General features: G+C 38.6%; 11 protein-coding genes and 1 long non-coding RNA gene across 24 annotated transcripts; 7 read left to right on the plus strand and 5 right to left on the minus strand.

Annotated features, from left to right (window-relative positions):
• Positions 1-1,853: 1,853 nt before the first annotated feature.
• LOC6503056 lies at positions 1,854-4,974 on the plus strand. The gene has a single exon (XM_001963306.4). The coding sequence runs from the start codon at positions 2,215-2,217 to the stop codon at positions 4,672-4,674; it is 2,460 nt and encodes an 819-aa protein (XP_001963342.1). The 5' UTR covers positions 1,854-2,214; the 3' UTR covers positions 4,675-4,974.
• A 26,119-nt stretch (positions 4,975-31,093) lies between these two features.
• LOC6503057 lies at positions 31,094-47,105 on the plus strand. Its single transcript, XM_001963307.4, has 6 exons — positions 31,094-31,553; positions 32,200-32,803; positions 36,475-36,955; positions 37,234-37,523; positions 44,657-45,616; positions 45,691-47,105. Exons 1-5 carry the CDS (start codon positions 31,164-31,166, stop codon positions 45,553-45,555), a joined length of 2,664 nt encoding a protein of 887 aa, XP_001963343.2. The 5' UTR covers positions 31,094-31,163; the 3' UTR covers positions 45,556-45,616; positions 45,691-47,105.
• Positions 47,106-47,598: 493 nt separating this feature from the next.
• Positions 47,599-49,554, plus strand: LOC6503058 (pH-sensitive chloride channel 2). 2 transcript variants are annotated; one of them, XM_001963308.4, is made up of 2 exons: positions 47,599-48,122; positions 48,189-49,554. In XM_001963308.4, the coding sequence occupies exons 1-2, from the start codon at positions 47,693-47,695 to the stop codon at positions 49,331-49,333; spliced, it is 1,575 nt and encodes a 524-aa protein (XP_001963344.2). In that variant the 5' UTR covers positions 47,599-47,692; the 3' UTR covers positions 49,334-49,554. The 2 variants fall into 2 exon arrangements, with proteins under 2 accessions (XP_001963344.2, XP_014761293.1); XM_014905807.3 differs by having other exon boundaries at positions 47,599-48,119; positions 48,186-49,554.
• A 159-nt stretch (positions 49,555-49,713) lies between these two features.
• LOC6503059 (gastrula zinc finger protein XlCGF8.2DB) lies at positions 49,714-58,155 on the plus strand. Of its 2 annotated transcripts, XM_032452988.2 has the most exons (6): positions 49,714-50,574; positions 52,350-52,814; positions 56,184-56,316; positions 56,376-56,560; positions 56,623-57,202; positions 57,267-58,155. In XM_032452988.2, exons 1-6 carry the CDS (start codon positions 50,536-50,538, stop codon positions 57,539-57,541), a joined length of 1,677 nt encoding a protein of 558 aa, XP_032308879.1. In that variant the 5' UTR covers positions 49,714-50,535; the 3' UTR covers positions 57,542-58,155. The 2 variants fall into 2 exon arrangements, with proteins under 2 accessions (XP_032308879.1, XP_014761294.1); XM_014905808.3 differs by lacking the exons at positions 49,714-50,574; positions 52,350-52,814 and adding an exon at positions 54,688-54,945.
• On the minus strand, positions 57,682-61,362 carry LOC6503048 (TBC domain-containing protein kinase-like protein). Its single transcript, XM_001963310.4, has 6 exons — positions 61,044-61,362; positions 59,612-60,988; positions 59,354-59,560; positions 59,026-59,297; positions 58,671-58,967; positions 57,682-58,602 (listed from the first exon to the last, which is right to left on the minus strand). Exons 1-6 carry the CDS (start codon positions 61,234-61,236, stop codon positions 58,498-58,500), a joined length of 2,451 nt encoding a protein of 816 aa, XP_001963346.1. The 5' UTR covers positions 61,237-61,362; the 3' UTR covers positions 57,682-58,497.
• Positions 61,363-61,736: 374 nt separating this feature from the next.
• Positions 61,737-64,595, plus strand: LOC6503060 (heparan-alpha-glucosaminide N-acetyltransferase). The gene is made up of 6 exons (XM_001963311.4): positions 61,737-62,153; positions 62,308-62,447; positions 62,759-62,880; positions 62,961-63,135; positions 63,188-63,849; positions 63,908-64,595. The coding sequence occupies exons 1-6, from the start codon at positions 62,010-62,012 to the stop codon at positions 64,393-64,395; spliced, it is 1,731 nt and encodes a 576-aa protein (XP_001963347.1). The 5' UTR covers positions 61,737-62,009; the 3' UTR covers positions 64,396-64,595.
• Positions 64,596-65,675: 1,080 nt separating this feature from the next.
• Positions 65,676-72,780, minus strand: LOC6503047. 5 transcript variants are annotated; one of them, XM_001963312.4, is made up of 4 exons: positions 72,524-72,780; positions 68,597-69,178; positions 67,440-68,531; positions 65,676-67,106 (listed from the first exon to the last, which is right to left on the minus strand). In XM_001963312.4, the coding sequence occupies exons 2-4, from the start codon at positions 68,822-68,824 to the stop codon at positions 66,624-66,626; spliced, it is 1,803 nt and encodes a 600-aa protein (XP_001963348.2). In that variant the 5' UTR covers positions 68,825-69,178; positions 72,524-72,780; the 3' UTR covers positions 65,676-66,623. The 5 variants fall into 5 exon arrangements, with proteins under 5 accessions (XP_001963348.2, XP_032308934.1, XP_014761291.1 ...); XM_032453043.2 differs by lacking the exon at positions 72,524-72,780 and adding an exon at positions 70,782-70,808; XM_014905805.3 differs by lacking the exon at positions 72,524-72,780 and adding an exon at positions 70,339-70,626.
• Positions 72,781-73,440: 660 nt separating this feature from the next.
• Positions 73,441-92,448, plus strand: LOC6503061 (tyrosine-protein phosphatase 10D). 6 transcript variants are annotated; one of them, XM_032453036.2, is made up of 11 exons: positions 73,441-73,717; positions 75,061-75,606; positions 83,807-84,053; positions 84,117-84,395; positions 85,237-85,915; positions 85,972-86,396; positions 86,790-87,224; positions 87,284-89,445; positions 89,515-89,773; positions 89,852-89,980; positions 91,461-92,448. In XM_032453036.2, exons 2-11 carry the CDS (start codon positions 75,397-75,399, stop codon positions 91,490-91,492), a joined length of 4,857 nt encoding a protein of 1,618 aa, XP_032308927.2. In that variant the 5' UTR covers positions 73,441-73,717; positions 75,061-75,396; the 3' UTR covers positions 91,493-92,448. The 6 variants fall into 6 exon arrangements, with proteins under 6 accessions (XP_032308927.2, XP_014761295.2, XP_032308926.2 ...); XM_014905809.3 differs by lacking the exon at positions 91,461-92,448 and adding an exon at positions 90,595-91,115; XM_032453035.2 differs by lacking the exon at positions 91,461-92,448 and adding an exon at positions 90,613-91,115.
• A 4,680-nt stretch (positions 92,449-97,128) lies between these two features.
• LOC6503045 lies at positions 97,129-98,299 on the minus strand. Its single transcript, XM_001963315.4, has one exon. It carries the CDS (start codon positions 98,209-98,211, stop codon positions 97,213-97,215), a length of 999 nt encoding a protein of 332 aa, XP_001963351.1. The 5' UTR covers positions 98,212-98,299; the 3' UTR covers positions 97,129-97,212.
• A 15,649-nt stretch (positions 98,300-113,948) lies between these two features.
• Positions 113,949-115,688, plus strand: LOC6503062. The gene is made up of 2 exons (XM_001963316.4): positions 113,949-114,695; positions 114,754-115,688. The coding sequence occupies exons 1-2, from the start codon at positions 114,015-114,017 to the stop codon at positions 115,579-115,581; spliced, it is 1,509 nt and encodes a 502-aa protein (XP_001963352.2). The 5' UTR covers positions 113,949-114,014; the 3' UTR covers positions 115,582-115,688.
• A 9,989-nt stretch (positions 115,689-125,677) lies between these two features.
• Positions 125,678-129,125, minus strand: LOC123257490. 2 transcript variants are annotated; one of them, XR_006507563.1, is made up of 2 exons: positions 128,913-129,125; positions 125,678-125,820 (listed from the first exon to the last, which is right to left on the minus strand). It is a non-coding gene; the product is annotated as an uncharacterized LOC123257490 (long non-coding RNA). The 2 variants fall into 2 exon arrangements; XR_006507562.1 differs by lacking the exon at positions 125,678-125,820 and adding an exon at positions 128,279-128,549.
• A 4,577-nt stretch (positions 129,126-133,702) lies between these two features.
• Positions 133,703-135,033, minus strand: LOC6503044. The gene has a single exon (XM_001963317.4). It carries the CDS (start codon positions 134,755-134,757, stop codon positions 133,963-133,965), a length of 795 nt encoding a protein of 264 aa, XP_001963353.1. The 5' UTR covers positions 134,758-135,033; the 3' UTR covers positions 133,703-133,962.
• Between the last annotated feature and the right edge of the window lie 7,232 nt (positions 135,034-142,265).

Consider the following 142,265-nt stretch of genomic DNA (forward strand, 5'->3'; position numbering starts at 1 on the left):
TGTTCGTATATAGGGGTAGTACTCTGGGAAGAACTCACTGACCTCGCCAACAATCCAAAACCCGTTGATTCTCGATTCTGGGCTCTCGATTCCCAATTCTTTGGTCTACGAATGGTCCGCTTGCTTCAAGAGCCGACTGCTGTGTGTGTTTTTTTTTTTTTGTATATTTCGTGATGCCACTTTTGGCTTTTGTTGCCAACATCCCGGCTCAACTTTGACCCCCTGCGACCCCGTTACGAGTGACGCTTCATTTTCTTTATTTCTGCTGGCGGCACGCGCATTACATTACATTACAACATGGCCGGAATGGGTCGATCCGGACCCGTGTCCGTGTCCGTTGCCGTGTCCGTGTCGGTGTCCGTGTCCGTGTCCGTCTCTCCATTTTCCGTTTCGACTCGCAATTCGGCTATTTGTTGTTTGCCCATTTCTATTTAAGAGTCCGAGACCGAGTCCGAGGGCGAGTGCGAGTGTGAGTGTCAAGTGAGTGTTTGAGTGCTCGGCTTATTCATGGCCAGTGGACTCGAGTGGAATGGATACCCACTAAGTAATTGTTGGAAGTGAATTTGCGCAGTAAGTCGCTGGGGTTCCGCCGGGGCATCCCGGGGTCCCTTAATTTAACAGACTGATATTTTAATCATTTCGGAGGTAGTACGAGTAATTAAAATATTTAAACAACTGCCTGGGGGTATTTCGAAGTATTTGGGAGTATTTTTGTCTAGCAACAAAAATAGATCAAGCTCAAGGTTTCATTTTAAATTTATATATTTTTTTTTGTTCAGAGAGGTTGGCTTTCTTTCGATTCCCTTCAGGAGCAGGAGCAGGAGCAAGTCCTTCTTCCTTATCCTTTTTCTGCTCGATTTTTATCCGCTACAAATTGATGCCATCTGTTCGACGTTTAATGCCTCGAGGTTTTGGCCATTTGGCCATTTTGGCCCGGCCGGCCAGCTCCCGGGCCATTTGTCGTGCAACACTTTCAGCGCTTTTTAATGCAGTGGCTGCATAATTTTAAGGCTCGTAAGTCGCCTGCATTATCCGGGCCATAAATCGGACAGGACTTTGCCTTCGTCGGGCTTTCTTTTTCTGGGTTTTTAAAACGGTTTTCGGCTGAATCCTTTCTGCCTTTCTGATTGGGAGTCTGGTTTCAGTTTCAGTTTCAGGCTGGCAGTGGTGAGGCAGTTAATTTTGGTCAGTGAGGTAGTGGGCATCTCACATTTTCACACGATTTGCCAGCCAGGGTTCTGGGTTTCCACATCCACACTCTCACTCTCCACACTTGACGACCACCTGACCAGATAGACTCACCTGACCCGAAAGCCACTTAAGAGCCATTCAAATTACGTTTCATTACGTTTATTGTCGGGGAATAGGGTGGTTGGTTAAGGCAACCCCTTCATTTTTATGAGCCACTGCAAAAATTATACGTTTCATTTTAAATTCCAGAAACCCCTGAGTTCCTGAGGTAACCATTAGTCGATTGCCTTCAAAGTTCGGACCTTTGTTTTATGGCTTGGGGAACTTTTGAATTCAATTTGTTTGGCAAGCCGAAAAGTTATTGATTTAATTCGTATCTGGGGACTGCTTAATCAAAAATACTCCGATTCGGATATATGTATGATGGCCTGGAAAGTAGACGCCTGACCAGCAGATAAGCGGACACGCGGACAGCGGACAATGGTCTGGAGTGGAGTGGAGTGGAGTGTAGTGGAGTGGAGTGGTGGCAGGAAAAGTTTCACTTGGCAATTTGTTAGTGTTCGTGATGCTCTCATCCCAGATCCCATCCCGAATAGTTGGCCGTGTCCGACATGGAATGATATATTTGTCAGCCCCCTCAAGCACCCCCAGCCACACCAGAAAGTTGGCTCTTCCAACACAGTCAGACGTCAAATGGTTAAGGCCAGGAGCTCCCAAGCCGAACACAGTCAGTTAGAATTTCGTAGTCGAGAAGCAAGTAATGCAGTGAGGGAGTCGTATTTTCCAAATTTACTCAATACTCAAAAATAAAAAAATACTCGAATATTTTTAACTGAGATTCCGCGCGAATGAGAAGCTAGAAGAAGGCTAGATATCATATATATATGTATATATAGGAGCGATTTGAGCGAGAAAGAGTCCAACCCACTAACTAAATTGCTGTCAGGCATTGTTTTCCTTTTGGTTTCTTTTGGAATTACACGTTTCGGATCACACCAAGGATCACCGGGAGTAGGCTGCATAATGGAAGTAGAACAGCAGGGGTCTCGTCCAGTGGTGGAGAAGGCTTCGTCCAAGACTCCGTCCAAGACTCCGTCCAAGACTCCGTCCAAATCGTCAAAGACCAAATCGACGAAGAAGGTCAAGGACCCGGAGGCCGAGAAAAGGCGAACCCAACGACTGGGCCACCTGTCCCGCGCCCCGGGCAAGTGTCCTCTGGGGGCCTGCGATCAGATGGTCTTCCCTTCCGGACTGCTCGTCCATTTGCTGCACAAACACACGCGTGATCCGAACTGCATGGTGGCCACCATATACGACAACCAACCGATGCGACTCTCTCTCGATCCGCGCAGTTTCCGCGCCGGAGTGCCCCAATGCCTGGCCATCCTGCTCTATGCCGGAGTCGACGGGAAACGGCGAACAGAGCCGGGCAGGCGTCAGATGAGTTTCCCGAATGCCGGGCTACTGAATGACCGACGCCGCTACGAGAATCACTTGACCATGGCCCTGATGATATGCAAGACCACGTTCTACGCCCTGCTGGCGGACAAGGAGCTGGAGAACGATCTGGCCGCTCTGAATCCCACCACTTCGGGACTGTACGTCATCTGGGTTGTGGCGCCGATTACCACGAGACGCATCTACTATACGCTGACGGCATTCGATCGGTACTACATGCAGTCCCGTAGCGTGATCCGCAAAGTTCGCAACTACACACACTCCCAGAATCCGAGTGACTTCCTGCCGGGCGAGTCCGACTACTTGCTGCTCCGCGAGGCCGAGGCCATGACGATGCTCGACGGCAGGCAGTTCCTCGACTCCCGCCACTGCTACGATCCCCAGTTGAGAAATATGGGCGCCCTGTCGCCCGGCATCCAACTGGAGCTCATCGTTCACGATCATCCCGTGACGAGCAGCCTGCAAGAGCGCACTTCCCGCCAGCTGTACGAAACTTATAGTGCTCCGAACGCCAGGATGCCGCGCAACAAGTTCAACCTGTTCCGGGGCGTCAACGGCAAGCTGACCCTGGGCCGGAAGCCTCTCGCCGCGGACAAGGACAGGGCCAGGGAATCGGGCCTCAAGAGCGGCAAGCACGAGGAGCAGCGCATTGGGAAGCGCCTTCCGAAGCGGACCAAGGAAGGCGGCGTCGAACGCTCCGAGAAATCAGGGGCCATTACGAAGAACCGTCATCACAAAAAACGTACCGAGCGGAGCAAGGGCGGCTTGGAGGAGATTATGAAGAAGGCCCACGCGGACATCTACCTGGCAGAGTCGCATCTCCCTTACAACGTTAACGATTTGGGGGTTGAGGGCATGGAGGGCTGCAGCGCCCTCTCCAAGGACTCGTCCCTGCCAGTTTCCACGGGCCTTAACGCCACGCCCGAATTTCTGCCGTGCTCCATGGCTGACTCAATAACTAGCCCCAATGACTACAGCATCGCCTCCTTCGAAGGTTTTAAGACGAGCTCCAAACTCGACTCTAACGATAGCTTCAAGGCGTACGCCGAGGAACCCTTCCAACTCAATTTCTCGGAGGATTTCTTCAAGAACTCGGGCTCTCAGGTCTCTGGGGGAGGTGCTATGGGTAAGAATCCCGCGAGTTACAAGGACAGCTCCGAGGAGAGTCTGCCGGAGAAGTATTCGGGGAGGTGCCAGGGCCAGGGCCAGGTGAGGAACAGAGCCTGCTCTCTGCTTAGCTCCCTGCTGGACTCTTCGACCAGCTCGAAGATCTATTCCCCGTTCCCGGTCCACTTTAACGATTTCCAGACTGTGGAAGTGCCGTCACCGCCGTCCCTTCTCATTCCTCACAGCGAGGAGACCAAGGAGAACATCCAGCCGAGCAAGAAATCAGAAAGCTCCGAGGAGAGTCTTCCCGAGAAGTATACGCGCTGCTATCAGAAGAACCTAAAGCGACCCTATCCCCAGGAGTACGACGACGACATCAAGGGCCCGTCCCAACCCAAGATGACGAAAAGCTCCGATGACGATATGTTAAAAGAACGTCGTCGGAACCGGGGCAGTCGTCAACTGGATGAATTATTCATCCTTAAGGAGCGCGAATGGGAGTCGGCCAGCCTGAAGGGAGCTGGCTTCCTCATCGAACCCATCCGCAGTCCTCAAACTTTGAGTCGGGAGACAATCCAAAGCCAGAACGCCACAGCCACGGAGAGTGCCATCAAGCCCGTACCCTGTCCGATGGAGAAGGTGCGTGAAGCGGTCATGAGAACCGTCAAGGATGCCCTGCTTATGGCGGCCAAGGAGACTATCTTAATGGATGTGGATCTACCTTTAATATCGAACTCTGAACCGAATTCGAATCCGGATCAGGCTAATGCCGAAGTTGAACTCAATCCGGAAACGGAAGAGCCAATCGCCCAACTGGAAGAAGAGTATCCAACAACTTCTGGCAACAACCTGCCCATCGCCACCGGACTCGCTCTAACCCTCGAGGAAACATCTGGTTCCGACTGGGATCAGCCATAAAGAAACCATAACGCACTCATCTTTGGAAGCGCCGCCCATTCGTAACGGTCATTTGTTAAATTCTCTGTGAAATTCTAACTTCATTGGCACACCTTTCCACCGAAAACCACGCCAAGAAAAATCCTAAAATCATGATCAGGTGTCGAGTATCAAAAAGCAAAGCTGCAATTCCCATTTAACCGCCAGACAAAATTCTAATATTCTATTTGTAAGCCTCACTTTAACCGTATATGACTCTGAAGCAGGTAGCATGCCAGTCAAGATTTTATGAAATCATTAAAAGCGTTGAATGAAATAATATATTAAAGGGATTATATTACTCCTATGGAACTCCTAGGCTTCTTGAAGAAGCAGGACATGGATATTCCCGTTGGAAACCCTTAAAACCCGTATAAATAGTAGACCCCATTAACTTAATCAAAATACTTCTTTAAAAATATTAAAATACAAAAGAAAATCGCTAACAAAAGTACAGTCCCACCAAATCCTTAGGTTACTTCTGCCAACTGACACTCTACTCCAAAAAAAAATGTCAGGAAGGTGAGAAAAGCAGTGAATGAATCTCATCCGAGAGTTTCGCACTTGAAAGCGGCCGGCAAACAAAACAAGGACACCCAGGAAGCCAGGATAACAGAATGGGAATCAGGAACCGGGGCGCCAGGAAGGGCGGAAGATAGTAAACTGTCGGAGTTGCCTGCAACTGAAATGCCCAGTAAATAGTACGCAAAAAATAATAAAAAGAAAACGAAAATTTCAGGTAAAAAGTCACGACTATAGATACCCGGTACTTGTGCATAGAAACTAGGGCAATAATGTTATGGTTATAGTTTTGAGGTCTCAGATTCTTTAGCCACAAATGTAAGAATAGAAAAAAAGCTTAAAGATATATATTTTATAAAATATACGAGTTCTCCCACAACTTAGAACCATCATACTCTCCAGAAGCCATCAAGTCCTGAGTATATAAACAAAATAAAAAGCAAAGCCGGACTCGGAAAGGTAAAAAAAATAAGAACAAAAATAAAACGCTGGACACAACAATGGCTGAAATCTTTTGCTCTGCGGCAATGGCAAACTTTTGAATAATTTATCTTGCGTTGAAAGGACATTTTCATTAAAATTCGCCAACGTATTTAAAGTGCCAGCAGATAACTCCCAAAGTGGCGATTATTCAACTTGACTTTATTTTTGCCCGTCTAGTTGAATTTTTAAGCTTATTCGATACCACACAGGTGTCCTTAAATGGAAGCCTAACCTTTCCCAATAATTATTCATAGAGTTATAGAGAGGTAGATCTCCCAGAAAAAAGTAGCCAAAGGCTAGGAAGAAAAACTGCCAGGACTACAGTCGAAAATTGTTTTACATTTCAATTAAATTCCATTCCTTTTTTTATGTTTCTGTGTCCAAAGGACACTGGAAATGGGAATATTGTTTGGCTGTAATTTGGATACACTCTGTTATTTGTTATTTTTTTGGAGACCTTTTCCAGCATTTGGCAGGACTCACAGGATGCCTTCTAATGCGCTTTCCCTGTTCGCGGGACCAACTTTTCAGATAATGTTTTAAAGCTTGTATTTGTTTTTTATTTTTAAAACAATTTCTTGTTGATGAGAAAATATTTGTGCAAAGGGAATTAAAATATCAAATCTATGTAATTTGATTTGATTTTTTTTGCTCTGAGTAGCTTAATGGCTTGTTTTAGGTGTCCTTGCCAAAAAATTAGCCATCTAAATCATTGCCAGGACCTCCCCTGGACCATTTTCGGGCATTTTTCTTTCGACTTTCGACTATTTTAGTATCTGGCTTATTTGTCAGGAGTGGAATCAACAAAACATAAATTTAAAGTCTGAAACAGAAACAGAGGCAGGACCAAAAACACAGACAGGGAATGAAAAAAAATCAAAAGAAAGCTAAGAAAAAATGGTTTATAATATTTAGGGGTTGAAGGCAGGGTTCAACTCTATTTTAGAGATTTTTGGTTTTAATTTTTACTATAATATAATAATTAAATTATCAAATGTTTATACAAGTTCACTTTGAAAGCCTCTCAAATCTCTAGATATTTTTAAAACAACTATCAAGTGCATCTACTCTTTGAATATAACCATCTCCGTTTCCTCTTTTTGGCGCTGCATTTTATTTATATTTTGTTGGCTTTGTTTTAAGCTGAAATATGGCGAAATCGCCGCTGCATATCTCGCCCAGCATCCACTCTCCATAGAGCACCGAGTCCTGTTTATGAAAAAAAAGGACGGTTGGGGTATAGTCCCCTATGGTTGGGGGCGGGCAATTTTCTTGCGGGTATCAACCGCGAAAAAGGGTAAAAGTATAAAGGGGAAAAAATAAAAGCCAACTCTGGCAGCCCTTTTTGCATTTTATTCCGCTCCTGGGCAGCTCCTCCGTCGTCGTTTCATCGCGCAATTTCCGCACAAGTGTTGGCAATATAAAAATAGCGACAAAATATAAAAGTAATTTATGTTTCATTTCTATATGCATGAGAGCGGTGGGGAGTTGCGGGAGAATACGGCCAGTTTATAAAAATCCTGCAGGCTCATCTCATACATTTTATTTTATTTTTTATTTATTTATGTAGAGAACTGCCAGTACTGCTACTGGAAGATTCATAAAATATGCATGTTGATGGCCGTTGTTTGTATGCAACATTTTATTAAATAACAAATAGTTCTCCCAGTGTAAGCCAACAAAGTGCATGAATTATGATAACGACTGGACAGGACACTGAGAAAAGGATATGCCAGGATATCTCTAACCAATATCACATTTAATTAATTGCAAATACTCTGTAGAGCAGCACAGAGGACAAAAATAATTCAAATGCATTTATTAATCCATAATTGATGACACCTTCGGGTGGCAGTGGCAGTGGCAGTGGCAGTTTCGATTTGATTAACCGATTCCCGGAGCAACCTCAACCGAGACCCAAATTAAATATGTTTAGTCCAAAATCTCATTTCATTATCATTGCGGCGACAGCATAATCATGTGGTTAACCGCAAATAGGAACCATTATTCCAAGGACCACCTGATTTTCGGCCTCACCTGTCATTCCAGCTTTCCAGCTCATATATGCCACCATATATAGTATAGTATATATATATTTAAATACTCTTTGCTGTCAGATAGCATTGCGAAATGGCTAAAATGCTCATGAATATATCAACGGTAGCATTTACTAAAATCCTATCATTTGACAGGATGTGGCAGCAGGATCTTTGCGGGCGAAATACAAATATCAAACCGAAATGCAAGCACATGAATATTCCATGTCCTATATGTTTGATATATGTTTATATGTATTTGGCCAATCGATTATCAGTTGAGCAAATATTTAGAGCATTACTAGGTTTCATTTATTTAATTTAACAAACATGGTATTAGTTTTTTCATTTCACTTTTCGGACAAAAATTTATTTGAAAACTTCTTGTTCAGCACAAAAATATGTTGAAAATTCCTTTGTCAAATTGAGGAAAATAATTAGGTTGTCCCCTTGAAAAAGTTCTGCAAATATTATCCTGTCAAATTGTCAACTGAAATTATAATTTCTTGTCCTTTGTCATCAAGTATGCCACAGAGAGAGTGAGAGAACGAGAGGAGAAATAATAGAAAAATGAATAAGACTCGGTCCTCGGAATCTTGGACTCTCGGACTCTCAGCGGAAGGACTCTGGCAATTTAAAAAGTTAACAAATAAAATTATGCAAATGCCATCCAAACAAATTTCTACAAAAAATACATAACATAACATATATATATGTATAATGTTATGACCAAACTGTGTTCATAGTGTAAAAATGTCTATTTACATAGTCATGCATCATGGACACCCCGAGCGAGCGGAAAGCGACAAAATATTAGTGTACACTGTACACTATACATACACTATATATATTAAAATATCTATATGGGCTGGGGGGGGAAAAGTTCATAAATTTTTCGGAAAAAAGCGGTGGAGAAAGGTGGAGAAAAGAGACACAGATTGCGGCAAACTATTTGCAGCAACAGCACCGGAGCAAAAGTAAAATGCAAATAAATCCCCAAATGCCAGGCCAGTATATATGCAACACTAAACAACAGGCACGTTCGTCTTTAATGCACGAATCCCCCCCTACCCCCTTTTTAAAAAAAAATCCACACCCCTGCCCCACTGCCTCATCCCTGCCTCTTTTCCGGCTCGTTTGCCTGTTGAAAGATAACCAAAAAAAAAAATAAAAATAAAAACTGCATGTAGGATGCCCCCTCTCATATGTATGCAAAATATGCCCAACGGGCTAAAAAAATTGCGAAAAAATATCTGGACATTTTTGCCGCAAATTCGTTTACAAATCGTTGGCCAGAAAAGAGCGTTTACAGAGGCGGAGGACCTCCCGTTTCCACTTTTTTCCCCACAATTTGCAAGTAAACACTTTCATCTGTGGATTAATACGATTTTAATGTAGCATACTTTTTTGGGCCCTCTGATCTCAGCTCTTAGCTCCCAGCCCAGAAAATTGAACAAAAATCATCATTAATATTGTAAAATTGTAAAGGCTCAGAGATTTTTGTAATTTAAAATATATTTTGTTTATAATTTATTTAAAATTTATTTTTAATAGTTAAGATCTTAAGCTTGGTGTTGTTTTTTTAGAAGTTCTTCTATTTTTATGACATTATCTACTCCAGTTAAGATCTTTAAAGCCTAATCCCTAGCCCCTAACCCGCTTAACCTTTCCCATTCCTCCTCCGTATATCCCCAGAGACTCCTCCGAGGACATACCGGATCAAAGTGTCTCCACTTTCGGGCGGGTATTCCCCTGCCAAAAATCATTGACAATTCGTTGAAGTCCCAGTGTCTCCCCAAAAGCCCCAAGGAAGTGTAGAGCAAAAAACAGAAAAAATATATAAAATAAAATTACCAAAAAAAAGACACAACAGAAGCTAATGGGGGGATAGAAGGAGGGATTACGGGGCACACGTGGAAACATTTTGTCGGACCGGAAGTCGCATAATTTCAAAGCGGAAACAACTAATTTGATTGTATTTAGCACCAGTCCGGGACCCGGAAAAGGGCCGGGGCTTTCATTTCATTTTCATTTTCAGTTGAGACCAAACCAGACCAGACCAGAGCTTAATGAGCAACTTTTTAGTTGCAATTAGCTGGTGGCATTCAGTGTGGAGTGCTTTCTAGGTATTCTAGGCCCCTTCCGCCCCTGAAAAAACCTCGGACTTGGGTTGCTGCGGTTGTACACATTTCACTTTCATTATTCGCCATAAAGCTCCAGTCAGCCAGCTGGCAGAAACGAAACGAAACGAAAATTTCTAGCCCCTAGCCCCAAAAAATGTGCTAACTTTTTAATATACAAAAAAAAGTAAAGTCCAACTGAAGGAGAAAAGGGGAAAAACCTAAACTGACTGAAAAAAAATGAGCAAAAAATGGAAAGCAAAAAAGTTACTGATATCAAAATAAACGACTTGAAGCATAATGCCTGACAGCTTTGAAACTAAACATGTTTGTTAAGTCAGATGTCTGACTTGTGACAGGTAGAAATTCAAAATAATATTATTATGATAAAAATAATCGAATTTTAAAAGTTTTAGACAAAGTTCAGCTCATTAGATAAAGTTTAAAAATAGTTTCGGAGAAATAAATTAAAAGGAACTTTAGCTATTGATATTATTATCTTAAATTTAAAATCCCTTGTCTTTAATAGATCCATTTAGCCTTCAACTACCTTTACTCATTTTTTATTCATTTCCAAAAAAAATAAAAAAAGCTGTTGGCTGCAAAATTCTGAACAAAGTTTACAACTCAATTTGTTGGACATCCCGCAGAACATATCCATAGTTAATGATCCTCTGCCAGGCGCAGTTAATACACCAAACAATGGCAAAAATTGGGGGGTAAAAAACTGGGGGTAAGGGGGTTGTTGAAGGGGAGGGCAGGGTAGGAAAAACTTTTTACCAAAGGACTGGAAAAATAATATGGTGCTGGGGTTTATACTATAGAGCTGGGAAAACCTTTTTTGACAAGCGTCGCAGTCATAACTTTTACTCTTCTAGTTGTTCTTGTTGTTGTTGTTATAATTGCTCATTACGCAGGCATGTGCCACGCCCCCGCTTTTAAGCTGTTTTCCCTTAACGCCCCCCATCCCCACATCCATCCATACCCCCAACACACCCCAATCTTTTCGCATTTTCCTGCTTTACAGCTCGCCACAATGAAACTTTTTAGTTGATTTTATTATTTTTTTTTCGGATATTTTTTACAGAGGGGGGGGATATGTTTATTTGATGCTTTCGAATGGCAGATTTCCGGGGGTTCCCAGCGCCAAAAACCAAAAAAACTTTTCCACGCTAGGACCGAATTAAAGGCGCAGGAACAGGAACGGCCAACCAAACCCTACTTGGGGCGCGTAGGGGCCCAGCCAAAAATAAACTCGGCTAATTAAAATTATTTCACAAAATACTCATTTTCAGGTAGCTATTTCGAAAGTGTAACATTGTTATTAGAGTGCCAATTAAACATCAGAAAATGTTTAAAATAAAAATAAACTAGCATAGTTTACACTTTTTATAATTTTTGAAATATTAGCTTGTTAATCAACACTGAAACTACAGGATTTTTTTTTGGAAATCAGTTATTTATTATTTATATTTAAAGCCCTCTTTTTTATCATATAACACTTAAACTTTTAAATTTATAAAATAGTTTCTTTAGAATAGATTTATTTTTCATAAAACCACTTTTTTTGGTGTTAACCAACACTGTCAAGACTAAATGAATTAATCACAATTTATTTCAGAAACTTTTTCCTTTAACTTCCAATCCCTAAGCAGTTTTAATTATAAAATAATTATTTAAGAAGCTATAGATTTGTTTTAAAGCCAAAGTTGAAGAACTTAAATTTTTTCTCGTAGCCAACACTGTTTCAGTGTTGAAAAGTTGTATATTTTTAATTTAATAATAAATTTTCCTACCAGAAAAATACTTTAAACTGGTAGCCCCAAAATAAAACCCCATCATGAGGGCAAACAATAAACTCCAAGGACGTCCCAAACATTGTGGTTGGTTTGCTTAGGAGAAGGACGCAGAATTAAGGACCGGCATCGGGGTAGTGGGTGTATTTTTTGGGTGACTTGGGTGGGTGGGTGGTGGTGGGTCAAAGAACCGGATGGGGCTTGAGAGCCTGCGGCTGGGACGCGACACGTGCAACGGGCGCGTCAAATAGGAATTCATTAACAAAACGTTACACAAAATTTTAATTAAATATTAAAACATAAAAGTTTGGCGAGAGCAATATTTCTCTGCTTTTGGCGACACAATTTCGGACAAATCTGGGGCCACTTGAGCTACCTTAACCACCCATCCACAGGCACCACCTCGGGCGGCATGACAGTGTGCTTTTGTTGTTCGGCCGTAATAGAAAATTAAGTTCTATTTATGTGCAAAAGTTGCTCATTAAAATCGAGCAGGCAAAACTTTGATTAAACTTGCTTTTCCTGCTTTTATTTCTTCCAATTTTTTGTTTCTGGCTCTACTATTTTTGTTATTCGAAAAAGCTGGAAGGCAACAGTTTGTTTTTATGCGACAAAACTTGTCGATAATTTAATTAGTGGAATTTCCTAGCCGGACACAATGCCGGCCAATAAATGCCATAGCTGCCGTAGCCATATAGCCGTAGAATCGGAGGCGAAGCAGACAGCAAATTGCCCATAAGACTTGAAAGCAGCCTTGGGGGCCGTAAGTATAGTAAGTTGAGTGGGCGTGGTCACCACAACACCCTCATCCTTATACCCATTCTCCATGTCCCCGTTCTTGGCCATCTCAACAACTCGACTATTGGAGTACAACGAAATACAGAGCTCGGTTTGCTTGCGGCCATTTAATGTATCTTTAATTTCCCCTGTGGTTCGTGTCGCACACAATCAGAGAAACAGAAGGAGCCAGATCCTGTTTCCGAGGCTATCTACATACTCGCATAAAACCCCCAACACACACATGTGGTGGTAAAATTCCGTTTCAGTTAAATAGATTCGGTTTCGGCTAGCTAAGGGGTAAAGAGGGTAGTATTATCGGGGACTTTCTTCAACTTTCTCCCCCTTAAAGATTGCTAAAAATACTTGAAAAAGCATAGCTTTAAGCTAACAATCTAAATCGTACAATTAATACTCAAATACCATAAAATATGCATGTATGGGCACACTTTCTTAAATACCAAGAACAACTTTTCCCGAAGTTTATTTACGTTTTATTTCAGAGAGTTTTATGTCTTTAAGCCAACAAACTTTATACAAAATTCTTTTAAAAAAAGTGTGACATGTTTTGTAAAAAAAAAAAAATAATTGATCGGGCACACTATGTAAAATATTAAAAGAAAATGTAAAGATGTTAATTTAGGAGTTTTCAATACAGATAGGCTCTAAGGCTTAAAAGGACTAATAAAATAATAACAGAGGGGCTAAAATACTTTAAACAAAAATCTGATACAGGAACACTATATAAAATCAAAAAAAAAACTTCCTTAGACTTTTTGGAAAGTGTTTCCTTTTCAAAACTTAAAAGAGGTTTAATATTAGCATCACACCCATAGTTAAGCTGCAGAAATGAATAAAAATATTCATAAAATAATACAAATATATTAAAAGATCCAATATCGCTCCTAAAAGCCTGAACTAGATAGTGAACTGACAGGAAGTCGAACTTGGCCATCCAATCACACATGAGTGAGTTGCCCACTCAGTCCCCAAAAATCATCATTGTCATCGGCGCTGTCGTCAGTGCGTATTAACGCCCATCTAAAATCCAAATACAAATTGGAATTCCAGATAGAGAAAGAGCTACCCTAAAGAGAGAGGCAGAAGGAGGCTATGGCCCCCGGAATTCGGTTTATTCAAAGCCCTAGGCAATAGTAACGACTTGTAGTTAATGCCACCAAGTTAAGAAGCCGCCAGGAATCCCCAAGGTCTTGCATTAAATCTGGCTACCAAAAAAAAAACAGAAAAGCTGCACTCTAAAAAAATACAAAAAATCAAAAGACAAACTTATTTTAAGAATATATAAAAATTATACAAATTTTTATACTAATTTTTTAAAAAAATAAAACCTTTTAGAACAAAATATATTTGAAAACCCAAAAATCATCGTTATTTTTCCGAGTGTCCCTAAAAAAGGTCAAGAAAAAGAGGCAACGACCAGGAAACCCTTTTTTAAATCAAGTTGAAGGCTTTTGTGGTCGAACTAATGACATCTTTGGGGAAATATCCCATCATCGATGGCAGTTTAATGACCAAACCAAAATCCCAAAAAGGAAGAAAGGATATTCAGGCAGTGCATCCAATTAACTGCAAACAAGAAACTCGAGGCACTCTTTCATAATCAAGAGCCTGACATCAGGGCAAACAAATCAATGCAGGCAGTGGAGAGTATTCATGAGCCATTCACTCTTCCATCCATTCATCCACTCAGTCACTCATTCATGCATTCATTCGTTCAGTCAGTCATTCATTCATTCCCTTTTTGGACCATAATTTATTGGCCATGGTATGTTTGGCGTCAGGTTCGGCTTTGATTGTCCGGTTCCCAGCTTGTTAATGGTCGCCATGTCCATACACAGAGAGAAATATTTTAAGAAAAATATTTTAGATGTTTTTTGTTATTTTAATATTATTTCAAGACTATTTTCATAAACAACTACCTTTCTACTCTATTATTTCCTTTCAAAAGTTACTATTTTAATAGAACTAATCCCTTATTTTTTCCCGGTGCACTAGTCTTAGTGTTTGGTATGTCAGACTCTGATTTGATTGAGCACAAAATTCAGCAGTTCGCATCATGTCCAAACATTCAACTCCACTCACTGCCCAGTGCGTCCATCAGAGGTGTTCCGGTTTTTTGAGTGCTTGCCACGGTTAGTAGTGCCCCTAATGCCCCAGACTAGGCATGTTTACGTGCCACGCCCCTTGACACAGACAGCCAAATGCAACAAGCTGACAAACCAGGCCAGGTACACCTTTTAAAGGAAGTGACATATTTTTAAATACCTTGTAGTCTTTAATGAAAATTTTAAAAAATAAATATATGTTTTCAAAAACAAAATTATGTTATTTTTTAAAAATTGAGCCTTTTAATAAAATAATGTAATAATTAAAAACCCTTAAACTAATATACCCTTTAGCTTTAAAAAAAAAATACAAATAGGGTATTAAAAGTGCATTCGACTGACCAAAAAACACCCAGTACAAACTAGAGCACATCAATGGGGATTTATAAAAAATGCAAATTCATTAGAGCAGCCAGAACGGCCAGGACGAGCTCACCAGGATGGAATCCTGAGCGCTCAAGGACTTGAAATCACTGAACTGAGCTTCAAATAAAAATAGTTGGACAGAAAAAATACAACAAATAAATGGTTATTAAATATGAAAAACAATTTAAACATAATATCTTTAAATTAAAATTTAAAATATGAAATATTTCACTTTAAAGATCTTAAAAAGCTAGAAACTCCCTTAAAAGTATAGGGTATTTGGTGGAGGAGCAGACATGTTCTGGGTGAAAGTGCAGCATCAGGGCTTTCTTCTTGACTTTCCCCCTGACTCTGTGGCAGCATTTGGAAATTAAAAAGAACAGCATCCGAACAGAACCAGAAGCTGGAAAAGTGCAAACCAAGATGTAGCCAGAACGTGGCTCAGCTGACACGTAAGATCCGAATACCCTGCACTGTAAATAAAAGGGAGTGTTGGTTTTTATTCCTTAAAAAAAAATAAAATAAAATTAACAATATAATGTATGAAACTAAATAAAGATTTACAACCAAAAAAGATATAAACATCTTTAAAGTATAACCATCTAATAAGTCTTAAATCCCTCAAAAAGCAAACCTTTTAGCTTTTCATTCGCTTTACGGATTCTGTGGGATTTTTCAATTCTCATTTCTGTGGCATGTTTGCTCGTCACTCTGTCTGTCTCGTGGTCTCGGTGTCCTTCTGTCGATTTCTGCCATGCCGTTTGAATACACCTTTATTTCCATCCAAACTGTCTTGCCTGGGATTCCCAAACACACATAAATCTTTTAACTTTGCTTTTAAAAAAAAAAAACGAATACCAAGAAAAAAGCAAATAGTAAGTATGAACTTTGAATGGCATTCCAAATTCTGTTGCATACTTCAAGGCGCTTCTTACTCCAAGCCCTAGATAAAGGAGGCGTGGCCCGACCACTAATAGCAATTGCGACGCCATGCTTGCCACAAAGCATGCTTTTCGGTTTAATGAAGCATCCGAAAGTTGCGGAAACTCTTTCGTTTTCGTTTTCGTTTCGCGGCAGTCATAAGTTCAATCAACATCAAATTTAATTAAAACGCTAAAAGCATCAGACCACGCCCACTAAAGCTAAGCTAAAATGTAAAAACCAAAAAAAAAAAATAAGTTGAAAATTCTGAAAATAAAAAGAAAAATCAAACCCATGGAAAAGATATACACAGAAAAAAAATTTAATAATAGGTATGTTTGCTATATATATTTTATATACATATATTTTCAATAAGAATTTGTGATTTCTCTCAGTGTAGCGAAAAAAAAACAGTTGGAGGGCAAAGCAGAAGAGAAAAGTTCCAACATTAAAACGGAAATAATTGTGGTCTGGCCGGAGACTGTCCGACCGGATATGGACAAAAGGGTGGAAGGGGGCGTGGCACTATATAGCCTAAAAGGAATGTGGTCCGGAAATAGGGGAATCTACCAAAAGAGGGGGTAGAGCGACATTTGCAACACTTTTGGTTTGTAATTAAGTAACCAAATGGCAGTCAGGCAGGGGCAGAAAGAGACAGAGAGAAAAGACAGAGAAGGGAATAAAAATGGAGAGGGAGATAGGTAGCTAATCATAGTCATACAAAATGCTTATGGCGGTATTAACTTTGATTCCCAACGATGATTAACAATTAAAATCGATGCTAAGAGCCAAAGAGATTAAAAGAAAGGACTTAAAGACTTAAAAGGCAACTGAAAAAGGAATAAAAAATAGTGTTTCTTCGATTGTTCAGTGTTGGGTGTCGGTGTTGGGTGCATACATAGGTGTTGGGAAACTTATTCTCCACGCCCTTCAACTAGAAACGAAAAGATAAACTTAAGCCTAGAAACCCAAAATAAATCCAAAAATACCAGACAAACTCTTCAACAAATTATTTATTTTTGCATTTTATAACCAAAACCAACATTGCAAGCCGAAAACCACAAAAACTTAAAGCCCTTGGAGTAATATGAAATTTAAATAACACAAACTAGAGATTCGTAAACTTTTTGAGGTTTTTTTCCGAATCCCCTTGAAGCTTAATTTAAAACTTGTCCAGAGAAAAAAAAACAATTATAAATACATTTATCTGAGAAGGAAAATAAAAAAAATGTTGCAGCAACTTCAGGGAGCAGAGGCTCACTTTCAATTTGGCCTTCGTGTAAGTGCAACACACACACACGTGGGAGCCGTGTGGCAACAATAGAAAAGGACAAAACAAGGACAACGGCAAGCGTAACAGCGCAAATTGTGTAGAAGAAACAAAAATAAAAAAATAAAACCAAAAAAAATAAAATAAAATGGAAAATGCTCAGACAGACTCAGTTAGTGGCAAACTTTTGCCGCTTTGCAACACTTGAGTGCAGACATTCAGTGAAAGAGACAGGGCTAAGGCGCCTGGAAAGAGACGGGTGGCAAAATGAAACACCTTGTGCCTTACACACCTGCATGTGAGTGTGTGTGGGTTTGTGTAACTAATTTAAAAAGTAATTCTTACTTCCGGCATTTACACAGCTGCATTTACCCAACAGAGAGAGAAAGAGAGGGAGAGAGCGAAAGGAAAGCGACAGAATGATGATGAAAATTCTGTAATTTCAAAAAAGTTTTCCAAGAATTGCATGTCAGTATTTCAGATGGAAAAGTGTACAAATCTTTGTAAAAATGAGTAAGAAACTGTCATGTTTCTTTTAATTAATTTCTAGTTTAGTTTCTTTGTGAATATTTTTATTATTTCTGTTAGAAACTGGGCTTGTTGAGGTTATTTCAACAATTTTTTAAACTTAAACAACACTACTTAATGTGGCCGTTTCTGTTTTTTTATTATTAATACTAGTAAAGCTAGACACGGTGTGTTTTTAATACTAGATTATTTAAAATAGGCTTACATTTATTTAATTTCCTATTATTTAAGTTTACCCATTACAGTCTTACCATTTCCACAACCATTTCTCTTTTCTTTCGTCACGCAAATCAACTCACCATCTTTTAATTATAATTTATGTATCAAGTTTCTTCTAACTTTAAGCCTTTAGTTTTATTTCATATATTATCTCTTATATTTCCTCCTATTTATTTAAGCTTACTGAAATGATAATTACCTATTAAAGTCTCAGTTTTTTTCCAAAGGTTTTACTTTGCTTTCGTCACTAAAATCAACATCCCTTCGTGGAATATTTTTAAATTCTATGTTCTATATAACTTCAAGCCTTTAGTTTTGTCTCTTGTTTATCTCTTATTTATTTAAGCTTACTTTAATGATAATTACCCCTTGAACTCGAACCTTTCCGCCCACTCTTCTATTTCGTCACGAAAATCAACACACACATGCAGTTGGGGCTGCAGGTTTACTTTCTCAACAAAGCCAAATCAGAGTAAATAATAACAAACTAGCCCCATGGCAACACAACACTCCTGCCACTCTGGTCCTTAGCCACGCCCCTTTTTAGCCCTTCGGGCAACCGCAGCAATGACAGCTGCAACTGCAACAGCAACAGCAACAGCAACAATGCAACAGAAGCAACAAACATTGCTTATTTAGTAGCAGCACTCGGCAATCTGTGTTCAATGTAGAATTTCGATTGTTGCGGCCAATTGCCGCAGGTGAGTGAGTGTTGCAGGAAAAAGTGGCCAACGGATACACCTTTTTAGCCAAAGCAATTAATTTGCTAAAACTATTTGCGATTTGCACGTAATCCAATTTACAAAACAAAGTCCAAGCAAATGCCAAAAACAAATGCAAAGATGCCGGAAGATACTGCCTGGAGGGCTATGAAAATAGAAACGAGCTATTTATAAGCCAAATAAAAATCAAATAAACCTCTTGGGGGTTTCATTTAATTTAAGAGAGTCGTAAAAAATAGTTTAAAAGGCAAGTTATGGTAAGGAAATAGCTTGAAAATAGCTCTGAAATAGCTTGGAAATGGCTTTTAAATGATTATTTTGGGAATGAAATGTTATTCCTTCTCTGCCCTGGAATCTCTCATGAAATTCAAAAATCAATCTTGAACAAAACAGGCCATAAATTCCTGCCAAGTATGAGCCATAATCTTCCTTTAAACGAATCTTCATCATAAATATCAATGAAAGGCATCATCGTCCTCAAGACTGCCACTCCAAACTGGAGGCTAATAACAAATCTAATGCCAAACATATATATATATATCCAGGATATCTCTATATATATCTCTATAGAGAACATAAAACCAACAATGCGACCATAAAAGCCAAAAATAAAAGCCAACACACACAAAGACTCATTTCATTTCATAAGCCAGGCATCTTAATCTCCGGGAATAAACTCGTTGACACCCCCTGTATACCTATATCCTTTTAACCCCTCAATGCCTCCCACCCTCTCTCTCTCTCTCTCCCGTTTTTGGGTTAACGCCCACGGCAGTATTCCATGTTTGAAATTAATTTTATTCACACAAAAATTCTCGCGCGCATACAATTTCATTAAGCAAATATTTTCATCGCCCGGCGGCTTCCAATGTTACCTCTTCAGTCATGCCACGCCCACTTGTGCCTTAACCTTTTTAGGGGGATGGGGGCAACACCCACACACACACACACACACACCCATACACCCCCACCCATACCTCAGACAAAAGAACAATACCTAAGCATTAAGTTAAATCAGAAACAGAAGCCAAGTTTGCTAGGATTTTGGGTTTCCTTATCAAGGATTTTGACTATTTAGAGCTATTTTAAATTAAAAACTCTCTTAAATATTATTACAAAACAAGAGTATTTTTTTTTTAATTTTTTAAAAGATTTTGAAGACTTATTCTTTTGAATTTTTAAATCTATATTTTATGATTTTCTTAACTTAGTCTCGAGAAACATCTGTTTTCTTATCTCTTAGCTTATTGAAAAAATTTAAAAAAAAATGCAAATAATTCAAATTACAAAAAAATATATATTTTAAATAGTTTCGAACTCCAAACTTTATTTAATAAACGTAATTCCTTAGCTTGAAGTTAGGGCTCTTGCTTGAAGTTTTCCTTAAAAGTTTTTTTTATACTCTTTTTTTTTTTGATTCTTTTTGTTTGGGTTGGGTTATTTTTTGTGCTTTTTTTTTGGCCAAGTTAACGACGCGTAGCATTTATACGCTTTTAATGCTGCGAGCGGCAACCCTGCCTCCCTTTACCGTTACCTTGCCGTTAGCCTCCCCTACCCCACCCCACCCCACTGAAAAGAGACGCTCATAAAACGTCGTCGCATCGCTAACGGCGTGGCATATAACAAATGATAGTCCTGGCCACGCCCACTAGTGCCAAAAAAAAAAAAAAAAATGGGCGGGGGGGTGAAAAAATAACAGCACAATTAATGCATTAAAAAAGAGGAACGGAAGAAGAACAAAAGCGGAGAGCGAGCGGAAAAGCAGAAGAGGAGGAGGAGGAGGGGGAGGGGGTGTAAAGTGGAAAAGCAAGACCAATAAAAATGCCATTTAATGACGCCTGCAAATTTTCGAGCCTCAAATAATCAGCATAAAAGCGAACAAAAATCCAGAGAATATATATATGTAATTTTAATTGAAATATCCCAAAGAGTCATAGCTAGAAAGAGAGAGGGAGAGCGATAATATTTTCTCAACAAGCAAATTCTGATTGGCATTACGATTATAATGCGAAACAATTTAAACGGTAAACGGTATCAAAACCGTTAATGGGCCGGAGCCATAAGGGTTTAAAAATATATATATGTATGTATGTACAATCTCAAAGGATTAAAACGGGTCAGGATCGGGGGCAACCCTGGCAATTGAATTATTTATTCCCGGGGTCATCAAGAGTTGATTAACGATAATTGAAATGTGTGCATAAAAATTGTTTTTAAATTGATTTTCATAGATTTAATTGAAAAATTATCAACAGTTGGGGGTGAAATAAATGTAAACTTGCATGTACATATTTCAATTAAATAATAAATGTTTTTACATGAATAAGTCCTTGTTCTTGGTTGACGGGATTTTTTATTGTTTAAAATCCCTTGCTTGGAGTTTGGGAGAGGAGCTTAAAGTAACGGTCATGGAGGGAAATTTGAAAGATCGTAGGAGAGAGAAGGTGTGAGTGAGAGAAGGTTAATGAGCAAAAAAACATAGCATACATTTTAGCGAATGAAGAGAAAGAGAGAAAAGGATATATAAATGGAAAATAGATCGCCCAAAGTGGGAGATAGTAAGAAAGAGCAGGAAGACTATATATCTAGAGAATAGATTTGCTAATCCTTCTTGAAAACTTCCCATTAAAATGCTATGTAAATATTTCCCTGATCGTCGTGAATGAAATTCCCGCAAATTAGAGTCCACAACGCCAAAGGACCCAGTCCAACGAAGAAAAGCACTCAGAACAAGGACGACGACGACGACGACAAAGCAATTAAGAATGAAGCAGTGAGCAGTGCGGAATGAAAGCAAAGGAAGAGAATCAGTTTCCTATTTTCCTACCACTTTTTTTTCGTTGGCCTTTTTAGGCCGAAATGTTGCTTGGCCCGGCTTATTGGCTCAGTTGGTAGCACTGGCAGTGGGAGGTGGGGGGTGTTGGTGGTCGGACTACCCCAGTTACAACCGGATCTCCTACGGACTCCTGTCCATTTCTTCGTCCATCCATCCATCTCAATTTACTGCGTGAGACTTTTGTCAACGCACAGTGAGAAAATGAATGCCAGGAATTGCACAGCCTTGCCAACACAAAAAAAAACGGAAAAGAGAGTGGGGGAAATACGGTTATATCCTTGGAGGGAGAGAGCTATGGTGGGCCGTAGAAAGTGAAGAAAAATTAGAAGTAAGAGACAAGGCGACAAGAAACAGGCAGGGGACATTAGGCAGGGGACACTGAAAAAAATACTATTTAACTTTTATAATAATTTTTGCTTTGTTTTTTATATGAAAAATAAAAAAATGATGTTAAAAATATATTATTTTTTTATAATTTGGCTTGTTTTTAATTTTAAAAAATAATAGTATTTAATTTATAAGTATTTTTTATCAGTGTGTAGAAAGCAGAAGCCAAATGCAATGTAACACAGTGCAAGAAAAAAAAATAAAATCCAAAAAGAAGAGAAATTTATGCGGGTGTCCCGCCTCCTCACTCTTCCTGTGACTTTCTCTCGCCTTCTCCTTTTCTCTTGTTGATGGCTGAGGCCACAACAAATGTGGGCGGCATGAGGGCATGGCCATTGGGTCCGTGTGTCCGCCTGTTCGCCTGTCCGTGTGTCCGCCTGTCCGTGTGTCCGCTTGTCCGTGTGTTTGGACAAACATAAACAACAGTTACGCTCGAACAACGGGCAAAGTTGCATTTCCGCTGTAACCGTTTTCCGTACGGGAAATGCGTTCGACGCGTGTTTGAAATATTGGGCCCGAAAGTCTCTTGCTTTTTCCTGGATTCCAGATTGCCCGAATACCAATACCAGCCTCCAGTGACCCCCCGACCTCTGCTGCTCCTGCTCCGGCTCCTGCTGCCTGCCACTTTTGCGGTCTACGGCCCGCTGGCAATACGGATTTCGTTTCTGGTCGCAAAAATTGAGAATCCTGCGAAGCGCCTCTCCGGCTCCGGCTCCGGCTCCGATTTTCATCTCATTTGAGCGAACATTTAATGTTCGGAGGCTCCACGGCGACCAGTACCAGCTTGACCATCTGCTATGGGAGGAAATGATTCTTAATCCGCCGTAGCCACCGCTCCATTGCGCTCCTCCGTCCGTGGATTTTTCAAAAAGAGGGCGGGCAGTGGGCGTGGGCGGATTTTCCGCAAACAGCTTTGTTGCTGAATCGCAAATCATGCGTAATGGAATTGAAGTCACGAAAATTGTTTGCTGATTTTCGCGATTCGCGATTGATTTAAAAAAAAAATGCAGTCAACAGTACGCTCCAACAAGCCGCAAAGTGAAGAAAATTATTTCATGGAATATTTTCAATTAAGCGAGTATCGATATGAGTATAAGGACAAACAGGACATTATCAAGGACGCCAAAAGAAGGACAAATAACTCGGTCTTTTTTACAAATATTTAAACAAATGAAACACTTATGAAAGAGTTCTTAAAAAATATATTAAAAATAGAAAAGTGCTTCAAAAGAAATAAATTAAATTATGGTTTTTAAAATATATACAAATATATATACAAAAACAAGAAAGGAAAGCTAACTTCGGGCGGAGCCGAAGTTGATATACCCTTGCAGTTCAGTCGCAGTCCGCTAGGTGGCGCCACGCATCTTATATTATTAGATATATAGAAGATCGTATATAGTCGGCCGATCCTAATGAAATTTGGCAAATCAGATTATTTTGTCCAAAATAGAATCTGTACCAAGTCCCATCTTTCTAACTTAAAAAACACCAAAGTTATGCCAATTCCGATCGTTGTATGACAGCTATAGGATATAGTCGGCCGATCCTTATGAAATTTTGTACACAAGATATTTTGGTCAAATATAACATGTGTGGAAAGTCCCAACCCTCTAACTTAAAAAACACTAAAGTTATGGCATTTCCGATCAATCAGTTATATGGCAGCTATAGGATATAGTCGACCGATCCCGGCCGTTCCGACTTATATACTGCCTGCAAAGGAAAGAAGGGTGTGTGCAAAGTTTCAACTCGATAGCTTCAAAACTGAGAGACAAGTTTGCGTAGAAACGGACAGACGGACAGACGGACATGCTCATATCGACTCAGGAGGTGATCCTGATCAAGAATATATATACTTTATAGGGTCGGAGATGTCTCCTTCACTGCGTTGCACACTTTTGACCAAAATTATAATACCCTCTGCAAGGGTATAATAAATATTAAATTATACGCTTTTTTATCAGAATTATATCCTTTAAAAGGAAGACTTTAAAGCTTTTATAGCTATAATTCTGATACATTAAAACAATTTTTTTTAATATTTCAAAAACATAAAAGTATCATAGAAGATGTAAAAAATGTATAAAATATGTAAATATATATTATAAATATAAAAATCTCTTGTTAATCTGTGATAAAAAATAATCATAATAAAATAATAATTTCTGGCTTTAGTGTGCCCATTGTTTAGTCATGAATATTAGTGTGCCCATTGCTTATTTTAATTATCTTTGAAAACTTTGAAAAAATATTATAAAATAAATTAAAAATGTAAAAAAAATGTGAAATATATATATGTATACATTTAAATCTCTAAATCCAGAGGCCTATACATATATTTTCTTTCAAAAATACTATCTTCGGCATAAGTATGCCCATTATTTAGTCCTGCATATTAGTGTGCCCATTACTTTTTTAAATTCCTTTGAAAGCAACATATTTATTATTCTAAAACTCTTTGAAAAACGACAAAAAAGCCTAAAATATATATGTATGTATTCTAAAAAGAATAAAAACTAAAAAAAACTTAGAAAATTGACAAGCTACCAATTAAAATGGCCTTACTAGTTTCTTTCTGGGATACTTTTCACTCGCCTTGAGGGTGAAATATTTCCCCACAAAGGAAACTGGCAGCCAATACTCGTTGCATTTCTTTGCTGTTTTTTAACTGGCATTTCTTCCTCTCTATTTTTGTTGTTGTTGTTGCGGCCTCTCCGGCAAAGAAAAACATTCGTTGAGCAATTTTCAAAAGAATCTACTCCTGGCATACACACCCACAATCGATTCACCTTGATTGCCATGGCAATTCGAATATCGAATCGAAACGAGCCAAGTTTCAACCTATTTTCCGCATATTCTCAGTCGTATTTCCCACCTTTGGCCAATTGCGGTTTGATTCATCCGATGGCCTCTTTGTTTTGGTTTCTCTTCGTCTATACCTTTATTTTGTTGTTGTTGTTTTGTATCCTCGAGATTGAGATTCATCTGTTTGGATGGTGTCCGAGCAGGTACGCCTCCGCAACAACGCCTCCCACGGTCACACGCCCACATGCCCAACTTTTCTCACCTGGCCACGCCCACTGCATACGAAATGCGCAACACATTGGCACTGCACTTGAACTGAATTGCTCGTCCTGCTGCTCGTCCTGCTCCTGCTTCTTGTTTTTCCATCTTTTCCACCTTTTGTTTTGTTTTTCCTCGACGCTTTTCAAAGCCACTCGACGGCCTTTTGACCGCCTTCTTGGCCAAAATGGAAGGAGTAGTGTAGTCTGTTGGCATTAGCCAGTCGGCAGTCGGCAGCAAAGAAAAACAAGTCAAGCGCCTTAAAATATACAGCACATTCTGGCATTTGACCTCGTGTAGAGCGTCCTTAATTGCCACACCTTCGTCTATTTGACGCCCAGCGGCGGTCCTTTCATTTCTTCTCTATCGTTTACTCTTCTTTTTTTGAAATCCTTTTTTCAAACTACATTTTTTTTAAAGCCTTGCTGGGAATTGGGTATTTATTTTTTGGAAATGGTTTCAAAAAATGGTATTTTTACTTTTATATATGTAGAAATTTTATTCACATGATTAGCGCACTGCTACCCAAATGGCAGCTTAATCTAATCGTCTTATCAAAATTAATAACAAAACTATGTCTAAGCGGTGCTTAGGGCAAGATATGATTACAGGAAAGAAATAAAATGTGTTTGGTGAAAATTTTAAGTCAAGATCCGGTCTGGTAGGTCTTGAGGGTGAAATCTTTTTAATCTTCTCCTGACTCTTGTTCGTGGATCAGCATTGTTAATAGCTGCGGTGCCAAGTCTATTGGCAAGGCTGTTGGGGTGATCATTCAATCGTTGCATATATTTTTGAGAAAGCTTTTGCAGCTTGTCTCCGATTTTGGGCACGTTGAGATCGCGTTCAATGTCTCTTGTTCGGATGAACCACGGAGCTCCAGAGATCCTTCTAAGGGTTTTTGCTTGTAAAACCCGGATTTTATTTAGATGGGTTTTGGCAGCGATACCGTAAACCTGTAGCCCGTAGAAAAGGCTTGGCGCTAAAATAGATTTGTAAATTTGAACCTTGCATCCTAGCGTAAGCTTATTGCGTGGAGCAAGTAACCAGGCCATCCGAGCAACTTTGTTTTTAAAAGAATTTTGAACACATGTTATATGTCTGCCAAAAGTAAGTTTTTTATCCAGGGTGACACCAAGGTATTTATATGCAGGGAAAGCTCTTATTGGACTTCCATTAAGATTGACTCCAGGGCAGGTACTTCTTCGATTAGTAAATGTAACATTAGCACATTTGTCCGCATTTATTCGGATGTTCCAGTTCATAGCCCATTGGTGAAACGCATCTAGATATTCTTGCAAAGCAAAAGTAGCCGCCAAGATACTGGTACTTTTAGTTAGGACAGCAGTGTCATCAGCATATGTCGCAATTAAAACATCATTTACGTTCACTTCCGTAATTGGAGTTTGGGTAGGCATATCCGAAGTATAAATGGAGTATAAAGTAGGGCCAAGGACGCTACCTTGGGGAACTCCAGCAGAAATCGGTTTAATGGACGACATATATCCATCTACAGATACATGGAAAGTTCGATCTTCCAGAAAGCTTTTTACAAGCTGGAACATTTGCGGTGTAAATATACTTTTAGCTTTATACAGAAGCCCAGGGTGCCACACTCTGTCAAAAGCCTGTTGAATATCCAGAAAGGCAGCAACTGCATACTCCTTCCTCTCTAATGCTTCTAAGCCAAAGTTGACAACTCTGTGTAGTTGCTCAGGAGTTCCGTGCTGAAGGCGAAAGCCGAACTGGAAATCCGGAATCACACTGGTGACGTTCTCGTCAGAAAGTAGTCTATTCAGTATCAGTCTTTCCATGATTTTTCCCAGAGATGGTAGCAGGCTAATGGGCCTGTATGAGTCTACGTCAGTTAGCGACTTTCCAGGTTTTGGGATCATGTGTATATTCGCCGATTTCCAAACTTTCGGGAAGTATCCAATAGTAAGTACACTGTTGAACAACATCACCAGAAATTGCAAGGCTTGATCCGGTAAAAGTCGAATCGTCCTGTTGTCCAAAAGGTCTTCACCGGGGGTTTTCTTTGGCGAAAGTTTACGAACAAGATCTTTCACCTCTGTCAGTGAGACAGGGTTAGCAGGCAGGCTCATTTGAAACGGAGATTCCAGAAACTCCTCAACTTGTTGACGTATACTTTCAGGCGAATAATCAAATGGCTTGAATCGTTGTTCTAGGTTGTTAGCAAACACTTCAGCCTTTTCTAGGCTCGTACGGCACCAATCACCTGAGGGGTTTCTAATGGCTGATTTTAGAGTTGGCTGATTTTTGTACCGTTTTGTGATACGCCACAGTGAATAGTTAGAACTAGCGTCTGTGTCCAGGCTTCCAAAATTCGGTCTATAGAATCTTGTTTTCTCTGGGCGAGCACCTTGCTAAGACAGTTAGCCAGCCGATGATATATCTGATGGATTCGGATGTCTCCCGTTCTTGTAAATTCTCTTCTGACTCTTCTCTTTAGGTTAAGGAGCGCAGCAATTCTTGGTGGTAGGTGGGGATGTCTAGAGGTATCTGTACTTCGATGATTGCTGGGTGCAGCTATCTCAGCAGCCTGGTTTATAAAGCGCATGAAAGTACTGATAGCATTGTCAATGTCAGAAGAATCCTGGATTTGAATGTTAATCTCGCCCAGCTGTTCTAGGTGGTTTTTGAAAGAGTTTATGTTAGCACCTCTGGCAAGGAGTCGTGGGCGCTGCGGATTTTTCACAGGCGTAGAATGGAGTGTGGCTAGAATAGGAGTGTGGTCCGAGGAGAGCCTGTCCATAGAGTATCCATTAATTATGAAGAAATCAAGCGCTGACGGTGTTAAAAGAGGGTTATATGAGTAAAAAGTGGGTTCACCCGTGGCAAGTACTTGGTAACGTCCATTTGCAATGGCTTCTTGCAACTGCTTACCCCTTCTACAGGCTCGTGAGTTTCCCCACCAAGCATGCTTGGCGTTATAATCACCGCCAGCAATGAACTTGCCACCAAAATCGGTCAGCAAGGATTCAAATTCTGATTGTATCCATGTTTCCGTTGGAGGTAGGTATATCGCCGCCACTGTGACATTCCCATCCGAAGTCTGTAATTGTACTCTCGCTATCTGTCTGTCATTGCTAGAGGTAGTGGGCAGGGGATAGTGACTTAGGGAATCCTTTATAATGACTGCAGATCCACCCCTATTGTTGCCACTGGGGTGATAAGCATGGTAGATGAGATAGCCTGGCAAGTAGATGCGCTGACCAGCACGCATGTGAGTTTCTGTGGCAAGCAATATGTCTATGTTATGAGTGCTGAGGAATAATCGAAGCTCTTCAGAAACTCTGACTAATCCACGAGCGTTCCACAATCCGATATTTATAGTTAATTGAGTCATTTCGGCAAACGCGCAATGAGAACCTGGACCAGCTCTCTGAACGATTTGTTGGACTCTGCATTTTTCTGCATCAGCTTAAATAGAGTGTCCAGTTTGGAATTGATGTCGCGGATGGCATTATCTATTATTGAGAATTTATGGTTGAGCCTAGGGTCAGAAGAAGAGCTTGCGTCACTCTGGAAGGTTGAGCTAGTCCTTGGTTGCATATCCTTGGGCCGAGCTATATCAGCATACGATATATTCGTTCTTAGGGCTTCACCAGGGATGAATCCACGAGAGACATGTCGTGGATTGGTTATCGGGAGTCTAGGCCTCGGTTTTAGTTTTTTAATTTTGTCTATTCTGACTGGGCAACTATTATCTGTTGAGACATGGTTACCGCCACAGTTTATACACAAGTATATATCGCTTACCCAGAGTAAAGATCCAGTAGCATGAGGGCCACTACATTTACCACAAATAGGGTCCAGGACACAATAGTTTTTAGAGTGCCCAAAAATTTGGCATCTTTGGCATTGAAGTAGATCCTTTCTACGAGAAGCACGCTCAACAGTGACTCTGTATCTACCAAGTTGAGTTATTTTTAGGGACTCCGCTACATTAGCACTCTGCTTTAAATTGACAAAAAATAAATTTTGCCTAGTTTTAAAATTTATTGTAGCTTCGTTATCATCTTCGTTAACCGGAATGTTCTTCCAATCAGACTTTTTGGGGCAGTATATATTGAGGACCTCAAAGCCCTTGTCAGTAAATCCCTGTTCAATTTGTGATTTTGGAACGTTAGAATGGATTCCTTTGAGCACAACTCTGTATGGCTTGTCTTCTTTTAGCTGATGGTGCCAAAATTGGCAGTTAAGCGACGTTAGTTCATTAACAGCTGCTCGAAAAGCGTTAGAGTTGGCTGCATATATTCTGGAAACACCAAATTTGGAAGTACGAATGTAGTAGTTTGAGGAGCCAATGCTATGATCAAGAGCATTTTCCAATAAGACCGGATCGCTTACATTCGGAACACAGATAGCAGGGATTTTGCTAGATTTTGCTGAATGGTCCTCTCCTCCAAGGGCACCAGTATCTCCATTGATGGAATCAACATCCTCCAGATCCTGTTCCATTTGATCTGCTTCAGCAGCCAGAATCGCGAAACGATTGCTACCCAATGCCTTTGCAAAGAAAGAATCAGCCGTCTTGTTGAGCGGGGTTGAAGTCTGCAGCTTAGCTTTGCGGATCGGGGGTGGAGCGAGAGCAGGTAAAGAGGACTGAGTCACTTCTTTGCGTTTTCGGCTGCCAGTTCGTCCAGGAGCTTGAAACAGACATTTTGAATTGCTTGGTTTATTTACCAACGAAGGTAATACATTTGCAAGCGGAGACGTAGTTGAACAAATGCTGCCGGATGTAGTTGCAGCCACGGTGTACGTAGAAGAATTGCCCAAACTTGTATTGGCGTTTGAAATAGTGCAGGTTACACTGGTAGTAGTGTTACTGCTAATTGTCACCATTGAGCTGGAGGTCCGTGTTTGTTCCGGCATACCTGTAAGGTAGGCAGATAGCTCTGAGCGCCGGTCGCGGATTTGGGATCTTATTTCTCCAGGGTCTGCACCAGCTATTTGTCTCATCTTATCAAATTTATCGCTCCTGCTGCTAGACTGACGGCGAGCAGATGACTCTTCCATTATATCAATAGTTTTCAGTTTAGAACCAAAAGTCTTCAGAATAATATGTAAACGACCTCCCGCTTACGCAATGCGTAGAGCGAGGGGTAAGACCAACACTCTTATTGTCTTACTTATCGCTGTTGACTTACTCGCTGTCGAAGTAGCCACTGCCCTGCAGCGACCAGAAGTAGCCACTGCCCTGCAGCGACCAAAAGTAGACTTCGTGCGCAAGGTGTACACACGAGCGGTAAAAAGGCCTCAGCAGGATTACTTGAGATAATTGTTCAAAATAACAATAATATAAAATTTTTCTTCCACAAGAAAAAAAAAAAAATGGTATAGGAGTTTTTTAAAAAATAATTTTTTAAAGGAAAAGTAGTAAGAAATAGTAGAAAAGTGGAGATATATTTAAACCAATTTAATATTTATTTTTAATAATCTCTCTTTTAAATTTAAACATCGATATATTTTAGATTTGGGAATATCAGAGCCCTTCTTCACGCTTCTCATGGAAGCTACTTAGCCTAAAAAATACTAATGAAATGGGGAAAAATACAAATAATACTAATTATATTATATTCTTTTCTCCTCCTCGCTTCTTATAGAATAATCCTATAAGCCCTTACAAAATTCCCCTCCCCTATCTTTTTCCATCAATTTTTAAGAAAATTGTTGTATCAAGACTATTATATTTTTGTTTTATTTTGAGAAAAAGACTACTTCTAGGCATATGAAGCCTTACTTGTTGAACGATTTAATGACGCTTCGGAATGAAAACTAAACAAATTCCATGCTCCTGTGAATTTCAATCAAAAGGAACTCCAATCGAGGATGATGGGGCCTAAGCGGCTTAGGCTTTTGGGCCAACAAAACCATCCACCAGCCCCACCCCAGATAGACATACAATCATGGAAGGAAGGTTTTTCGGAAGGAAAAGCGAAAGTAAGCTCTGGGTTCTATTTGAATTCTTGGCCAACGATGTGGAATTTCAAATCGGATTGTCGGTTTATTTCGTGGAGGAATTGAGTGACTTAAAATGGTATTAATACTACTACTATTTGTACAGTTATGAGTATTAATATTTAAATTAAAATATATATTTTAAAGGGAAGAAATATAGATAATAGATAATCCATAATATTTATAATACTTTTTCTTAAACTTCTCTAAATAATATTTATTTTATTTTCTCATTCACAGATTAAATATTTCAATTGATTGATAGATTGATTGACTGATTGATAGTTTGATTGACTGACAGATTGAAATGCAAGATGAATCCGGATCAATCGATGTCACTGCAAACTGGCGCCCAACCGCCCCCGCCGCCACCCTCGCACGCCATTGCCACCGTCTCGGCGGCCGCCTCAGCCACGCCCTCGGCGGTTGCCATTGCCGCTGCCGCTGCCCCGCCCACCGTCTCCGGTGGCAATGTCTATGGCGGCATACCACCCACCTCCTCCACCACCGCCGCCACTGCATCCGCCACCGGCAGCTATGTCTCCATCGGTATCCTGCCCAACCTGCCGCCCGCCCAGCTGCCGCCGCTCCTGCTGCCCGCTCCGCCCTCCTCGACGACCACGTTCAAGACCACGCCCCTCCTGCCCATGCCCACTCTGGAGGACATTGAGGTGGCCAATCAGAATGGCGGACAAGCCGGACAGGTGGGTGTTGTTCTCGATCCTGTATTGTTTTTCTTTTATTTTTTATTTAATTTTTTATTTAATAATATTTTTTATTAAAAAAAAATAAATAAAAAATAATTATTAAAAATAAGCGCCCTCCTCCTCGATTCTCATAGGTCGCACTTAAGCAAATGAATAAAAAATAAAAATTCAATTAATTTAAGCTAGGTAATACCAAAAAATTAAATTTAAGTATATTCTCCCTACTTCTCATAATACTAAACAAGCTAATACTAAGGTAAATACTGCGTAACTACTGCAAAATACTAAAAAAAATACTTAATACTAAAAATAAATAATACTTAGAATAAAATTACTTAATACCAAATAAAAATACTCATACTAAATATAATACTAAACATAAAAATACTAAAGAATAATATTTAAAAACAGCCACTGTGTCTTTAATTTTAGTAAAAAATAGTGAAAAAATACTTAAATACTATAAAATACGAATAATACCATTTAAAAAACGAGGCTTTTCTCCTCGCTTCTCATTAAGTCTTGCTAGCCCTAAAATTGTTAATTTAAAAATACTTTAAATTAATTTCAAAATTAAATCTCAATATAAACAACTAAAAAATACAATAATTATATTAATAATATTTTTTTTTTCTCCACCCAGGTGGTAGTATCCTTGGCGCAACCTTCATTGCCGCCGCCCGGAATCCTCAAGTATCCCAGTTCGGGTTATGTCAGTGATTTGATGGCGCCACCGCAGCCGCTTACCTTGACCCACCCCCACGCCCAGCTACCACCCCCGCCACCCCTTGGCACCGCCACCGGCTGCAGCAACATGGGCAGCAACAGCAATTGCGGCACTTTGAAGAGCAACGCCAAGCTGCTGCCCCTGCAACTGATGAGCACGACCACGCCACCTGGCCGCAAGGAGCCCCTGCCCCCAGCCCATCCCCAGGCAGCCTCGATCCAGGCCCAGGCCCAGGTGCAGGCACAGTTGCAGCAGCAACACCACCACCAACAGCAGCAGCAACAGCAAAATCAGCAGCAGCAGCAACAGCAACGCAAACGGAAGGGCTGGTGCGCCTGCTTTGGTTCGGGATCGGGCAGGTCCTCCAATGCGGGGGGTGGTGGCAGTAGTGAGGGCAAGACTCCGCCAGGATACGGAAGTAAGGAGAAGAAGAAGCGCAAGGCCAATACGCAGACGGTTTGGTCAGCACTCCTGACCAACTTGGGTATTTGCATGCTGCTCCTGGCCTACACTTTGTTGGGTGAGTAATTAATTAATTAAAATTAATACTTTTTATTAATTTACTATAAATATTATTTAAGTTTTTATTCCAACTATTTATTTCTATGAATTTAAACTTTAAATCGCTTGAAATAATTCATTGAAAGGATTATCGATATGTGGGCCAAAGGATTGGTGTCATCGAAGGGTCCTTTCTCCACTGATCGATATCCCTTGTAAACAGCGAGAGCGTGACAAGCAAACACATATCATTTGTATCCTGCCATTTCATTGTATCCTGTATCCTGTAGCCTGTAGCCAGTATCCTGAAGCCTATATCCTGTATGTTGTATTGTATTATTGCGGCCTCCCTAATTAACGCGGCATCTTCTTTCGGCCACACGCTTGGTGTTTTTTTTATTTTCATCTCTCCATGCCACATGTGTGTCGAATACAGATAAAGATATATAGAGACAGATACAGTTACTGTGCAGCTATACTAAGAGATACGATTACTGCTGCGGACACGAGGCACGAGGATGCTTAATGTATCTTGTCACAGAGTTCGACGTTTAAATTAACCAACAAACAGGAAGTGGGTGGGAGGACCAAAGCCGCCGTCGCCGCACGACAACGTGATAAATTTAATTAATCATTTGCCACCACCACAGATCCCCCCCACCCGGCCTCTCCTTAACAGTTGCAGCAGCCCTAGCCCCGCCCACTTCGCGATGTCAAAAACAAACGTCAAAATGGCGGCCGCATTTGCCAAAAACTTATGTTTTACCCTCTGGCAGGATATATGGTTGTGCCTGTGTGTGTGAGTGGGTTTTTTGGGTGTGTGCGAGTGCTTCTAAAGATATATCATAGGGTACAGTGATCACTGGGTTAGGGGGAATTTTAAAGAGGTTTTAAGTGAATAATATACTTATAGATAAAGTTCAGATAATACGTTGCGAAATAGGTTTTCTGGAAAAAAAAAGATAAGAAACTATTCAAAAAGAATAGCAAAAAATTCGAAATCTTAAAAATGGCAATTACAAAAAAATAATGGTTTAAATTAGATATTTTAAAAAGTATCCTATTTTATTTAATATAAAGTTTAAGGGCCTTTTTCTACCAATTCCTTATCTAATCTCTAGTCTATATATCCTATATGCTTTTTACAATTTTCAAAACTACCTTTTTTAAAGCAAACCTTAAGTTTTTTTAAATAATATTTCAAGTTTTATTCAACCCTTATATTTTATTAAATATTAAATATTATTTCTCAATTGCTAATATTGAATCTTGCTATTAGTTAATAAATTATAAAAATCTAGGAAAATAAAAAAGACTATATTTGAGTTCTTTAACTTGAAAACTATTTTAAAAAGTTGCCTACTAACGAATGCCCACTGTACCTGGTTAAGTGTTTACTTAGGAAAAGTCTAGCATACTTTAGAGCGCCGTCATATTCATGAGCTTCTATAAGCAAAGGGAAAAGGCAATGTCTGACGCGAATTCCATCACATTCGCCGTATTCCATTTACTATATATTTCGTATTCCGTTTCCCTCATATTCCGTACTCGCATATCCCGTAACCGTATCCGTTGCTGTGCCACTTTTACGTTTTCGATTCTGCAATTCTGAGGCTGACGGTGACGGCTGCTTTGACAAGAGACACAACACAGCAACACAGCAACATCAGCAACATGACAAAAAAAAAAACAATAAAAAAAAACACACACAACAAAATATCAACACCACACATGTGTGTATATACTTTAAACAAATCGAAAAATTTGCACTTGTGTGCGTGCGACAGCTGGGCGAAAAAGTTGTCCCTTGTTAGAAGGAAATCATCAAAATGACACAAACAATTATTTAACTTTCGCTAGGCCGTGCGTGAGCCATGTCCCGGTGACGTCACACACACACACACACACACACACACACACACCATAACACACATGACAGATGCTTTTCCCTTCCTATTTGTTTATTTTATATATAAAGTATATATGGTACATCCCGGCCCCAAACCATTGAAAACGCTTTCATGCCTCAGCGAAAGTTACAACTTGGACAGTGGTATTTATTTTAAAAACAAAGTCCCAACAGAATGCCATTCAAACTTTAAGGGAAAGCGACTTCCTCTCTTAAACGGACATGTTAAAAGCGGACAGCAGACACTGTGGGTTTTAAGCTTCACTTGGCGGGGAACCAGCGGACAGAAAATGCTTTAAAAATACTTTAATTACCTTTAATTTAGGCCTTTATTAATAATTTGTAACGATATTCGTTCTGAGTTGTTCCAACTCTACTAAAACAGGCACTCCCTCCCTTGAGCGGACAGGTAAAAAATTTAAATATTGTTATCATCACATTGAGGAACTATAACTTCACTTAGCAGATAACTAATGGTTTGAAAACATTTCAATCATCATTAACTAAATATGAATAGCTTTAAGATCCTACATATATGCTTTTTAAGCAACTACTTGCCTCAAACTCTGCTAGAATGGCACTCCCTCTCTTGAGCGGACAGGTCAAAAATTGAAATATGGTTTTCCATCAAATTGAAGAATTATAACTCCACTCTTTGCTTTAAAAACACTGAAATCACACTTAACTACATATTAATAGCCTTCAGATCCTAAATATATGCTTTTTAAGCAACTATTTGCCTCAAACTCTGCTAGAATGGCACTCCCTCTCTTAAGCGGACATGCAAAAAATGAGCAACTAATCCAAAAATGGAGAGTATTTCAAGAAGCTACCAAAAACCTAACTCTAACTACCAACATTTATGATAATTAGAAGTCCACTTAAAGGACACTTGGCGGACAACTAACGCGCCAAACAAGTAGTTTCCACCAGAAAATCCTATTTTCCGTAACATTTAAATGGAATTGTTGCTCTCCTAGAGACAAAGTAATATATGTCAAGCCCAAGGCTTTCTGTCCAGGCCATCATCTTAACATTCTCCCGATTTCCTGTCATGTCGTGTATTATTTTTAACTTTGACATGTGTTGGCTTTTGGCAAGGACATCAACTCATCATTCCACAGCCCATTCTCCCTCTCCGCCACATTCCCAAAGCCAACATCATTTTCAGCCAGAAAGTGGCAAGAAAAAAAAAAGAAAACCGAATAAATGGAAACTTTTCGTCGAAGGATGGCGAAAAACTTTTCAAAAACTTGACAAAATGTGTCACATATGTGCCTTTAGTTGCCGAACATTAACATTAAATGAGTGACAGGAATCAACACGGATGTTTTTCCCCCAAAAAAACGGAACAAGGGCAAGGGACTTGTATTGATTGAAAATAAAAAGGACCTTTAAATATTATAATTTATATATCTTTTTTGAGTGCCTCAGTTTAATTTATGTGATGGTTTTCACTTCAATTTTGTGTGCCTTTAATATTCCCATATCTAACATCGTAAATACTCTTCAAAATCCCTCATGATTTACTTTTATTATGCCAGAGGGGCACAGAGTGCTGTGCTCCAAACAGGAAGTCCTTAAGCTGGCTTGCAACACCTTCAAGATGCTTTATTCTCGCTCTTGAAAGGACCTCTCTACCTCATCCTTTTTGAGGACGGAGCGGATATCACAAACAAATGAGTTCACATTTTATTTTTTTGAGATATGATTTCAAAGAAAGTCAGCCAAGCTAATGATGATGACTGTTTTTTTTTTCCTTTTTTTTTTTTGGCTTGCAGGGTCCTTTATATTCCTGACCATCGAGAACGAGGACTCGGCCCTGCTGCATCAGCAGCATACACTGGCCAGCACCAAAAGGAATTTGGCCGGCATTGGCTTGGGATTTGGACAACATCAACATCGTTCCCCGCAGCAGCAGCAGCAGCGACATCAATCGCATCAGCAACAGCAACAGCAGCAACATCAGACAGGACATCATGGGGACAATGACACGATGGCTGGTGCCGCCGCTGCTGTGGCAGCCGCCCAGGGTATGATATCCGGGTCGGAGCAGCATCCACAACATCAGCAGCATAATCCTTTCGGCGGACCCGCATCTGGAGGAGATTTTGTTTACGGCATCGACGATGTGGACGAGTCGGGCGGGATGCCCCAGTTTGCTCTTTCGCCGGACACTTACGACGTCCGTCAGCGGACCATCGAGAATATCTGGGATATAACCGTCTCTCTCAATATTCTCTACAAGGAAAACTGGACAAAGTGAGTACACATGGCGTATACTTAATGAGTACTACTAGGCGTATACTTGATTTTTTATAATTGAATTAATATTATTTATATCGATATATCGATAGTTCCTTAGATTATTTCCCTTCCCTAATACTTAAGAAGTACAACTAGTCGAATACTTGATTTTTTTTTAGATTTCTGGTCCAACCAGTCGTATACTTAATTCTTAACAATTTCTTATTCTTCTCCCCTCTATTTTTTTGGCTAATTCACAACCTCCCTTCCCTCTGTCTCTCACTCCGTTACAGATTGGCCGCACTTGAAATAGCCAAGTTTCAAGACCAATTAATCAAGAGACTGAACGAGGATGTTATGCTGCAATTATCGCACGACGATGTGGCCAATGCCCCAGCATCCTCCTCGTCCTCCGCTAGTGGAAATCCTGGGGGCAACAATCCGGCCACGGAAGCCGTTCTCCTCCATACCCACTATCATCATCATCGTGCCGGTGGGGGCGTGGTTGTGGGCGGTGGACCGCCGCACGAATGGAATTTTGCCAAAGCGTTTTTGTATTCGCTGACCGTTTTGACCACAATTGGTAAGTGCCAGTGGCTTTCAGTGGCTTTCTTTACACGAAAAGTGATGGAAAGTGAAATATATCGAAAAGAGTGTCATATTAAGTTTCGTTGCTATCGAAAACAATCGATTATTTTGAAAGAATGCATCTTAAGTCCATTTTGTCAATAGTATGTAGATTATTCAAATCAAAAGTGATATTTTTATATCGAAATTATCGAAAAGTGAGCAATATTAAGCACTTAAAACTATCGAAATAATTATTTTTTTCTCCTCTCCAAAATGAATACTCCCCAAAATTCCCCACCCCTATTAATCAAACTTGCTTTTATCGTATTACGTATACCCCTCAACGATATATATCGTTATTTATCGCCATCTCTAGTGCCCTCGTGCTTATTCTTTACGTTGGCTCTGGGCCATAAATTTGATGTTCCAGCAACGGAAATTTGTTTTACTTGAATGGCGAGTGCGCTCTTGTTTGCAGGATACCGAAGGACATAGAGCCCAAAATGGCTGGCCGACAAAAAAAAAAGATGGCAGTAGCACCCGAGGATGGGGCCAGCGGGGAGTGGGCGGGGAGGGTGAGCCATGGGCATGACCCGCACACCTTTTGACACCATCGCATGAGTGCATTTTGGGGCTGAAAACGAACTGCTGTTGTTGATGGCGCGACTAAAGGGAATGGGGGTCAGTCCAGTCCAGTCCAGTCCAGTCCAGTCGAAAGAGTGCTGGCTAAAAAGGATGACAGGGACGCAGGATCACAGGACGCACACTGCTGCTGATGATGATGGTGATGATGATGATAGTAATGATGGTCAGATGCACAATGCAGGTTCCCCAAAACCCCCTCCTTCCCTGGAAAGCTAAAGCCAGAGTAATTCGGGCCATAAGAACTGCAGTACGTACATAATTGATTGATGTGCGTGCGGAAGGCAGGACTAAAGTGTTATCGGCAGCACTTAACGATTATTTATCGACAACATAAAACTGGTCTATCGATAGTAAAATGGCGGGGCTTTTAAAGACAAACTAGACAGTTTATATGGAGACTGTTTTTCATAAATTTCCTTTGATTTAAAAATTTAATTAAATTCTTATTATTTATTATTTTATTTTAAACTGACAATGCCTTGGAGCCTAATTCGTTAAGACTTCGATTGCTGACTCTGTCGAGGATTTTTCAATTGGCATTTGTCAGCAAGGATACCCTGCCGCCTTTTCTCTACCAATTTTAAATATTGGTTTGTGGGGGTTTGTAAAACTTTTAAGCCTCGAACACATCCATCCATTTTGGGTTCACCTCCATTTCTTTTTTTTTGTTGTTGATGTCCCAAAGCTTTGTTGCCAGTTGTCAGTTCCCAGGAAAATTTTAACCGAATGGTGCCGTGTGCGTTTTGTTCCACTCACTCGCTCGTTTGGACGGTAATTTCGTACCCAACAAAAAATATAAAAAACAAAAAAAAAACAGAAGAGATAAAATACAAAAAAAAAAAAAACAGCAAGCCGAAAGTCAAATATTGATAGAGCAAAACAACAAACGAAGCTATTTGCTTAGCCCGAATGGCCGAGACGCAAACACAGCCAAATGCATAAACACCCACATAGAAAATCTATGAGAGTGTGTAGGAGCAGATGCACTTCAAAAAATAAGGCTAGAGTTCTTTAAATATTTGAAAAAAAAATTAGAAGTGAAGGGGCATATTGTTTATTCTAGAAAGAAATTAAAGTAAGGTTTCATGAGCAGAAATATGAGGTATTAACATTTAATCTTTTACTCTCCACCATTTTTACTTTATTTTTCTTCTAATTCTCAACTGGTTTCGGTATTCCAATCAATAATTGTTAAAAAATTACTCCAAAAACTAAATAAACTAGTTTTTTAAATGTATTTTTTAAGCAAAGAAATTAATTATTGTCTATTATTCATAAAAAATTCAATTATTCAGAAAGATGGGGTATTATCATTAAATCTCTTACTTCCACCCTCCTTTTTACTGTTTTTTTCTAATAATTCCAATGTGGTTTCTGTCTTCAGATCAATAATTGTTAAAAAGTTACAAAAAAAATTAGAGAAACTAGTTTTGAAATTTATTTAGTAAGCAAAGAACTTAAAAAAGAAAATAAATAATTTTAGAAAAAAATAAATGATCTATTTTTCATAAGCAATTTAATAACTCAGCTCTTTTGACATTATTTTTTATTAGATTAGCATTTAGCTACTTGCTCTAAATATTATTAAATAAAAAATTAAATATTATATATTAAAAATAAAAAAAAAAACTATCCTCAAAAACCTGAAAAATCGTATTATTACTGAGAATTTCTCGCAGTGCATGTATGTAACAAATATACATACATCGACACGACTTTCCACTTGTGAAAATGCTATAAAATAAAATTTGCAAAAATTTTCTGCTGATCTTGGCAGTTGCTGCCAAAAGGCCAGAAAGCAAATATAGGACCTGCTCCCGCCCCCCATCCCCCCACTCCCCCCACTCTCCATCGCCCATCATTATCCTCTTGCCTTTTTTTTTTGTTGCTTTTGCAAATGCATAAAAAGCCAGTACCCAAGTGTGGGGGGCCGGGCAATTGCGTTAGTCAGCAGACTGCCAGGACATTTGTATTAACATGACATCCTGCCAACACCGCCTATCCCACCCACTCCCTCCTCTGCCGCCTTGGCTTTACATTGTTGTGTCCTTGTCCTTGCTTATTATTATTATTATTATTGTTTTTGTGGGTTGTGTGTATATATTTTTTGGATTTTGGGTAGCAGAATAGACGAGGACATGGGCCAGGACATTGGCCATGGCAGGACATGGCAGGTCCTCTCCTCATTGTTCTAGCCGGAGCACCCCAAACAATATGATTATGATTATTGGTCCGTGCTTCTGGCCAAAAAGGACTAAGCCACTCGAAAACTTGAATGCAGTGTCCCTGCTCTTTGCTCCTTTATATCCTGTAATGGTTTTTTTGGGTAATTAAGGGATGTGATGGAGGTCTGTTTTTGTTTTTTTAAATCACAAAATTTTTGAGGCTAAATAAGACATTTTAGAAGACATTTTCTTCTTTCTTTGAATTTCGAAAAAAAAAACCCACCAAATAGAATATTTATTGAAAGTGCTAGGGTATCCCCTAGTTGAGCATTTATTTGCTTTAAAATAGTCCTGGTTCCTGGCTTGAGCTCTCTATGATTGTCTTGGGCATAAATGCGAATTTATTGTCGGGTTGGGGGACCCTCCTCTATGCTGGCTCCGCACAATAAATAGGGCTCCGGATCGGGATCATAGTCGGTATCCCCTGGACAGCAATAAGACAAGTAATTTAGTTGCAAAATAATTTTAAATTTCATTTTCCATTTTCACACACACACAGCCAGAGTGGGAGGAAGTAGAATTTCCATTTCCATATCCGCTCTCCCAGTCACTATCATCAATTGCACATCTTTTGGATGTTGGAGGCGATTCGCATTCGCTTTTATGCCCGCCATTTTGTGTTATGTAAGTGGAAGTGTGTGTGCTGCTGGTGGTGTGTGTGTGCTGGTGGTGTGTGTGTGCATAACCGAAGAACCATCGATATATAAATGGGCCCCAATGAGCAAAGGAGACAGGGTAACGCAGATTAGGTCTAGTTGTTTATGGCCAAAGCGTGTGCTCAAGTAATTGTATTTACTTGGCCAACACACACACACACACCCATACACACTCATATTCGATAAATAATTCACCCGCCTATCGGTTGAGCCATAAACGCTCCACACACAGCGATTTATTTGCATTTCCCTTGGCGGATATGCATAATCGATAAATAACTATCGGGTCTAAGCCATCTCTAGGCAAATTGTTCTCTGTAATAGTTTCTCAAGAAACTTAAGCGAGTGCCTAGAATATTAAATGGTTATTTAAGGAGATTTTCAAAGATTTTAAGCACATTATGACTTAAGTTTATAAAAATTTTAACTTATATTGTGTTTTGTGTTTTTTTATTGACTAAAGCCACCCTAAAACATAATCGATAACTGTCTATCGAGGCTTATTCTTCACGAACTTTAAATAGTTATTGAAGGCAAGACTTTATTTTAATTCATAAATTTTTTAAACAGAAATCCATTTGAATTCAGTATGAAAAGAATCATGTCCTGGAGCAAAACTGAAACATCTCCTTTTTGACTTCCTGCAGGACCATTAGAGATACTATATTATGTATGGCAGCCGAAATCGGCGGCTATTAGCGTGTCCTGGACACAAAAGGAGAAGAATGAAGGCCAAAAAAGCAAAAATATTCAAGAAATATGCACTGAAAAAATGTTTCAAAAAGTTTAAAGAGTTTTTAAGAAAAAAAAAAAAGAAATAGTTAAGAATTTCAGAAGCCTTTCAAGTTTTGTAGCTTCAATTTTTTTTTTAAATTCTGATTCAGGAAGTTCAAGTTTTAAAATATGTATAAGTTTTTCGAAGATTTTAAGACAGAAGTACTAAATATAATTAGTATTATCTATTATATAATGGTAAAAATACTAATATGTTCTGTAGTTCCAGAGAGTAAACCTTTAAAATATATTTTCTACTATTTTTTTTATGTTTTTATTAAAAACATAAAAATTTGTAACAGTACATTGAACCGCACCCATTGATAGCTCATGTGTTGTGGAAAGGGGGGCTTATGTGTGGGGTCTCAATATTGAAATCTTTCAATATCTTTCAATAAAATATGTAGATGCCTCCAATCCCCACACACTTCTCCGTCCCCTCTCGATATCCCCGGCAAATTGACAGCGCGGCAGCTGAGTTTTACAGCCTCCCCCCCCCCCCCCCCCTCGAGACGGGTCAATGGCAATATTATTAGCCAGGGGCGGTGGCAAGGGGTCGGATTTGTTGGATCTTCTTGCCAGGATGCTCTCCTTTTGAACAGTGGCGCAAATAAATCAGTTAAAATATTTTACCAAAAAAATCGTAGTGATTTATGTTTTTTTTGCCCACTGTGCGGGGCAGAAAGGATATCCCCTTTGAAGGAGGGTAGGCGGGTGGATGCTGAGCTGTCGTCTGCTTTGTGACACATTGACATTTTTGGTCCAGGACACAGAGGACTTGGAGGGCCTGGAGGAGTGAGAAGGAGCGCAAGGTGCCGGGCTCGATGGATTTCATTTAAATTTGCTGTCAACGCAATTACATGGTTGCCAAGGTCTCCCAAATCCGCTTCCTGTTTCAGCCACTGTTGCAACTCCTAACTCAAACAAGACAAAATCTAACACTGAGAAAAAAAGTCTAGTTAACAGGGAATTATTAGATAGTAAGTCTAGGAAATGCTGCTAAAAATAGGGATAAATCGTACCGGGTATCATATGTATAATTCATATAAAAATAAACTTTAAATTAAACAATATATTGTACTTCAGTACCAGGTATCTAGGTGTAAATATAATATAAATTTTTATATAAATATATAATAATTTCTATAAATATAAATATATAATCAAAAATAAATATTTCAAAATATAAATCTCAGAAAATATCAATTTATGTTCAAAAATAACCACTAAAATATAATAAGAATACAATTAAGTACCAGGTATCGTATAACCTAGGAAATCTATTGTCTCTTAAAAGCTCTCTTAAAAAACTATTAAAATTTTATTTTTAAATGCCTTATTTTACGCCTAATGGCAAAAAAAAGGATAAAAATTAGTACCTGTTATCACATAATTCTAAATATAAACTTCAATTTAAACAATATATCGTAAAAACCTTAAAAGGTATTACTTCAGTACCAGGTATCTTATAGCTTATACTTGAAAAATTAAAAATAAATATTATTTTTCAAAAAATAAAAACCAGAAAAAATCAATTTACATTAAAAGAAAAATCTAAAATATAATTAGATTATAAATAAGTACCAGGTACTGTAATAAAAATAAAAAATAAAATAAAATAATGATAAAATAATAAAAAAACAACATTTACGACAAATATACTTTACTTTACACCCAAAATCATGCCCAAGAGTACTCTGAAGATTAAAATCAAAGAAATAAAAATAAATTTCCCTCAGTGTCCTTTAAGGATAACGGCAGCTTGGGGCACTTGAGCCCTGGCACATGTGATACTCCCCATATTGATTCGATTCATTTGCTCCGCACTGCTTCATTCCAATCCCCAAATGACTCACTTTCCTCCGAGGCAACATTTGTTCCATAAAAAAAGGAAGCACAGGACGAAAGGGGCGGCGACTGCCAATAAACCACGCCCACACCTAAATAAAAATCCATACAAATACATATATATATATCTAAACCGCCGTCAGAGCCGCAGCAACAAGAAAAAAGAAAACAATAAAATTAAGAAATTTTCAAATTTATGCATGACACACCTGACGACGATTGACGATTCCCCATGATTGCCAGGGATGTGCCACGCCCACCTGCTCAATTGTTTCCTCCCTCCCACCCCCACACACACATGTATATAATTTTATTTTATTTTTTTTTTTGCATTACCTTCCTTAGAGAATTTCCGGCCTTAAGCTTGTTAAGCATTTTTATTGCCTCTGCCAGCTTAATTATTTTTGGTGCCCTTTTTCCCCAAAAAAAAAAAGCCAAAAGGGACAAAGATGAGGGTAGGACCTCATATGGATGAAGGCGGGAGGGGGCGGACAGTGGGCGTGGTCCAGGGACTTACATGTGAAGTTACGGCTCATTTGGGTAATGTCAATAAGTCCCGGGGGATCTCCCGGGGGAGCAGCACAAATTGACTTTTGCCAAATTAATGTGGGAAAAAAAATCAAAAAAAAATAATAAAAAAAAGAATGTTGATGGAAATAATTTCCTTTTTATTTTCCCCGGAATGGAGGATCTTTTAATGTGAAAGTATATGATACATAAATTCCAAATGAAGGTAATTATAATTTAATGAACAGAGCGGGAATGTCATCTTTGGGCCTAAAAATAAATGGAATTTTTGTCAATTCTGGGCATTCAATTAAATTAAGATTAAATTTAAAGATCCTGGGTTTAAAATTATTTATTTGCTTCAAATTAATGAAGTATCAGCCAATTAACATAAAGACGCTGCCTTACAATGTACGGCTTGCTTCCTAACCTCAAATTGTTGCAGCCTAACCTCAAAATTTTATGATTAATTTCATTTTTAACCTTTCCAGGCTATGGAAACATTGCACCCCGGACAACGCTCGGCAGGATCGTGACCCTGGCTTATGCCTTCTTTGGAATCCCCCTGACCCTCGTCTATCTGAGCAGCACGGGCAGTATCCTGGCACGGGTGGCCCGCGAGGTCTTCTCCAAGGCCCTGTGCTGCTGCCTGTGCTCCAATTGCGGCTACTGCTGCTACGACGAGAAGAGGATGGCCGAGAAGGAGCGGAGGATGAGGCGGAAGCGACAGCAGGAGGAGCTCCGGAAACAGCAGGCGGTGATGCAGGAACCTTACTATGTCCGAGATGTCTATCATGCCACGCCCGAAAAGGACGCAGCTGCCGGGGGAGGAGGAGGAGGAGGAGTGCCTGGAGCTCCCCCTTCAGTGCCCACCGGGGGAGGAGCCAATCCCATGGGGGCAGGATGCCCGCAGGGCGATATCGACTCACTGAGTGCCAGCGAATCGAGAGGATCCATGCACGGCCTCAGTATCCTGGCTCCCATCCTCCTCTGCTTCTCGATGATGATCATCTATATTGTGTTTGGAGCGGCTGTGCTCTACCGCCTGGAGAACTGGCCCATTCTGGACGGGATCTACTTCTGCTTCATGAGCCTCTCGACGATCGGCTTTGGGGACATGCTGCCGGGGCTGCGGCGCGAATCAAATGCCACCACCTGGTTCTGCTCCGTGTACATCATGTCCGGCATGACCCTGACCGCCATGTGCTTCAATGTCATCCACGAGGAGATCGTCCACCGGATCCGGATCGTAGTGGAGTTCAAGAAGACGAGTGCCGCCAATTCGGCGGGCGGACTGACAGGTCCTGGGATGACCACCGCCGCCCCCACCGGCTCCATGATGGACGTGGGTCATGAGGAGGGCGGGCAGTACTATGTCCCGGCCTCCTGACACTACGAGAAGCGAGGACATCTCTACCAGCGTAACCCCACCGAAGAGACCCTGGTGACAGGTGGGTTTTGTGATGATTTGGTCCTTATATCCTTTAATCCTCTCGCTCTCTCTCTCTCTCTCTCTCTCTTCTAGACACTCCCACATCGCTGGTGCTGAAGGACTATGTGAATCACGAGCTGGTGCCCATTTTGACGATGGATCCGAACGGTGCTCGGCTCACCCCTGCGCCCGCCTACACGCCCGCCCTCTCCGCCGGCGACGCGGCCACGCCCGGCAACAGTTGCATCGCCCACAGCAGCGACTCCGGCCTGGGCTACTCCTCGCTGAGCAGTCCGCTCCTCGATGTCCTCACCACGCCCACATCCGGCCCGGCCGCCTCCGGGGTCTACACTCTGGCGGAGGAAACGGAACTCGAACTCCAGGAGACGCACCACGACCGAGAAAGAGACAGGGACAGAGAGCGCGAAAGAGAGCGCATCTAAAAGGGGGGCGCCAACGAGGATTTTGGGAAAGGAGCAGTATTAGTTAGAGATTAGCCTTAGACTTAGTCCTAAACTAGATCGAATCGGTATTATATAGTATAAAGGATAATGACTATTTTTTTTGTATTTTTTTTCCTCGTGTGTATGAGTGTGTAATTGGTACATATATGTGTGTGAAAATAATTAAATAAGAAAATAAATATTTAAAAGAATCAAGCGTCCCGTTGGACCAGAAAATATTCATAAATATTACTCATAAGTCGAACTATCACTGTAAATAAAAAATATATATGGTATATGGGCAAAAAAGATACATTTCCATAGCTCCTAAGCAGATCAACCGATTGTAAACAGAAATCCCATTAAAATATAACAAAAGAATATATATGTTTAGTCGGAAATAAAAAATATATTAATAAAGAAATAGCTGTTATACTCAAAGTAAACAGAATAAGAGATATATGTGAAGGATGAGATGACCAATAAGATTTTATTTTCAAAGAAAATATCACGTCGTCTTTCCTTCATAAATTTTTTTTGGTCATCTCTTAGAGTCACAAGGACACTTCCATTACTTTTCGAACAAAGTTCTCCTTCATCGAATTGTTCGAAATCTACACTTCACTTTCAAATAGATAAAGTCTTCATTTTTTATGTAAGAGAGCCCAGACAACAACAACCACATAATCCACAATACCCATTACCTAATCGAGTCACATTTTATACGTAAATCAAGCTTAGAAAAATTACATTATATGTACTAAATACCACATAAATATGCCACACATAATATATATAATATATATATATAAATATGTTTAGGTAATTGTATTTTTTTTTGTAATTGTAATAAGCGTACGGTGGGGAAATGAGGAGAAACTTTAACTATGCATACATATTATCAATGAATTCAAATTCATAAATTTAAATAAATGTTTGAACTACAAGAGAAAAGAACAAAAAACCAAATGAAACCAACTTGCTAAACTTTGTAAATGTTGAAATATACCCAATTGTATATTTATAACACATGCAGCAGTGAAATAAAATCAATAAAAACTTAAATGAGTTCTGTTTTTCATTTCATTTGTTGGCTCCAAAAATTTTTCAAATTCAAATTTATTTCACAGTGGCGGGTCTTAACAGAGCTGTTAAGTTTAGTGCTGTAAAACTAACACTGAGCTGTTAGGCGTTTTATTTACATCTTTTATTCCGCCTTATCTGCGCTCTGGCTTATTAAAAACTAAATAATTATGTGAAATCCTTTTATTATTCCATATCGACAATCGATTTGAAATATTATAACTTATTTTTTAATTTTAAAACACTGGTGTTGGAAAATGAAGTTTCCTTTATTTCAGTGCTGTTAAGCGCATTCTTACTTTGTGTTTCTTGTTTTTTTGAATAGTTTGGGAAATAAACATTTAAATAAAATTAAATTAAAATCTTGAGTTTTATTTTGTCTTAAAAAATATCTGGATAAAAATTCTATTTTTTGTTGGTAGAAGTTATCCAATACTGCCCTGGTTTCTGTTATATCTCTGTTAAATATTCAAATCCTTACCCACACTGAGCGGGCTGCCATTTTAACATTAACCGTTAGAATAGGCGTCAAATTCTACTGGGACTGAGCTTAAATTTTTGTTCGCACGATGAACTGGGCAATCATCATCTCGATTCTGCTCAATTGCCTCTTTCCAGGCATCGCCGCGCTGGACGACGACTGCCCCACGCTGGCGGATGGGGATAGCTTCTCGCAAACCCAGTTACTGGACCGCTTAACCCATGGCTGCCGCTACGATCGCCTGGAACGTCCCATAACCTATTCGGAGACGGGCCAGCGACTGCCCGTGGATGTCTACATGAGAGCCTACATCTACTTCATGCAGAATCTCGAAGCTCACGATCTGCAGTTCAAGATCTATGCCCTGCTGCAAATGCGCTACCTGGATCCCCGCCTTAACTTCCGCACTGTGAGTCCAAAGAGAAAACAACCGATTCTTGGAGAGCAGCAGCTGCGGGACACACTCTGGATGCCCCACATATTCCTGGCCAACGAACGGGACTCCAGTATATTGGGCAAGTCAATGGGGTTTCCATTTCAATGCCGGAAGTCGCTCTAAAAGTCAATAATTGTATTTTCAGGCATGGCCGAAAAAGATATTCTAACCTCCATTTCGCCAGATGGCACCGTGATAGTCTCCAACAGGATTAAGGCCACTCTGTACTGTTGGCTCAACCTCAAGAAGTTTCCGTTCGACGAACAGCATTGCTCCACCGTCCTGGAGAGTTGGATGTACAACACCTCCGAACTGGTTCTGCACTGGGAGCAGAAGCGTCCCATTACCTTTGATTCTGGCCTGCACCTCACCGAGTTCGTCCTGCAAAAGTCGTGGTACAATGAAACGGTCATAAATGCCGATCTCAGTGACCTGCGGCATGGAGCCTTTGCAGGAAACTACAGTTCCATGAGCTTTACGGTGCATCTGACTCGTGTGGTTGGCTTTTACTTGATGGACTACTTCCTTCCCTCGATGCTGATTGTGGCCATATCGTGGGTGTCCTTTTGGCTGCAAGCAGACCAGGCCCCACCGAGGATCACCCTCGGAACCAGCACCATGTTGACCTTCATAACTCTGGCCTCGGCCCAGGGAAAGACCCTGCCGAAAGTCAGCTATATCAAGGTGTCTGAGGTGTGGTTTCTGGGCTGTACCATCTTCATATTTGGCAGCATGGTGGAGTTCGCATTCGTGAACACCATTTGGCGGCGCAAGAACAGTGTTCCGGTCAAGAAACTAAACAGCAAGCACATCCTAAAGTCCACACTTTCGCCGACACTGCTGCGCCGCAAAAGTCACACTCGATCGAAGTCCTTTTCGGGCGTGGCTCTCCAGAAAGCCATGGACGCGGGATCCCTGGGCGGCGAACCAAATTTTAATAACTATCTGACGGTGAATCTTCCAATTACCACCATTAACGAGGGTCAGGTGCTGGGCAACACACACAAAAAGCTGGACGTGAACTTCGTGGAGAGCGCCTTTGGCGGAATGGCGGCGGCCCGATCCACAGGAACCGTGAACAGTGCGGCGACCACATCGCAGTGCGGAAGTAACAATCGATTGGATAATACCAGCAGGGAGACACTCAATGAGGAGGAGGCGGACTTCAGTGGCTGGACGACACTAACACCGCAGGAGATCGCCATTTGGATCGACAGTCGCGCCAGATTTGTTTTTCCCGTGGCCTTTTTGGTCTTTAATCTCTTTTTCTGGACATTTGTCTATTTTATTTAAATATGCCTTTAATATTCGTGAAACCTGTAGAGTTTAATGTTTTGTCTCGAGTGTTTTGTATTATTATTTGTTTAAAACTTATGAAAAATAGTTTAAGAATCATGTTTTTTCCGAGGAAATTCTTTATGTTTGAGGTCTCTTGGAGATCTTTTTATTTTTGTTTTAAATACCAATTGTATCTGTTTTTTTTTTTTGATTTTGTAATACATTCTTATGTCGTATTTGGATATTTTAATTGCACCTGTAACATAATCTGCTTAAAATCAAATTGCCCGCCCAGCTGTTGCGCATTCGCGGTCAGTGTTGGTAAACATACGATAACAGGTTCGCTAGAGATGGCAACAGTCACACCCAACATGGCATTCTCTGTGCGTTAGAGTAGTACAGCTCTATTACCGATATTCTTTTTTTTCTGGCATACACGCATGCACAAACACATACAGAGCAACAATAACATCGGAGCCCCAAAAAACGTTCGGTTGGTCGCTCGCGAAAACTTCGTCGTGAATTGTAAATGGGAAAAAAATAAAAAAAAAAGAAGCTCCAACGCGTTTGGGTTTTTTTTATAGTGCAGCCCTACGCCAAAAAGGCAAGGAATTAAAAAAAACGGCGCAGCCAGCACACCAACAACAACAGCAGCATGTGCAAGTGCAAGGCAAACATAAACAACGGTGCAGAGAAGTGACTAAAGAAGAGGAAGCATCAACATGCGTTCGTGTGTGTGTGTACAACGAAAATATTGTATAAATCAAATTTATATATGTTTTTTTTTTCAACCGAGGTGATCACTCAATCTTTTCCTCACCCCCTTTCGAATCGAATAGCTACGAAAAAAAAAAATACTTCGTTCGAGCAGAAAAAAAAAACAACGCGCAAGCAAAAAAAAAAAAAGTGAAAAAAATTTAACAAGAAGAAATAAAAAAACAGGAGCAGAGAAGCTTAATGCTTAACCGGTAAAGTTTACCGCTCCCCCTCTCGCACCACACAAAACCACAACAACAATTATCAGCACTGGAGAGAGCCACAATAACAACAACAACAACAATAACAGGAGCAACTAAGACAAAAACATCTTTGGGGAGAAAGAGCGGTGCAACGCACGTTGTCCTGCCTGGCTGCCTCCCGTTACTGTCTACTCTTCCTGCTCCATCGCTTCTTGCAGCTCTGCAACTTCTTCTCCTTCTTCCACCTCCTGGGCCACCATGGACACCATCTGTAGATTGTGCTTCCAAACGGCAACGGTAAGGAAATTGTACAATTCTTTTTCATTTTTTTTTTATTTAATATTTTATATTTTTACGAACTAATGTCTTTGGAATGCGTGTAGGGAATGCAACAACAACAATAACAACAACAATGAGAAAGAAAAAAAAAACTGTCAGTTGTGTATTTTGTTATTTCTATTGATTTTTAGGTGGCCGGGAGGGGGCCGGGGGCGAAGTTTAAACAATTGAATTTGTGCGGGATTTAGCGCTGCTGCCGCTGCTGTCTCTGCCTCAGTCGACTGCGCTGCTTTCCACTGTTATTGTTCGGAGATAGTGATGGTCTAGTGAGAAAAAGCTAAACATCTAATAGGAATTTAATTTTGTAGGAAATTGTGCAGAAATGTATGTTTTTTTAGGCTATAAAGAAAACAAAAATGCACCGAAAACTATTTTTTAATTATACTTGGTTCTTAGAGGCATTTCTTTAAAAAAAGCGGAACTTTAAACCGTTAAACTGTAAAAAATAGTTAAAACTGATTAAAATTAATTCACACAGAAATAAAATCAAAATTTTTGATAATTAAAATAGCTTTAATAATTATTTTTTACCAAATAGCTATACATTTTTTATCATCTCTATATAAAACTAGCTTGAAAATAGCTAAACGCTCAGAGCAAGAACTGTGGCGGCGGAAAAAGGATGGGAGGTGGGGGTTGAAAAGCGCGCGCATTGCTTTCTTTTTCCTACTCTTTGGGGCAAAAGTTCGGCACTCTCTCGCGCGCTCTCTCTCTCTCTCTCTCTGTCGCTCTCATTCGAGGGGGGACGGGACTCTCATACAAAAACAATACACATATGCGACCCCAAACTATTGCTGAAAAATTTTTATTTTTAGCCAACTCAGCCCGAAAAGTTGTTCAAGCCGACAACTTGAAAAAATATTATTTTTACATTTTGCTTGCTCCGCTTGCCGCTGGCCGCTATCCGCCGCTCTTGCTTTTCACTTTGACTCCTTTTCAACAATCCCCCCAACCCCCGCTTATTGCTGCTCTTCGCCGCCCCCCCCTTCCACTTCATGCTCCCCATGAAGAGCACAAAAAGAAATACATAATAAAACAAAATGACAGAAATTGCGCCAAGGCAGTCAGTGGAGCAGTGACGGGGGTGAGCTTTTGATCAAGGGGGTTATGATTAAAAATATATTTTAAATGGAAAATTAAATATGAAATTTTCATTAAAGGGGGTATACAAATATATTTTATATAAAACAAAAATAAAAATATTAATATTAATAATAATAAAATATAAATAATATAATAAAAAAATAATTTAAATATTTTTCTTTAATTCCTTCACTTGGATTGGAATGTGGTCCCCCCTTACGCACGCCCCTGTCATGATGGCGGCAAAACAAAACAAAAAGCAAAAGAATAACAAAACGCTGTACCAAAAACAACAAAAAGAGGAGAAAAAAAACACACGAAACGTTGCCAGTGTTGTTGTTATTATTATTTCTTTTTTTTTTCCTTTTTTTTTCTCCTCTATATGTGTGTGTTTATCTTCTTGGTTGTTATTTCTATTTTGTGGAATGGGATGATGATGGGGGGAGCGGTATGGTGGGAAGGAAGGCGGGGTGAATAAGGTTGGGTTGCCACAATAAATAAAAAGCATTATTGTTATTACAGTTTTTGCTTTTGAATTAAAAAAAAAAAAACAAAGAGAAAATAAGAGAAGGAGGAGGAGGAGAGATATAATAATTCAAGTGAAAATAAATACACTCTAATTAAGTTTTTAATTCAATCTCCAATTGCAGCTATTCCAGGTGCCCGGCTACAGCATACCCACATGCGTCCGCTGCTCAGAACAGCTAACAAATAATTCCAACTTTCATCAATCGGTGGCAGCCAGCGCCGGTGGGGGTGGCGGCGGCGGTGGGGCCGGTGGCGTTGTCGGCGGCGGTGGATCCGCTGCAGCAGCATCGGCAGCGGCTGCTGTTGCTGCCGCCTCGGCCTCCGCAGCCGCTGCTGCTGCTGCTGCCGCGGCCGCTGCGGCATCCTCGTCCACGGCATCCTCCAGCGACAGCGACGCCCACGCGGTGGCCCAGCAACTGACCAACGGTAGTAATGCCGCCGCTGCTGCCGCTGTCCTGCAACTGCAGCAGCAACATCAGCAGCACCAGCAGCAGCAGCAACAACAGCAGCAACAACAACAGCAGCAGCAACAAATGCAATCATCGAGCTCTTCCGAGAATCTGCAGTCCCAGGACGACTCCGAAGATGTAAGTCCTGCCGGTTAGGGTCTTGGGTGGGTTTTTAAAGGGGTTTCTATGCATCACAATTTTTAATGATTTTTTTTAATTTGAAGTTTTTTTTTTAATTAGAGCATTTAGAATTAGTTCTGAAAACAGCTGATGGAAGTCATCTTTAGTTAGTCAGCTGTTAGTAGATCTTTTAGAACGTAAAACTGCTTTAAAATATTACAAATTAATATTACTTAAAATATTTACTCCAAAAATGAATAAGTTCCAGAGCTGCTCATTATTTTAAGGCCAGCTATGAACTCCAATCTGTTAAAACCAATTGAGAATTATAACAAAAACATAAAAAAATAAGACAACAATAATACTCTTTCTGTAAATATTTTTATTATTTACTAAACACTATTTAATAATTTAATTTCTATTTCTTTCAAATTTCATATATATTTTGTTCGTAACCTACTTAAAGGACTAACATTGTATTATAGAAGCCCTATTAATATAAATTAAAATAATTACTTTAAAAATAAATTATTTATATATTTTTAAATATATTTTTCAAAATTAATATTATTTTCTAATTAATTTTATAATTAAAATTTTAATTCTTCCAATTTTCATATATATTTTTTTCGAAACCTACTTAAATGAAAAAAAATCTATTGTAGGAGTCCTATAATAAATTCCCTTCAGCACAAGCCACTGCTGGAATAGAAAACAGAAACTCCCTGCTCCTTTGGTGCACTTGTTTATTATTATTGTGCTATTTTTTTTTTCTTCCTTTTTATTCGGCTCCCACTCGTAATACGAAAATACATACAAAAATACAAACATGTATTTGCTTGCACATTCATAGCCTCTTCTTTTTCTTTTATTTCTTTTTTCTGCCCGTTTCTTTGCATGTTCTTGTTGCCTTTCTTTTTTCCATCATGCAACAGAGCAGCAAAAACAAAAAAAAAATTGAAAAAAGAAAAAATTTTAAACAAATACAAATAAGAATGGGTCAACCCGACCTCTGGGAATACTTTATAAAAAAAAAAAAGAGAAAAAAATTACGAGTTATAGACTGAAATTGTTTGGAAAGTATAGAAGATACTATACATTTTTTAATTAGACTTGAAAATGAAATAAAAATAAGTAATACTACACGTCACTAAAAATTAATATTAAATATAAGGTACTGTTTTATGAAAAGTTTTTAGTAGAACGGTTTTTGAAACTAATTAATTTTAAAATCATCTTAGATTTTTAAATTAGATATATGGACAAAATAGAGTAGAATTTTCGTCACTAAAAATGTTAAATAATTCGTTGTGACTAATTTTAAAATCATCATTGAATATAATTATTTTTTGAGTATATATATTTATTATTACTATATTATTTCCGAATATAGTATAATTATTTTATGACAATTAAAATAAAAAAAAGGGTATAATATTTCGTTACTAAGAAAATTTATGAATTCGTCACAGTTTTTTTATATTAAATATTTTTTTTTAAATATACTACATAGATGAGTACATAAGAAATATTATTAAATAATTAAAATTTTTATAATGTATAGTTTTTATTATAATATTATAATTATTACTTATTATTATTATTATATTATATTCTTAAAATTTTTATTATTTTTTTTGGAAAACTGAAACCGAAAGAGTATCTGCAATTTGATTTCTTGCCAATAGTTGCTGCTCATTTTCTTGTTTTCCTTTATATTTATATATAAATATATGTGTGTACATATATATATATATTCGTATATATAGCCATATATTTTGTTCTTTTTTTCCATTAATATCTGCTCTGCCGGCGTCGACGGCGACGTCTGCGGCGCTGCCGGCCGGAGCGCAACGTTTTTGTGCGCTGTGTAAGGCGGAAAAAAATTCATTTTCAGTTGATGCCTTCGTTGTGTGGGTGTGCGTGGCACGCAAGTTGCTTAAAAAAAAAAAAACAATAAAATAAAATAAAATAAAATACAAAAAATAAAAATAATTAAATAGCTACCAGCATATACATATGTGGAAAAAAAGACAGAAAGTCGGCAAAAAATCAAGTGTAATTAGAGAAGAGAGCCGCAAACGCAATAAACAAACTGAATTCGCACGGGAATTTGCAATCTGTTCTTTGGGCCGCCAGCTTGTTGAGCGTGAGTGGGTGGGTGGTGGGCGGTAAGGACTCTAAAGAGGACCATAATTAAATCCTTTTTAATACCACGTTGGCCCTTTTTCGCGAATAGTGGGGATTATCGCTTCAAAATAGACATTAGGAAGTGGCGAAGATTAATTAAAAACTATAATTCAGTTTTTTTAGTGTTAAATATATTAATTTCTAAAATTCTATTAATAAATTTATAATAAATAAATATATAATTAATAAAAATAGTGAACTGTAGTGGAATCATTTTGGATCTAAACTTGAGAAACATTTCTTGAGAATCTAAAATAAATTAAAAATAATAACCAGTGACGATTTCATCTTAATACTACAATAGTTATTTTTTTTATAGTTTAATAATTTAATTTTTAAAATTTCCATTTCAAAATATACAAAATTTTAAAGATAAAACTCTAAAGATTATTATATTTTTAATATCAACTTGTACTTCTTTACAATTTGCAGTAATTTAATTAAATCTAGTGACGAAATCACCTAATACTATTATATTTGCGCTTAATACCGTTTTTTTAAGTTTAATACTTTAATTTTTCGAAGTTAGAATACAAAATATTAATTGGCTTTTAATAAAAAATTTGTATTTCTTGATAATTTATAATAATTAAAGTAGAACTTGTGACGAATTCAACTGATAGTGTTATATTTGCGCTTAATAACTTTTATTTATTGTTTAATCCTTTAACTTTTCAAAGGTAGATTACAAAATAATAATAGATTTTTAATAAAAACTTATATTCCTTGATAATTTCTGATAAATACAAAAAATACTTGTGACGAAACCACTTGAGAACAATTTAATTCTTGAAAATATACAAAATTAATAAGATAGAGCGCAAAATAATAATATGTATTTAAAAAAAAACTTATATTTCTTAGGAATTTCAATAGTGTAAGAAAAACTTGTGACGAATGCACTTGTTAAATTGGTTAATTCTTCAAAATATACAAAGTAATGAGTGTAGAAGGCAAAATAATATGTTTAAAATAAAAACTTATCAATTTCTTGAGGATTAGTTTAAGAAATAATTAAAAAAAAAAGCTTGTGACGAAGGCACCTGTTAACTATACAATTTTTTTCAAAATATGCAAAGTAATAAGCGTTCTAATAAAAACTTGAGGAATTTCGTGAGGAATAGTTTAAGAATTAATTAAAAAACAATTTGTGACGAAGGCACTTGCAGTATATTTTAAAATTTTCAACTCTTTCAGGTGGATCTGATATTCAACGAGGAGGGCTCCTGCCCACAATGCAACAAAACGTTCTCGCGCAAATCCTCGCTCATGACGCACATACGAAATCACTCGGCGGAGCGTAAGTTTGTGTGCACCTACTGCCACAAAGGTGGGTTGTCATTTAATATCCCCCTTTTTGAACAATTTATTAATCATATTTCCTTACAGGCTTCACGCAGGCGGCCAATCTGAGGAACCACGAACGCATCCACACCAACGACCGGCCCTACCAGTGCGTCGACTGCGGCAAGACCTTCACGCAGATCACCAACCTGAACAACCACCGCCGCCTCCACACCGGCGAACGTCCGTTTGTCTGCAATGAGCCGGAATGTGGTCGCAGCTTCGCCCAGGCATGCTTAGCTTAGATTTCTTTTAAATCTAAAGATTATATTTAAAATTGGATATTTTTTAGGTGACGAATCTGAACAATCATATGAAGTCGCACCACAAGGTGCAGCAGTATTGTTGCAACGTTTGCAACAAGAAGTTCACGCAGGTGACATCGCTGAACCAACACCTGCAGGCGCATGCCGGAGTGACGGGATACTACTGCCCCCGTTGTCCGGACAAGAACTTCAAGCTGCAGTCCCAGCTGCACACGCACATGAAGACGCACGGATTGGCCTTCCCCTACGAGTGCGGCAAGTGCGACGAGAAGTTCCTGCAGCAGGCGCACCTCGACCAACACCTCAAGATGCACGACGAGTTCAAGTACAAGTGCGACATCTGTCCCAGTAGCTTCAATCAGGAGTCGCTGCTGAAGAAGCACGTCCAGCGGCATGTCGAGGGACGGTACTTGTCCTGCCCGGTGGCCAATTGCACCGAATCGTTCGCCGTGCGCCAGCACCTGTCCAAGCACCTGCTCACCAGCCACTCGCACCACGAACTGCCGCCGCCGAAGCGCTCCAAGAAGACTGTGACTCTCCAGGCGCCCCAACAGCCCCTGGCGATGATCGGCCAGCCTCTATCGCTCCAGCACACGACGGGGCAGCGTAAGTAGTCATCTCTACATCCTGTTTGATTATGTTATGTAATCCTTTGTTATCCTTTTGATAGGCGGACGTCCGCCGAAAAACAAGAACAAGGCGGCCCTGGCCGCCACGGCCATTAAAATCGAGATCAACGAGCCGCTCCACAGCCAGCATATCATCAGTAACGCCAGCGGCCTCTCCATCCAGCAGCAGATCAGCCAGCACATCCAGCACCAAGCGCAACAGCAGCAGCAGCAGCAACAACAACAGCAGCAGCAGCAGCAACAGCAACAGCAGCAGCAACATCTGCACCTGCCGATGGGGCAGGCGGTGAAAGCGCGATTCATACCCACTAAGTAGTAGGTTAGATAGAACGAGCGGATGGAAGGAAAGGTCTCTCTTAGCTTAAGCTCCGATCAATCTGCTGTCCCCCAGCCATAGCCATAGCCAGGATACAGGATACAGGATACAGGACACAGGATACCACTTTGCATCACAAAATTAGTAAAAAAAAAAAAAAAAGAGCCAGCTTATCTGCAGATGTTTGAGTTTTCATTCAAAATTTGTCCATTTTTAAAGTAACTTTCCCGTATTGAGAGTCGGCGGCAAGCTGCTGGTTCGGTTTGGTGTCAGTCTTTAACCCATTATAGCCCCTAGTAGCCAGCTGTGACCTATTAGCCCCTGTCCTTCCACCCCAGAGCAATAGACAAACCAAAATGGCCCATTTTTTAACTAAAAAACAAGCACCAGATGATCAGAAACAGACACAAGAACAGATCGATAATGCACATAGAGAAAAAACACACCCACATTTGCATAAATTCTTAATATATATAAAGATTATATAACTGAGAGAAAAAGAGGAGTAGGAAGAGGAGGATGTAACTTAAATCGAATTAACAATTTTAATGCAATGGCACACAGCGAAAGGTAAAAAATAAAATTAAAAAATTTACAAAAAAAAAAAAAAAAAAGTAAAGAAGAAAATAAAATTAAAACCAATTACCTACAATTTAAAGTAAAATTATGAATAGAGATGGAAAGAAACAAACAATTCGATTACAATTTGGTATAAATATTTAAGTTTAAGTAATTAGTTTAAGTGTTTTTATTTTTTTTTTTTTAATACAAAATAAATCATTATACAAACGAAAATCTAAAGAAAAAGGAAACAAGTTAAGGCAGAAATAAAACAGTTTTTTTAAAGCAATTTTTTAATGGAAAATTATTCTTTCTGTTATATAAGATATATATATATAATATTTTTTTAAATAATCTATTTGAACAAAAAGATCGATTCACATTGAACTTAAAGACTAATTCGAGATGAGGATGTTCGGCTCGATGGAGTGCAGGACATTGAATCCCTTGTGAAGGATGCAGGTGCGTGGAATGCCGCAAGCCACCAAGAAGTGAGAAAACTGAAAAAGAAATTACATTTCACTTTAAATACTTATAAAAAAAATGGGGGGAACAAGTCATCTCCCACCTCCACGGAATGCTGATGGATGTTGGACACACACACCACTATCCTGCCCCTCAGTTGCGCCTCCAGCTGTGGCACCGGCAGCGCCTCCAGTCGCTGCTCCCCCAGCTGTACGGTGGCGAACGGAATGTTGATGCTGTGCGGCACATGCACCCTCCCATACTCCACGATGCTGCGCAGATCCACCAGCGCCAGTTCCGAGGGATTATTAAGCAGCAAGTGGAGCACATCCTTGGCACTGATCCGAGGGCACTGCTCCTGCTGCAAGTGCTTCAGTTCCACGTCATCAACGCCGATGTCCTGGAGGGGAATAAGTCATTAGAAGGAAAAGAGACTGATCTCGGGAAGAAAAACGAACCAAATCATGGACTGTGTGGAGGCGGAGGGCATGCTGACGGTGCGTTATACTCTTCGGAGTCGCCTCGTACATCTTCTGGGACTCCAGGACACAACCTTCCATCACAATGTCCGGCAGATCGGAGAAGAGCAGTATGCACTCATTGAAGCCGGACGAGAGCAGGGTACTCCGAAGCTGGCGGAGAATCGCAATCCCGATGAACAGCGGATAGGAGCTGTCGCCCAGCATCAGCTTGTCCCACAGATGCAGGATCTTGTGCAGCGGGAACACGTCTATCAAAAAGGATATGATTTACTACAATAATGGCCCAGAAAGGACATCCAATTACGTGAGAACATGGTGAGGAACCAGGGAATGGCAAAGAGCTCTGGAATGAAGCTTATGCTGGCCAGGTGCTGGGCCAGGAGCGGCTCATGGAAGGCGGTCAGTTGCGAGAACTTGCTCAGATACTCCTTTATCACCGCCGAGTTGTCCTTGAGGAAGAACCACTGGAGGTACTTCGGGATGAACTTGAACAGACTCAGGAAGGCCAGTTCTAAAAAGAGAGAAGCTCAGTAAGGATCTAGACTAAGGACATGATTCCCACCTTCGTTGTTAAAGTTTAGATAGAGGAACGGCGCCGTCAGCGAGTCCAGGCCCTGCCAGTAGACGTATTGGGGATGGGCCGTCACCCAGGCCTTCAGCAACCGGCGCAGCTTCCGATGGCCGTCCGGGGAGGAGAGCAGCTCATCGTACTGATGACACCGCGGGATATCCACCTCGATCTGGCGGTCGGTGCTGGTGGCCGTGTACTTGTCGATCTTCCAGTAGCTCCCATTGGGCACCACCTCCAGCAGGGCCGCCCAAATCGGGCCACGGAGTAGCGGCGGGACATCCACCAGCGCCTCGCGCTGCAGCTGCTCGGCCGTGTGCGGATGCCCCTGGAGGAGGCGGGTGAAGAGGCGCACTCGCTGGAACTGGTACTCGATGTCCTTCTCGCGAATCACCAACGGCAGGGCCTGGAGTTCGCGGGCGTTTTGGGCGGGAAAGCGCGGCGAGTGCAGCAGCGGAAAGTAGACATTCGCCGGCAGGCGACTCAGCCGCTGGAGCAGAGCCTGCAGGCGCAGCGGCACCACCCGGTCGTCCATCAGCTGCGCCTGACTCCGTCCCGGACAGACGCTCACCCCGCTGAGGCGGACGATCTGCGGCAGGCCCAGGATCGGAGCCTCGCTCCGGATGAGTCCCTCCTTCTTCAGCTCCGCCTGGACATCGCCGCCGGCCAGCTGCCACAGGTGGTAGATCTGCGAGAGCGGGCAGCGCATCAACAACGGCACCGGATCCTTCTCCAGCGACTCCAGCAGCTCGTTCTCCTTGCTCATCTCGGAGGCAATCGCCTCGAAGAGCGGGTGCTTCAGCAGCTCCCCCGGCAGCGGACGTTTCTTCGGCAGCACATGCAGGCAGCTCTCCAGGAGCTGGCGCAGCTCCTTGTCCAACGCCGTGTAACGATCGTAGCACTGGTGCTCCCGGGCAATCTTCTCCAGCACACCGTTGCTCCGGCCAAAGGCCAGGATCTTCCGAATCACATTCGAAAGCTTCAGCTTCGGCCAGAGTTCGATTTGGAAGATCAGCTCCACCACGAGGAGGGCCAGAGCCCAGACATCGCTCTTAATATTGCCGTTCAGGCCGAGCACGCGCTCCGGGGCCATGTACCGGATGTTGCCGATGGGGAAGGGCACGTAGCAGCCGCCCTTGGTCATGTGATGGAGGCCGTAGTTGAAGAGCTTCACCTGCCGGCCGTCCCGGGAGATGAGAATGTGCTTGGGCTCGAGGTTGTGGGCGACCAGGTGGTGCCGACTGAGGACATCGATGCCGCGGACGACTTGGTAGAAGATGCGCAGGATCTGACCCAAGGCCAGGGGATGCTGCCGCTTCGCGTAATCCTCCAGAGAGAGTCCCATGAACTCGGAGACCACAATGGTGCGTTCTGAAAGACAAAGGATGGTGAAACCCTATGGATCAGTGAGTTCTACCCGGTTTACCATGCTTGCCGCGTATCACGTCCAGGTACTGGCACAAGTGCTCGTCCTGTAAGTCCTTTAACTTCTGCGCCCTGCCCAGAATCGCAATCGAGTTGGGCGTCAGCGGGAGTCCATTGCTGCCGCACACATCGCCCGGATGCAGTTTCGCGAAGAAGGTGAGGGCGCACAGGCGGCTCTCCTGCTTGCTGGCCATCCTCCTCCCGGATACCGTGTTCTCCGATCTCGATGGCTTTTATTTTAAAAATACATTCGCGCAAGCAGCAACAATTTTCAGTCCATCAGCTGACGGCGTTGCCAGGCCGCCAAAGTGCAACGCCCCCAATTCAGCAGAAAGTTCTAAACGCCCCCAATCTACTCTATTAAGCATATATTGGTTTTAGCATATATTATCTTTATCCAGTCTTTATTGCGTGTTATCTTTAGATTTGTTAGTTTGCTGATATTATCTCTTATATTTGTTAGAAACCATGCAACTAGTTGTTGGCGTTGCCACCTAGCGTTGTCTAGACGCCCCCACAAATATGTTTATGTGTGGGTTTTAAACGCAAACCATAATAAACTAATAATAAACTAATCAGCAATAATAAATTGTTTATTTTTATTTCATTGATATTTAATATGATATATTAATATTTGAATTAATTTCTTGCGCTTTGGCAGCCCTCGTTGGCGCCATCCAATTGTTTCGCTGTCCAACACTGACCCCCCGCAGATTGTTGTTACTGTTTGTTGTTGTTACTTGTTGTTCGTGCTGTGTTATTGGCACTTGCGATTTTGTTATTTTTATTGCGCACTCGAAATTGTTTTGTTATTTCCAAGAGCAGAGCAATGCGAGCGGCAGTAGTAATTTTTGCTTAGTTAGTCGCTCGCCGCACGGAATTGTGGTGCTGTGGTGCTCAGTAACTGTAAATCGCAAGTGCAACAAAAATAAAATAATTGCAAGTTGCAGTTGATATTTGCGATAAAATGTCAATATTTGTGGAGTACACAGATCCCCAGTGGCGGGATCTGGACATGCGCGCCCTGGACGTCGATCAGTCGTATCTGTATCTGAAATCTGAGTATCCCGAACGATCCTATCTCTACACTTTGTCCGACGAATGCTACACGGTACTACCTCCACCACTACCACCACTACCACCTCACCCACCCACACAGCCAACTCCTGTTACATGTGCGGCCCATGTTACATGTGCAGGCAGCAGGTTTCACTTTCAGTTCCCCCTCAATCAATTAACCAATTAATTTAATTCGATTTTCGCAGTGCCCCTACACCAAAGTGAAAGCTCTGCCGGCGGCCGACGGCGACGGCGACGACATCGAACCATTACGACTGAGCTCTGCATACGGGCTGAATTTCAAAATCTATCAGCACGATCAGGGTCACTATGCCTACGACAATGTGTACGTACTGTACAGTGGTCGCCCCCTAAGGGGGACAACAATCTAAGTAGTTTTAAAGACTTAAATGTAAATTCTTTATCAGAAAAACTATGTATTTTAAGCCACAAGTCATATAACTCTTGAAGTTCACTTTATCTAATCTCCACTGTACTTCAAGTACTTTTCATGTTAACTAGTTTAAGCGAAACTACTTAGCTATGCAAGTTGATTCCAATTATTAATGTTCTCTTCAAGTTTAATCGATTTCTCCTTCTGTTTTTATTCATTTTTTTTAGTTTTTGAATAAAAATTAATAAAGAATCTCCTTTTAGATCATCACTCTGCTGGCTGAGACGCACCGATCTCCAGGAATTCGGTGTCTACAACCTGACCCTGCTGGAGAATGGAACCTGCTCCTTCGCCACCGACAAGCCGGGCGTTCCCATCAATTACGGTGAGTGGCGATCACCCACAAGTGGTACTCCACAGCGGATTACTTATCGCCGGCTATACTCTCTCTCGATTCCGTAACAGCTTTCCTGGCAGTGTTCGTGCTGGTTGCCGCGCTGCTAATCTTGCTGAAGCTCGCCAGCTGCGCCTGGAGGTGTTATCGCTACGACGAGGCCGCCGCCGCCGCCGACAGCATCGGAGCGGCTGCCGCAAAGGCCACGCAACGGAAGCGCCTGCGCAGCCTCGACACATTCCGGGGGTAAGAGGAGTTCCACTCCCTGCAAGTCCATCTATAATTATCGTTTTTCCAGACTCTCCATCGTCCTGATGATCTTCGTGAATAGCGGCGGCGGCGGCTACACTTGGATCGATCATGCCGCCTGGAACGGCCTGCACCTGGCCGACCTCGTCTTCCCCTCCTTCCTCTGGATCATGGGCGTCTGCATCCCACTCTCCGTGAAGGCCCAGCTCTCGAGGGGCGCCAGCAAGGGACGCATCTGCCTGCGCATCCTGTGGCGCTCCATCAAGCTCTTCGCCATCGGCCTCTGCCTGAACTCAATGAGTGGCCCCGGCCTGGAGGAATTAAGGATCATGGGTGTCCTCCAGCGATTCGGAGTAGCCTTCCTCGTCGTCGGCGTCCTCCACACCCTCTGCAGTCGTCGTGATCCGATCAGTCCGCAGCGATCCTGGCAGAGGGCCGTGCATGACATCTGTCTGTTCAGTGGGGAACTGGCCGTGCTGCTGGCCCTGGTGGCCACCTACTTGGGCCTGACCTTTGGCCTGCGAGTGCCCGGCTGCCCGAAGGGATACCTCGGCCCGGGCGGCAAGTTCGACTACGCCTCGAATCCCAACTGCATCGGAGGAGCGGCCGGCTATGTGGACCTGAAAGTTCTGGGAAACGCCCACATCTACCAACATCCCACTGCCAAATACGTCTACGACTCGGCCGCCTTCGATCCTGAGGGCATTTTCGGTGGGTATCACTTTCACTTTCTTTAGTTTTTGTCCAAATCTCATTGTCCTTCTTGCAGGCTGCATCCTGAGCGTGGTGCAGGTGCTCCTGGGCGCCTTTGCTGGTGTCACCCTGCTGGTTCATCCCACCTGGCAGTCTCGGATCCGTCGCTGGCTCATCCTGGCAGTCGTTCTTGGCCTAATTGGCGGCGCCCTGTGCGGCTTCTCGCGGGAGGGTGGCGCCATTCCCGTGAACAAGAACCTCTGGTCGCTGTCCTTCGTCTGCGTGACTGTCAGCCTGGCTCTGATCATCCTGTCGCTGCTCTACTACTTCATCGACGTCCGCCAGACGTGGAACTGGTCCGGATACCCCTTCACCGAGTGCGGCATGAACGCCATTGTGATGTATGTCGGCCACTCGGTGATGCATCGGATGCTGCCCTGGCACTGGCGGGTCGGGCCGATGAACACCCACTTCATGCTTCTGCTGGAGTGCACCTGGAACACCCTGGTCTGGGTGGGCATTGCGCTGTACCTGGACTCCAAGGAGTTCTACTACAGCCTCTAGACGCCGCACAAAAACGCCGCTTTGCCAAATAAACCAACGCTTTGTACATAAAAGTGATTCCAATGGATATTATAATTATTTTTTTTACCAAGCACAAGACCTTAACAAGTGTGTCGTATTATTTGTATAATTCCGAATTTTTTTGGTTCTAAGAAACATTATTAATATGACTTTTAAATAAATATTTTAAAACCTTAAAAGTTTAAATTTATTTCATGTTTTTTGAAAGTGAAATTATGTCTTTTTTTTAGGAATATATGTCGTTCTTAAGCTTTATGAGAAAGAGGATTTTATGTCGTTTTTAAAGAACGTCAAAAATATTTTTAAAAAATACAATAATATCAGATTTTTAATATAAATATTTTTTTAAAAATACTATTTATCAGATAGTCCTAGGCTGCCTTTTACAAAAGAACGACATAAAATACTGAAAAAACAAGAAACTGTAGCGCATGACTGTAGTTTTATAAAAAATTTAATTGTTTTTAACCTTTTTCCTTTGAAGAATTCATCCCATTTATTAAAAAAATTAAATAACGAATATAACCATTTATTTATCTTCAAACTCTTACCTTTTTTATTAAGATTATGCTGTTTTTTCGGAATATATGTCGTTCTTAATTAACAAAGGACGTATTATGTCTTTTTAAAAGGCAATCAAAAATATAAACAAATAAAATAATTATATTTTTTTAATATCATTTCTCATGGAAATAATATTTGTCTGTTATTTTTATGCCTTCTCTACCAATTTCTATTTCCAAAAAACGACATAAAATACTGAAAATATCAAGGAAAACAAGATGACTGTACTTTTATAAAATATTTTGTTATTTTAACTTTTTTTTCTTTTAAAAAACTCATTCTATTTATTAAATAAATTACATAAAGTATAGAACCATTTATTTACTCTCAAAATTTAACTTTTATTTGTGTTTTAAAAACATATGTTTTTTTTTTGGTGAATTTATGTCGTTTTTAAGCTATATATTTTTTTGGAGGATATTATGTCGTTTTAAAAGGCAATTTAAAACACAAAAAATCAAATAATTAAAGTATTTTAATATCCTTTTTCCTAGAAATACTATTTTTCTGGTATTTCTAGGCTTTCATTTAAAAAAAGAACGACATAAAATACTGAAAAGATCAAACATGTCAGGACATGCAAAGAAAAAAAGCACATGGCTGTACTTTTATGAAATATTATATTATTTTGAACATTTTTCCTTTAAAACCCTCATCTATTACCCCCTTTTTTTGAATAAATAAAAAACCATTTGTTTATTTTCAAAATTTTACTTTTATTTAAGTTTAAAAAACATTGCTCTTTCAACACACAATTAAGGGGTTCTTTTGTTTTAGGCATTCCTAAGGCTACAATTTGTATTTCCTCCTCGTTAAATTATATTTTTATGTATATTTTTTGTGGAAGGCTGGTTTTTAGTCGCTCCCCCCCTTATTTTCAATGCAATTGTGGTTTTTGGCGCGATCTCTCTGTGGTCCAGACGGTGAGTTCTGGAGGGAAGAGCGGGCTTTGTGATTCAACTACAGACTACTAGGGCACTGCACTACTACACGTCCAACTACAAACTATAATTAAACGTTTTAAAAATGCTCATCCTTATTTCTCATCCTGCTAAACATGGAAATGTTTGTATTTTATGATGATGGGTGGATAGAAAATGCTTAAGTGACTACAACTAGACAAAAACAAGTCAATTGAGCTCTGGCTTACATCGTATGTACATCTATAATAGTCTAAAAGCTACAAGTAAGGTGTTCAAGTTTGTTTTTCTTTTTTTTTTTTGTTTAAATATTACAATTAAAAATGATATGGAGCTGCTGTGGCTGAGTATTCTTACAAATTAACGTCGCTTTGTAGGAATTAAAATTATAAATCAAATTTTAAATCAATTAAAATGGATTGCGATTAAAATTGCATTAATTTTTGTATTTACAATTTTTTGTTTGTTTTTGTTTTTTTAGAATAAATTATTGGGGAGCCAAGAGAGTTGATTTAAAAAAAAAATGAAAATAAAAACAAATAAAAAAAATATATAATTAAGGACTGGCTTAAATAAATCAACAAAACGTAACAGGGTGACCGACCGTTCCTCTTTCGATTTTCATATTTTTTAAAAAACTTTTTCGAGATGCTTGGCTTCTCTTTCTCTTTCGCTCCATCGCCCTCTATCTCTTTCTATTTGAATCGCCCCATCTCCCAATTTTTAGGCAATTTTGGCTTCTGGCGGTGGAGGCGGTGGCACTGTCGTTATTTTTGCCGGCTTCAGTAGAATGAACTTTGGATTCCCCAAGCCGGCCACCTTTTTGCCGACGGATGACGGCGTTATGGTCACCGTGCTGGGCGCAATGGCGTTCATGGCGGCTGTCTGGTTGCTGGCCGCCAGCGAGGATGCCGGCAGTATGGTGGTCACCCCGTTCTCGTGCTGAATGCTATTGGCGCTATTAAATATTGCACGCATTTTATTGCTATTCCCCTGAGATCCGCCAAGGACATTGATTTTGAGAGCTGTTCCGGTGGTAGTTCCAGTTGCTTCTCCCGGCGCCTGCTGTCTCTGCTGGACGATACGGGCGGTGAACTCGTTCCCGGCCAGTACCAGATTCTGTGCCTGCCCCGAAATGGGCAAGCCGCTGGCCAGGATCAGTTGCATGCCACCTCCACTGGCTCCGCGCAGCTTCCACTCCTCCTGCTGGTTATATATTTTATAATTAGTGATACATTTTTATTAAAAATATCGGAAAAACATAAAAAAAAATTCATGAAATGAGAAGAGATTTCTATTTATTGTTGAATTTTTGCGTCAAAAAAAGGGCTACTGGTATTGGTACAATGTTAGGGAAGGAGAATTTTGGCATGCCAATGGGTTAGTTAGGAGGATTAGTTCTTCCGAGTCACTCGCCACCACTCCACAACAACGACTCCTGGAATGGTTTAGCGAAACAAACTAAATTGTTAAACAAAAGTGTGAAAAATGAAATGAAAATGAATGAAAATTATAAGGAAATCCTTCCTATCTCCTTACCGATGGGGGGCTGACGGACTTGCGCTCCAGGACATGCTCATCGAACCCAGAGTCCGATGAGTTGTCATTGAATTTCGTGGCCACCGAGGACGAGGTGGAGCAGTTCGAGTTGGAGGAGAGTGATGAGGGCGAGGCGGCACCCACGGATACAACACCAACCGCCGAACCAGTCGAAGTCGAACCAGTCGCCGTCGTCGACTTGAGCACCAGCGACAGATTGGAGGAATGTGGCTTCGGTGGTGGTGCTTCGTTATTCGCATCAGTCTTGCTCAATGGAATTGGACTTATTCTATGGATATCACCCTGTGGAAATGACTCCGATTGTCGCTTGAAGAACAAATGGTGTTTCTTGAGTGGCCCCATCTTGGCCGTCGGTTGCTTTTGGCTCTCAACCTGCAGCTGGGATGCTGGGATGGATGATGCTTCGCTTTCGGATGATGCTTCTTGATTCTGATGCTGAAGCTGCAACTGCAATTGCTGCTGCCGCAGACGCTGGTGCTTCTCGCAGGGCTGATACAGCTCCGGATCGATGATGTAGCAGGCGCTGCCGAGGGACAGGCTCTGGAACACCACGCCGCAGCAGACCTCGAGTCGGACCAGGTCGCTCTCCTCGAAGAAGGGCACGTTGTCGACGGCGCGACGATTCTTTTGCGGTGCCAGTTGGCGGCGTCGCTTGCTTCCCGTCAGCTTGGGGCGCTTCATCACCTTCGGCTCGTCGCTGGCCGTGGCCAGAGCAGCATTGGCCGCCGTTCGCTTGCGTGTCTGATACGGAGCGGTGCCCTGGACGCCTCCCGACATCAACACGTCGTCGTCGTAGCTCTCGTTCGAGTCGCTGGGATGGTGCTCGGATGTGGGTGAGGTGCTGCTGGGACGCTGGCTAATGGAACTGGTGACTGCTGACTGCGAGGATGCTTCGACTCCTGCTGGCGGGTTCTTGCCCTTCCGGTTCTTCTTAAAGATCTTGGCGAACTTCTCCGGCAGGAATGAGCTCGACGAGCCGGCCATGCCCCTGCCCTCGGCATCGGCGTTATCGCTGCGTTTCTTCTGCTTGGCCAGGGACTTGGTACCGGGACCAGCTCGGGCATCCACCACCTGGAAGGAGGATAATCAAGGAGATTAGCTGGTAATTAGCAAGTATATCACATGAGAGTACTTACGTGACCCCAGTGGCGTTTGCTGCCAGCCGGGAGGCGCTTGTAGCGTTTGACCAGCAAGACGCAGGCGTTGCAGATCTCGCCGTTGCGCGGCTCGTGGAGATTGAAGCACTGCATCGATTCCTTTTCATATTTACGGGAGGCGGTGAACCGGGAGCTGCTCGACTTGGCGCGGCAGATGCAGCACCCGTCGGCGGAGCGGTAGACGCGCGGCTTGTGAAAGTTAAACATGGCCAGAGATTTGGAGATTTTTTTCGACAAGTTCTACGATGGCTTCGATTGCTATTCACTGATATTTTGTTTAAAGTGTTTTCTGTTTTAGGTTTCTGTTTCTGTTTCTGTTTGTGCGTCTTTTAATGCTGACTTGAATTTCGTTTTTTTTTGCAACTTTTTGAATGAAAAAAAATAAAGAAAAGCGTGTGAAGGCGGTGTGCTGCGGCTGTACTGTGTTTACTGTAGTTGTGCTAATGTTATTTGTGCGCTGCGGCCATTCCGTTCGTTACATTCGCACTGATCCAAAACGTCCATTGCCCGGGCTTCACTGTATTTGGCTGCATTTGTGACGGCGGCGTCTGCGTCGTCTGGCTGCAACGAAAAGTATGGGCAAGAAGAAGACATGTTTGTTAGCAACTGTTAGCGAACAGATGATTTGGCTGAGAGTGTTGGTAAACATAAAAGAGCAGCTCTGTTATTAACATAACATACATACTACCAATCTAACTTCTAAAATAAAACTGATGCTACTTAATTCTAGTTTATTAGCTCTTTTATATATCTAAAATCCTTATACATTTTCCTGACAACTCTGTTATTGCAACATAAAATGTAATTTGTTTGTAGCAACTGTTAGAGAACAGATGATTTGGCGGTAGTGTTGGTAAACTTGTAACAGCAGCTCTGTTATTACAGAAATACTTATTAAATGTATTTTTTAAATAAAAAACTTTTATTTTTAACGCCATGATATGTAATTTCTAAATATTTAGTATTGAAATATATATTTTTTTCGTTTTGAGTCACTGGCCACTCTGTTATTGCAACATAAAATTCAATTTAACGAGAAACTGAAAAAAGAAAAGGGAACAAACAACAAAAACAACTAGAGCGGTGGCAACCAGTTCGACATTTTGAATTTTCGCCACTTTGAACCGCACTCTCGACGCTCGACGCTCAAATATCTTATCAAAATGCGAGCAAGTGGTTTATTTCATGCAAACATGTTTTAAATTAAAACCAAAAAAAGCCACCAAGCATAACAACAAAGAAACGAAAGAGGCAAGAGGAAGAAGCCACGCGCGCTTCACAAAACACACACACACACACACACATACACATACATGTTTTAATGCAACTTTTAGTTGTTTTTTTTCTGTTTTATTTGAATTATTTTTCTTATTTTTTTGTTGTAAGCATTCACCCTTCCAACAACAACAGCCACGAAAGAGAGACGTGACTTTTGCTGCCTCCGTCCCACTTCCAGGTGCATCATTCCAGGTGTTGCTATTTCTTTTCTTCTTTTTTTTTTTGTATTTTGGGGACACTGATTTTTGAGTTGAAACTGCCTGGCTGTATGTATCTGTGTATCTTTTGCACCGGCTGTGTGTTAATTCTTTAAATTAAACTAAATTGAAGGTGAAAACTGCCCTAAACAGGTTACCAGGCGTCGCTTTTTGTTGTTCTGTTTTTTTTTTAAATACTATTATTAACACAGCTGCTTTATGCCACGAAATATAAGTAGATTTTACCTTCTAATATATATTAAATATTTTTTAAAAAATATTATTCTTTTAGTTTTTTTTTTAAATATTATTCGGCACACAATTAATTTGAAAAGAAAGAGCTCCGCTCGAGGAAAACGCGTCTGCACGCAAGAAACACAAAAAAAACTGACTGACGAACTGACGAAAAATCGACGCATGTACGAAAAGGTGGACAAAGCAATGCAGTGATAACGCAGCGGCGAGCAGCTGAGCGAGTGGGGTGCGTGTGTGTACGTGAGAATGCGCCGACCAAAAGAAACGGGCGAAAAATTCCGGTTTTTAAATAACATTCGAATCCGAATGAATGCAAATTGTGAAACAAGACAGAAAAAAAGAAAAAATACGCTCTGGTTCTGCTTTTGTTGATATTCTCTTTGTTTGCAACTGATAATAATAAATATAAATAATAAGAAAAAAAAAATAACAACCGCAGAAACGTGCAGCGTCCCGATAAAGCAATAACCGTTGTTGCACAGCTGCTCGGTCGCTTTTCATAGCTAATTATAGAATTATTATTATCCACCGACCCCACTGTAGCCCCCCTTCCCCCTGCCCCCTACCTCACTCTCTTTATCAGAGTACCCACCCCCTCCCACGGCTTTTCATCAGCGCGTCATACGTGACAAACAAGACGTAATGCCAAAAACAGTGACATTAGATGGAAAAAATCGATTCCCACTCTGACACTCTTGGAAAGCGTAATAAATTTACATTTTCACTTGAATATCAACTGACCTTTTCGTTTTAATTTGATTAAAAATACGAAAAAGAGAATAAAAACATTGAGAGGCACTTAACATAGGTCACTTTGCTTGTGAGGGTGGCAACTCTGCCAGCTGGCTGGACTTGTACATTTTTCAACACTGACGCGTACAGCGGCTGTTGTTTTTGTTGTTATGACTGTTAAGTGCATTCTGCTTCTCCTTCTTCTGGCTCTTCTTCTTTTAGCTTCGGCGAAAGTGGCCGAAAAAAAAGAGACAAAATATCCAGGTACAACATGTTTCGCCTTCGTATAGGTGTAAAGGTGTGTGTAGGTGTGAGCGATGTGCCGAAAAAAAGGCCCCAAAAACTTCAAAAACTAGGTCGTTTGTTGTTGTTGCAGAAACGCAATTGCAAGCTTTGCGCACACACATGCGCGCGCGTCTGTGTGTGTGTGTGTGTGTGTGTGTGTGACGACGCCTGCGGCTATTGCTTCTTCTTCTTCTATAGGCAGCTCCAGCTTGCAAAACAAACTGTACTTTTGCACGAAATTCGAGCACGAAAATGGCAACAAAAACAAAAGCGGAGAACCCGGTGGGCGGAGATCTAATTATTTTTCCAACTAAACGTTCAATAGACACCTGACCTTGTTTTTCTCTGTTTGTTTTCTGCTTTTGTTTTTTTGCCTACAAAACGGAAAGTGAAAGACTCTGATTGGAATTCTTATAAGAATGTGGAAACAGGTTGCCGGAATAACGGTACCAGCACACACACACACACACACACACATACAGTCTTGGGGAGTAATAACAAAAACAATAAACACAGCCGGTCGGCCCAAATCACAAAAAAAAGAAAGTAAAGCTCAAAAAAAAAAAAAAACTTAATTTTTTTTTTATGTTTTGCTCCCTCGCTCTCATTCGCTCACCTGCTGGCGCGAGACAGAGACGGGGCGAGGTAGAGGGGGGCTATGTTAAGTAATAGATTACAGGTGACGCTATGTGTGTGTGTGTGTGTGAGGGAGAGGGTGAGAGTGTGTTTGTAAATGCAAGCGAGTATTTTTGCAGAGAAAGCGCGCGCAAAAAGAGAAAAAAAAAACAAGGAAAACGATTGTTTTATTGCAATTTTTTCTTTTTTTTATATTTCCGCACAATTACGGGGGCTACTCTCGAAACGAGGTTGGATTTCGGTTTCTTTTTTCCCCCCAACTTTGGCATTGGCTGAGTTCATCAGGCGGCCTGGTTGTATCTGCTACTGATAGATACAGATACTTTTGATTAGCGAAGGTCAACAACAAACTGTTAAAACCATAGCACTCACACAGATACTCACTCACGCACACCAACACACACACTTGCACACTCGCACTCTCCAATATTCTGCGGCAACTTGTTGTTATGCGTTTCTTTTTTTAGTTCTCTAGACCCTGACAAATATCGTTTCATTCTTTAGCTTTTTATTCAACTATTACCTTTTGTTTCTTTTGTTTTTTTGAATTTTTCTGGCACACTATATCTGTATCTCGTTCCTGTATCTTTTTCACTTGCGTTCACTTCTGTTTTGCTCAAGATATTTTTTCGCGACGGCGCAGGGTTGTCGAGCTCTACAAACTAGCCGATATATTATTATCACTATTGATATTTTGAAATATAAGCAAGGAGAGCAGTTGTTTTTGGTTTTGTTCACTTCGAATGAGTTTTTAAAACTAAAAACACAAACTACAAACTGTAGTTAACACACTTTAAGATGAATTTTTCCATTGGCCACTCTAACCGATAGTTCACAGGGTGCACTGGGCAAGCAAAAGCCGGTAAATTTGAAGAAACCAAGCTGAGCGGGGAAGAAAAATTAAAAATACATATAATTATGACTTAAGATTTGTTTAAATTCTTAAATAAGTTGAAATAATCAATATTATAGGTTTTATTTGCATTTTTTAAGTATGGAAACGGGCGAACCGGTAAGTGAGAACGGAAAGAGTTTGGCCTAGTGTGACCAGCTAAACAAATTATTTGAAATTGCAACAAGTCCGCTTTTCTAAGAGTTTTAAAAATTTAAGAAATGTTGTCAGTTTTAACTTAATTTTCATTTATTTTATGAATTTTGCAATCACTTTTCACATACTAGTGGTGTTTTAATATTTTTGCTTAGGATCTGGCTCCTGTAATAATTTTCATTATCTTTTTGTAAAGTAATGTTAGAATTAGGCAATATAGACTAAAATTATTTTATTATATGGCTAAATCTTCTTTTATTAGCTATTTTAAAAACATTTATATGAAAAATACCAAAAACTACCATCTCTAGACGATATGTTATCGAAACTCGATATATACTGTTGGCGGGTAAAAAATACCAAAATTTCGATATAAATTAAGGTTTGTCGCCGGCCCTGGTCGGTAGTTGTTTTTGTTATTTTTTTTAATTAAAACGGAAAGGTGCTCGGACGCGTCAATGCAGAGATACCGAACTGAAGCCATCGGACGGGCATCGTGTTTTTCTCCGTGTGCGTGGTGCGCGCAGATTAAACAACAAACAAATTATCTGGCTATACGAGAGTCGTAGGCCCGATCCAGGAAATCAAAAATCGAAGATCAAAAATTCAAAATCCAAATCCAAATTCAGATGAAAAATCCATCGGATTTCCACTATTTCTGTGAAAAATGTCAGTTACAAGAAACAAGTGAACGAATACAATTTTATTTTGTTTTTTTGTGTTTTCAATTTTTTTTTTATGTTTACGCGCTGTTGCACCGAAAATCTGATTTAAAGTTTTTCTCTTTTTTTTGTATCTTTTTTTTTGTATCTTTTTTTGACTGAAACGTGACCAGTTTAATTAATTGGTGCAGCAGAACAACAATAACAAGTGAATTGTATATCTTTCTTTTTTTTCGGTTGTTGTTGTTGTTGTTGTAATTTTTGTGGGCAGCCGATGACGTCGCTTGCGCCGACGCAGAGAGACAGAAGCAGAGAACGCCAACGCCTCAGTCGCCGTTGCGCCGCCGCACTTTGTATCTCAAAGATATACAGTCTGTGTATGTGTGTGTGTGTTTGTGTGTATCTGTGTGCGTAAAAATGCGTGCAATTAACATTTAATGCAATCACCATTAGCCGCCCCCTTATAGTCATTTTTTTTTTTACTCAGATACGCTTCAAAAATGTTAAATAAAATGCAAAAAAAAAAGCGGATAAAAAATAACAAAAACAAGTGCAAAAAAATAGCAGCGGTAGCCACAACAATTGTCTGGTAATTGCTGATATTTCGTAATGCAGCAACAAAAACAACAGCAAGCGGTAGCAGCAAACACTGTAACAATACAGTCATCCCTCGCTAACACAAAAAACAATTACCATTTTGCATTTTCGAATATATGTATTTATTTGTCATTTGTGTTTCCCAGAACTCTCCGGGTTTGCATGTTTTCGGGTAATGGCTCTTCGGGTTTCCCACTTAATGGTTACTCACTGTAATTGTTGTAAAAGAGCCGTTACACTCGGTGCTGGAGCGTGTGCTTGAGTGTGTGAGTGTGAGTGTGCCGACCTGCATTGCCTGCCTGTTGCTGTTGCTGTTTCACTCACACATACAGACAACGGAAAGATAACGCACTCACACACACACATACAGAGGCATTAGTGCGTACATCTCACCTCTTGCTCTTACCAACAGGTTACCAGAATACTAATTAAATTTTAATTTTTAATGGATAAATGAGTTTCAAATTTGTTTTAAATTATTTTTGTTTTATAAATCAATGAAATATATTTTTTTTGGTACAAAAAGAGGCTCGACTTGGCTTTCCACCTGCAGAGAGTCGGGGCGCTTTCGCTTCTCCGGCATGTGCGTGTTTGCATTAGTATGCGTGTGTGTGTGTGTGAGAGTGTCTTGGTATAAGTGATAGTGACAGTGCCGTTACAAATTTTTGAGTCTGCCCATAAAACAATTTCCGAGCAACAAAAAAAATAAAAAAAAAATATGTATATATATTATTTTATTTATTTATTTATTAGAGAGGATCATCCGCTGTAAACAAGTGCAATATTTTTTAATTAAGTGATAAAAAGTGCTTCCAAAAATAAAAAACAAAGAGAAACCTACAATAAATATATATATTAAAATATATATATTTATTTAAAATTTAAATCGATCAAAAATGTTTTAACAAAAAGGAGAGAGAGAAAAAAAAATAAAATAAAAACCAACACCCTCGAGCCATAATCTGCGAAATCTTCGACGCACGAAACCATCAACGAGTTATTACTGTACTTCTACTGAGAAGAACAAGAACAAGAAAAGGAAGAGGACGAGGAGGAGAAGGAGAAGGAGAAGGAGAAGGAGGAGGAATCATGGACTGTGCCAGGCAGCAGAAGCAACAACGAAACAAACGACAATTACAGCTGCAACAGAAACAAAAACAAAAACAAATACAAAAACAAACACACGGACGCAAGAGGCGGCGGCAGAGGCTGAGGGAGTGGGAGTGGCCGTGGCAACAACAATTACAACAATATGCCCTGCTTGTTGTTGCCGTTCTGACGACAATATTCTCGCCACAGGTGAGTTAAGAGAGAGAGAGAGAGCCAAATTGCTGAATTATTGTGGTTTTCCAGCCTATTAGTTAGTAATAGTTTTTAAAAACATTTGGCCGAGGGGGTGGCACCTGGAACCCTTCACGCTTTCGCTCAAAAGTCTGTTTTCAAGTCTGTCTAGAGGGTCTTTTTTTTTTTTTTATAAAAAAAGTGATTATTTAGCAACAAATGGTGATTAATTAGGGGTTTTTTAAGCCTATTTAGTAATAGTTTAAAAATAAACCTATTTCTTATGGAGAGTGTGCGGGTAGAACCTTTAAAATACAGTACAGAACCTAGAAACCTTCAGAGTTTTTACTTAAAAGTCTGTTTTTAAATCAGTCTCATAGAGTTTTTTAGGTTTAAGAGTTCCGAAAACAAATAGTGACTAATTAGTGATTTTTAAACCTATTAAATAGAACCTCTTTGAAAAACATTTGATAGAAATTATTTCTTATAGAGAGTTTGGGGGTAAACCCCTTAAAGTTTCTAACAAAAAAGTCTGCTTTCAAGTCTTTCTCTTGTAGTTCTCATTCTTATTTTTAAAACTTTAATTTAAATAGATTTATTTTTATCAACAAATAGTGATTTAATAGTGATTAGCCGTTATTATACAGTGATTTTTGAGTAGTGACTTTTAAATTGTGATTTTTCAAGAGTTTTGCCCTATTTTTATTGAATTTCTTATCCATTTTAATGATAGATTTTATTAAAAGTATCTTAGAAGTATTAATTTAAGGAATAAAATTATACCTCTTTAATTTGATTTATTTTTCTTTCCAAAAATCTCTTTTTAAATCTTCCAAACTTACATATTTCAAACCCCTAACTATTACAATGGCACTATTACAATCTTAAAATTTCAAGAAAAACGGATTTTTTTTTAATACGTTATACATAATAATCTATAATAATACTTAAAATTAAGCAACTATAACTCCAAAAATCACTATTTTTGAGGAGTAACCCTATTTATTTTAAACCCTTAATTATTTAGAGGTTAAATCCAGCTTAAAATATCTAACAATCCAATTTTAAATGAAAATCTAACTTATTTTGAAATACTTTTATAAAATAATACTTAAAATATGTTTTTTTTTTAACTCCAAGAATCACTATTTTTTAGGGTCATCAACTTTAACCCTTTAAATTTGAATCCTTTATGTATTTAAAAGGTAAAATCCTGTTTAAAATATCTTTATTTATAATCTATTTAAACTTTAAATTTTAAAGTAAATCGAACTTTTTTTCAATATTTTGAATAAATTACTTAATTATAATACTTGAAATATTTTTGTTTTTAATTCAAAAAATCAAATTTTTTAAGGTCTAACCTTATTAATTTAGATCTTTACTATTTCAAATTCTGACAGAAAATCGAACATATTTTTGAATAATTTATATAATAATACCTAAATATAACTTTTTTTTAACTCCAAAAATCACAATTTTTAAGGTTGAACCCTCAAAACCCTATCTATTTCAATCCATTTACCATTTAAAAGGTTAAATCTTATTAAAAATATCTTAAAAGTCTAATTTGAAAGTAAAGAAAAACAATCAAAATAATTAATTACTTAAAAGATCTTAATAGTAACCCCCCTATCACTATTTTAAAGTTATATTTGTATTCCAATTTCCTTTAAAGTTTAAATCCTTATAAAAAATCCTAACAAAAACCCCTTTAAATAAATCCCGTTTTACCCCAAAACCAACCCTAATTATGAGGTATTCTATCCCTTATCTCCCTATTCTCCTTCTTATCTTTTATTTTCGTAATGCACCTGATCTGGTGTTCTGGGAATTATTGGAGTTCGTAGCTCTATTTACCCTGAACTCTGCAGGGGTACGGACTTGTTTTTTGGGGTTTTTCCGAAATTACATTTTTCTTTTATTTTGTTTTTGTTTTTTCAGAAAAACTCTTTTTTTATTTATTTTTTTTTCCATTTAAGTTGAGGCTTTTGTTGGGAAAAACTCGTCAGACCGGTTCTAGACGGCGTGGCTATTCTATTATTTTTAATATCAGCACTTGCTGTTGGTTGACTAAAAATTTAAACTAAGCCACTAAACTAATTACTGAAACTAAGCCGCAAAAAGGAAAGTTTCAATTGCAAATTTCTCTAAAAGTGTTAGTTTTTAGTTTGATTTCTTTAATAATCTTTAAAAAATTACTCTGAAAGATGTATCTTTTGTGGATTTGATTTGTGGGCCTATTCTGATGATTCCTCTTTATTTTTTTTATTGGCTGTGTATTTTGTTGGTTTTTTATGTTTATTTTTTACGTTTATTTTTTTTTAAGCGTTTACAAAACTCGTTTTGTTTCGTTTGCATTGTTGTCGCATTGTTAAGCAAAAAACCAAGACTATAAAAATACAAAAAAAAAAAAATCATCACAACACCCCAAAGCAATAAGTAAAAATAAAAAGTTCAAAAAATAAAAAAGTTCAAAAAGCGAACGTCAGTAGAAACTCAAGGTTCTTTTTCTGAAGTCGGTTGGGGTGTCATCGTAACATCTATCTTATTATATTTTTATATAATAATTTCCATACTTTCCTTACACTAAAAACTATAATAGAATCTGGGCCTTGACTTTGGCTTTATTATTTTTGTTTTTTTAATTTTTTATCTTGGCCATTTGTGCGATTGCGGATCGCGGGTCATTACGTGCCGGCTTATCGCCCGAACTTGGCCGAAAGTATTCGTATTACCAAAAAAAAAGAGCTAAAAAAAAATATCTAAAAAGCAGCGCATAAAAAAAGGTAGCCGATGACATCAGCTTTGTTTTTTTTTTTTTTTTTGGGTGATGAGAGAGTGGAGGGTATCGAAAGTCACTCAGCCACGTAATTCCACCATATACCTGTTACATGATCTAAAATTTCTATTTATTTGTGAGTTTTGTATATAAGATATTGTCTTTTTTTTTGGCAAAAAATAATAAGTTGAAACCCCCATTAATAACTGACTGTTTTTTTTTTGTCATTTGTCGGGTGGGTTATCCGCAGATCTTGTATCTCTCGGATGCCATCGAAAAATTCAATTAGAACCGAAAAGATCAAGCAGAGAAGTGCCGGCAATTAGGCACTCCCTAGCCCCTTCCCCGACCGAACTGTGTCAAGTGCTGGGTGTTGAGAGAAATTAACCAAAGCCCGGCCAGCCTCCCCCCTTCTTTTTTTTTTGTCTTCCTCCAAATTAAACATAGATGGGGGCTCCCCCTCTTTTTTTTCTCCATACCATACCATACCCTGCACTTTATTGCCCTTTGGGCCAGGAGTTTTGTTTACAATTCGTGGGGGAATCGACGGGGATATAAACTTGGCCTCTGGCATTGAATAATGCAACTTAATTAATTTATGTTGCGGCTTCTATTTGGGGGTTCTTTGTTTTTATTTCCCCCTTTTGTATTTTTTATTTATTTCTCAATTAGTTATCGTGTTGGAGACGTTATAATTCCTAACTAGTTCTAGTTTTCAAGTTATTAAGAGTGTTTGTCATTATTTTATGTTTGAACTTACATTTAAATCTTGTTTTTACGGTTTCTTTGATTTTATTTAGTTTTTTTAACGTTATAAATCCTAATAATATCATTTTAATGACTTATGCCTTATGATTCCCAACTAGTTATAGTTTTTAAGCTATTAACGGGTATTTTGTCTTTAATTTTATAGTTTTTATTTTATATTTTTGGTACTTTGTTTGGTTAATGTTTTTAAGACGCTCTAATTCCCAATGATATTATTTTTATGACTGGCACTACCTTATAATTCCTAGCTAGTTCTATTTTTTTAAGATATTTGGAATATTTGTCACTATTTTTGTTAAAACTATCGTTGAATCTATTTTTTAATCTTCTTTGCTTCTTTTTTATATTCCTACTAAGTTTTAATTCCAAACTAGTCATAGTTTTGAAGCCAATTAGTGTAATTTCACCACAATTAATATTTTAAATAAATAAAAGCTTATTGTGGAGTTTATTTTTTATGGTTTTCTTGTTTTTATTGATTTTTATGAATAATAATTCCCAAGCAGTTCTTGCCATTAAATAAAATTTGACTAAATTTTTAATATGATCTCTCTTATAATTTAGTTATTTTGACTGTTTTAAATGATTTGAAGTTATAATTCCCAACTAGTTATAGCTCTAAAGGCCTAAAGATCACTTTTTTTGGTAATTCTTTTCGTAGTTTATAGGTCGGCACCTCATTTCTCCGCCTCTGCAACTCTTTTCTTTGCTTTTTTCCCCATTGTTTGTGCGACTTGGGGAGAAATGAGAAACCAGAAGCTCCAAAGTCCAGTCCTAATTGGCATGCGGGTGGAGTCGCCTTTCGTGGGTGGATGAAATGGATCACACCCATAGGAATGCTAGAACTCCAAACCATTTTTGTTGTTCTTTAGAGTTTAAACCTTTTTTTTTTTGTTTTTTTGCGGTTTCAAAATACATGACAGACAAGTGTCACTGTTGGAGACAACAGAACGGGGGAAAAATAAAGGCCTTGGCTATTAAATCTGGCTATTTATTCACTCCAAAAGCATCTGTTGCTTTCTTTTCCTACCCACTACCGACTACCCACTCCCTTTATTTATTTTATTTATTTAGCTTCCAAGAGGAAGCGAAACCCATTTTTGGAATTGAATTATTCGCAAAGTGACAACTCAAATAGAGGGGCTTGTGGGGCTCCATTCAGTATCCATTATATGGCCTGTTTATTCTCCAATTTCCTAACCGAAGTGGGACTCAATTCCGAGAATAGATTTCAAATATTACTGTGATAGCCCGCCCAAAAAAAGGGGGTGGTTAGTCAGACTCTCGAAAGTCTGTTTTTCTCGTTAATCGCTCTCTTTTTTTGTGTTCTGACAAAGCAACTACTAATTAATTGGTATTAATTGCAGGTTTAACAAAAAAATATAAAAAAAAAACTTCAAAAGTGGGCCAACTCAACCTGAACACAAAAAGCATTAAAAAGTTTCTAACTACTACGCTTCTTTAATTTTAAAATGGAAATCGTTTATTGAAAACAAAATATTGAAAATAAAAAATCAACAAAATATATACATATTATAATATAAACGACAAATAAAAAATGAAGCAAAAAAAAAAAACAAATTCAAAGCTGGTGGCTCACCTAACTGGTTTTTGGATTTTTTGATTTTGAATTGGATTTGTTTTTTTTTTATTTTATTTTTTATTTGTTTATGGTTTATTTCTATCTCCTTTACTCGCACTCGGTTGACCACAAAAATAATTAGCAAACAACCTACAGTTGTTTTATTTTTATTTATTTTTATTTTTTTAAAATTCCCACAGACACATCTTCCCCCCCTTTTATGAAAAAAAAAAAAAATTCAATCTCACGCATTCCACGTTTGCGATTTCAATTTGCACTTTACTTTGATATTTTCGCACTGGCTTCATACTTTTGATTCACTTAGTGCCGACTATTATAATTTCATTGTTGAAATTACCCCCTTTTTTTGTTGGTTGAATTTTGTAATTAGTAACCCTCCATAGATCACTCACAGATAGTTCGTGGAATATTCCTATAGTTCTCAAATATTCTATTTGGTAACCTCCCTCTGAAGGTCATGACTGCTCTTCTGTCCGAAACTTTCCCAAAAATATCCCCAAAGTGGCCTGAAAAAAAAGTGAAAGGCAAAAATAAACCAAAAAATATTGCAAAAAACAAGAGTACAACTCAAATTGTCAATCAAAGTGGCTTAACCCAGATGCAAGTAACTCTCCATTACAGAAATAATGATAGTGTGTGCAAATAAATCGATTTAATCGATAAAAGTTGACTAATCGATGTTTGGCGGTAGTATTCGATAGCAGTTACTTTTAAGTGCATGATTATGGCTGGCAAATGGTAGTTATTGGCAATAAGTGAGTGTAATAAGAGAGTTTAAGGTATTGAGCAAGTATTAAGTGAGAATGGGCATACTGGCAGGGGATTTTATGGGACTGGGCACACTGGTATTGGCTTTTACTGTTTTTTATTCAAATTATTTAAAAATAATGATTGTAATTAGTAAGTTTAAGATTATAACTGGATTTAATTAAATTTTTAGAAGTATGGGCACACTGGCTCTAGCTTTTATTGCACTGGGCCCTCTATTAATTTGTCTTTAATGACATTCCGATTAAAATTATAAAAAAAAGTGATTAAAAGAGCATAGTTTAAAAGATTTTGTATATTTTTAAAGGAATGGGCCCACTGACAAGTGTGTTTCTTAAAAACTGTTCACTCTTATATGTCACTCTACACTTATACTTAAAATATTTATAAATAAGTGCTAAAATTATGATCAATTGAGATTGGGAAGAAATTTAGTCTAATTCTTATAAGAATGGGCACATTGGCAATAGTTCGTATGGGGCTGGGTACACTAAAATTAGTTTTCAATGCCTTTCTGATAGTAATTCCTAAAAATAGAGGATTTAAAGGAAATATTTTAAGATTTTCTACTTGAAATAATTATAAATCATCTAAAAATTAAGATTTCAAAGAGATTTAGTCTAATGTTTACAAGGATGGGCACACTAGCTAGAGTTATTAGAGAACTGGGCCCACTGAAATTGGTTTTTAATCCATTTCCCATTTAAATTCCTAGTTTCATGAACTCTCTTTTTGATGATCCTATTGTTTTGAGCAAATATTTCTACAAGCTCGATTATTAAGCGCCATAATGATGGCAGCACATCATCCTAATTATGACCATTAGTGCGATCATTTAGGCCTTAAGGTCACAATCATTTCATTTCCATTTCCCCCCACACACTATTATGTGTATTATTTTTATAAAAAAAATGTTAAATTATTGTCTGAAGGACAAAAACAAATAACCGATCAGAGGTGTCAAGGGGAGGCGGAGGCGGATGATCGGTCGTCTGATCGCTTGACTTAATTTGCCTAAAAACCAATTTAACTTCCGTTTTCACATGCAATAATGCAATACTCATCTTGGTATTGTTATTACTCAGTTTGCATGTCACATGCAATTACAAAAAAACACAAAAATCGGCAAAAAAGTGCAAAAAAATTATAAAAAACCGTAAACAACTGGAAAACAGTATTAAGAAATCATATTCAAATTGCATTTTTAGTCGACTTCCGATCGTTCAAGTGTGATTTTTCCATTTCCATTTCCATTCATGGTTTCTGGTTCGCACCGTAATCCGATCTCTATATAGATGGGATATATACCCTATATCGTTTCTATATCGGACGATCAGTGCTGCGGTCAGTGACGTCAACATTATTATTATTTTTATTTTTTTTTCCGAATGCCTAATGTCCGAGTAACGATCGGTACGTGATTAGCGTCATTTATCGTTCGTACAAGTGAGAGACCCCCTTTTTATTTCGAATCAGATGATCATCTCCCCAATAAACCCGTTAATTTTTTGTCTTTATTTTTTGTATAATTAGCACTTGAAGTTTAAGAATTAAATGATAAACAAAGAAGTTCTCAAGGGTCCGAGCTTTCCCATAAATCGATCAAGTTTATTTATTTTTTTTTTCCGATTTTTTTTTCTGCTGAGTTAGACAGGAAAACCGATCTAGAGAAAATTCCTATCTGGCGGCATCGTAAACACACTTTATTTTCTGTAAACATATCTGGCAGTGACAGTATTAGAGTTTAGAAGTGTTTTTATTCAAATACCTGAGGAGCTGAGTCCTCCGATTTTCGCAGAAATGGTTCCTCTTTCGATCTGAAATTTGTTTATAGAAGTGTACAGATATAGATGGCCGTTCCAAAGGCCGTTCAGCGACGATAACTGGTGTCGAGGCTGTCGTCGGGGTTCATGAATTGGATTCTATATTTCCATTTTTTTTTTTTTTTGCATTAATTTACGACACAGCACGAGATGCAATCAAGAGCCCTCGGCCTCGGGTTTCATGACCATGCGTCGTCATGTGCTTCTCTTTTTTTTTGTTGTTGGGATTGCCATTTCCCTGGACTCATCTCTTATCTCTGAAAAGTACTACAAGTACGTACAGTATGACTGGGTTATCAGTTATGAGCGTGATTAATGGGCGGGAGAGCGTTAGATCAACAGATGTAGGTCAGTTACAAGGCGGAGGAGACGAAACAAAGAAGTGCCATCGGATGGGACGGCCTTCTTGCTTCTCCATTTCAGGGTTGATCTGGATCCGTGTAACCTCGCTTCTAATATATCATCCACTTGCAGCCCAGTAATGCCGCCGATCTGGTCATCAACTTCCCGAATGTGAGCAGCAATGACAACGCCTTCTACAGGATCGACTACAGTCCTCCCTTTGGCTTCCCGGAGCCGAACACCACCATCCCGGCCAGCGAGATCGGCAAGCATGTGAAGTTCTCTAGGGCCCTGCCCGGCACGGAGTACAACTTCTGGCTCTACTACACCAACTCCACACACCACGACCTGCTCAGCCACACGGTGAACATAACAACAGGTAGGGGTTGGAGGGAGATCCTCCTTGAAATCTTTCAGTTTGTAATCCAACCATGCCTTGCAGCTCCCGATCCTCCGGCCAATCTGAGCGTCCAGCTCCGGTCCAGCAAGAGCGCCTTCATCACTTGGCGACCGCCGGGCAAGGGCCGGTACTCTGGCTTCCGGATCAGAGTCCTCGGGCTGACGGACAAGCCCTTCGAGAAGAACTACTCCATGGAGAGCAACGAGACGCTGCAGCTGTCGGCCAAGGAACTGACGCCCGGTGGCAGCTACCAGGTGCAGGCCTACTCCGTCTACCAGGGCAAGGAATCGGTGGCCTACACGAGTCGCAACTTCACCACAAGTAAGTCGGGCCAACGGACAGGCACCCGTAGTCCGAACCGCAGATGCAACTTCTAAACTCTCGCATATCCGGTGATGGGCCATAACTAACAATTAACTCTATGTTTCTCGTGTTATTTTCCACAAAAACCAAAAAACCAAAAAACCAAATACCAAAACTCTATATAACCCAAAAAAGTCGACAGGAATCTGAGAATAACCAGAAGGTAACCTTCTTTTCTAATCAATCCCCCACAACAACCCCTCCCCAAAAATAAACTTTCAATAGAATAATATTGTTTCGTAAACGCCTCAGTGCAGTGGCTCCCAATTTCCATAAAAATGTATAAATATATATTCTTTAATTAATTGGTGTCTTGAGATTTGTGTACCACTGTATCCGGTGTCTTGATTAATTTATTTTTTATTTTTAATTATTATTACCATTGTTGGGTAGCATTTTTGGTGTTCTAATGTCGTATTCTGGCACTCGTTTTGAATTAATTGCTTTACAAAGAGACTCAGTCACACTGATCGTAAATAACATTCGGAAGTGTGACCATGCACATAAATCAGAATTAGTTACAGGCACACTCCATTTGTTTGCTTTGTTGAGTACGCCTTCATTCATTCATTTTAGCAATCATTAGTTTGTTTTTTGTTCGTACTTCCATTTATTATCTTACGTAAACACAATTACCTTATCGCTAGCACCTCTCTACCCAGAATGTATCCGATAATTCACCAGTTTAGTTGCTAGTTTAGTAATCATTGTCTAACTCTCATCACATTTCCAATCCGTTCCTTCCCGTCTCCATCGTTCCATCGCCGTATTTCGAAAAAAAAAAACGAAAAAAAATCAGAACCCAACACGCCTGGAAAGTTCATCGTGTGGTTCCGGAACGAGACGACGCTACTGGTGCTGTGGCAGGCCCCCTATCCGGCTGGGATCTACACCCACTACAAGGTATCGATAACCCCCGACGACGCCATCCAGAGTGTGCTGTACGTGGAGCGGGAGGGCGAGCCCCCGGGTCCGGCGCAGGCGGCCTTCAAGGGTCTAGTGCCCGGGCGGGAGTACAACATCTCCGTTCAGACGGTCTCCGAGGATGAGACCTCTTCGGTGCCCACCACGGCCCAGTATCTGACCGTCCCGGAACGCGTCCTCAACGTCACCTTCGATGCGAATCGCACGACGAGCAGCTCGTTCCGAGTCCGGTGGGATCCGCCGCGCACCTTCAGCGAGTACGACGGCTATCAGGTGTCCCTCGTCACCTCGCGACGGATCTACAATGTGCCGCGCTCGGAGACCCCCGACTCGGTGTACTTCGACTATCCGGACGTCCTGGAACCGGGCGCCACCTACGAGGTGGTGGTGAAGACGATAGCTGACAATGTCAACTCCTGGCCAGCCTCCGGACACGTAACCCTTAGGCCTCGTCCTGTCCAGGGCCTGAGCGGCTACCTGGACGATCAGAGGAATGCGCTGCACATCTCCTGGGGGAGGCCCAACAAGGGATTTCAGGACAACTTCCGCATCACGTGAGTTTGAGGATTGTTTCTTGGGGGAAACCCACTAAGAACTCTCTTGTTTCCAGCTACCATGAGGTTGGCAACTCCTCCTCGGCGTATCCCCCCATAGAGACCAACAAAACGGAGTGCGTTCTGGAGCCCCTGCTCCCCGGTCGCCAATACTCCATCTCTGCGGTATCTCTCTCCCGCGGCATGACCTCCAATGTCAGCCAGATCATCCGCTACACCCGCCCGGCGGCTCCCGTCATCCAGGAACTGCGCAGCATCGATCAGGGCCTGGTGGTCAGTTGGACCAGCGATGCGAACTCCCATCAGGACCGGTACGAGGTGCACTACCAGCGGAATGGAACGAAGGAGGAGCGAACCATCGCCACCAATGAGACGAGTCTGACCATCAACTACCTGCATCCGGGCGCCAGTTACGAGATCAAGGTTCATGCGATAAGTCATGGAACCCGGAGCGAGCTGCACTCCTACTTCCAGGCAGTCTGTAAGTTGAAAGGGATTAAGTTAAGGAACGCTGGTTAGGAATTATAGGCACATAGCGTGGAGGTACTTTGATCTACCAACAAGTTCCAGCTGAGTGAAAGTGGCGCCCAACTATAACATATTGGCGCCCAACGTGGGGCCTCTCAGAAGGCTTTATTCTTGCCTGACCTTCTGACTAATTAAACAATTAACTTAAATATTTAATACATATTTTTGTGCAACACACGCCGCTGTGATGCGTAATTTATTCCACAATCCTGTTAGAAGCGAATAGAATCGAAAGACATCTCGTCTAACGAGTTTTTTTTGTAGTGTTTCGTACGTCATAATTTTAAATCAGAATATTAATTAGTTGAGTTGACTCTGTGAACTATTTGATTTATTTTTGGAACAGTTCCCAGGCCACCGAGAAACCTGACACTCCAGACCGTGCACACGAACCTGGTGGTGCTCCATTGGCTGCCGCCGGAGGGCAGCGACTTCAGCGAGTATGTGGTCCGCTACCGCACAGATGCCTCGCCCTGGCAACGGATATCCGGCCTGCACGACAGTGAGGCCAGGATTGAGGACATGCACTACGGAGAGCGGTACCTCATCCAGGTGAACACCGTCAGCTTCGGCGTGGAGAGCCCCCAGCCGCTGGAGCTGAATGTGACGATGCCGCCGCAACCGGTCTCGAATGTGGTGCCGCTGGTGGACTCGCACAATCTCACCCTGGAGTGGCCGCAGCCCGATGGGCATGTGGACTTCTACACGCTCAAGTGGTGGCCCACCGACGAGCCGAACAACTGGGAGGTGAAGAACGTCAGCCACCTGGAGCAAAAGGATTGTAAGGACGTCTCTCTGAGATCCCATCCATCACATACTCATGCCATTCTCTCCTTCCAGCAACGACATCTCCGAACATTCGAGTGCCCATCGAGGACCTGTCGCCAGGTCGGCAGTATCGCTTCGAAGTCCAGGCCAGTTCGAACAACATCCGCTCCGGGATCACCCATCTCTCCACGCGCACCATGCCCCTGATCCAGTCGGATGTGTTCATCGCCAACGCCGGCCAGGAGCAGGGCCAGGACGAGACCGTCACCCTCAGCTACACGCCCACGCCGGCGGACAGCACACGCTTCGACATATACCGCTTCTCCATGGGCGATCCCAAGATCAAGGACAAGGAGAAGCTGGCCAACGACACGGAGCGCAAGCTGAGCTTCACGGGCCTGACGCCGGGCCAGCTTTACAACGTCACGGTGTGGACGGTGAGCGGCGGAGTGGCCAGCCTGCCGGTCCAACGACTGTACCGCCTGCATCCCCGCCCCATCAGCGACCTGAAGGCCACCCAGGTGGCGGCGCGCGAGATCACCCTGCAGTGGACAGCCCCCGCCGGGGAGTACACCGACTTTGAGCTGCAGTACCTGAGCGCCGACGAGCTGGCGCCCCAGCTGCTGCAGAACGTCACCCGGAAATCGGAGATCATGCTCCAGGGACTGCGTCCCTATCACAACTATACGTTCACGGTGGTGGTGCGGGCGGGGTCAACCTCCACGCCGGACGGCGGCGATGCGGATCCCGCCGGCAGTACCCTGATGCGCAGCAGCGCCCCCATCTCGGCCAGCTGGCAGACTCTGGCGGCGCCGCCCGGCAAGGTGGAGTTCTTCCAGCCGAGCGACGTGCAGCCGGGCGAGGTGACCTTCGAGTGGCTGCTGGAGCCGGGTGAGCAGCACGGACCCATCGACTACTTCCGCATCATCTGCCAGAACGTGGACGATGCCGACGACCAGACCAGCCACGAATTCCCAGCAAACGCCACCAGCGGAAGGATCACCGATCTGGTCCCGGGCAACAGATACCTCTTCCGGATTCAGGCGAAGTCCGCTCTGGGCTTCGGAGCCGAAAAGGAGTTCGTCCAGAGGATGCCCATTCTGGCGCCACCGATACCAGAGCCGAGCATCACGCCCGTGGAAGTGGGACGGACGAGCACCACCATCGAAATCAGCTTCCGGCAGAACTACTTCTCCAATGCCCACGGCATGGTGCGCTTCTACACGATCATCGTGGCGGAGGACGTGGGCAAGAACGCCTCCGGCCTGGAGATGCCCAGCTGGCAGGACGTGCAGTCCTACACCGTGTGGCTGCCGTACCAAGCGGTCGAGCCCTACAATCCCTTCCTATCCGGCAACAGAAGCGAACCGGCGAGGACGATCAGTCCCGAGGCGGAGAGGTTTACGATCGGAGCGGCCAAGTGCAAGAAAACCGAGGGCGGATACTGCAATGGGCCGCTGAGAGCCGGCACCACCTACCGGATCAAGGTGCGGGCCTTCACGGACGAGGATAAGTTCACGGACACGGCGTACAGCGAACCGATTGCCACGGAACGTAGCGACACCCTCATAGTGGCCCTCACCACGGTCGCCGTTCTGCTGGTGGCTGCGGTCCTCGTGGCCGTCTACTGCCAGCATCGCTGCCAGCTGATCCGGCGGGCCTCCAAGCTGGCCCGGATGCAGGACGAGCTGGCCGCCCTGCCCGAGGGCTACGTCACCCCGAATCGTCCCGTCCACGTAAAGGACTTCTCCGAGCACTACCGCATCATGTCCGCCGACTCGGACTTCCGTTTCAGCGAGGAGTTCGAGGAACTGAAGCACGTGGGCCGCGATCAGGCCTGCAGCTTCGCCAACCTGCCCTGCAACCGGCCCAAGAACCGATTCACCAACATCCTGCCCTACGACCACTCCCGCTTCAAGCTCCAGCCGGTGGACGACGACGACGGCTCGGACTATATCAACGCCAACTACATGCCGGGACACAATTCGCCGCGCGAGTTCATCGTCACCCAGGGCCCGTTGCACTCCACGCGCGAGGAGTTCTGGCGGATGTGCTGGGAGAGCAACTCCCGGGCGATCGTCATGCTGACGCGCTGCTTCGAGAAGGGGCGGGAGAAGTGCGACCAGTACTGGCCCGTCGACCGGGTGGCCATGTTCTATGGCGACATCAAGGTGCAGCTGATCATCGACACGCACTTCCACGACTGGAGCATCTCGGAGTTTATGGTCTCAAGAGTGGGTTTCCGTATTTAATTTTAAATTAAAAATACATTTATTAATTTGAAATATTTTTTATTCTTTTAGAACTGCGAATCACGAATAATGCGACACTTTCACTTCACGACATGGCCGGACTTTGGGGTTCCAGAGCCGTCGCAATCTCTGGTGAGATTCGTGCGCGCCTTCCGGGACGTCATCGGGACGGACATGCGCCCGATCATCGTCCACTGCAGCGCCGGAGTGGGCAGGTCCGGCACCTTCATCGCCCTGGACCGGATATTGCAGCACATTCATAAGTCCGACTACGTGGACATATTTGGAATTGTGTTTGCCATGCGGAAAGGTTAGAGATATCCCTTATGATTTAATATTTAAATTAAATAGTTTATTAATTGTATACTTTTAATTGAATATTTTTTAGAGCGCGTTTTTATGGTGCAAACGGAGCAGCAGTATGTTTGCATCCATCAGTGCCTGCTGGCCGTTCTGGAGGGCAAGGAGCACCTCCTGGCCGATTCCCTGGAGCTCCATGCCAACGATGGCTACGAAGGTGAGTTCCCCAGTCCTCTTCCGGTTATCCTTTCTCCTTCTCTTCCTTTTCCTCCTTCTTCTCTTGACATTCCCCTTCTTTTTCTCCAAAATCTCCCTTCTGGTTGAAAGTTTTTTTTTAACTTGTTTACTATTTCTTGGTTTTTTCCCCTTCATACTTCACTTGCTGCTTACTAAAAACTAAAAAATAAAATACTCTTTAAATATATTAATATATATATTTGATTATTTATTTTTAAAAACAATTTTTTACGCCACAAGTAACAAAAAAAAAAAGGAAAAACCAAAATAGAAACTGGTTTTGGTTCGCTGGCTGAGGTTATAATATATTTATATTTTTTTGAATATTATTTTCATTTAATTTTTTAATTTGTAACTAACCAAATAATATTTTTGAATAATTTATTTTCTTCTTTCTTTTCACATTCACACACAAAACGCATAAATCATAAACCACACAATTGTAAATCACACATGAACCGCTTCCAAAAATCCAACAAATTATTATATTCTCACTTACATTCCAACAAACCACACATTCATTCCTCAAATTTCAAAAAACTGCTTTTTCGAAAAACCAAAATCAAAAATCCAACAAAAAAATCCCAAAAAAAGTGACTAAAATTTACTTAGAGCGTCCGCAACAACCACAAATGAAAATGGGAACACTCCCGATACGAGCCTCCTTGGCCAAGGCCGAGGAGCTGGACCAGGACTTGCTGGACCATGTCAGTGCGAAAGGTAGCCAGGAGGAGCTGCCCAAGGAGCAGCTGAAACTGAACAAGAATCAGGAGAACCATGAGGCTGTCGAGGATGATGAGGAGGAGGAGGAGGATGAGGATGAGGACGATGATCTGCAGCCATTGAATAATGAGACGACGGCCACTCTGTCGTCCGGCAGCGGAAGCGGCAGCATCACTAGCCAGGAGCATGTGGAGCAGCTGCAGTCGAGCAAAGAGCACAGTCCCGAGCTGAAGGATAAGAAGGGTGGCGCCCAGTCCCACATAGATATAGAGTCCGATGAGGATGACTTTGATGATGTGAATCATGAGGCCAAGGATGGGGCTGTGGCCGCCGAGGAGGAGCAGGAGGATGGCTGGTGGTATTGATAGAAAAAAAACATAGCGCTTTCCTAGGTTTGTACCACACACACACACACACACTCACACACATACAGAACAACAACAACAACAACATAAACACTGCACTCAAAAATATCCAAAAATTAAAAAAAATATATCACCTGCGACAAATGCCTGATTGTTGCTTATTTTTTGTAAAATAATTGCATTTTTTATATTCCCAATTAAAAAAAAAATAACTAACTGCACTGGCCAAAAAGTAACTAACCATCCATACCATTTTTGGTTGTAGTTTAATCATTTTTTTCGTGTGTATTTATTTATTCATTGGAATGTCTTTTGAAAATATTTAATTTTTAAATCCCATCGCTAATGAAACTCTTAATATTCTGTTTTTAGATGACGAAGGCATAGCTGAGACGGGAATCTGAGGAATCTGAAGAGATCCTGATTGGAGAATCGGCTATACATATATATATAGTACCTATAGTTATTATTATTATTATTATTATTTTTTTTTTTTAATTATTCATACAATTATTATACATATATTGTACGTAAAAATCTGCCTGTGATGTGCTGGATGTGATTTGTCTACAACAACGGCATTCGGAGTGTGTTTTTGCAGTCAACTAAGAGGGCGTACGGCCCACGCCACACGTCCCACGCCCACCTTGAAGGCGTGGCTGGGCGTGGCAGCAGAGCGGCCCATAGCGAAATTGAATGTGTTTTTTATTTTATTTTTCGATTGGCCTGGCCCGTGCCATTATTTTTGTACCGCTTGTTTGCCATAGAAGAGCTAGCTAGCCTGCTTCTTATTTATGTAATTTGTAATGCCGCCAAATTAGACCAAACCAACAAGAGCGTTAGCTTAAGCTTCAGGTTCTCCATGTCCTTTTGTGTATCCTATATCCTTACTCCCTCCTATCTACCCCATATCTTTGCTCTATTCGTGTGTATAGTATTTTTTTTTGTGTAAATTTTGTTTCGAGTCGACCGATATTATGATTATGATAACTATTATTTTATAAAGATTGTGTATTATGTTTATTATTATTATTTAGATTTTAACTATGTTTTAACTGTTAGACTCTAGGCCCTGAATTAGTCAGCAAAAATGTTTACTGTGACTGCGTTTTTAAGGTTTTCCGTTTGCTGCTCGGTCCCTGCCTCGAATTATTTATACAATTTCGAATATTGTATTCATCCTTCCGTCTGGCCAGGCAGCAAAACAAATTTTAACACAGCGTAGGTAGAGTATTTAGCATTTATTTTATTGTATTTAATTATATTATACATTATTTTATTGTATTTTATTTTTTTTTAATAATGTGCATGTACACAAAATCAATAAATATACCTATTGTATGAAGAGTATGAAATGGAAGTCGTAAAGTGTTTGTTTTTGTGCTGAGTTTTTGGCTAAAAAGTTTATTTTTAAATAAGAAAAAAGATTTATTTTACATTTTTTATAATAGATTTTTTTTATAATTTTAAAAAATATTTGAAGATCAGATTTCTTTTCTAGGGTTTCTAGTAATTACATCTTTTTTAAATGAAAACATTATGGATTTTGTAATCCTATAACGTTTTTTTAAAAGAAAATTTGTTAAATTTGTTTAAAATTATAATTTAATATCCCTAAACTATGTAATAATAATAAAATTTAAATATTTACACCAAGAATTTTTGGTATAAAGTTATTATTTCTTTCCAAAACTTCAACTATGAAATTTCTTATAATATTTTTATTTTAAAAGTACTCTTTCATAATTTATATTTTTAAACTTAAAAAAAATTGTTTAACTCAATTTTTTATGTAAATTTGTTGACATATTACTTACATCTACATTCTGTGACATTTTTACACAATTATTTTGAAAAACTATAGCATATTTTTGGGACAACACTTGTCAAATTTTTTCCCTACATTTGACATAAATTTCTTAATTAAAAAATAATAAACCAGAAAAGTGCCCTCCTCTTTTGGAAAATACACTAATTTCGTTGAGATTCTCAAATTTCCCAGCAGCAGGCTCTGAACACCAGAACGAGAAGTGCTCCCCATCGCGGGGCATTTGAAAAATCTTAATGGCCTGAACTGGCCAAATACAGCGAAAATCATTGCTGCAATTATAAGGCTGCCAGCCAACAAGTTCCTGGAACAAAACCAGATACCAGAAACCACATCAAGAGAAGGATGATCACATTCAATATGATCAGATCGAATCAAATCGTATCGGTTCGAATCGTATGCGATCGGATCACAGCTCAAAAATATCTGATGCTGATCGCGTTTGTCAGTGCGAGTCGGCATTCGTCTAAACAAATAAAGCTTACGACTAATTGCATTTGCACTTGTTGTGCGATATTTCTTTGCTGGAAATTACATGGCCACAGTGCTTGTTGGAGTTGTACGAGAAGCTCTTTGGGGTACTATGATGAAGAAGGGATACTCTTCTAATCAAAAAATTAGACAAATTGGTTAAAAAATAAACAGAGGAGAACTAAGCAACGGACAGACTCACAAAGAGGTTGGTGACCCCGACGAGGGTTGAAATTACTTCTTAATGTAGTATTCATCTTTAAATAAAATTAAAAGTAAAATATACATATAAAAAGTAAGATATATTTTCTAATAAAAAAGAAGGAAATATTCCCCAAGAAAATAAACTAATGGATGAGGTCTTACTTTCTAAGATCTTTGGTGACCCCGATAATGTACACGTTATTTTCTGAGCTCTATTTTGTATTTTTAAATAATAAATAATAATTAAAAAATATGTTTCAAATTCAAGATAATAGTTTGTAAAACAAAAAGAAATAAGATGACAATCCAACAGACAGACAAACATAGATACCGACGGTGACCCCGATAAGTCCTAAAATATCTTTTACTAATAAAAAAATAGACTGGTTGAAAAGCCCCCCAGAAAGAGTATTTAAATATCTCTGAAAAAAGCTGAAAAAAAATAAATGTAAGAAAAAAATATAAAGAAATACCAAGTCTGAGTACTGGAGCACAGTTCAAGACACGTCATTTGTCATTTATCTTTCGTGGCCTTTTAGCGTTTGGCTTAATTGACTTCTTCTCCATCATCTTGGCTAAAAGCTGCAGCTGAAAAGCAGAAATAGAAGCAGAAATGTTAGCCAGCCTAAGAAATGGCTCCCCGAGCTTTGGCTTTGGCTCTGACCATGGACTTCTCAGCGTTGAGCTCCTCCTCAGCTCCCAGCAGCTCCTCCTTGCCGTCATCAGCGTGGTCGTCGCCTTATGGTCTTATGGTCAATAGCAATTGACCGTAGTGCGGAACATTTAGCTTCATTACGTCGGGCCATGTTTGCTGGCACTGCAGAACCGTTTTAATTAGATGTAACCATAATAAATCATAGGGGAAGGAGTCGAAACCATGGCCAGTTCCACAGTTCCTCATGGCCAGTGTTGGTGCCAAACCAAGTACAAGTTCATCCAGGAATGCAGACGAGGCATCGAAAGGGAACTTTCAGGTTGCCATGCCGAGTGGCAAGAGTATCTGGATAAATAGAGAGAAGCTTGGATAACTGGGACTGCTGCTTAGTTTTATTTATGATAGTTTAATGTCGCTTATATTGTCATTAAATTAAATTGAATGTTTATTAAATGATTTTGTTGAAAAATTGAAACAGTTTATTTTGTTGAAACATAAAGACTTCAAACTTTGCACTTCCTGGGGCTTAAGAAATTGTTTATTAGATGAAATAAATAAAACAAATTAAATACCAGAGGCTGAATTTAAATTGAACAAAAAATAAATAAAACTGAGCCCCATATACTACTATATACATACGTCTTCTATTTATTTTATACATTTTTAGAAAAATATTTTCCAAATCAAAACAAAATTTTTTTTTCTTAAAAATTCGTTCTTCTTAAAATTCATCTTAAAATGAATTATTCAATTGTAAAATTTCTCATTTATAGTATACTTAGTTTTATATTTTATAAATAATATGTTATTGAAACCCCAAAAGTTAACCAAAAATTAGTAATATATTTTAAATATTAATTTGGTTTTTTTATTTTCTAAAAAAATACTAGGAGTCTAGGATAGTTTTTAATTTACCAAAAAAAGCATAGTATTTTGGTTCTCATACTAAGTTGTCTTGCGACTGATGTTCTATTGACATGCAAGCTGGCAGTTTGGTTTTGGCCAAGTTAAGAAAAAAAACTGTTCATAAAGCCAAATTTTTTTATAGCCCACCACCCTCAAAGGCTGTATGGCTTTTCGGTGTTTTTGTTTGCATTTTTTTCTTTACATAAGATGTCTTCAATCTATGGGGATTATTGTTTCGGGTCTCCCGCTGGGATCTGGTCGATCTATTAGAGCCATAGCCAAGCTGGTCTTAACCCACATTGGTTTTGGCCATTAAAAAGTCATTCCAATGGAGTAGAAGGAGAAGAAGGAGGTTGAAATGGCCATTTGACAACGCCCGGTGCGAAATGCAAAATGCAAATTGCAATGGCAATTGCCACGCTTATTCCTGCAGACATCACCCACTGTTGTTGCATCTGTGGATCGTGTTGTTGCTGTTGCTGTTGTTGCCACATCTAAGATAAGTGCATTGTGCATTGCATGCAATTTGGTTGCATGTATTTGAGGCAACAACACGCAGGGCTCTTGGTCTTGAACTTGTGAATTTGCTAGACAACAAGCTAAAGCCCAAGTCGAAAAAAAAAACCAGAAGAGGTAGCAACATCAACAGCAACAGCAACAACTGCAACATCAGCAACGGCAACATCAGCAACTGCAACAACAACTGCCAGCAGCAATCAGCGGCAAGTGAATGAGCTTAAATTGTCCATGGCTGGAGGGATGAAGTGCTGGGATGGCTGGATTGCTGGATGGCTGGATCGGTCTTTGGATCTCTGGATCCGCGAATCCGCGGCATGGACTGTTGCAGGTCGGTTTTGGTGGTGGCCATGATGATGGCTTCGCTGCTTGATTTTCTGCCACCCATTCGGCCCCTTAAAGCCCCCGCGTTTCTTGAGATTACACTTTAAATAATTTAAATATATTAGTATAGAGCAGAGGATAAAAAAATAATATTTTAAGTTTAATTGTAAAAAGTGTCTTAAAACCTAAGAATTCATAAAAAATGTCTTTAAAATTTATAATTTAATATTAATTATAATATTTATTTCCAGTTTATTTGCATGTTGTTGCCTCAACGCCCTCAGTACGTTATTATGCGGCTTATGTTGCTATTGTTGCTGTTGCTGATGTTGTTGCTGCTGATGTTGCTGCGGTTAATGCTATTGCAACTGATGTTGCTGCTTTTGTTGCAATTGTCTGGTCGTCTGTGGAGCATCAAGGCACTGGGGCAGCGAGCCATCAAGTTCGCAATGGGCGACAGCAGATCACAAACACACACATGCAACATAAATACATGTATGTGCAACATCTACACATGCAACATGAGATAGACAGAGCCAGCAACCGCAGTTACTTTTGGCTAAGGTTGCATAGACAAGCCTCAATTAAGTTGCAATTGCAATTGTTGTTGTTGTTTTTCTTGTTGGTGTTGCATCTGTTGTTGTTGTTATTGTTGCTTGAAGCTACCCCGCGCGTTGGCGGCTTCGGAATTTCACTCTGCGCTGCCCACGCGCTCATTGCTCGGCTGCCTGTTTTTTCCTGATAAAGTCCAAAATGATGTACTACCCGTGTGCTGGCGGTTTTTTCTTTACTTTTTTTCTTAACTTTTTTGGTTTTTTGTTTTTCCTCTTTTCTCCCACTATTTGTTGGTAATTTTTCTTGGTTAAAAGTTCAGGGGCGGAATGTGGGTTTTCCTGAAAAGTAAAGATTTTTAAGAGACTTAGTTTAGGGTCATAACTATCAAATAAACTAAACATTTTAAGATTCTTTTTATTAGTTTTCCTAGGAGTGAAGTAGAGGCTTACTAGAAATAAGAAGGATTCAATTTTAGGATCAAAACTATTGTATAACTATAACTTTAAATCGTTTAAAGTTCAGAAGCTATCAAAGCTATCGTTTCTATCGAAAAATCATCGTTAAAACCAGAAAACAAGGCATTTTAATTAATTTTATTTTGTAACATTTATTTAAGTGAGTTTTAAATAATAAGCAATACGTCCTTGCGACACCAGACTTGACCATCAATATCCTTTAACATCCTTGGAGCTCGGGTCCCGTTTCGGGCACTGTGACGCGCACTTACAATCGTTAAGAATGGGTCTCATCTCGGCCTTCTCCCTGATATTGGCCAACCTGCGATCGATTTCGGCCACTATATCGAGAGCAAACATTTTCGCATCCGAGATTTCAAAGTTAAAGTCATCAAGATGGCGGCGCAGCAAGGACTTTCGGAGATATCGATGACTGTATCGAATGCCACAGGCCATGTTGTTTTTACCAACCAAATAGCACATTTGTTTCGATAACTTGGCGGTGGCCAAGGACTGATGAAGAGTTTGGCAATCTTCCAGATCATTGGCCGTCTCGGCCATCCATTTCTTGTGTTTTTTGTTCAAATGACGCATCTTTAGGATCTGACACTCCACGCCCGATAGTTTCCTGCCGATTTCGTGTAAAATCGATCTCATATTTCGATAACAACAAATCAATTGATCGATTTCGCATTGCAGACGATGTTGGGCTCGTTTCAGACAAAGAATTTCGGATTGTTCTGCCGAGAGACCTAGCTCACAGGATATGGGATCTAATTTAGGTTCTGGTTCCCTTTCCTCCCCCGTTTCCATTTCCGTTTCCGATTCTGTTTGAATTTCCTTTTTTTTCTGAATTAATATTTCAGTTTGCAGAATTTGTATGCGTTCCAAAATTTTATCCAGATTCTTGACCGTTTTTTTAACACTTTCGTCCTCATCAGTGTCCCTATCCTCGCATATCATTTCCTCCCACGGTAGGTCCAGGTCCCCTTCCTCCCCAAAGGTCTCGTAATCCTGCACAGAGTCCTCTTCCACTTTTTTGAAGACTTCAGGCTTTGGAGTAATTATCGCTCGAATGATTGTGTCCATATTGGCGAGGTCTACATTTTGGCAATTGCCTAAGGCATCGAGAGTATTGGCAAGTTCGTCCAAATCGAATTCGTTGTCAGTGTTCCGAATAGGAGTAGGTTCTCTTGATTGCCGCTGCATCTTGATCCTGTCTTTCGGAGTCCTGGTGTTTAAAATGTGTGTTTTTTAAGAAAAATTTTAAAGTGTTTCGTGTGAGTATTTTGTGTGTGTTTATTTATTGAAGGCCTTCTAAGTTTTATATAATTTTTTTAACAAAAACATAAGGCATATCTTCAAAAACTTATCTTTCAAAGAACCAAAAAGGTTTTCAAGAATATTTTTGTAAAGGATACAATTTTTAAACTAAAAATAGATTTAGAAAAAAAAGTGTAAGGGAAAATATAAGATATGGTTTAGGTTTTGGATTTTTTTTATATATTGAAAAATACTTAAGTAATAAAACATATAAAAGAGAGATTTTGTTGAATGTTTTTTTAAAAAAATGCCATTTATTTCATTCTTATAATAAATAAAGGTTTAAAATCTTAGTAAATGGTGCGAAAAATAATAAACTTTATGTTTTATTACATTTTATGTAATGACTTATTCTAAAAATGTGTATTTTATTCTTTTTTCCATTATTTCCTATTAAAAAATAATCCCCGAATCCGCTCCTGCTTTTTGAGTAAAGACTGATAAGAAAATTTATGGTTACCCAGTTGCTCTGGCGGCATAATTGCGCACCCACATCCAGACATCCACAATCCAGAACCACATGAAGTCCGGCAGCAAAAAAAAAACGAAATAAAAATAAAATAAAAAAATGAAAATTACATAGAAAAAATAGGGGGAAAAAAAGAAAATAATAGAAAACAAAAAGAAAAACCGAGAAGAAGGCGGTGAAGAATGAGGCTTGTGGGCTTGCTTTGGCGTGTGGCTTCATCGCCAATTCTTCTGGCAGTTTCTGGCCCCTCTCCGCCCCTCTAGGCACTCCCGTCGGTCTCCTCCGGCCCCCCACTTACCCTCCAGCATGGCCAACAGTTGACTTTGTTTACCCGCAAGTTGTAATTTTCTGCGAAAACCGTCAGCCGCAGAATTGCTTTTCTCCATCTCCGATGGGGACTCGTGGAGCTCTGTCTCTGATAAATCCCGCTTCTGTCTGTCTTTTTCTCTGTCACGGTGGCACCACCACCACCACCACCACAACCACCGCCACTACTTCGACTACCAGCACCACCATCCTGATCTTTTTCGGCACCACCCAGAGTCCCCCCCATTCACCAGCCCCTTGGGGCAATTGCAATTGAAGTGCTGGAAGCCCCCCATTCTGGGCTTCTCGGTTTGCTAATTGCTTGCCAGATATTCGGGCTTCTACTTAGGGCATTTGTCTCCGAAGAGTCGAAGACTAGCAGAATCCCATCAGCTCAGGCGATCACATTTTACACAGTTAAAAAAGATCACAAATAAATACATACAAAAATAGCATTTAAAATAAGGAAATAATAGCTACATTTCAAATAATTATATTTAATTTCACATAAGCTTAAAAATAACTATTATATATTTTAAAATATTCCAAAAACAATTTTAATTCTCAGTGCATTTCACGTAACAACATCGATTGACAGGCTTTTAGCCAACTTTGCCATCCCATTTGGCCATTTGAAGGCATCGCCAAGTCATTGAGGTATTTTCTGAATTCTGAATTTGTCGCATGTGGAATTTCGCAGGTCTGTATGAAGAAAACGTTTAAGCCGAGGCATTTTAGCCAAGATAGGATACGAAAGCCAGGAACGAGGTCAGGTTAGATAAATAATGATTAAAAATGGGTTTTATGTTAAAATTGTTCAGTTTTTTAATCCATTTATGGAAAGAATCTGGAAAGAAATGAATAAGTTAGTTTGAGGTTTGAAGTTGAAAGGATTTGGTTTTTAAATTATTTCAGTGATATAATGTTAGTAAGAATAGGATTTTATGTTATTTTATGAACTAAACAATACATGTTTAATTATATCTTAAATATAAATATTTTAAATGCATTTTAAATGAATAAATTAAATGAATAAGTTAGCAGATTAGATAGGTTTTTGTCATAGGCGGTCAGTAAATTTTATCATAAAATCCCTGAAACCTTAAGTAGTAAATATATCGAATAAAAAACTATTTAAATAAATATAAAAAAATACTATTTAATAAAAAATAAAAGGTATAAATAATAGTTATAAATAAATAAAGAAAAACTAAAACTAGTATTGAAACCACAATGTCCCCCTTAACTAAAGTCATACTTCCTTCATTGTTTAAAATTTTCAACTCTAAAATTGAAACTTTTTTATATGGGTCCTAAATATTAGTTTAGTTCCCACTACTAACTAAAGTTCATATATATTTTTTTAATTTTTCTTTTTTGCCATTTGCATAAGAAAACAAAAAGAAAAGTCGTGTAGTCTGAGAACCAAGATGTGTACCGCTAAGATGCCTAATTACATCCAAGACGAGTGATGACCGATGATGGCCATAAAAGTTCACATGAGCTGCTGATCTTGCCCCACCCCTTGCCCCCCTCCATCATGGCCTTACCTTGCCACTTTGCCCCTTGCCACGTCTGTTGCCTGAAATCTTTGGTCATGCAGGAAGTTCAAGTGCGCGAAATGAAAAAGAATGCGATTCATGAGACTTTGCGGCCGTCAGAAGTCGGGAGATCGGCAGCGGTGGGGATTCATAAAATAATAATACAAATAATAATAAATAATAATAATAATGCGAACCAGAGACGAGTCGAAAACGAGTAGCGAATAATGCAATAAACATTAGATATAGAACAAGTCAATAGAAAATTACGATTTATGTAACAAGTTGTGGAATTCAAGTGCGTTTATTTCCGCATCTGGAACTAAGTGGAGAAGCTAGCTCATAAAAAATAATGTCATAATGGTAAAGTGATGGACTAGAGAGTGTCCTGTAAAGGGGATTATATATTTTAAATTTTTTTGTCTATTTTTTTGAGACTTTTTTATAAAAACAATGAGATTAAGGTTACAGGGAGTTGAAGAGGAATTTTATTTTAACTGAAATCTTAAAAGATATGTATTTATTTTAAAATCTCTTTATTTCCAAAACATTTTATTTCATATATTAGTCAAAATATGTCATTTATTTGTTGATTAAGTTCTTAGAATTTAAAAATATTATTAAATAAACTGTGTCTGTGATTTACCTTAAAGTTTTAGAATTTCCCATAAATTTCATTAAGAGCTATATAATTTCTTACAAAAACAAAAGTACTTGGCAAGTTGTCGAAATTTTATTGGAACCTCAATTATTTATATTTTTAAAGCCCTTGTAACACCCTTAAAATAATACTTTAAAAAAATAGATAGTGTTGTTTAAATATATTTTGACAAAATATACAATGTCTTAAACTATATTTTCTCTATTAACCTTAAAACTAATATACCCTTTTCATATTAATGGATAGCAAAGAAAGCGATTCGCTGATGGGAAGGTGGTGGCTGAAAAAAAAAAATGTAAGGATCGTAGTGGATTGGATTGGATTGGATCGGTGCAGAGCATCCATCAGAAACGCCATGACTCAGTCAGTCCAGTCGTCAGTTAGTCAGTTGGTCAGTCAGTCAGTTATTAAATGTGACCATAAGAAATAGAAGCAACACCAGACAGACCAGAGTTGAAAAGGGGGAGGCCAAGGGGTGGCCATTACTATTATATAAAAGAAAGCACTGAGAAAAATATATAAACAAGATTTTCTTTCTAAAGTTATATGTATATTTAGATGTTAGAATAATTATTATTATGCAATTATTAAATCAACTTTTGTTTTAATTTACCTTTTTTTAAGACCAATTATTTCTCAGAGTACACAACTAGAAGAAATACTTGGCTCTTCGCCTTGGACTTGTAAAAATCATAGCTCGGCTAAAGCGTAAAGGCCAAGAATTATAATTTTCCAATCAACTGATAAATTTTTAATGATGGTGCCCCATCTGGGGGCAGGCAGAGTGCTAGACAGAGAGATCTCTAATATGTTGTCCAAAGTGCATGCTGGAATCCGGCTAAAGATGATAATAACGATGATCATCATGATGAGGCATTGGACACCAGACAGTGGACAGTGGACAGTGGACAGTGGACAGTGGACACTGGACATGTGTAAGAGACATTCCCATAGGTGTGATTGCCGGCGCGCAAGAACAAGTAAGACACCAAATTACTGTTAACTAAACACACATACACATACCCCAAAGAAGGGGGAGGGACTTAAGGGGGGCTTGGGTGGAAAAAGAGGCGCCTCGAATTTCCTTGGCATTAAACCAAAAAGTGGTTTCGTGATCGATGCGGGCCTGATTGCCAATCCTTCTCCGCCTCCTTCTTATTCCCTCTTTCCACACCCACCTCTTCACACCTCTACCTCTTGGGTTTTCCCCTTCACCCCTCCTGGGAAAATCTATTATGCTAATTTTGTTGCCTAAATCCCAAAAGTAAGAAAATCTTTTGACCAAGTCTTCAATTACTTTTCTAAAAAGACAGTTAAAAAATTGTTTTTATTAAAATTATTTACAATAAAATATCTCAAATTTGAACTCAGTTTCAATTTTTATTTGTTTTTATTTAGTTTTAGTATTTAATTTGTTGTTGTAGACTTACATATATAAAATTAAATATTTTATGATTCATTTTTAATAAAGTTTGCTACTTAAATAGGTGTTTATGTTATTATAATAATTTTATTACTTATTAAGTAATTATTATGATATAACTTTTTTTATGATAGTAAGTTTATTTATTTCGAATTAAGTTTAAAAAGTGTATTAAAAAGCTTAAAAAATTCAAGAATCAATGTTTAAACTAATATTATTACTAATCTTTTAATTTTAATATTAAAAATAAATTAAAATGCAACTATTTTTCTAAAAACTCCCCTTTAAAGTCCCTGAGAAAATCTGGCATTTTTGGCAAGCGATCGATCGATTGTGACCGTTATTTAATAAGGAAATTTTATCAGGCAGTCAGTCAGGGGGAGGTGGGGGGTGGTGTCTCCATAACCAGACTGAGGACTGAGGACTGAGGACTGAAAGGCGCCAAAAGCTAGAAGCGTTTCTCATTTTCTTGCCCGTTGGCCGTTCTACGCATACAAATTACGAATGCAAATGCGAAATGCTCTTAACCCCATAGATACTAGGTATCCCCTTACCAGCTCCATACCCCCCGCCCCCCTCTGTTAACCGCCTGAGGTAAAGGCAGATCGAATGAACAGCAAATTGTTCGCACGCTTCGCTGCCAGGAAAATACTGGGCTTAGCAAATGCATTTGGGATTTTTGCACATTTTCTTTTTATTTTTTTTTTTTCAATTACAACAAACGTGGCCAAGATAGTCATAGAGACACCCAGACAGACAGACAGTGAGAGAGAGATGGGAAGTACCAATACCATTACCAATTACCAATGGCCAAGAAGAGCCAATAAAAAGTTGATCGCCGTCGCCTTTTGGCCACATCTCCTCACAGACTCCACCGACTTTTATTTCTCGGCCCGATCATCGCAGTTTGTCAATTAATTGATTGCATTCTCAGGCAATTTCCCGGCCAACAATAATAACTGTCGTATTTGCGCTTAAATATGTGCATCTTTTTGCTCTCCCTCGATCTTGGTCTTCTTTCTATTTTATTTTTATTTTTTATTTATCATTTTCCCCCCTTTTTAATCGCATCATCTTGGTGATCGGCGATCGCGGGAAAATCCTTGTCTAGTTTCGTTTTTGTTACCCTGTTTTGAAGTTTGATAAGATTGTTGGCTTATACATTTTATTTATTAAATTAATGTATGAAATAGTAAAGAAATATTTACACATTTTTTAGATTTTATTTATACACGGGCCTATAACTTTAAATAAGATTCCCATTTTCTTCTAATTCTTTTCCCAACTGCATAATTTCTATGATTTTATTGGAGCATAACAACTTTTTTTTATAATTAATATATTTCTGTACTTTTAAATTTTATTTTTCATAAAACTTATGTTTTTAGTTTTCTAATATTTTATAATCATTTTTAAAAGAAAACTTTTAAAACAAATCCTTAAAACGTACAACAGCCTGTCAAAAGAGCTTAGTTCTTTTGTTTTCTGAATATCTTAAAATAATTTCTAAAATTCTATAATAAATTTTATTTTCTAGCCAAAACCTTAAATTATAATCCACATAATTTCCAAGTCGATAGGCCACATTAGTTACCAAAAAAAACACTTGATACTCCAGACAAAAAAAAGAAGGCCAATACAAAATATGACCAGAGGGTCCGCCAACAATTGATTTATCATATATTTATTTTCAATACTTTGGCTTTAACTTTTACCGCAAAGTAACTCCTCGGCCATGTGGCTGGTGGCTTTGTTCTCAGGCTCAATTAGCCATTATTTGTGAGCCAACCAGCCCGGCCGAAACGAATTTCAATTCATTGTGGCTTGTCTCGAGCATTTTCCATTTTCCGCCAGCTGTGCGCCTTTCTTTTGCCAAATAAATCATTGCGAAAACTTCAAATCCAATTTCTAATTTTGTTGTTGTTTAAATCTCATTTAATTGAGCCTTAAGTTGGCTGTTTAAGTGAATTTTGTATTTAATTCATTCGATTTGGACTAGAGTTTCATGGCTTTAGTTTCCACGATTTCCATTTGAAGAGAAAGACGAATTAAAAGTGTTTTCTTGTTCGAATTGTAAATTTATACAAAGATTCATCTATTTTATTGTTTTTTTTTCTCTAGTTCTGGTTTTTAAGAGTTTCTAGAATAGAATAGAAGAAATAGAAGTTTTATGAGAATCGCTGTAGGCTCTGTTGCATTTCTTCAACATGGAATATATTTTATTCATTTATTTATTTATATTATATTGCCCTTTTCTCTTCTCGGGATACTGATTCTCATTCCGAATCATTATTCTTTTCATTTCATTGTTTCTTTTCATTTTTTAATTGTCCCCCTTTTTGTTGGTTTTTTGTTGCCCAATTAGGATTTTGTATAGAAAGCCAATGGGTTTATTTCGTTTTATTGACTTTTAATGAATGCAATTCCAAATCCACACACAGTCCATTGTTGGGGATTGATTTTTATGGATTTCTAATTGGGAGATACCAACAAAAAAAAAACAAGAAAAATAAAAAAAAATGTCATTTTCAATGTGATCGCCTTTCGGTTTGTTTTTATTTTTTGGATTTTCAATCAAATCAACATCAAAGGTGAGGAAAGGTAAGCAAGGTCGCTCTGAAAATGGATTGCAATACAATAGCTTAACAAATACTTAAAAAAAATACATTCTTGTTTTTTATGTCAAAGCCCTTTTTTCTTCAGACATCAAAATGAGAACAACTTCTGATCAGCATTCACTATTTATAGTTAAATTTTAGCAAGTCTTTATTTAGCATAAGAATGGTTGAATGGGCCTTTTAGTTTAGGCCTAAAATGTGTCTTGTCTTCAGGCTTTCTTTAAAGTGTTTAATGAATTCCTCAAGGGCCAAGGTAGCCACATTAAAATGGCAATAAAACAAGTAGAGACTGCTGATGAAAAGTTTTAGTGATTTTCAGCTAAAATAACTATAAAGTAGATTTCAAAAATAAGGTTAAAAATTTATAAAATTTTTTGAATAACAGTTTCTTGAGATAATTAATTTAATTATTTTTGGATTTATTCAGTTTATTAATAAGCTCATTGTATTCTTTCAAATATTAACTTATTCTTGTTTTTTAAATCAACTAAATTTAGTTTATATACAAAAATGTTCAAGTTATTGTTTTCTTTTATAAATACCATATTATTTTTTTACTTTGTTCAGAAAACCATCTCAGGACTTCCGCTTCTCAAGCAACAAAACAAACCTTTTCTATTTAATTTTGCGGAAGTTAAAAATCCCCAGCCTCCCAAAAAAGAACAACAACTTGGGCTAATTTCTACCCCAAAAATCTACCGAAATGCTCCATCTGTGAAATTTGAGTTCCCATCGTTGAAATCAGAGCTTCATAAATAAATTCCCATAAAGTAAAGGATCATCAACCCTTCTGCCACAAAAAGACCAAGAAGCGCACCCTTGATCATCTGTTGTCTATTTAATAAATTTTTTTTGTAGATCTGTCACAGGTAGAAAATAGGGTAGGTGGATATACTATATATCTGAATACCTGTCAGGCACTACCACCGAGGGATGCTGAAATGTTCAAGTTTCCATTCTCACATATCGATCAAGAAAATTTGATTCGCAAGACAGGCAGCAGCCAGCACCCTCGCTTTTCCGATTTTTCCGCATTTTCCGCTTTTCCGCTTATCCGTGGGAAACAATTACAGGTGCTAGTTCCAAAATATACATTTCCCGAATATTCAGAATATGAAATTTAATACTTTTTGTATTTCATCTGGCCAACATTGTTGCAAATATTTGCTTAATCCGATTTGTTTGGCTTTGTTTCCCTCGGCTGGTGAGAGAATTTTCCAAAGGCGTGTGTATGTTGGATCATTTTCCGGATATATGTATGGTGTGTAGGTATTTTTGCTCCCTTCTGTCAAGGGGGATTTACAGAAAGAATGTGTAGATCTGACAATTAACGAAAATGATTTGATGAAACAGAAGCCAAAGCTACAAGAAAGCGACAACCGCAATAATGACAGTCACACAAATCAACAAATCACGATCACACAAAAATCACGATTTCTTGTCTTCCAAAGAAATAGAGGGGCAAAAAAATGGAAAAAGAATCCAATGTTAAGACTGGCTAAAAAAAAGAAAGAACTACACAAACAGAAGCTCCAAGGTAGACCAACATTGTAACAGAAACATGGCTAAATCGACAGTTTAGCAAAAAAAATTAGGGGACAAAATTGCAATCTATTTTGTTAGAAGCCTTTAAAAAAATATACAGGGATTCCTAAAGTTTTTAAGATAATTATAGTTTTAGATAACATTTGGAATTCTTGGTTCTTAAAATATTTTTAAACTTTATTTCAAATGATATTTGTTTAAAAGACATTTTTTGAAGAAAAAAGTAACGAAACTCTTACTTTCATTAAATTATTAGGCATCTTAAAAAATGTAAAAAAATTCTGATAACTCTGAAAATATTTTTAGTTTTTTTACTTAAAGATTTCTATGTATTATATTTTATTTTTAATTTAAAAGACATTGTTCTCGATAAAACTTTGAATCCAAAAATAAGACAATTATTAAACAAATTAAGTTAAGTTGAAAAAGACTCTTCATTTCTTAAGTATATAATGTTTTTGTCCCTAATGAGCCCAATTCCTTTCGAAAAATTAGTTCCTGCCTCAAGCCAAGCTAATGCCTCAGACAATGTTGGCCAACAACCTCCAGTGGAGACCAAAATGTGGCCAAAATGTGTTGGCAATTTGTCAACATGTTATGACAACCGAGCCGGGCTAAGACCCAAGCAACCAATAATGAACAACCAACAAACGACAAGCAACAACAACAATGTACAAAGAAGCTAAAGCAAAAAGCAGAAACAGAAGCAACATCAACAACTCCAAGAGAGCAAAAGCAGCAACATTATTGACATTAGGGCACCTGTTTGTTTGCCAACTAAACTATGATTACCGTTTGTCATATACCCGACTCTGATACCCTAACATTTTTTTAAGTGGACATAGAAGACAATTAGAGCCGTTTAGAGACAGTCTAGAAAATGCTAAATAAATATATGAAGAATAGTCTGAGAAGTCAATAAATAGTATAAATATTTTGGTTTAAAGTAGATAGCTTTTAAATATTTTTCAAGGGCTTAGAAATTGATAATTTTGAAATTTAAAAATGCAAATATCTTGGGAATAAAACTTTGTATTTATTAAAATATAAAACAAAGACTATTCGATTTTCAACAACTTATTATTTAAACCACTTCAAATCCAAGTAGAAGTCCTGAATAAAAATACTATTTTTTGGTGTAAAAAACATAAAGCTCCAATTAACTCTTAAATATAAATCTTTCATATAAAAATTGTATTTCCCTGAAGTAGAGTATTCTATTTTTGGTTAAAAAGTTCTTAAAGAATTCGGATTGCTTTCGGTCTGTCATTGAGGAGACAGCACGCGTACATCCAAGCAGCCGAGAGCCATGGCAACAATATCAGCAACTTGGTCATAACTCGTGACTGACTTCTCAGACAGTTAAAAAAAAATATGAGGAGGAAAAGGGGCCTACCAGGGGCGTGGAGGGCCAGTAGGAGAAGGAGGAGGCCAAGTCCAAAGCCAATGTTAATCACAGACGAAACAAGCCCATGGGAGAGGCATAGAAGGTGGCGAGCGGGAGTTTCAAAGAGTACAGAGGTAAAATACTATAGGATTAAGAACTTATAGATAATTTTTAATATTACTTAATATTAACACAGGCTATAGTTCTATTAGTTTATATAATAGATTGTTAAAACAATATAGTATAAAATAATTTTAAAAACCTCTCCTCATTTCTTGAAATTTATTTTTCTTTTAACTAAAAATAGTCCATAATTCCTCTCACTGTTTTAAGCCCAAAGTCAAGTGGCCAAGTGAAAGAGCCAAATGTCTAAGAGCAAGTCTGGAACTAAAACCAACAAAAAATTACAGAAACAGAAACAAAAACAAAAACAAAAAACCAAACCCCAAATGCCGAAAACTTATTGGCAAAAAAATGTTTTCGTTGTTCGCTGGCATGTTGTTGTTTGGTTGTTCATTGGTTGTTGTATAGTTGTTGTTTTGTTGTACATTTCTGTACGTTTCTTGGTTGTTGCTTTTTGGTCAATGAACAAGAAAAATGGGTTTTCACGGTTACATGCGTCTGGCAGTTCATATGCATAGAGATATACTTACTCATAAGCCTCAAGACTGAAGAAGCCTAAGATATTATATATGCATACTATACGATGCCCCAAAAAGAAAACTGACAAAAAAAAAATGGAGAAAAATGTGCAGGTGTGTGATAAATGTTAATGCATCATTTCCAGGGGGGAAGGAGGATGGGGGGCACACACAGAGACACACACCCAGACTCCCAGCCACTCACTTGGAGGAAAAATACATCCTGTCAACGCCAGAGTTCTCACGATATAAACAAATAGAAAACAGAGAAAAGGCCTCAAAAGGACTCTGAAAGGACCTCTTCTCGGCTTACCATTCACGCCTATTTTTCAGGTAAATTTTCCAAAAATCAGGTAGACAGACACTGCTGGGACACTGTTCTGTTATCGTGGACAAAAACAAAAATATATAAATTAAATTGCAATCACGGTAAAGGACCTATTTCTTGTCCTTGAACGACTTTCACTTTTACTTTTAGTTTTCTTTTCTAATTGCTTAGATAGGATTTGAAATGTTTCTTATCTTTTAATGAGCTCACTGAGTTGAACAAAATTCTTTATTTAATTGTTTCAGGCTTAAACTTTAAATTATGATAATTTATTTTCTTTATTTGGCTAAGCATTACACGTCTGAGCAAGTTTTCTTTTTTTATTCTTACAACTCATAACTCACAACCCTTTTTTAAGAGAAATTAAGTTTATTAAAGAGCAGCTGTTGATTCCAGGAAGTCAGGTGTTTAAGGCATTTTCATGGTTTTGGTTTTTGATGGAGCTGTTGATTTTTCGAAGAATTTTTAAGTGGGCGGAAAGTGTATTATCAGCACTGAAAAAAATGTTTAAAACAATTATAGATTTTGTAGAGTACTTACTTATTTTAAACAAGGTAACATTATTTAGATTTATTAGTAAATATCAATTATTTATTAAAAGGGGACTTGAAGAAAGTCTTTTTAGCTTTATAAATTTATATTAAAAGATTAAAAGATTTGTATAAATAAATATGTAATAACTTAAAATACTTAATACTTAATAACTTAAAATTATTTGAATTTATTTTATTTTTTAAACAAATTTTTAACTAATTCTTAACTACATCATTTGATTAAAAGAAGTATTTTAAAGTCTAAGATATAAAACACAATTTAAAATGTTATATAAAATAAGTTAAAAATTGTCTTAAAACTTTAATGAAATATAAAATAATTACTTAATTTATATTTGTGTTATCTATTTAATATTTAAGCATTATTAACAATGCATTCTATTCCAGTGGCTTTTTGAAGGGTGGGCAGCTTAGACCCACTTTCTTGGCCAAGTCTTGACCGCATTTAGTGGCTAATGACAAGTCTGGCTTGAAACTGGCATAATTAATGTGCATTAAAAAGGGTAGATATATTTATTAGATTTGATGAAAGGGGAATCTCTTTTATTTGTTCCCTTTTTGTTCAATGGCCAGCCACGTGCTGACCCGGCTGTTCGTTTTGGTCGCGTGCCCATGGCCGACTGGCCCGCCCCCTTCTTGGCGAGGTTTTCCGAGAGATCCAAGATCCAAGTGCACACTTGATGGTCAATCAAGGCAGTCAGCAGTCCGTTAAGCCGGGGGCTCAACTGTACTTGACCCCGCCCCCAAACCAACAAGCACCCGCCCCCCAAAAGGGGTCTCTCATTTTCTTTTTTTGATTTTTTTTTGATTTTCTGCATAATCAGCTAATAAATAAATCTGATGGAATAGCTGATATGTGAAAAAATGGCATGGATTGGCTTTAACTGGATGAAGTTATTAGAAAACTTGTTGAAAGAGATAGAGAAAGAGAGAGGGAGATGGCAGATGGTTGCAAGTTGCAAGTTGCAATGCAATGTTGCATGTGGAGCAGCTGCAACAACTGTGAACTGGAAACTGCCTTCACGTTGTCTCTCAAGTATTTGTCAATTAGATTTTTAATTGCTGAAATATGAATGTAGGCGCAACAGCAACACAGCAGCAGCAGCAACAGCAGCAGCAGCAGCATCAGCATCAGCAATTGCAACAAATACTGTGACTTTGACGTTGACAGCGGCAACAGCAACATGCAGCATTTGCAGCATCTGCAGAAGTTGCAGCCTGTTTTGCCTGTTGTGTCTGTGGCAAGTAAACTTGTTGAGACTTCAGACAACGACGAGGACGACGACGACGACGACTACGACGATTATTAAATGCAACTTAGATCAGATCAAAAGCAGCAACATCAGCAGCCTAGATGCACTTCAAGAAATTTATAGTTCATATTTTTATATTTTTAGTTTTAATAAGAAATGAATAGTACTAAAATAAGATCTTAGTTTAAATCATACACATCTATACAATCTAATTTCTTTATTATTATAAACCAAATTAATAAAAAAGCTTAAATTAAATCAAATAAATCTAAACAAGAATATATGTTTTTATATATACGTTATACGGAAGTGTTATATATTAGTTTATATATTAGTTATACATAGTTATAAGTGTTATCTTTTAACATAATTTTTTTAAGACTATAATGAACTATGAACTAATAACTAAATACATTTTGCTAAAATTGTTAGTAGAAACAAAACCCTATTGAGACTTTAAATTCATAATAAAATCATAATGCTTAAATTATAATTGATTAATAAATATACATTTTTCCTAGCCAAATATTAATTTTGAATCAATTAAATCCCCTAATTTTTTTCAAGTGCTCTTGAGACAGCAGCCACGAACGCGATTAAATCGAAATTCTATGCGCCATTGACCGCTCCTTTTGCCCCACCCCCTGCTGCAGCCAGCCTCCCCCCTGCCCCCCTGCGCCCGTCCCCCCCCCACCCAACGCCTTTCCTAGGCCCCCTCAAATTCAAACTTAAATCCCCTCAGCCCCCGCCATAATCCCGGCCAAGTCAAGATGGATCGCGTGCCAGGCAACTGCGACTAGTTGAAATATTGTTATTATGCTTTGGCTAAAAGTGAATGATTGCCATTTGGCTGGGCCTGTTGGGGGTTAAAGGGGGACCGGGATCGGGACCGGGTCCCCGGGTGGGTTAAGGCCAGCTGAAAGGAGGATGGTAAGGAGGGTAAGGAGGGTCTAGGCCAGGTTAAGAGGACTCCAAAGAGTGTATCCAAGTATATGTATACGTGTTGCAGCTGCCACAGCAGCCACAGCAGCCACGACGGCAGACAGGGAACTGTAACGCCAAGGCGCAGGCACTTGCAAAATTTTCGCCAAAACAGTTGCTGCATTTGCAACATGATGCATGCTGATAGACGACGATAGATTATCAGCAAACGGGCAGCAACAGAAATAGCAACCAGAAATCTCGATTGGTGAAGGTTGTTCTCTGGTCAGCATTTAATGGGTTATCAGACAGGTGATCGCAAAAAAATACAAGTAGTAGTTGCACTCGTTGCACAAATGGAAATGCAACAACACACCAAGAAATTGAATTCAAAATCTGGAAATTAGAGTTCAAACTGGAATAAACAGAACATTGTTTGAGTTTTTGTAGACTTTTATCAAAAATCTTCTGCAGAAATTGGTTTAAAAAAATATTTGATAACAAAATAGATATACCTAATAAATTAAATTAGTTGAATTATTAAATAGATTGTATAAATAAAAGAATTCATCAATTACAATCCAAATAGAAAATAAATTCCTAAGACATTCTTAAGTTTCCTAAAAACCCAGAAACTCTTTCCTCAAACACCTTCGGTCCGTAAAAAAAATAGCAGAATAAACAGCCAGCACACTTTGTATTAATTAAACAAACTAATCAACAGCTATATCTACTAGTTATCAACTAATTAGGCAAACAACTTGACGCCTTCCATGTCTAATTCTAATTATTGTTTGCCACTTTTTGTTTGGCCAGCTACTTTCGAGGGACTTGGCGCCAGATTACGCATACGTCACGTGTTCAAAATCAGGAATATAAATAGATATATGTTTGCAAAGACTGCATTTACCGTTAATCGGCGGAGGAATCAATGTGCAAAGTGTCTGCCACAACTTCTATATAAATATTTTCATTTGCCGCACGGCTGCTGGCTGGCTGAGTGACTCCAACTCTGACTTTTCCGCTGACTTTTTAGCAACGTGCCTCCTCGTTTGCTTTAGCCCGGCCAGCTTGCTTTTGGCCAGGCTATCTGCTTTCGGCTAATGCAGATGCAGATGCAGAAGATGCTGCAGCAGCAGCCGCCGATGCAGCAATCTGGCAGCTGTCGTGCCATGAAATACTGCTGCAAGAAGAACTCACACACACACTCGCGACTTATGATAATAATTCATACATATTTCGGGGGAACTTCCATATAAGTGTTAGTTATCCAAATTTTCCCAGTCTGCCCCTTTCGATAACCATACCTCTGCTAAGTTACATCCGATCAGGAAAAAGTACACCATTTTGCAATCTGCGCATCATCTACTTCGATTCCTCATTCAAAACACTACTTAAATATCGTTTTCTTATTTTTCTATATTTTTCCAAGTGGCACCCCGTTAGAAGGCTGCATTTTCACAGTATCCCCATTTTGGCCCCTTCCGATGTGCATATCTCTGCCAATTTATATCCGATCTTGAAATGGTACCATTTTGTGATCAGGGAACCCAATAGATCCTTTCCTCATTCAAACTATTGCTTAAAAATCGTTTTTTATTTTTTCCATATTTTTCCCAAGGGGTGCCCCTATAAAAGACTGCATTTTCACAGTATCCCCATTTTGGCCCCTTCCGATGTGCACATCTCTGCCAATTCATATCCGATCTTGAAATGGTGTACCATTTTGTGATCAGGGAACTAAGTACTTCCTTTCCTTATTTAAACCATTGCTTAAATATAGTTTTTTAATTTTTCTATTTACCTCCTTTTCTTATCCAAACCATTGCTAAAATATGGGTTTAGACACTAGACACCCTTAAACTAGACACTAGACACCCCATGCCAATTTTTATGCGATCAGGAAATAGTATACCATTTCTGAAAAAAATGTAATCAGTATGCCCTTGCTAACGTATTCAGTTACTGGCTTGCTTTCCGGCAAGTTCTAGTCAGTCTATCTTTAGCTTTTGACTGAATCAGTATATTTTTTGAATAGAGCTATGGATTTCTTTTACCAGCTCGACAAAGAGTTCCTTTTAAACGAAGAGGCGTTCCCGAGTACCCCATACGATCCAATTTATCAAATCGACCGATGGCACAAGTTCATGCCGCACCTCCGCTTCAGGAACGGCGTACGCTTGAAGAAGAAAAGTCTCTCCAAACGACTGGCAGTCGTTCTCGAAGATAACTCTTGTGCAGATTTCCAGGTTGAGGTGGCCGGCACAAAGTTCAAGTGCTATCTCCTGGCCTTGCGTTTATTCTGTCGCATGTTCCGCGACAACTCGTTCAGCCCCGGGGACTGCATTAAGTTCTCCGATGAGCTGATAAGCCCCGATTGCTTCGCGGTCGCCTATGCCTGGATGACCCAGGACGAGATCTACTGCAAGAGCGATATGATTCTGGATCTGCTTCAGGCCGCAAAGTTTCTCATTTGCCCGGAGCTGAGTCGCAGCATTTACGATTGTCTGAACGATCATAACAACTACAGCGAACTGGAGGCTTTTGATTGTTACGGCCTGGCCATGAAGCGAGGAATGACTCAGGTGGCGGAACTGATGCTGCTACGGGTCGGCAAGTGCTTCCTGATCCTTGTGGGAACTTTGGACTTTCTCGAACTTAGTGTGGATCATTGCAGACTTCTGCTGGGCTCTAACTTTTTGGCTGTGCAGTCTGAAATAGAGGTAAGTACGGGCATTAAGTACCGCATATCACATCGAACCGGATACAATTTCTTGTCAGACCTTCTATGCCGCTCTCATTTGGATATATTACAATTATGAAGAACGCAAACAGTACATCGGACGTGTCCTAGAAAGCGTCAGATTCACTTGGCTGCCGCCTCTATTTCTTCTCTTTTGGTCGGATTATCTCCGGGATTTGGATCAAGATCTGGCAGATCAGCTGTGCGCCTGCCTGGACACAGCCATGGCCCTTCAGCAGTGCGAGGTCCTTACTCCGTCCATTGGCCACGAGGAGAGCGTTGGCAGCCGTGTCTGGATCCGGGACCCCCGTTGTCGTTACTTAAAACACTTGAAACTGGGATACCCCAACAGCATAAGCGTCGAAATATTCGTCGAGTACGTCCGTTCGATTCAGGCGGAGCCCAATAAGTTCCGTGCCCGCTTGGAGAATGCCGAAAAGCCGTCGTGGCGTACTCCTGATGTCATGCCAAAGAACGAGAACTTCGATATTGAAAAGATTAAAAAGGATAAGGCATCTGTCGATCTTTTGGTTGAAAAAAGATTCTCAGGAATTTTTAAAAAGAAAATACCGAAAGCTGTGGTGGGATCACCCACAACAAGTACTTCGGTTAGCGAGACTGAGATGAGTACTTCAGATACCACTCTTAATAAGTTTATGCCGGCGGAATTCTCGTCATTGGATGATGTCGAAGGGCGCTTATGGCCAAACATCGTAAAACAACATAGAACAGAAAATCTTTATAGTTATGAACGTCCTGAAGGATACCAACACTTACCCAACAGAAAACCCATCACAAAGAAAAATAAACCTATCATGAAACCTAGCCAAAAAATACAAAACCAAAATATTCCACCAAAAACGTAAATTACACCAGGATTTTTCACTTTTTTAGACATACACATCCCAAACACACCTTCCCTTTTTCCACGTTGATAAAATTTTTTGTGTAACTCTGTTATAAAGAATATAATTAATTTCATTCCAACCATTCTTTACTCGAGTAGCTTGTTCTGGCGGGTCTTTATTCGAGTTGAGATTTCCATTCATAATTCAACGATTTGTCATTTTGTATTTAAATATTTCAACTTGTGGCTGTCGGCGGCATTTGCATTTCAATTGATTGACTTTTGGGGCAACCTCTTGGGGCAGATGGCTGGTGGCAGGTGGCAGGTGGCAGGGGCAACCAGCACGAGTGTTGAACTTAGAAGCGTGCGCCAAGAAATTTACCTTTTTTTCACACCTTCCATCGAACAGCAACCAAAAAAAAAAAATGTAAATAAATTTCTAGAAGTCAGAGGATGAAGATATCAGTTTTCAATGGACAGGCACCTGTTCTAGGTTCTAACATCTATTTCGTGGAGCTTTTGACACTTTCGAAAATTTGTTTAAAACTCAATTTGCATAAGTTCACAGTAAATTCGAAAACTAATCTCATGCCCAGTCCTAATCGCTAATAAATACAGACTCGTATTTCAAAATGATTTGAATATTTTTGAAGAGGTCGGGGGACTCCTCCTGTGGCGTTTGTTTTGTTCGAAATCAAAACATTTTCCAAATGCCCACTGCCCAGCGAAGAAAAGCTGTAATATTTCACACCTTTCCCTTGGATTTTCTTATGGAAATATCTGAAGATCTAGTCTATGGGGATTTTTTGGCCAAACAACTTAATCAAAGTGCCATTGACCATTCTATACTCATACTTTATGGTAATTTTTCTAGATCGATATATATACATTTCTGTTTTCTGTTTGAAATCATAACAATTTATGTAAGAAATTTCCGTCTTTGGCACTCGTATTTCTCAGATCTGTATTCAATTCTGTGATTTCTCACGATTTTTTCATATTTATGACTGATAATTTTGGGTTTATTATTTAAGAAACATCAGGCATATATGATGGGAAGTGAAAGGTTAATGACGGAAAGTCGCTTGGGAAATCGAAATTTTTGGGCAGTTCTTTTCCGGTTTGGAAATAAAGTTTAAGATTGTGTTTTTGTTGAATTTGGAATGATTTAAGATTCAATAAGTGAATGCATGTGCTTTTCATATTTTTTATTTGAAAGATAATAAATACTGTGAATAATAAAATATAATAAATCTGATCATGTCTGGGTAGAACCTTCTCTTTGTTTCTCTGTTAAATTTTATTAATTGTATTATTAAGTAATTTATCAAATACCTTCCCAACCCTTCTTTAAAATGTTACCTAGAGGCTCGTTTAACATTTTATTCAAATTCCTTCAATCTAAAATATACCTCCCATTTATTTCCAAGAACCTTCCTCGCAGAACCTTTTTTTTCTTGACAAGCTTGTTAACATTCTTTCGGCAAACAGCTCTATAAGATATGGGATACCAGATATATAATATAATTCACACTCGATCCGGACCCTCTGACAACAGGCCCCTTGAATGACGATGCTAATGATGATGTTTAGTAGTTCTTTTCATTCGATTGTTATTAACTTGGCTAAACCTTTCGCCGATCAATATTTCGAACTGATTTGCCATTCATTTATGTTTTTTTCGCGTTTGGTTTTTTTTTGTCTGCCCAGGTAGCTAGCCAGGTGTCTGTTGGAATTGATAAAACTTCACGCTTTACATTTGGACAGATCAGAATGTCGGAATACAAAAAGAGGTATATATAAAAAATGTCATAAATAAAAAAAAGAGATTGTCAACGCGGTTGGGTTTTGTCTTCCTATGGAAGTTAAATAAATTAAGGTATTTAATGGCCCTTGGGGAATTATGCAAAATTAATGGGACAGAACATAAAAATTTATAACGATTTATTTAGTTTAAACAAGAAATTATCGACTTATTTATTGAGTACTAGAAATATTAGAAAATGTTTTTCAAGTATTTTCCTAACGGTTTTTGCATAAAAAAAAATATACAAAAATTCACCAAATAAATCACAAAAAAAATCCAAACATAATATAGCTTCCTTTGTGTATTGATTTAGATTGCCAGACAATAGTTCTAAGATTTTTTATTGTTTCGACTTTTTAAACGTTTTGGCTAAGAATGCGCAACATTCGAAAGAGATGGCTATAACCATATAATAAAGGCCAAAAGAAAGAGACGGAGAACAGCTGCCAGACAAATGAATAAAAACGACGCGAAATAATAACAATAAAATTGAACAATGGCCCGCCATAAATTTTTATTATATTTTACCGATAGTTTTTGTCTTTAGTTTAAGCTTTAAAGTGGCGTCTATCCATCTCTTTCTCTGACTCGATCTGTTTTGCAAAATAGGAAGCAAAAAATACAAAAAATAGTCAAAATAACAACAAATATATGTCATTGCATACAAAATTTGATTTCATTGTTATCAGGTTCTGTATTTTATTATTATTTTTGTTGGGAAACGTGTATCTATCAGTCACTTGATTAGGTTATTGAACTTTATTTCTTTTAGAGAAAGAAGTTCGTTTCCTAAGTCTTTCGTTATCGTTAGAGTTGCAAGTTCTTAGAGCTGCAAGGGTGTCTTCTATTGAATCGAGTTTAATTTAATCTCATCCTATCTGATTCGATACGTTCTGTCTTATTCACTTTACAACTGACTTTACACTCACTTTTTATTCACTTTATATTCAGTTTGTCTCTGACTTTTGTTGGCTGGAAAATTAAGGCTTGATTAAAATCAATTTTAGCCACAAGCTTAGCAACAAATGTATTGAAACAAAAATGCATTATTTAATTAAGTGAAATAAATTAAATGACATAAAGCTTTAATTTTTATTATATTTTAATTCCATTATTTTTTAGTCACAATTTAAGTCTTAATAAATTTTAATTAATTATTATAAATAATTATTCTTTCAGTGCCTTTTTAAGTCTGTATCTAAATTCTAAACTTGAAGATGAACCGGTAAGCTGGCTTGAGAATCCTCTATAGAGAATCTACCAAAGAATCACTTGGAGAACCGTCTAATCACTTGGTTAAATTGAATTCTCCAAAGTCGTCTTCTCTGAAAAGTGTCTCTTAGCTTTTCTTCGGTTCTATGGCAAAATGTGTGGCTAATTGTGGCCACTAAACTGAGTTGACAGACCATCAGAGGCTTAAAATGCCACGCCCCCTAGATCATGACAAGCCTAACCATCTTCCTCTCAGACTCTTTCCAAAATATCAGGTTTCTTTAATCATTTAATAATTAACTTTGATTAAGTTATTAAAATACTTGTTTTTACAGAAGCAAAAATTAAAGCAAATAAAAATTACAAACTAATACCAGTGGAAAGAGGAAGAACTGGTGTATATAAACACCTGACATTTGTTTAATAATTATAAATGATATATTTTTTTATTTCATTATTACAACTCTCAGATGTGCCCTCTCTTTTGCACTTTGTTTGGCTTACTCGCTCTCGCACTTCCGTTTCCGCGTAATAAATGAGGATGCTGTTAAGGGGTGCGGCGCAGGGTGAGGGGCGTGGTGTGGTCCTGGTGTTGGCTTTAAATTATCTAGGAATTAGCCTGAAATTAGCTGCGAATTAAAAAGCCACCTTATTAGGCATTTAAATACACAGCAAATAAAGTTTAAATAGCGAAAATATGGTTTAATTAATGTTTATTGTTTCAAAAAGGAAAAATAGTTACAAAAATAAAATAAGATTAATTGCTTTAGGGATTATAGTCCCGATCTAAAAGGCAATTAATTTAATTTTTAAATTTATAGAAAATAAACTAAATAATTTAGTTATCTAGAAAGATATTTTATTAAATGTAATAACTAGTTAAGACTTAAATATTGAATAATCCCTTGTAAAATATCCTTCCATCTTTTGCGTAGAAAACAATTTTTTGCAGTGCATTTATTACATAAAATTGACATTGATCGACGACGGATCGCATTGAATATTAAAGAGGGGGAAAAAGCCTCAAGATTACGGAGCTCCAACTCCAATTCAAACCGAGATCCAAGATCCAACATTCAACATTCAACATCCGCCGCATCTCATTTGGCGACACATTTGCATGATTATGAGCTTGTTGTTCCGGCCAGTGGAGTCCCAGTGCAAAAATCCCATAGACACTGAACCAGATATATCCACATATATATCTTTATATATCCATATAACAGCCATGGCAAATTGTTTGCATTTTTGTGCAATTATTTATTTATGCGGCGGTTGGCTAATCAATTGCCAAGTTAAATGCATTTTAACTGTTGGATCCGATGGGTTACTTAACTCCATTAAAAATAGTCACTTACTTAACTCTTTTTCCGCTTTTTATTTCTTTTTTTTTACATTTTTTTAAAATAGGAAGAACGGAATATTTCTAGCTGGGAGGGAATTGTGTCAAGTGGCTAAGATTCTAAGGCTGAGAGTAATTAGTAATTAGTAATGACTAATGAATTGAACGAAACTTGATATTTAAATGGGATAAGGAAGTTTTAATTTAAAACTCATCAAATAATCAGGCCAAGACTCCCAGGTCTCTTATTGAAATTGAAGGACAAGTCTTACTTTTTTCCCCCTCTGTTTTTTAAGTTTAAATTTAAAGTTTCTTTCATTTTTTATTCCTTTTTCTTGTCCTCTTTTTTTTGGGTGGTTTTTATGCTGATCTTGATTTAATGTTGTTTTTATTGAGCGCCACAGCGCTAAATTCTTTTTAACTTTATAGCGATGACTTATTTTGCAAACAATAAACCAATAAATCAATCAGTTATAATTTAAACTCTGTGACAACAACAATTCAAGACAAAATAAAACTCCGCACAAGACAAAAGAAAATTAAAGAAAAAAAATTAAATACAATAAAACAGGGCAACAAGTTGTATGCCATTTTTGGGCAGAACAACTAAAGGGATATATATATTTACTTTTATTGGCTATATATATATTAAGAGTATATTTTGTACTTATATAACGGCATGAATATGGGATGCTGGAAATATTAAAATATAATTATTTCCCAAAGAAACTAAAAAGAAACTCAAATCAAATGTTTGTTTATGATTGGTAGATTAAATTTCTTCTGCAAAAACAATTTTCTTTCAAGTTTTCTTAACCCTTTTAATAAGTATAAAAATTTTACTTTTTTAATCTATAAATTTTTTAAAATTATATTTCAATACCCTTTCAAAATCTTAGCCCTTAAACTTTTATTATTTTATCGACTTTCCTTACTTGGACTGCCAGTGCTTTTTGCATATTAAATGCCTTGAAATTTGTCAGTCAGGCATCAGGATACCTTAAACAAAAACTCTTAAAAACCTCACAGAATAAACAATAAAGTTAAGCAAAAAAAAAAAAAAACACTGAAAATAAATGTATATACAAACAAAAAAAGGGAGGAGAGGTGGGTGAAATTCAACTGCAATTTGCTGAACGTTGTTCGCCTGTCTCGTCCACTGACTGTTTTTGGATTTTAGCCAAAAGCGCCTCTGCCTCTGCTTGTGCTTCTGACTTGGCTCTTAAGTGGGTCAACACCACCAACAACAACAGCAACAATAGCTGCCAATTTGGGTGCAAAAAAAATTCCTGGTCTGACAGGCGTCGACTGGGACTCGAAATTCAGAGTCAGACTCGAGACTGGAGACTCCAGACTCGAAACTAAAACTCAAAGATTCTGATTCAGATTCAGTTTCAGACTTTGGATTCAAAAGCGAACTCCGATGGTGGCGACTCCGTATTGGCCGCCTTACGCATGCCAATTAGCCAAAATTGAAAGCCAGGCCAAGATTCCTAGGTGAAGTCCTCTAGGAATCACTGTAAAAAAAATTATAAATATTTCTATGAAAGCTTTTCTAAGAAACATTTATTAAGCTTTTAAAAAATTAATATTAAAATCTCAAGTTTCTAGTTTAACACTGTATATATGTATTTTTTAAGTGCACTGTCTAAACACTCCATTCAACATTTTTATGCCATGTTGGGAGAAAAGAAACAAATAATTTATTAAACCAATTCAAAATGTTTTGAGAGGTTTTTATTTGTTAGTTTTTTTGTAAAGACAATGAAATTGATTCGCAGGCTATCGTTTCTATTTCTTTTTTCTAATTCTATTATTTTTAACGATCAGTTTTGACCATTGTTTAATATGGCTTTTGTTTTTTCTTGCCATTTTTTTTATTTTTCGCTATTGGGGCCATAAGATCAGATCGATTTAGAGTGAATTTCGCGATGTGTTCCCGATTTTCATGGCAAATTAATGCGCTTTTAATGAGTCTAATGATTGAACAGCGATGAGCGATCAATTATGCACACAAACACAAACAAACTCAGATTCAGATTCTGATTCAGATCATTGATTCGTGAAACCAATTGGATTAATCTGATCCGGCTATAAAGACGATATCGATATGAAGCCAAAAGATAACAAGCTAGATAATTAAAAAGTCACTCAACTGTAGAGTAATCTCCTTTATAAAAAAAAGAAAAATTTAATAAAATAATATATTTAAAATTCCTATTGCCTTACTGAGTAACAAATTTCTAAAATATTTTTTTAGAGCCAAAGGCATTTGGGGGGAATTTGTGGCATTATATTTTATATAACGGCTCTCTATATTTCTGCCACTTAGAAAACCCACAAAATTTCACCCCAGGGTGACTAAATATTGTATAGATGAAAAATAAATAGCCAAAGACCAAGTTAAAATATTTGCCAAAAAACTTAAACTAATGAACTGTTAATTGCCATACCCCTTTGAATATTGGCCGCTTAATTGCAGTTAATGGGTTAAGCTCTTACCTATTTCTGACACTTGGCCAGGTTAGCGCTTGATTATGCAAAGGTCTCCAAGAGTTAACTCAACTTAACACTAATTAATTTCCACACTGCCAAAAGTCAACACTCACAAACACACACAGTGTCAGCAAAAAGTCTGCTTCGCCCTGAGGACACGCGTGCTTTTTTGCTCGCGCCAAATTTGACAACGTTTAGGCAAGATTGTAGTAGGAACTGAAGTGTATTTTATGGTCAACACGAAGATTTAGGTTTTCTACAAAAGATTTAAGGGGAAGTTATTAAATGTATTATAAAATTGGAGAGCTAAAATTTTGTTTTTTAGGGCTTATTTTAAATATTAGTAGAGCTTCAAGAAGAGCTTGTTTTATTGGCGGCTGAAAAACACATGCATTGAAAATTTCATATAAAAAATCTTTTGTTTTCATAAAAAAAAATTTGAAAATCTGTGTTTTATGCTTCAATGTATTAAAGAATTTTTGACATAATTTTTCATCTAAAATAATGTTTTCTTATGTATTTAATTTAATTTAAAACTTGCAATATTATTTGACAGAAAAACAGAAATTTCTTCATAAATTGTTAACCAAAACCTCGTTTATGTTTAAATAAATAGATTTTAAGAATGTTTTACAGTTTTAAAATATTGATTGCTTGTAGAATAGTACATAACTAATTTTTTAATGTTTTTTCGAAGCCCTTAAACACCTAAAACCTTAAAGTCTAGTTTCTAATGAATATTAATGATAAGGACTTATTTTCGAGAGCCTTAATATTTATAAATTTTTATAGAAAAGAATAGTCAATAAAATATAAAATATATTCATTTAAAGTACAAAAATCCCTATTCATAAAGAGTATGCAAAAATTGTGGGACCTGGAATGCTGGGGAATATTGGGAAAAATCGATTGAAAAATGATTTTTATCGATAATTACATTTGCCGTTGTTGGCGGAGACGGACGACAGCTGTCATTTCTTCATGATGAAGACTGTATGGCTTTTGGCGGGGATAGGTGCCATATGAGGTGTACAAGTGGGGCTCTCGGGGGGTCTACTAAGGGGGCTGTAGAGTGAACCGCTCTAATGGCATTTTAATAATAGATTACGACGCCGGCGACGACAACAGAAGATTAAGACGAAGAAGCTGCCGGAGAGAGAGATGCCCTGAGACAAATGATGTTTGCCAGCATTTCGTGTTTGTTTCTTTTTTTTAAGTGTCTGTGTGACAGTTGACAGTTAGGAAGAAAGAGACAGAGCAGGAGGATGCTGCGAGAGTTGCGAGTTCATCGGCGAAGTCTTCGCATTATTTGCATAATTCACCTTTAATACAAATTGGCAACTCAAACAATTTGCGCTTCGATGGCCACACATTCACTGGGACACTTGGACTCTGGGACTCGTGGACGGACTTTTGGCCAACAGAGATGGTAACGTGATTTTTTTGGTAAGCATTGAGCATTATTTTCCAACTTTATTTCCAAGAAATTAAGAAACAAATGGGGGTTTTGGGGAATTCAAGGTGAAATGGTTATAAAACTTAAACTAAAACTTTGCCATCCTTCGACGCATACCACCTAAACCATATTTTCTTTTAAATTAAAAACCATCTCCAGTTTGAGAACCAAAAGTTCTAAAACTCTGTATTCTTTTCTTGATTTTTTGAATGTTTTCTGTCTTTTATTATAATTTTTTACCACTAATTTGTTTTTTTTTTTTACCAGCTAATCATGTGCATGATCTTGGCGATGAATGCATGTGTGCACATTAGGGTTACCAGCAGCTTCTCTCCTCGATTCTCCGATTCTCAATGCCAATGTCTCTGATTCTCGGATTCTCAGATCCAGTGCCTCAAAGCCAACAGACTCACAGACTCACACTTGAGCACAATAAATTCCCATGACAACTAATTTAGCCGGCTTGCCAGTTCGGATCTTGGATCTTGGATCTCAGATCGAAGTTTGCCTGCATTTATTTTCTTCCTTTATTTTTTATTTTTTCGTTTTTTGTTCCACAGCCAATGTGATCGGCGCTTTCTCATCTTTGCCGCCTCTCTAGAATTTTTATTGACTTTGACTTTGGCTTTGACTTTGTCGCAACTTCAGTTCGAGTTTCAGTTTGAGTTTCAGTTGGATTTGCACTGGAAGGCGGTAAGGCGACTGCTTTTGGTCAAATTATGTGGCCACTAGCCACTGACCACTGGCCAGAGTCAGGCCATTAATGATTGTCTCCATGGAGATGCGCATAATGCCGCACATTACGTATACGCCACGTGTGGCAGCCACTGCCGGGAGTCTGCCGCCAATTAACTGAAAATCTTTGACACTTTAGGGGCTGGCAGGCGGTTTTGTGATGCCACGCCCCTCTAAAAACCACAAGCCACAAATCACAATTATTAACGTTTTTTTGAATACCCTCTCGGATCAATTTGGCAAATTGTTGGCCAGGCACTGGGAAAAATAAAAGTGATAGATTGTAGATTATTGAAAGTTTTATTTCATACATTTAATAAATATATGTTTCTTTTGAATTAAATATTTATCAAATAAATAAGTGGTTCTTAAAATTTTTTATGGAATTCTTGTAAAAGGAATAAAAAAAAATAGGGCCTTTAGGGATATTAAAAATAGTCTTCGGGATTTTAAAAATAGGAACAAGTTCGTTTAGTTATTATTAATCCCTGGTCCTATTAATCACAGATTTAAGTAATATATTTATAACCGTGGGATTTTAGTCTCTAACTTAATTTAGAATGAATATTTTCAATACAAGATCCAGGAAGAAGATCCTCCTGAAGCCCCACTAGGAAACTCAAGAAGCCACAATATTTGTTGTCTTTATTATTTATGTAAGTTACTTCTTTTTTTTTATATATATATATATTTTTTTTTGTTTGTAGATAAATATGTAATTTTTTTTTGGTGCAACAACCGCGGGCGTAATGCGGATGACATTGACGCGCGCCAAACGGAGCCATCCATCTGGATCTTGGATGTTGGATGTGGGATCTCGGAACTTGGGATCGTGGAGGCCGACTCCAACCTGAATTGGAATTGGAATCTCAAACCCCGACCATCTCGGCATGGGAGTTGTCTGTCAGGAGCGGAGATTGCTGGAGTGCCTCCGGCCTCTGTAATTTAACACCCACGCCGGCCTGTCAGCCTATATGGCCCACACCAGATCCCCCTCTGCCACCCATTCCTCCCCCTCTCTCTCTCCTCAGCTACCACTTGTTGGCCTGGCCTGGCCTGAATTTGAATTTAGCATGTGCCAGCGTTTATTATCAGGTGTCGTCGCTTTTCAATCATTTTGTTGTGCTGCACACTTTACTTCGGGGAAAATTGTTTTTAATTGCCTTGTGATCCTTGTGAGGAGCATCTTGTTGTACAAGGCTAACATGCACTGAAATAAAATTTGTGACTAAATAAATAGGTAATAATAAGAGGAGGAAACATTTGAAGAGGACATTGTGACTTAAAATAACTTAAAAGAATGTTTTAAGAAAATAGACAATAAAATATATATTATTTTCAGACAAAAGTTTAAACGGAATTTGATAACAACTTAGCTCTAAGAAGATATATTTTAATTAAAAAAGTATATGAAATAAAAATAGAATATTATATGTGTCATTTTGTAATTCCAGTGCATCTCACCTTTCTCTATATATTTTTCACAAAAAAAAGGCGGAAACAGAGCAAAAAGACTCAACAATTTGGTCAATAATTTGTCAATCAAGAATTAACGATGTTTATTTAAGGAAAAAGAAAAAAGTCCAGGAGGAAAATAAGGGGAAGGAAGGAGGGCACTGCCTCAAGGAGACTCCCTCGTTTATTGCGATAAAGCTTAAGATTTTATGAGCGAGTTGCAAGCAAGTTGTCAGGCATTGTAAAGTTACATAACTGCAGTTTAGAGCACGCGACATTTTGTGGCAAGTTTACGGTCGACGACAACACACTCCACAAGCTCCAAAGACTTAGAAGATGATCATGATGTGGCAAGGAGAAGCCTCGTCATCATCATCATAATCATCATCTATACAATTCAAATCCCAACGAAACGAATCGAAACGAAACGAAATGAAACTGGAGATGCCCAGCACTGCGATAAGCCACTTGAATTATGATTAGACGACAGTCGTATATATATCTTCTATATATATCTACGACTTGCAGTTGCCACAAGGACAGTGTTGAGTGGGGAGAGCGGTGGGGGGTGAGAAAAGAGAAGACCGCCTGCCTGGTTGCCTGCCTTTTGTTGCATCAACTTATGGGCCAATAAAACAATTTACCAAACATGAGTAATGAAAAAGTTTCCTCGCGAGAGTCTCATGCAAATATTGCTTTTCTTTCGGTTTTTTTGTGACCCATAAAAATATGTAGAGTTTGTAAGAAAATAAAAAGGTATTATTTAAAAATAGTAATTCTAAGAGGTTAAAGTCTTTCAAAATTCAAGAATACTAAGTTTAAATTTTAAGTAGCTTTTATAAAAATTATGAACTTAAGCTTAAAAAAACCTGTAAAATTGTTTGTTTTATTTTTTTTATTTTAATTTTTTTACTCTATTTTTTTTTATTTAACAGCCACATTATCCGACGCTTCGCTGAATTTTCATTTTCTTAATCAGTCAAAAAGCGCAAAGACGAGGCGGAAGACAAACCAGATGATGACGAGCACACCATTCTTTGAGTGTACAGAGTAATTAATGCCATAATGAGATATATACAGAAATATATAGAAATAAATATAAAAGTGTTTGTATATATGTATTATGACTCCAGCTTTAGAGTTAGTGGCGCGGCAATGAACATGGCAAGTGCTCTGCTTTTGCCCTTGCATTACTTCAAAAAAATATTGTGCAATTTAAGTCTAGTCTTTGTACACTATAAAAAAGGGTATATTATATTAAAATATATTACAAAAAATTTTATAATCTTAATTATGTTTTAAATATTTCTTTATATATAATTTTAAATATATATTCTTTTATGAAGACTATATAGTTTTCGGACTATAAATATAAATAAATATTTTTAAAAATCTAAAAAATAATAAAATTAATAATAAAATTTAAAAAACATTTTGTGGATAGCGTGAATATCACCTTTGAATATACAAAATTTTTAACACCTTTTCTACTATTTTTGGTGCTGTTTTTTAAAGGTGCTTTACGATTTATGATTTATGATGCTTGAAAGATAAATTCTGGCAAATCGTCAGTTAGAAGACTGTCAATACTGGCTCGGCTATTACGATGGCACTCAAGCATTTCTAAAATATATATATATATATTATCTAGTATATATATTTGTTTAGGAGCAAGACAGACTCTTGATTCTTGGCAATTCTCCTGATAATGATAATGATGATGTTATGGTATGCTCAGTGTCAATGCTCTGTAGCGGTGAATTTGCGTTAATTCTGTCGTTTTTTTGTTTCGTTTTTTTTTTTGTATTTTTCTTGCCATTGCCACTTGGGTTGTTTCCCCTCTTCTGCTATTTTTCCACTAAACATTACGTATACGCTGCATTGGCCGCGCACTGGTGTGCCTGCCCAAAAGGCATTTTTATGCTATAATTTTCACAAAAAAAAAAAAACAGAAAAAGAAAAACAAAACGAAGAAAATTGATAATCTACAATTGCCACAGAACATAGTGCAACAGTTGCATATACTGGCTCGTATATGTTTTGCCTTTTTTACGGACGGGGTAAAAAAAATAGGAGTTTTGTTTTTCAAAAAAGTTTTATTAATTTTCAAAATGTGGGAAAAATATTAGGATTCTTTTTATTACGTTTAAAATTGTTTTAGTAGTAAAAATTATAGTTAAAAGTGATTAAAAAAATTGTCAAACTTGAAACAGTTTGAAATGTAAAAATTTCACGGCATCATTTATTTTTCTTATTATATTATTTCATATTATTATTTTTATATGCTTTTATGGACACATTTTTTTGTCCCACAACCCAGAATGTTGCAAGCTGAATTGTAATCGTTGTTGTTGCGGTTGCAGTCATGCCTTGAATTTGGCTTTGAAGCTTGCCGCATTCGCATAAATCAATAAAATGCAGCACCAGCAGCCGCAGTGGCAGTGGCAGCAAAAGAAGGAAGAACAGAAGCAAATGGATCAACATCTACACAGGAAAGCCCATGTTAAAAAAATACATATAATAAAAAATATTTAAAAAAGCAGGAAATATCATGAAAAACTATTTGAGAATTTTCCTGTTCAGATAAGCAATTTAATTATTTTGATTATTTGAATAAATTAAATAAAAAGTAAACAAGAAACAATGAAAATCGAAAATATTAGAAATAATTAATTAAATAATACAAATAAATAAATATAGACAACCGGCAGTGTCGTGCCTACTTTTGTTTAATAAATTTAACAAACTAAGAAAAAATTGTATGTTTCTTGGTATTTCTGGTTATTAACTTTTTACATATATATTTTACAGGCAAAGAATATTCTCGTTTTTTATCAGAAGCCTTACCAAAAAAATTTTAATGGTGATTAGAGACAACAAATTGCAATTTTTACGAGTGGGAAACCGATTCGAACAAAAGAAAGTTTCTGCTACCACAGTGATAAGAATCAGACGAACAAGTTTTGTAAATGCCCTGATGGAAATTCCACAAATATAGACCCGAAAGAAACAAATTTGACAGAAAAGTCACAGAAATAACGATCCGAAAAAAATCAAAAATCAAACTAAAAGCGATGTGTTCCATAAATTTTCATTAGAAATGCAGGGCTGCCGGAATGATAAGAAATTTTATGGTCCACTGTTGATATAAAACTTGGCTCTAATTGAAAATAAAAACCGAATCGAGAGAACCCGAATCCGAATCCAAAAAAAATGAAATTTAAATAATTTTTGATGAAAACTTTTAAGTAGAAACACAAAAAGGGTCATAAACATCATCGTCGAGGGTTAAAGGCAGCAGCTCTTCCGTTCCTTCTCTTACTATCCCTGCCTCTCTTTCTAACAGGTGTGTGTGTGGCATGTTTAATATACCTGCTACCGTTAGAATTTAGTGGCAACAGGGGCGGGGCTAAGTGGGGCACTGCCATGCTGCTGCTCAACAGCGTGTGGCCCAAGCGCCTCTGATAGCGTTAAAGTCGACGGCTTTGGTAAAACATTAATTAAATTAATTAACCAACTCGTGCCAAGAATCTGCTGCCTCTCCTAACCAGTAAACCAAAAAAGTACATACTACATATAGTATATATATAGAAATATACTGGTATATATTCCAGACATCGCTTTGGAACGCATAATTAATGCGCTCAGTGCGCAGAACCAGATTAAAGTGCGCCTCTCGAGAGATATCCCAGCTGGTGCGGTTTACAGGAAATAAAAAAATATACTCTATATATGTATAAGGTACGATATAGCACATTTATAGGTAGAGCTGGGTGCAGTCATCTGTGGCCAGAGATCCCATCCATCCGTCTTCCGGCAATTGAAGAAGATTCTCTCAATTAAGAACCGAAGCCAAGCTCAGTTGGTTTTTACTTTTTTTTCACGAATTAATGACTCTTAAAGGCAACTGATGTGGTAATAATATAAAAAATATTATTATTATTATATAAGAGATATATAAGTAAATATTTTTAACGATTTATATGATATTAAATTTATACAAAATTATGCTTTAAAGCATATTTCGGCTTTAATTTTGGGAAGTCTTTCTCGTTTTAAATATTTATATACATTTTAAAGTAACTAAAATAACATAAGAAATATATTATAAAAAAATATGTATATTGTTCTCTGTTTAATTTTTTATTAATATATGTTTTGTTTTTTATAATTTTTATATATTTTTTTGTTTTTAAATAAAATCTTAAAAGCTACATGTTGAAAAAGGTAAAACAACTTAATGAATATTTTCACATACGTTTCATGGCTCCCAATAAAAAAACACTATAAAATTCTACACATAGTCTTAAAAATAAATTAAATAAAAATATAATATTAGAAGTAGTATACATATTTTAAAAAACTATTTTAAATAGAAATATCTTTAAAGTCACACCTTGCAATAGCTTATTAAAACAAACAATTTAAAGGATTTGTTCAAGCTTGTTGTCATCTTTTATGTGCTTTTCAGTTTCCAAACTTTTTACCCTTCGGGGCCTATTAATCTTGGCCAAGTCTTTGGTTAGCCCCTGAATAGGCTTTCCATATCCGTTAACAGTTCGGAATGTGAAACCCTTGGATCGAAAAAAGCAAGACACGTGCCAACCACCAAGACATCAATCAAAGGCGCTGATTGAATGCATTCGAAACCGAAAACCCAAAAGGCCAAAAGCCGAAAGCCAACAAAAAACAAACCCTAAAAAAGTTAAGAAAAATTAAAAGAAAGGCTGAAGAAGCTGCGAAAGTAAACAATCAAGGCAAACAAATCGCCGACAACAAAGTGTGAAGTTTGAAATAAAGTGGCGCTTAATTGCGAGCGATTAATGAAGCAAGAATCCCAATCCGAAGCCAAATCCAATCCACAAAAAAACTACGAAAATTTAAATCCAAATACCTATAGTTAGTCTTCGACAAAAAAAAAAAAAACCAAACGAAATTCCAGCCCCAAAGGCATTTGCTTTTGCTTTTTTGCTGTCGTCGCCTGTGTGTCAGGTGTCATGTGTCAAGTGTCAAGTGTCAGGTGTCCGTGGCTCAGAGGGAGATGCGGGGTTGAGGGGGGCGCCAAAGTTTAACGGTTCTCCAAGCCACTAATCAACCAAGCGATCCTCAACAGAAACAACAAATAAACAAATCGAAAACTAAATGAAAAACGAAGCAAACCAAAAAGCTTACAAAAAATTAACACGAAAATATAGCCGGCAGCCAAGTGGCCAACGAACTCCATTTGGAAGGTCGATATTGTCATGGCTAAAAAAAAAAAGACTGCAAAAAATATTACAAAAAAAAACTACAACAAATTGGCCAATGGCCACTAAAAACAATGGGCAATATCAAGTGCAATAAACCATAAAACTGATTGTATCCCAAAAATTGATTATAACAACTATCCATGAAAATGCAAAAAGAAGATACGAGTAAGTGGGGATTGGATTGGGAAAACAACTTATAAAATACCCTGTAATCAAAATCTATTAATATACAATTTTTTCAGACATAAATTTTAAAGAAACAAGAGTAATACTTAAGAATTTTATTTTTGAATTTATTTGAAAAGAAACTGTAAGGTTTAGGTATTATTACCAAACAATTATTATATATGTTAAATTAGTTTAAGTCCTTAAAATAAAGAACCCTTAGCTTCTAAAAATGTTTCTTCTTTATTTATTTTTAAAAACTTATAAATATTTTGAAAACACTTTTAAGAACCACCCATAGAAGTACCCTTTAAAGTTGTAATCAAAAACAAGAAATCTGGCACAATGTACGCATATTGAAAGCTTCCGATTCTATATTTTGGAGTCTCGGATTCTCGAATTCTCTGGTATCATACTTCAGTTCCCCCGATTCTCCGTGACACAATTTCGAAATCAAGGAAGGGGGCAGCGGAAGTTGAGGCATGCGACTTCAGACTTGAAAATATTTAATATGGAGAACGACAGCACTTGCCGCAAATGGAGTGTTAACTTCCGATCATACAACGAGTATATAGTATTTCTATATAATTTATCAGTTACCTCACAAAACAGAAAAAAAAAAAACTGAAGAATAAGCCAAACCATAAATCAGAAAAAAAGGGGTAAAGGGGGAACACAGGCTGAGCATGACAATTGCCACCTGTTGCGCTGAAAGGAAATCCCATTAATGACAAAATCAATAAATTCGTATTTCCATCAAAGGCCAAAAACAAACAGAGATATGCATAAACAAACATAAAAACCAGAATCTCTGCTTGAATGCCGTTAAATCAGCTTGATCATTTTTCTTACTCTCCGATTATTTAAGATTAACATATTAAATACAAGTATTAAATTAAAGACTAAACACAGACAGAAAGAACTCAACGGGTGAGCAAAGAAGGTGAGACTAAAATTGATTTCTCAAATAAATCAAAACCCTTACTCGAAAAGGCCATACAGAATTAATAAATATTTAAGAAGACTTCAAATAAAAATGACTAGGAATGTGTCTGGTGAGTAAATTAAATTAAAAAGCCATTGAAACGGCTTATGCAATCACACGAGCAATCGGACGAGTGGCTTTCTTCCGGAAAAGTCAATCACTCAATCATTCAATCATTGACTGAAGGAAGCCAAAACTGTTTGCAGACTGCCGTTGTATTAATCATCCAAAGTTATGCAGGCAAATCAGAACCAATCATTCGATTTGTTTGCACGACTACTCATATACTCAGACACTCATGTACCACACTCATACTCATCATAATTATCGATGATAGCTCGTGTCATGTCAGGCAACTCCCCTTTCATCTGGCCCCCTCTTAAGCCGACGCCCCTGGACTGGGGACTGATTGAAATAATTCCGCCCCGTAATTGAATCAATTAAATCGACAACAAATCAGCGCCAGTGCGGCATGAATAATGCCAATGGAATGAATTGTTTCAGATCAATGGGGATGAGTAGTTTTTAGTTTTATAATATTTAATTTTTGTAATTTAAGCCTTTTATTGAACAGCGTTTTTGGCATTCTTTGTTTCATACCAAAGTAAAAGAAAACTAAGATTTAATCTTAATACTAAAATACTTTCTGTTAAATATTTAACATATTTTTACACAATATTATTTTATTTATTACAAATTTGACTTTTTTATAACTTTATAGAATTTCAACTACAAAAATACATGTATGTGAAAACTAAAATGTCCAAAGACTGATTTTTAATTAAAACTTTTTTACATAAGTCTGCTATAAAAAAAAAGGTTTATAAAAATTTTAAAAATATATATTTCTTACTTATATATACTACTTTAAAAATGTATTTTGTTTTGTGTGTAATTTTTATTAAAGATATAGAGAAATGGTATTTAAAATAACTTTCAAAACGTATTAATCTTATAACGAAAGTATTTAATAAAAAACACTACAATATCCTTGTATGATTATGAATAAAAAAAAATTTTTAAACGTGTAATTAATGATTTATTTTTAATTTAATCACTAAAGACATACAACATAATCAAGTAATAAATTAATAACCAAAAATTCCTCAACAAACCTTTCTCGATTACTTGATTTATAAATAAAGATTAAACCCGAAGAGTGTGGGAATATTTTTGACGTTCATAGCCCTTCTCTCTGCCCTCCCGAAAATATAAGATTAATGAAAAAAAAACAAACAATAAGTTAATACTATTTAATTTAAGTACTCGACTTGGTGAGGAGCATACGATAATCCACCAAGAGCAAGGCCAGTGATAAATCAGCCGAGTTCTTGGTCTTCTGTCCGTGTTCATTATTTCGTTGTATCTCATTTTTTTCCGATACATAATCTCTCTTTTGAGGATTCCTTGGCAGCCACTGATACACGCTCCGCAATCTCCTTGTTATTCCCCGGCTAGCCAATCGATGGATCTTTATGAGACATGATGGGCATAAAAACTAACGACTTGCTAGCAGGAGAAACCGAAGCAGGACCAGGAGCAGGAGTACTGGCAGGGACTGGAGCACTGGGAGCAGCAGTTGGGGCTGCCACGCAACGATTGTAATTAGGGTCATGATACTGAGCCATGGCAGCACTGTCTGGCAGGTATCGGCTCCACTGCCACCGAATGTATAGTGGATGATGCCACGCCTCGCCCGAAGGACATCCTCCAGGTGGATGTGGCTGGTTTTCTGCTCACGGACACAATCCTGCATCAGATCATCCGGCAGTTGGATGTGAAAGGGGAAGCAATAGATGTTTGTCTTATCCAGGACTATCGTCTCGTTGTGATCGTGATCGAGGCAAATGAACTTGCCTACGTCCACGACCTCGAAGCGACGGCACTCCTGTAGCGAGGACTTCTTCATCAGCACAAGGACATGGTCGAGTGTCGACGGCATATAGAGGGCAAACGGTTCGCCAGCCTTAATGAATGTGTCCCGATACTTTGTAAAGGCCACCAATGGAAAGCTGCCACGGCATTTGCGCTCAAATACCTGAACTTCGGCCACTAGATATTGGCAACGTTCCGGTAAGTTAGAAAACCGGACACTGTCGTTCACCGCCGCCATTTCCGTATCTGAGTCTGAATCAGCTGCACCAGCTAGGACACTCAATAGCTCGACCAACAATAGAATCCACAGCCACCGAGGCACTCGGGGTATCCGGGAATCGCGTAGATGGAACAGATCCCTGAACCGGAACAGTGCTACTCTCTGGTGGTATACCCTAGCCAACAGCTCACGCTCCATCCACCACCTTATAATTTATTTATATATTTCTCTTTTTTTTTTTAAGTCCTTTTTTTTTAAGAATCGATTTCTGCAATTAAATACCGCAACTAGTTATGCAGGTCCTTGTTCCTATCTCTGCACTTGTATCTGTATCTTGGTAGTACGCGCGTATCTCTTCTTCTTCTAAGTTCCTGTGTGTCTCGGAATTGATTCATATCGACCTTCAGAAAATAACTACACTTCCACCCAGTCGAGTAAAACTACTCCCAGACAGTTGCCAAACAGACTGCTGAAATTTTTGTTTTAAATCGTATATTTTTGGAAGGGGTTTTGGTTTAGAAGTCCTTCAAGTCCAAATTTTTCTTTTAACATTTTGGTAACTGTTTTTGAAACCCTTCAAGAATCTGAGAATCTCTCACTTTTAAAGAAATTCTTTCCCTATCTTTGGATGACTCATAACCTAGAAATCCCCAACTTTTCTATTAACAAATAGTAAGATGTTAGAAATAGTAATCAGGGGAAATACCCTCGTGACTTGGCTATAAATACCTTGAAAAAATGTTAATATGTTAACACATAAAATGTATGGTAAATAAAATATTTTAAATTAAATTTTAAATTACTAAGAGTTTTTTGACTGGCCTTTTTAGGTTAAAAGACATTTAAGATCTTAATTTATTTTCTAAATAATTTTGAAAGTTTTTTTTTATATTCTGAAATTCAATTTTAAATCCAAAACTTTCAGATAATCTGTTAACTCGATTGCTTAATTCTTAAAATCAAAATGAGAAAGGAACTCTTAGAGTTAAAAAGCCCTAAGCTTAACCCCTTTATTTAAAACACTTTTATTTCTCTGATTTATTCCTTTTCCATTCCAGAGTATGTCAAGCCCCAATACCTAATGGTTTTAGGTTAAGACCTAACTCTAAATCTGATTTCCCATCAAAGAGATCACGTTGCAATCCAGAGCTCGGTCACCTGCGTCTACCTGGCGTGCGTATTCTTTGAATTTCCATCCACATTGCAAAACCTTGTCGACATCCGAATCTGAATCGGAATCTGATTTGGAAACTGAATCAAATTCTAAATCCAATTGTAATCAAATGTCTAGCGGTTTCCCGCGTCGGCAAGGAAAAGCCTTGTCAACTGCAGATTCTATTTGAAAGCCCAAGAACCAGATATACCGAAATACTTTATTTTAAGTTTGATTTCTTGAATCCGATTTGCAAGTCGGCCATTGGCCTGTCTTGGGTTAAAGAGAATCGATGGAGGTTTCTTGCAACAATTGTTGCACAAATGCCGTTGTCTGGCACAGTGGTTATAAATTGTTTATTTTTTTAATCCTTAATTATTCCACTAAAAAATGGGCAGCAGCTTAGAGCAAAAATCAGGTGATTTTTTTATAAAAAAATTAAAGAAATTTATTTAATAATATAAGGTTTATACCAATATATACATTTTTAAAATAAAATAATTATTAACAGAAATGTAGTCCCAATTTGTATGAATATAATATTTTGTAGTTTATAGTTTAGGAAGGTTAACCCCTTTTTTAAAGGGGAAATTTATATAAAATGATTCTAGAATTTTTAAAATATATTTTAAAGCAGCGTTTTATAATCTTGAATGACTGTAAAAACTTCTTAATTCACCCACATGCAAGTGTTTTTCTTGTTGTCACATGTATGTATTTATTTTTAAACGAGTACGTCTCTTGTTTGTTTTTTAATTTTCTTGTGGTAGTCATCGGAATTTCCAATTGATTTTCCGTTTCGATCACGTGTTGGGCTTCCTTCTCCTCCCGCCTACCCAGACTCCCCGGCCCGTACCTGGGCAGACCCCCTCCGGCCGGCCTTTCTGCGCCGGAGTGCCGAGTCCAGTGTCCGGACCCCATTGGAGTCCCTTGCCCCATCAACTCATTACGCATCTGGTACACTCGAGTTCAATCAAATGCCACAAAAGCTGAGAAAAAGCAAAGAAAAAGCAGAGAAAAAGCAAAAGCAGCAGCAGGTGAGGTCTGAGTTCTGGAGTTCTGGGGTTCCGCGAGATAATTGCGCAAAAGCTTTGGAAAGATCTGTCCGGCTATTTGCATAAATTTCCCTTGCAAGTGTAAAAGGGGTGGTGGGGTGGAGAAGGGGCGGGGCGAGGGACCACACAGCCCGCGGATTCTGCGGAGAAAGAACGAAAGACGCGTCTTCGGTTGGCAGCTTCCAGGCAAATGGTCGGCCAGTGGCTAACCATGTCATAAACAATGATTAGGCGGCTGCTGTTGGTGGTGTTAGTACACTCTAAAAAAATTAAGGTAATTTTGTTTTAAATTACTGTTTCAGTATAAATAATTAATTATTTAATAGTTATAGATTTAGCTTCAACAAATGTTAGTTTATGCTTTGGAACTGCCAATTATTATTAGTATTATTATATGGGGTTTGTTTAAGGACTTCTATGATTCACTTTTTAGGCATTCCTATTAATTTTTTTTACAAATTACAGGTACAGGAATATTATATAGCATATTATGGTATTTTTTAATCAAAAACAGATATTATAACATAAATACTTTTATTTTCATCAATATTCTCGTGAAAAAGTCTCTTGAAAAAATCCTATCAACACTTATTAGCTTAAATTAAATTTTAAAAATATAATTTTAAAATCCTTAATTTCTCCAAGTGTATTATTATCGTGGCTATTGCTGTTGGTGCGACTTGTGGTGTGTATTAAAACGGTTTTCATGTTGCAAATGGTAGCGATCATCCTTGCCCCCAGCTCTGCCTCCCATCCAGGTCCCCTCTCTCTGCCATTGCATTGAAATTGCATTATAAATTAATTAGTCAACTATTTTAGCAGCACACACCTGTGATGTCCGGAGGGGCAACTATCTGCCATAGACGGAGATTTTCAAGAACAAATCAGGCAAAGCGGCAGGAGCATTTTCCGAATCAGAAGTCACCAAAGACGGTGTCCGGCATTGCCACACGGTAGGAGGGGACTGTCTGAAAGGGGGCTTTGGGAAAATATTTACAGGCTACTGGAAATTCCCCACAAACGAGTGGTTACTGTAATAATATTATGGCACATGTGTGTCCGATTGTAGTTTAAAGTCTGTGATTTTTGCTTTTAATGTGTTTATTGTTTGTACGACAAGTTGTTTTATGGGTTTAGTGGTTTTCAGTCACTTTATTGTGATATTTAATTGATTTTTAGTGAATAGATCTTGAATGTTATTTTATATTCTATTAGAAACTGACTCATAGATAAGCTTTTACCAAATCCCCTTACACTTTACTTTTCCTGATAATTTTTTTCAAGTAATATATTTTTTATTAATTCCTATAATTAACCTTCCATATATTTTTAAACCTTTTTTTATCTCCACCAAGAAATTCTTGAATATTCCCACACGTGCCGCTTCTTTACATCACATCTCTTCGGGCCAATTACAAGTCTATTCTTTTGGCCATCTCTTTCGGACACGCCTACTTAGTGACACATTGTGTCCATTAGGCTGTCGGCTATTTAGAAGAATTTTGGTTATTCACACCTCTCACGGGGCGTGGCAAATCGACGACAGTTTATCGAAGTCTAAAGAGGATTCCTGCCACTGAAAGGTGGCAATTAATTAGTCTCTCGACTAGTCTCGGAGGCAATAATTAAAATATTCCCTTTGATGAGGACGGTGGAAATTAAATCATGTCAGAGGGCCGCCGCGAGATCAGAGTTCAGAGATCACGGCTCTAAAACAATAAGCCACCAATAAGCCAAACAAAGCGAATGTGCAGTTAACTTAACGGTCGAGCGTGAAGAAAAACATAAATAAAGTTTGTCAAAGAGGCCCTCCAAAAGAAGTTGGCTCTCATATGGTAATAGATAAAGGTTACAGTGGAGATTCTAAAAGAAGGACACAAGCTAAAATAGATTATATAGTTAATAATATATAATACCTGGTATTGCTTTCATTAAACCCATTAAAAGAAAAGGTTAAGGGGCTGTCATATTTTATTAAAAATGAGAAAAATATACCCGGTACTTTTCACATTTCCTTTACCTTTAGGGCGATAAGGTTTGGCTTGTCCATTGAAGGTTAAGGCTATGTTTTTTATAGGAAATTAAAGGTTTTTATATAATTTTAAAAATATAAATTTTTAATATTTAAAACACAAAACGTTAAACATTTATGTCTAATGTCTTATATATAAATATTCCATGACAGTGAAGGAATATACTTTAAATAGCATATGATACCCGGTGTCCGGTACCCGGTTTTACTTCCCATAGAGTGCTCACTGTAGCAGTCTTTGACCGTCAAATCGATTTCGTTTTTCACCGCCCTGACACATGAACTTTTGACTATTAATGCGAACGAAACACGTTCGAGAGTGAGATGAGCAGAATGGGCGTCCCTCCCCCCAGGAATCTGGAAATCTGGATGGGTCGGGTCGTCTGGCCGACCGGCCGACCGGCCGCGGACGTCTGAAGAGAATGGATCTGAAAGTACCGTTCGGGCGAACATCTTCTTGGCTACTTGGAGGCTACTTCTGGCCCATTATTAGTGGCAACAATAGACAATTTGAAATCTTGATCGAACCTTTTGTCTGGTTCGTTTCGCTGTTCGTTGACATTTGTCACCATCACACATACTAACTATACAAGATATATGTATTAAAAAAAGAAGGTTCAGACCCATAAGCTATATGATGGATAGGTCTGTCTCTGAAATCGATTCGATGCGATTAAAGAAATGATTTCAAATCCCCGCATAATCTGCGTTTGCAACGCCCTGTTTCATTTTATTTTTAAAGTTATTATAATATTCGGGATTATATCATCCGAATCATAAACCGAAAGGGCCCTGGCATTGCTGGCTTTTAGTTTTGGCCATTGTATTTGGCTTAGAAAATTGGTTTAACATTTCTTTCTTTATTTAAGCCAAGACTTCAATGGCTACTTTGGCATTTGTAGTCTATTTTTGGCATATTTTCGGCCTCTTATGCAAAGTGCGTGAAGGTGACTGGACTTTTGAATAGTTCTGGGTATTGGCCAGATCCCGCCCCTTGTGCTGGCCCTTTTGTTGGCCAATGGCATGTGTGGCTTTAAGTTTTATTTTTAGCCCACCTTTCTATTTATTAATAATAGATTTTTATTTTTTCTATATTTAGATTAAATTTTTATACACATTTTCTACTTAAATTAATGCTAGCATGGCGATTTTTTATTGCCAATATTCAACGGGAAATCGGAATACTGATTTATGAATTGTATATCTAGGACTCGGGCATCATCGAGATATATGTAGATATATCTGTGTTGGGGCGTGGCATTCATCTCGTTAGCAGCGCCACCTGCAGCATTAATTAAGCAACAAATGGCAAGCAATATGCCTCAAAATGGTCTCTAGAAATTGCCACAAAAAAAAAAAAAAAAAATGGAGGGGAAGGAGAAAAAAAACATTCATCGATGCCCAGGAGAGATTGCTGCAACAAGATTCTTATCACCGCATCGATGATGCTTGCCACCTGCAATCTGAGCTTGCCAACTCTTGCAACTTATATGTACAACTTGCAACTAGCAACAACTTGCCAGATGCCTGCAACCAGAAACATGAAGAGGTGGAGCATCTTGCCCCAGTCCAGAACGATGATAAAGTTATAAAAAACGGAGCATTTCCGATTAAGTTGATTGTCGAAAATTTGCAAACAGATGAAATATTTCAGCAATGTGATTTAATGGCTGTGTGGTGGTATCCACACGGTAATTGCAAACGCCAGCGGGGCATGTTGCAACAGCAGTAGCAGTATACTCTAGGCAGTGAGAGAAAAGTTCATACCTTATATTTTATTAATAATTTATTTTATTAAAAAGACAAGTCCTGTAATATTTTTTTAATAATTTTTTTAAGTTATAAAAGTCTTGAAATATTTTATAAAAAAATAAAATTATTATTTTCTTGGAGTGATTTTCATCTAGATTTCCTTTTGGCTTGGAGTGTGTTGTTGGCATTGTGTTGTTGGCCACCTGTTTGTTGTTGGCCATCTATTAGCCATCTTCCTCTAGCTCTGTCCCTGTCTTTGCGGCCATCTATCTCCTTCCCTCATCGAAGGGGGCTGGTTGCATGCAACGCCTGCTTAATGGCATTTGGAAATTTGTCAATCGCTCTTGGGCTGGAATCGTCTGTCGGTTATCCCCGTTTCTGCTTTTTTTTTCCACTGCAACGGAAGTGGGAGAGCTGAGCAGTTGCCGGCCAACTACCCACCACCACCCCCTCACCACTTTGCCACCAAAACGATCCTCTTCGATCTAACGAAGCAATTAATTTGGCCCGGCACGTTCCCCGGAGTGAGGTAGCTCCGGTTTTGTTTTAGTATTTTATTATTTTTTTTTATTTTTTGTAGCTTGTGCAATTTAAGTTGATGTTGCGCTAAGTGCTGCCACAACCCCCCCGGCGGGGAGGGTTGGGGTGGCAGAGCGGCTGGCCATCATTTAAATGACGTATTGAGTCAAGTCCAACCGGCCAGGCCAACAAGACACGCGCCAATTCCACTCTATTCTTCTCCCGATCCCGATCCCGATCCCGATCGTTCCTTTCAAAATGCCTCCTGCAACTTGCAACATGCAATGTTGCAACATGTTGCCAGCCACTTTGTTGCCAGCGATAACAGACACGCACACACACCCATCATCCATCGTATCTATAGGATCTGCGGCATTGTATCTGCTAGATGTTAACAGTTTTCCGCAGACAATTGATGTCTGCGTCTCGGGCCGCAAAATTGATTGACAGACGGCCCACGTTAAATGCAAATAATAAATAAGAAAACCAGACGAGGGCAACTGCAGAAGCACTAACTAGTTGGACACCACTCTTGGACGAAATAATTTATGAAATAAATGGAGAACGATGGCTTATAATTCCTTTAATAAACCTAGTAGGAGCTAACTCTCAAAACCTCAATTATCAATACTCAAAAAACAATTGAAATTTTAAATTGAATTGAAATGGTAACTTAAGGGACAAATTAAGGGTCTGACAAAAACCCAATAGGGATATGGCTGTGAACATATTTTCTATAATATAAACTTATACATATATAAGGGTTTTTCAAGGAGTACCATCAAGATTTGGGCCAAAAATGGGTCCGAAATTGAATTTTGGGAATTTTAAGGATCCTTTGATGCAGATCTACGGGGAGTAGTTCCCTGATTCATATTCCAAAAGTGCTGATTGCACTTTTCCAAGGGTTTTCCAAGGGGTACCATCATGGTTTGGACCAAAATTTAATATTGAGCATTTTAAGGATCCTTTAATGCAGATCTACGGGGATTAGTTCCCTGATTCATAAATGGTACACCGCTTTTGAATCGGATGCGAAATTAAGATATGCGCCAAAAACTGCGAGGAAAGTGCTGATTGCACTTTTCCAAGGGTTTTCCAAGGGGTACCATCATGGTTTGGGCCAAAAATTGGGCCAAAATTGAATTTTGAGAATTTCAAGGATCCTTTGATGCAGATCTACGAGGATTAGTTC

Source organism: Drosophila ananassae, chromosome XL (genome assembly GCF_017639315.1).
Source record: "Drosophila ananassae strain 14024-0371.13 chromosome XL, ASM1763931v2, whole genome shotgun sequence".
Taxonomy (NCBI): domain Eukaryota; kingdom Metazoa; phylum Arthropoda; class Insecta; order Diptera; family Drosophilidae; genus Drosophila; species Drosophila ananassae.

Excerpts from the sequence above, each read along its gene's own strand:
- LOC6503061 (XM_014905809.3), top strand. The coding sequence starts at position 75,397 with ATGGACTGTGCCAGGCAGCAGAAGCAACAACGAAACAAACGACAATTA. Across the intron at positions 84,054-84,116 it reads CACGGTGAACATAACAACAG|CTCCCGATCCTCCGGCCAAT; the intron begins GTAGGGGTTGGA and ends CATGCCTTGCAG. Across the intron at positions 89,774-89,851 it reads TGTGTTTGCCATGCGGAAAG|AGCGCGTTTTTATGGTGCAA; the intron begins GTTAGAGATATC and ends AATATTTTTTAG.
- LOC6503048 (XM_001963310.4), bottom strand. The coding sequence starts at position 61,236 with ATGGCCAGCAAGCAGGAGAGCCGCCTGTGCGCCCTCACCTTCTTCGCG. Across the intron at positions 59,298-59,353 it reads GTTCCTCACCATGTTCTCAC|ACGTGTTCCCGCTGCACAAG; the intron begins GTAATTGGATGT and ends CCTTTTTGATAG. Across the intron at positions 58,603-58,670 it reads TCCATCAGCATTCCGTGGAG|TTTTCTCACTTCTTGGTGGC; the intron begins GTGGGAGATGAC and ends TTTCTTTTTCAG.
- LOC6503060 (XM_001963311.4), top strand. The coding sequence starts at position 62,010 with ATGTCAATATTTGTGGAGTACACAGATCCCCAGTGGCGGGATCTGGAC. Across the intron at positions 62,881-62,960 it reads GGGCGTTCCCATCAATTACG|CTTTCCTGGCAGTGTTCGTG; the intron begins GTGAGTGGCGAT and ends ATTCCGTAACAG. Across the intron at positions 63,136-63,187 it reads AGCCTCGACACATTCCGGGG|ACTCTCCATCGTCCTGATGA; the intron begins GTAAGAGGAGTT and ends TCGTTTTTCCAG.
- LOC6503058 (XM_001963308.4), top strand. The coding sequence starts at position 47,693 with ATGAACTGGGCAATCATCATCTCGATTCTGCTCAATTGCCTCTTTCCA. Across the intron at positions 48,123-48,188 it reads GGACTCCAGTATATTGGGCA|TGGCCGAAAAAGATATTCTA; the intron begins AGTCAATGGGGT and ends TATTTTCAGGCA.
- LOC6503059 (XM_032452988.2), top strand. The coding sequence starts at position 50,536 with ATGGACACCATCTGTAGATTGTGCTTCCAAACGGCAACG. Across the intron at positions 56,317-56,375 it reads GTGCACCTACTGCCACAAAG|GCTTCACGCAGGCGGCCAAT; the intron begins GTGGGTTGTCAT and ends ATTTCCTTACAG. Across the intron at positions 57,203-57,266 it reads CCAGCACACGACGGGGCAGC|GCGGACGTCCGCCGAAAAAC; the intron begins GTAAGTAGTCAT and ends TCCTTTTGATAG.
- LOC6503047 (XM_001963312.4), bottom strand. The coding sequence starts at position 68,824 with ATGTTTAACTTTCACAAGCCGCGCGTCTACCGCTCCGCCGACGGGTGC. Across the intron at positions 68,532-68,596 it reads GCAAACGCCACTGGGGTCAC|GTGGTGGATGCCCGAGCTGG; the intron begins GTAAGTACTCTC and ends TCCTCCTTCCAG. Across the intron at positions 67,107-67,439 it reads AGTCCGTCAGCCCCCCATCG|CAGGAGGAGTGGAAGCTGCG; the intron begins GTAAGGAGATAG and ends ATATATAACCAG.
- LOC6503045 (XM_001963315.4), bottom strand. The coding sequence starts at position 98,211 with ATGCAGCGGCAATCAAGAGAACCTACTCCTATTCGGAACACTGACAAC.
- LOC6503057 (XM_001963307.4), top strand. The coding sequence starts at position 31,164 with ATGAATCCGGATCAATCGATGTCACTGCAAACTGGCGCCCAACCGCCC. Across the intron at positions 31,554-32,199 it reads ATGGCGGACAAGCCGGACAG|GTGGTAGTATCCTTGGCGCA; the intron begins GTGGGTGTTGTT and ends TTCTCCACCCAG. Across the intron at positions 36,956-37,233 it reads TACAAGGAAAACTGGACAAA|ATTGGCCGCACTTGAAATAG; the intron begins GTGAGTACACAT and ends ACTCCGTTACAG.
- LOC6503044 (XM_001963317.4), bottom strand. The coding sequence starts at position 134,757 with ATGGAGCGTGAGCTGTTGGCTAGGGTATACCACCAGAGAGTAGCACTG.
- LOC6503056 (XM_001963306.4), top strand. The coding sequence starts at position 2,215 with ATGGAAGTAGAACAGCAGGGGTCTCGTCCAGTGGTGGAGAAGGCTTCG.
- LOC6503062 (XM_001963316.4), top strand. The coding sequence starts at position 114,015 with ATGGATTTCTTTTACCAGCTCGACAAAGAGTTCCTTTTAAACGAAGAG. Across the intron at positions 114,696-114,753 it reads CTGTGCAGTCTGAAATAGAG|ACCTTCTATGCCGCTCTCAT; the intron begins GTAAGTACGGGC and ends ATTTCTTGTCAG.